General features: G+C 39.2%; 1 long non-coding RNA gene across 4 annotated transcripts; it reads right to left on the bottom strand.

Moving 5' to 3' along the window:
- Window positions 1-35,265: 35,265 nt before the first annotated feature.
- Window positions 35,266-97,845, bottom strand: LOC118569285. 4 transcript variants are annotated; one of them, XR_004943061.1, is made up of 5 exons: window positions 97,818-97,845; window positions 97,435-97,595; window positions 44,085-44,158; window positions 39,625-41,215; window positions 35,266-36,057 (listed from the first exon to the last, which is right to left on the bottom strand). It is a non-coding gene; the product is annotated as an uncharacterized LOC118569285 (long non-coding RNA). The 4 variants fall into 4 exon arrangements; XR_004943062.1 differs by lacking the exon at window positions 35,266-36,057 and having other exon boundaries at window positions 36,571-39,755; window positions 41,091-41,215; XR_004943060.1 differs by lacking the exon at window positions 35,266-36,057 and having other exon boundaries at window positions 36,571-41,215.
- Between the last annotated feature and the right edge of the window lie 46,334 nt (window positions 97,846-144,179).

A 144,179-nucleotide genomic window follows, 5' to 3' on the forward strand; every position in this document is an offset into this window, starting at 1 on the left:
TACTGGTACTCAATGGAAAGGTAACCAAAAACATGAGCTTACAAAAACAAAATGCAGCTTATTAGAACTGTTATGACAATCTTCTTCCTGAGGACTAGCATTCATGGTAGCAGATGGGGCCATGCACTCTTCCAAAGGACGGAAGCATCCAGTAGTCAATTATAACGCCTATAAATTACAACAATGACCAGAATAGCACAATAACCCTAAGGGTGAATGCAGTAGTGGCATGCATACCTTGGCAGTAACTAACCAGCTCTCTAAATGGACTTAAGACCCTCTCAACAAGAGAGCAATTACTCATGGTATTGGAAGCTCAGCCAACTGCCAAGAACTAGTCAAGTCATGGATCATGGATAAGAACACATAATGACCGTTTTACTAAACCTGCACAACCCCTAATATACACAAATAAATACAGCCCTCACCCTTCATCAAGGACACTTCTCTTTGCAACAGATTGAGACCATAATGGGAAACCACAACCAATAAAAATTCAAAGTCATAAATTTCAGTCCCAAAGGATACATCTACCAAACAATTAATTCCTTTATCTAAGGCTCAGCGAACATTTTGAAAGATTGTAAGGGCCAGTGGAACAGGGAGGTTGCTGTGAGATTGTATCTCCTAATAATGTCAGAAGCTACACCCATAAAGTTACATTAACTTGACTGCCTAACCATGAGCTGGAAAAAGGATAAGAACAATAGACCTGTCGAAATGGATGGGGGAAAGCCCAAGAGGCCTCAACCCTGCACAAAGAGCTACAGGCAACTAAGGAATGGTGAATGGGAAAAATAGTCTTCCTCAGAGAAGAGTGCATCAATTTTTATCCAATACCAATTGGCCAGTCCTGAACATATAAATACAAGTAACATTACACAGACTAAGTAGGATATATTTTGGAATCAATTTGTGTGTGTATATATATACAATGAAATATTAAAAACAATGAAAAATAGGACATTAATTTGAAAGGGGAGACTATCTGGGGTTTCAGAGGAGGAAAATGGAGAGGAGAAAAATGTAATTATATCATAATCCCAAAAATAAAAGAAAAATGTTAGAAATGTAGCTTTGCCTAGTAAAGGACTGAGAGTTAAAGAAAATAAGGATAGCTAATGGATGATGTCATGAGTCAGTAGTAGATCTCTGGGTATTGGGAATCGTCAGGATGAAGAGAAAGGTGAAATCTGGAACTTTTTGTGATGACTTCAGACAATCTGTAGTCTTTAATTGCATTAAATAACACAAGTACAAACAATGATCCATTCAGCAGAGAATGTAAACAAAAATAAATGTGCTTGATTCAAAATACAAGTTTAAGAGGATGATAAAAACAGAAAGATCATAGGACATTTCCAAGAGGAAACAGAGAACTCTTTCCCAATATTTTGTTGAAACACTTGTGCTTCTGTGCACATCAATGTTATAATATGAAGCAATGCCAGACTGTTATAACCCAGAACTATGCGATTTATATAAGACAAATCAAGGCCAGAGAGACAGCTCAACAGTTAAGGGTGATTACTACTCTTACAGAGGACTCCAGCTAGATTTCTGGCACCAACATCAAATGGCAGACAAGTGCCTCTAGTTTCAGTTCCTGTGGAACCATTGCCCTCTTCTGGTCTCAGCAGGTACTCACATGCCTGCGGTACACACAAACTCGTGCAGACTCAATAATACATTCATTCATTCATACATACATACATACATACATACATACATACATAATCTTTCTTTGAAAGAATGTTGATCCTAAATGATGTAAGAAAAAAATGAAGTAAGTAATTGGAGATGTTGAGAACTTCTTAACAAATCAGAAGGGAAATAACTTTATCCTGGGTTTCTATTATGTAGTAGATGGCCTATCACAGCTTCTCCACACACCAAACAAACAAAATCCTGTGAAGGAAAACTCCCTCAGTGTTTTCAAATAGCTGAAGAATTGACAAAAATGTGTGCAATATCAGTTAGGGTTTTTTCTTTCTTTTTAATGTGTAACGTATGATGTGACAGTACAGTTACAGCTGGTTTACAATTTTAATATATTCATGACTCAGTATACCAACAACTTTATGATTAGATCATCAGCCCCAGGTATCATGTTTCTGAAAACCATTGGTCTTTAGTATATTATTGAATACAGCTTACTGATGATTTATCTAGTATGAACTCAATTATTATAAGGGTCTTAGCATCAGAAAGTTTAAATTTTGTGGTTGATATGTGGGAAATTTTTTTCCCAGTTGATGAAGGGACAGTAGAGGAAAAGTTTATCAGGTCGGAAAGCAATGGAAAGCATTAAATCTAGTACTGATCCTGAGAGTAGGAGACTTGATAAGAGGGCAAGGGTACTGTCTGTGCTTTTGTGGTGCACAGACATTGTCATCACTGAAAATGTTCTAAATACGCATACATGACCTGAGACTTTAGAAATTACAACACACTCCTAATAGAACAGCTATTTAACATTCTCTATAATTCTTTATGGAAATGTAATATAATTTAGAGATAGTTTTGATATTTGCTCCAAGTTCCTGACATAAACTCCTTAAACCCTTGGGATTTCGTGGGCTGTAACAATATGGTGTACTATTCCTAGAGTTTCTGTTGACCATACCTGAGTTCTTTCTAATAAATGAGTTGAGAAAGAACCTGAAAGTAGCACCAGGATCAGAAAATTACAAGAAGAACCAAGAAATTTGAGATGTGGTACTGTCAGCCCAGGCCTAACCTTTTGGGGGAGGTGGGGAGGGAAGAACTGGACAGAAGATGAATGATGCCCGCATTCATAAACAGAGATCCAGAAAGCTTCTGGCTTTGAGCACACTTCTGCCTCTTTTTACCTGCCTGATCATCGGCTGCTTTTCCATAGCTGATGACAGCATGAAAATGGTTTTCTTAAACTGTTAGTCATTCTAGAAATTTCTCAGACATTGAGAGCAGTCACACATACCCCTAATAACTTTATCCAAGGAGTCTTCACTGTTTCCGATAATTGGTACCAATATTAAACAGAACTGTCAGGAATCTTGTAGGCATTTTAAAAGTTGTAAACTTCTTTAGTATCAGAAAATTTTCACAAGTTAAAATTTATGTGAATAAGTAAAATAAAATAAAAATATTTCATCCAGACATAGCACTGGTACCCCATCTTTATAGTAACAGAAATAAGGTGAACAAAATGAAATTGATGAACCCAAAGCCTAAGCCATTGTGGCTTCCAAAATGAGAGTTCCATACCTTATTCTCAAACTCATTAACATCCTCTTCTGGACCTTGTTTATTGTAGAGTCCTCAGACTTGCCCTAGGGTCACTCACTACCCAAACTGTAGAACTGGGACTGGCTATCAGATGCAAACAAACATTTAAAATAACTGGAAAACAGAAGTTATTTTCCTTTTAAATTAGAGCATAGAATTCCTTATAAAATTGTAGGAAAGATTTTTGTTGCAGTTTTTTAAAGTCATCACCCAATTGTTTTCTGTAGCATCTTCTATTTTCTTGTTCAATGAGCTCAAGGATTTGCACAAAAGTTGATTTCAAAAGAAGAAGTTCATCTTTACAATAGGGTTTGGTTGTGAGAGAAAACTCTGTGTGTGCAGCCAGAGACATCAAAGAAAGAGGAGAGAAAGCAGGACGGGGGAGGGTGAACACCACTAGTTCAATAAGCAGGAAGTTGGCAAAGGCTTGACAACCCCCTGGTAATGTGAATGAAGTCTACTTTCAAATGGCAAGTTGAGGATCCACCTCAGTTGACAAATGGCAGGTTTGTGCGGAGGAGGAAGTGATAGGAAGTGATTCTGATTCAGGCTAAAGAGAAGGTACGATGAATGGGAAGAGCCAGTGATGACAAAAGCCTTGCTTTGCTCCATAGCATGCCTTCTGGGCTAAGAACACAATGAGGCAAACATCAGCGCAAGAGTGTTGTGGGAAACAACTTTCTTCACGCAATGGATGTTTTGGATCATACTTAGAACCTTCCAGTAGAAAAAAACCAAGTATCCCCCAAACACAAAGAAACCTAATGATTTCCCTGAGACACCCAGTGATAAGCAATAGGAACATTCTCCGACATTCTCCAATGATGTTAGCTTTATTTCACTTAGTTGATCTATATAGGACTCCAAAACTGACATGCTACACTGATAAATGTGTGCTCCCTTCTACACTGGAGTTATTTGCACATTTCTTTTCTTTTTTTTAATGATGATTTCAAAGAAAAAATGGATAGTATCTGTAATAATTTTCAAAATCTGTAGGTTTATTAAAAGGTTTGCCTTGGACAATGGCCTTGCTACATTCTGTAATGATACCCACCCCCAACCCAATGCAAATCTTCATGTGCCTGTTTTCTTACCATGGTTAGTGCCTTTAATATACATTAACTTGCTGCTCAAAGAGCAGTTCCTCATTATCTTAGTTATAAACTCTAGCCTCTTAGATGAGCTCCTAAAGGATCAGTGTTTTCTGTCCCATACTTATTCGACAGTTTCAAGGCTGTCACTCCACCACACTACATTCCTTTTTTTTAATTAATTAATTAATTAGTTTTACATCCCAACCACTGTGCATCATTAAATTAGCAATCTGAGTTCTTTTAGTTTTCTTTGTTCTTTTTGGGTCTTTGAGACAGGATTTTTCTGTGTAGCCCTGGCTGTCCTGGATAACAACTCTCCCATATACAACTGAAAACACACTATACTTCCCCAGTAATAAATGAAAAAGTACCTTACCCCATAAGTTAATTTATATGCCCATAGATTTAATACTTAATTACTGATCTTATCTCAATGGATGCTACATTACATGGCTAATAAATAAGAAGACAAAAACCACAAATGTCTACTTAATATCCATATAGAGAGAAACATATACTCTTTTTTGAAAATCCAAATATTTAAATTTTTAATTAATTTATTTATTTTGCATGCAGACAGCAACTTCCCCTCCTTCCTCTCCTCCTGCTCCCTCTCCCCAACTCTCCTCTACAGTATTCACTCAGAAAGGTGCAGGCTTCCCATGGACATCATCAAAAAAAAAAAATGGCAAATCATGCTGCCATTAAGACCAAGCACCTTTCCCTGTATTCAGGCTGGGCAAGCCCATCTAGCATGAAGAATAAGCCAAGAACCAGCCAAAGCCCCAAGGACAGCCCTTGTTCCCATTGCCAGGTGTCCCACAAATAATCCAAGCTACATAACTGTGACATATATGCCAAGGTCGTAGGTCAGTCTCATTCAGGCTCTCTGGTTGTTGGTTCAGACTCTAATTTCCCAGGAGCCAGGCTAATGCTTTCTGTGGGTTTTCCTGTGATGTCCCTGATTTACCTGGCTCTCACAATCCCTCCTCTCTCTCCTCTTCATGACTCCCTGAGCTCAGCCCAATGTTTGACCCTAGGTCTTTGAATCTGCCTCCATCAGTCACTGGATGAAGGCTTTCCAGTAACAACCAGGGTAGTCACCAATCCAATCCCAATGGATGGCCAATTCAGGTTACTCATCTAGTGCTGCCAGGAGTCCTAGCTGGGGCCATTGTTGTAGACCATGGAAGTTTCCCTTGTGCTGGGCTTCTACCTGACTCCATATAGGCCTCTATTCCAATAATCCATCTCAGCACTGTTCCCTCTTCCTACTCCATGAAGCAACCCCTCAAGTTCTCATGCCTACCTGCTCCCAGTCCAACCAGGAGATCTCTTCTTTTTGCCTTTCTTAGGGATATCCATGTGGCACCTCTTGGGTCCTCCTTGTTAAGTAGCCTCTCTGGGGCTGTGGATTGTAGTGGGACTCTCCTTTATTTTACAGTTAAAATCCAATTATGAATGAGTATGTACCATGTTGGCTTTTCTGGGTCTGGGTTGCCTCACTCAAGATGATTGTTTCTAGCTCTATCCATTTGCCTTCATATTTCCTGATGTTGTTTCTAACAGCTGAGTAATACTTCATTGTGTAAATGTACCACATTTTCTTTATCCACTCTTCAGTTGAGGGGCATCTAGGTTGCTTCCAGGTTCTGACAGTTACAAATAAAACTGCTCAGAACATAGTTGAGTGTGTGTCCTTGTGGCATGACTGAGTACCCTTTGGGTATATGCCCAAAAGTGGTATCGCTGGGTCTTGATTGATTCCTGGTTTTCTGAGAAACTGCCATATTGATTTCCAAAGTGGCTCTACAAGTTTGTGCTCCTACCAGCAATGGAGGAGTGTTCCCCTTCTCCACTTCCTCCCCACCATATGCTGTCATTTGCCTGACACTGCATTCTAAACATATGGAGCTGAAATCATTCCCACATGCTTCCATCCTCACATATGGGTTTGCAGAACCATTCTCTGTGCCTGAAGTGCCTTCTCCTAGCACTCCACCTGGCTGAGTCCCACCTTCCACGCAAGCCCACACCAGATGTCAAGCTTCCTTGACTTCTCTGAGGAGTGGTTCTTCTCCTTTTATCTGGGTCTGGTGCCCTTGCTCTCTCAAAGCAAGATTGGCACTGCATGATCCTTGCTCTTATGAGCCCTTATTAGATAGACACTGTGTCTTATTATATGACCCTATGAATTTAGCATGATGGTAAATAGCACCATTGAGTGGATGAGTGAATGTATAAAGACAATATGAAGCAAACCCCAAGCCTGCCTCCTGCCACTGCTTTTAGAGATAGGTTTTACTCACCTTTTATGATTATCCAAGGTTATTAAAAAGTAATGTTGACCAAGAAGTGGAGAAATAGGTCACACATATTACAAACATTTTTTAAAGTGGCTAATATGCATGGTGCATCTAATTTAGTGGAATTTAAGATTGAAGCACAAATTATTAGAGAATGGCATTAGAATAATATTCTGCCAGTGCTATAGAATAGTCCCATCATGCATCATAACAATAAATGTCCTGAATTTTATGTTTCTATTTTATCTATCCTCCTCTTTTCTACTGCTGTGCTTTCTCTGAGCTGTCCCCAGTGGTATGGAGTGGTAGAATAAAAGGCTAGGAGAGGGTGGCAAATGTATTGAAACAGTTAAATTAATTTTAAGAAAAGGACAATTCCCTACAGGGCAATATTATGATTTGACAATTTTTTTCAGCACACTCTACAGTGCAATTGCTCTCCCAACAGTCTAATCAAACTATTTAATGACTTCTTTCACTATAAACACCACATGCTCCCTCTCAGACGAGTAGTCTGCCTTCTACTAATAAAATGGAAACCAAGCCAGAGGGAAAATTCTTCATCTTCTTTTCACAAAATGTACCAGACTTCTTGTATCTTCTTCCCTCTTCATAAAAGTGCCCACATGCTTATAAGTTTCCTTTCACAGTAAAGAGTACCCTTTATCTTCCCAGGGACCTTGCTTCTGCTTTATGTTCCATTCGTATTACTGATTTTATAGTATTAATTATTTTTATTGGTTTATTCTCTTTATGATACAGAACCTCCTACCCTTCATTAAACCTATAATATCTTCTTGAACCCTACAACCCTACTCAGAGATCTCCCAGTTTGTCAGTTCTACTTATAGCCCCACTTCCTTATAAAATGATCTATGCTTGCTCACTCAGCTGGCACATGCCATTCTTACCCATCTCATCACATCCAGCTTCCTTGTCCCACTACCCAAGTGGTAAACGAGTCAGAACTCTGCATATTGTGTTTTCCAGCATTGTCAACAGCTCATTCCCTGGCTTCACTAGCCTGAATGACTTCCTTCTCAGTCTGTTAGCTGGTTATTTTCCTCTGTTCAGTGCTACACATTTCTCACTACGAGGCCTCCTTGAATGCCCCTCTACTGGCTGTTTCTTTCTCAGGCATTTCAACCACAGCATTTTATAAATGTACACACTTGATGGTGATGTCCAGATTTCTACTTTTAGACTTGAAAATGAACTCTTGTTTATTTACACAATTTTCATATTATCTATTTCCATCTGAACACCTAGAAAATATTACATGCAAAAGCATTTAACTTTACACACAAACTTTAAAAGCGCCTCCTCTGAGTCTTATCTACCTCAATTAACTTCTTTACATTCTTTTCCTTAGTCCAAAATCTACAATCACTATGTCCTTTGTTTATGTCTTATTCTTATATGGCATCCAGGGTACCAGTAGCATTCTACCTATAAAGCAGCTCTCACATGTGGAAATGTGTTTCCATCTGCACACTTCTACTCATGGAGGCCAGCATGGAGACTTAACAGCCACCAGCACTTTTCTTATTCTACACAAGTGCCAGGGTGACAGAGTAAAAATTTGAAATCACAAATCATATCAACTCACATAAACATTTGTATTTCCACTAGTAGCCACCTCTACATTTAGTTTTACCAGAATCCTTACTACAGTCCCAAAGTCCTGCCTGATGAGGCTTCTGTGTTCTTCGTGAACTTCTTTCACTGTCTCTATCGCTCAAGTGCTCAGCCTTCCTCAATCTGTGCAAAATGCAGCTATTGCTCCAGCGGAAATAAGGTTATTCTGAACCAAAATCAGAGTGAGCATGCTCAGGAACAGGGATTTAGTTTGTCTTGGATGATGCATTCCACCATTGCAGCAATTATATTATAGGCACAGAACAACTCATATAATGATGCATTTGTCAGATACACTGGGCATTAGGTGGGTTATAGAAAAGGAGGTGATTTTTCTATAGGTATCATTTGGAATTTGATCTATTAAGAGGACTAACAAAGACTCAAGATAGTTTTGACTCTTGATCTGCTACCTTCACAGAGATCCAATCCTTGCATGGAATGTTCAGCACACTTGTGGCTTTCTTAGGGAGATTCATTTCACAACTCCCTTGTTGGTGAAGTATCACATCACACTTTGTGCATGTAGGGACCAAGTGCTGTTTTATGAGCCACAGTTTGAATAAGGCTCATTCCTAGAATTTGATAAAGCTGTAGTTGAATGAGCAGGAAAGTAGTCTTTAGGGGAAAGAAATAGTTGTTAAATCAATGGAGGAAGAAGATACTGTATCATACTAATGTTATAGGCAATCATGGTCCAGGTCAAAGTTTTTCTCTTTTTCTGCTCTCTGCATATGAATAACATCTACATGTGCCATTTTCTTGTTGTATATAAGTCTGAATGATTGATCAAGAAAACAGTGTAATTTTTAATTTCTTCATAATAAAATCACTCTTTCCTCATTTACCAAATATGACTAGTAACCAGAAAAAGGAGACAAAGAAACACATCAGAATTCCATAAGACTTTTGTTCATAACCAAATTTTATTTTTTGCTTCACCTACACAAAATGAACTAAGACTCCATTAGGAGTAATTTTTGGAATATTACCTGTCTTGTTTTTGTTTTGGTGTTTTATGTCATTGGTGGTGGTGTTTTTTGTTGTTGGCCTTTGTTTGTTTGTTTTTTTTTTTTTTTCTGTTGCTGTGATAAAACACTCTAACCAAAAGAAGAAAGGGTTATTTCATCTTGTACTTGCAGATCACAGCCCATCATTGTTAGAAGTCAAGGCAGGAACTAATGTCAGAAAACCTAGATGTAAGGTTGGCTCCTGGATAGTCTACCTAGCATTAACTCTGAACAGGAACCTCTCTCCCAGCTAAGGAATAGAGAAGAAATCGTGAAAGGATATTGCTTGAAGGTCTTACATAACCCAGTACTACTTGCCTAGAGACAGTGACTCCTGCAGGGGTCTGACTCCTGTACTAATTAACAATCAAGATAATCCCCCATCGACATGCCCATAGGCCAACATGATGTGTGCAATTTTTCAACTGAAGTTCTCCTGTCAGATGGCCCAGGCTGTGATAAGTTAACAATTAAAGCTAACTGTCATGGTCCATCAACCTCTCATTGGAAAAATTTGAGTATTAGTTGGTAGCTTTTAATCAATTCATTTTTTTTTTCCTGAGATATGGTTTCTCTTTGTAGTTTTAGAATCTGTCCTGGATCTCACTCTGTAGACAGGCTGGCCTTGAACTCACAGAGATCTGCCTGGCTCTGCCTCTTGAGTGCTGGGGTTAAAGTCGTGTGCCACCACCACTCGGCTTAAATAATTCTTAAAATTTAACTTTTAAGAGTTTTCTATCATTTCCTTCTTCACAAAGTAGCATTTTCTCTATATGTCCTACTTTTTTTCAGATTTATTTATTTCATTTTACATATATGAGTATTTTGTCTGCATGCATGTATATGTACCACATGTGTGCTTGGTGCCATATAGACCAGAGAATGCATGAAACTTCAGTTACAGATGGTTGGAAACTATCATGTAGATGATGGAAACTGAACTCAGGTCTTCTGCAATAGCAACAAGTGCTCTTAACCACTGAGCCATCTCTCTAGACTCTATTTGTCTGATTTTTGAATATGGATTGTTTTTATAGTATGTCTTTACTTTTAAGCAAATTAAGCTTCTCCTAAATTTCCTAGTCTAGTACCCATACTTTCAGTGATTTCTCCTTTGTCAATAACATCTGGTCAGTTCTGATAAGCTTAGTGTGGATGCTATGGTCGTTAGAGTCTCATTTTGTATAACTTACATGAGAGAGTCAATACAAATATTTGCATGTCCTTTTCAAAACTCATTGGTTGTCAGTAAGAGTTACTCTGGGGCAAACAGAAGACTGAGTATGCATGGGGCCTCTCAAGGAGGGTGGTACTGTTGACATCATCTGGAATTGGTGTCTACCAAGGACTTCAAACTTGAAGTTTATCTATTTGATAGTTATTGTTAAGCCCTGTACTATGGGTCACCGAGCTGTATTTACAGGACAGATGATTATCAGTATAATTTATTCTGTAACAGATAACAGAAGCAGCTATAATATCTTGACATTTAAACCTAGTTGGAAAATTAGAATCCAAGCATATATCTCCTAAAGTATTGGAGAATAGGTGGTAGTTAAAAGTTGTGTCTTTTCATTGAAGCTAAAGGAAACATTTGATCTGGATTTTTAAATGATATATCAAATCACTTTATTTTAGCTCTTATTCATTTACTTTTTCATCTTTCAGAAAATTCACTGTGCAACCAGTTCTAAGATCTTCATTTTCAAAAGTCACTCACAATGAAGTATAATGCTTCTTGTTAGCAGAGATGGCTCATAGTGTTCTTTGCCCATTTCAATAGATATCAAATAATTATTTTAAATGAAGATATTTGATGTTTACCAAAAGTGCTAATTCTTATTTAGAAGAATGAATGGCAATGTCTTTGGAAAAGGAAGCTGAAAAGTTCAGTCAAATTTGCAAGTTGATTTTTAATTTTCATAGCATTCATTAATTCAGCCTGTCCAGAGGATTGAAGATGGCAAGCACAATGAAAATTATATACCAAATTTATCAATAATTTTAAATTCTTGTTCAGTAAAATTAGTCTCCTGATCACTGTGTAATCCAGAAGGAATCATCCAATAGGAATAATACTTCCTAACAATTTTTCTTCTTACTGCTAAAACAGGGATTTTTCTATCACATGAAGACTTCCAGTGGGTAAAGATACAGACTAGCACTTGGGCCTCTTTATATCCTTCTGACAAATCTGATAAAGAGAGCATTTGGATAAATTTTAAGTGAAGGAATACAAATGATGCATTTGGCAAAGGAAAATGCCACATTCTGATTATATTTGGAACAAATGCAGTATCTCAACTGTAAGTTATGAGCTCTCTGGGAGGAGGTGCATTGTTTAACTTTGTTTTGTTTTGTTTTGTTTGGTTGTTTCTGTGGCAAGAAACTTGACAAGAAGCAACTTAGGGAAGAAAGAGTTTATTTGGGTTTAAAGTTTAAGATACAGTCCATCATGCTGAGAAAAGTAGGAGCAAGAGGCATGTGCAGCCATGAAGCAAAGAGTGAACAGGAAGGGAGGCCAGAATATACATTTCCAAGCCTCTCCCCATGGCCCAGGTTCTCCATAAAGCCCTACCTCCTTAAGGTTCCACAGCATTTTTCAAACAGTGCCACCTGCTGGAAGCAACTTCTTTAACCCAGGAGCCTATGAAGGACATATATTCAAATCAAAACAGGAGAGTTTGGAGGATACTAGATGTAAAACAAAGATGACTAGACCACTACACAACTCCAGGGAGGCTGTAGTTAGAGCTTTTCTGCCTGGTCCACAGTCAGGACAAATCTCTCTTACCCACCAGTCCCACAATCGCTCAGACCCAACCAAGAAAGCACACAGAAACTTATATTGCTTATAAACTGTATGGCCGTGGCAGGCTGCTTGTTATCTACCTTTTCTATTTTAAATTATCCCATTTCTGTAAATCTATACTTTGCCACATGGCTTGTGGCTTACCGGTGTCTTTACATGTTGCTTCTCATGGCAGCAGTTGGCAGTGTCTCCTCCCCAGGCTTCTACCTCCCACAATTCTCTTCTTTGCTTGTCCTGCCTATATTTCCTGCCTGGTTACTGGCCAATCAGCATTTTATTTATACAGAGTGATATCCACAGCACTTCCCCTTTTCTTTTTTGTTAAAAAAGGAAGGTTAACTTTCACATAGTAAAATTATAGATAACAAAACAATTATCAAGCAAGAATTACAGTTATAATATTAAAGAAGATATCCTAACTATCTTTTATTTGTGAGTTTAAGGTTTTATATCTAACTTATCTTTTATCATAACTGAGGAAATTATATCTATCTAGTCTTCAACTACATCAAAGGCCTCAGAAGGATATAATATTATCTGAGAACTGGGAGAAGGATGCAAGCAGTTTTTGGGAGTCTTGCAAGAGTAGACAGAGACAGCTGGCAGCCTGGACAGTCACCTAATGTTCCTTTGTAAAGTTGGGGCATTTGTCTTCAGCCCACAGGGCTAGAGTATCTTGGTCACTTTTCTCAGTTTCCTGTAGAATGTCTGGCAGTTTCCTCTGCACAGCAGGAACCTGAAGGACCATTTTGTCAATCAAAGTTTAGTGGTCACCTTTCTATGGGTCTTGCAAGTCTAGTCGATCAAGCAGTCCAGGCAAGAACAGTTTCTTGTCCAAATGGCTATTTTTGCCAAGGTGAAGATAAACTCCATATAAAGTGTCTTCAATGCCCATCCTCCTCTCTGAAGTAAATTGGTGCTGCCAGGAGCAGACATGCCTCACTGTCCAGAAAGTCTAAATTTTAAAAATATTTTAAATGCCATATTCTATAGACCCTTGAAGTATTTGAAGATTACCTGTCTATCTGAAATATCTCTGTGTATACCTAGAAGACTTAACTAACATGGCTATGAGTATGATTATCATAGATGACCAGTTATTAATCTATTTTTAATTATCCATTATAATTTTAAATGAGCTGTACAAACATAATATCTTAAACAAGAGTAGAAATATACACACAGTATAACAAAATTAACTTTAAGTTTGTATCAATAGACTAAAATCTATACCAATGTAAAACATTTTAAATGAGTTGTTGCTCTTTAGAAGTAAGTTCATTAATCTACCCTTTCATCCTATCATATCTATATCATATCCCCTTTTTATCTTGATAAAGATTTTATTTATAATCAACCTGTTTTAAATAAAAATATTGTTTTTTTTTTCTGTCCCACACCAGAGGGCTCTTCTGATTTGGGATACAAAAATAATCTATTAACCTTTTCTTTTAGCAGTATGTCTGGGTTTAGAGAAGGAGTGAGCCAATTCCATCTCCAAAGCCAGCTTGATAATTTTGGGAAATTGGGCGTAGTTTTTCTTACTACTTCCTGCTGGAGGGAGGCGCCGTATCTTATGGGAACACAAAGAAAATTTTAGGATTATAGAGTAATCTGTGAGGGTAAACCTCTGAGCCAGTTGCCTTGAAACCATTCTGGATGTTGGATCATCTGGGCCATGGTGCCATCGGAGACCTTTCAGGTGGTCTTGGCTGATCAAACCTGATGTATCTTAATCTGAAACAAATCCACAGCCTCTGGCTTTCTGTGGAAACAAAAGCAGAGACTCTTTTCCAAAGCAACATATCCTTATATCCAAATTTTGAAGTCAAGTTACCTTTAAAATTTACATATTTGTTTAACTCAACAGCTTTTATGATCAAATCTTTTTCTGCAGTTAAAAATCCCAAAGACAACACAAACCAGATTCTCTGTGTAATATCCATCTTTGTAAGACTGAAACACCACAGTGGCTGCTGGCTTCACCAACCTCAGCTTCCCAACATGGTGGTGGTACAGTTTACCACCAGCTCTAGGTCTGGAGCTATGTGTACCATCAACTATCAGAAGCAGTTCTATCAAAGCATCACATAGCCCAGAAACTTTTTTTTTTTTTTTTTTAACTAGCAAAGACTAAATCCACCATACAGCAGAGTAAAGTGCCACTTGTAGACTCCTCATTTCTGCCACACTGTAGGTCAGACACACATGCCAGGAACACGCCATAGTAGCTCAAACTGGTGGGCTGCCACTAACTTGAGAGAGACAACTAGGAAGCTATTTTTAGCTCCATTTTAGAATCTTTTTTCTCAGGTTTTAGGTGGAAACTCTTGCCCCACATTGGGCGCCATTTGTAGTTAGAGTTTTTTCTGCCTGGCCCACAGTCAGGACAAATCTCTCTTACCCGTCAGTCCCAGAGTCTCTCAGACCCAACCAAGAAAGCACACAGAAACTTATATTGCTTACAAACTGTATGGCCATGGCAGGCTGCTTGTTATCTACCTTTTCTATTTTAAATTATCCCATTTCTGTAAATCTATACTTTGCCACATGGCTTGTGGCTTACCAGTGTCTTTACATGTTGCTTCTTGTGGCAGCGGCTGGCAGTGTCTCCTCCCCAACATTCTACCTCCCACAATTCTCTTCTCTGCTTGTCTCACCTATATTTCCTGCCTGGCTACTGGCCAATCAGCATTTTATTTATACAGAGTGATATCCACAGCACTGGCCCACAGTCAGGACAAATCTCTCTTACCCGCCAGTCCCATAGTCGCTCAGACCCAACCAAGTAAACACACAGAAACTTATATTGTTTACAAACTGTATGGCCATGGCAGGCTTCTTGTTATCTACTTCTTCTATCTTAAATTAACTCATTTCTGTTAGTCTATACTTTGCCATATGGCTTGTGGCTTACCGGTGTCTTGACATGTTGCTTCTCATGGCAGTGTCTCCTCTCAGCCTTCCACTTCCCACAATTCTCTTCTCTCTTGTCCCGCCTATATTTCTTGCCTGGCTACTGGCCAATCAGCATTTTATTTATACAGAGTGATATCCACAGCAGGAGACTACCTAGAAAACGGGACCCTAGGAAAGACACAGGGATCACCCAATGACAGAGAAATGGATGAGATCTACATGAACAACCTGGACGACAGTGGGAGTAATGAAGGGCAAGATTTGAGGGAAAGAAAGCTTAGAGGACCAGGAGATCCCAGCTGGATCAAGAACAGAAAGGGAGAACAAGGAATGAAGACCACATGAGAACAGGGATAGGCAGAATGCTGGAGAGGTTCCCAGAAATCCACAATGATACATCCTCTGTAGACAGCTGGCAATGGTAGAGAGAAAGCCTGATCTGACCTAGTCTGGTAATCAGATGGTCAAACACCCTAACAGTCATGCTGAAACTCTCATCCAATAACTGATGGAAGTAGATACAGAGATCCCCAGCCAGGCCCCAGGTGGAGCTCCGGGTGTCCAATTGTCGAGAAAGAGGAGGGACTGTAAGAGCGTGAATTGTTGAGACCAAGATTGGAAAAAGCACAGGGACAAATAGCCAAACGAATGCAAGCACATGAATTATGAACCAAAGGCTGTGGAGCCCCCAGCTGGATCAGGCCCTCTGGATAAGTGAGACAATGGAATAGCTTGGATGGCTTGGGAGGCATCCAGGCTGTGGGACCGGGACCTGTCCTTAGTGCATGAGCTGGCTCTTTGGAACCTTGGGCTTACACAGGGACACTTTGCTCATCCTGGAAGAAGGGGACTGGACCTGCCTGTACTGAATCCACCAGGTTTAAATGAATCCCCAGGGAAGTCTTGGCCCTGGAGGAGATGGGAATGGAGGGGAGGCAATGGGGGAAAGTGGGGGTGGGAGTCAGAGGGGGGAGGACAGGGGAACCCATGGCTGATGTGTAAAATTAAAACACAGATATAATAATAATAATAAAAGAAAAAAAACCTAGGAGAGTTACCACAAGATGACTTTCTCTGAGGTTTGATGAGTTCAATTATATACAGTGCAGTAGTGGCAATTCGGCATTAGGGGTTATAACTGGAATTTTCACTAGGTCCCCAAGCAAAGTTTCTTTGGAAGATAGAAAGTATGAACATTTTGTTGCCAGACTCTGTTTGGTCCTTGAGGATTCTTTGCTGAGCAGAAAGAACAAAGGTAGAGATTGAGCAGGCCTGATTCAACCAGGAAAGCAAGTTCCACATGCATAAACTGGCTTTGCTACTTCTTTGAGCAAATTGTCATCTTTGACCTCATTGGTATTTGCTTTTAAGTGCCCTGGGATTTTCATAATGTCTAATTAGGTGAATGTGTAGTACACAGCAAATCTGAAACCTGTTTTAGATTGCCTGACCAGGGTAAATTAAAAACCTTTGTGTTTCCATAACAGCCAACAGCAAGGCTATTCCAAACACCTAACAACTGTCTGAGTAAATATTAGCTGCTTTGTTTTATGCTGAATGGCATATTCTAGTTAAGGCTATAAATTCAGCCATTTGAACAGATTCAATCCCAGGCAAATAAGAACTCTCAATTATATCAAGTGTGGCTGTAATCACATATTCTGCCTGAAAATACCCTTGTTCATCTCACAAATAAGAATCACTATTAAATGGAATTGATTCACTTTTTAATGGTAGTTTATAGTAGATCACCCCAGAATAAAGGCAGTTATCTATTACTTGAGTACACTCATGTTTACCTTTTGCTGATTCATCTGATAAATGTAGTAAAGTGGGAAGATTAAGAGGGCTGCCTAGGAAGGAATTGAAGATGAAGCTATAACTAACTGTCTTAAAAGGCTAGATGGCTTACTGAATAATGTTGTATGGGATTCAAATTTCACAAAAGAGGTTCAGTAGATTGTGAGAGAAGACATTAAGGCTGGTTTCCTAGCTACTCTTAGTAGTGTAGCAATGATAATGAAGGCTCTCATGTGGGTGGGTATCCTCTGGCCAATGGGTGTAACTGCTGTCCAAAGTACTTGTGATACCCAGACTCCTTTCTACCAGCCCGGGAGTTTAAGTGTTCTTGCACTACAGGTTTAATTTTCAGCAGAGTTTTTTGCCTCAAGGGTACTGTTTTATATTCAGCACAGTTTTGGCTTATCTATCATTATCTCACTTGGGGAGGCTAGTCGTTTAAGTTCTGTGTTTGTTTAGGATTGTTTTTGCCCTTGGTTACGGATGGTACTTGAGAAAGAAAGCACTTGATTTCCCTTGATGGGATCCTTTCTGACTCCTTTATATGAGAAGAGTGTGTTTGGTGTTAGATTGTCTGTCACCTGGGAGAGAAGCTCTGAGCATTCCATCTGTCTAAAAACTTTTATCCTAATAAATATATAGGGCAAGTATCTGCCATTAGAAACGTGTTATCCTGGGCTTTCTCCTGATTCCTATTTTATTAGGTTCCTCTCAAAAGCAGTTAGAAGTAGGTTAGAGATTGCCTCCATTTGAGTTTTACCTCTACTCTGAGACAGGTTTTAAACATGTTAGAGTTTATAACAGGAAGTACAGTGACTTTATCTATTAGGGCCTTTGTTTCATCTTGGTTAATAATTATCCCTATTCTCTGGGAAGTCAGTAAAGAAAAAAGAGGGGAACGGCCCTGAATTCCCCTAGGGAGACTGTGTTTTATCTCCGGCTTTGTTTCAGATTTCTGAGATGCCCAGAGTTCCTTTGGAGACAACACCTGCTTGAGTTTTCTTTACAGTGTCTTTGAAGCAGGCAGGCCCTTTGCATCCTTTAGATATAAGCTTGTTGCCCTTAGGGCAGAAAGATTTAAGTCTCTGAGAGCTGCTCAGATTTAACTGTGCATTCCTGATTTTGATTAGCAGCATCTATGGTTTTGTTGTTGATGATGATTTCTTTGTGCTTTGCACCGAGCCTGTCATCCAGTGCCTTGCACCTTGCATGTATGCCGGGCAGTGGTGTATCACTGTGCACTAAGCAGCAGTCTCAGACTTCACTTCATCGTGAGACAGGTTCTCACTAATTTGTACAGGCTGAACTTGAATTCACTCTGTAGGTCAGACAGGCCTGAACTGTTGATCATTCTCTTTAAGTCTCCAAGTCGCTAGGTTTATAGGTCTGCCCTACTGGGTCTGGCTTTTTGTTGGTGGTGTTATTGTTCTTGAAATTTGGTCTGCAAAGGTAACAGAAAAAGTCTGCGGAAATGAGAGCTAGAATGTATTAATTTAGCCAAGATGAAGAAATTTTCTTCCAGTTTGTCAGTAAATCTATAAGTTAAGACGTCTAGGTGACGTCTCCCAATCTTACTTTATATTGCTGCACTTTGGCCACATTTATAAGCCATTGGTCTGTTTTTAGCATCACAGCATTGATGTTTTAAATCTCTGGTTGCTGGGTATCTGCCTCTGCCGATGTAATAAGCCAAATCAAATCAAATTAATAAATTGAGCTTTAATGGGCAAAGCAATGCTGGGTGACCCTTGAGAAAGCTGGGGAAGAGTCACAGGGGAAGGGTTACAGGAGAAGGGTCAAGTGGCAAATATGGCTACCAGGCCTGAGGTACCCTGGTGGCATGGTCTTGAGGAGCAGCTCTAGAGGAGGGGCTGCTGTTTGTCCGGCTTTGAGGAGGCAAGTTTGGGAAGAGAAATTAGGGAGGGGGATTGAGGATCTTCCACCAGAACATTCCAGACTCTTTGGGTGTAGGATGCCATGGGCTGAGGTGGAGCTTCTACCAGAACAAGCATGGAGGCTATTTTGAATTCTCAGTAGACATTCTTAGCATCTGTTTGATAAACATGTTCAAAAAAGGCTTTTTTTTTTTCAAGTGACTAAGTTAAACTTGTCCTAAAGTCACCAGTTGATAAAATTAAAAAACTCTATTTGATGGAACAATGGAATGATCTGAAGTTTCTGCTTTTGTCAATAGCCCACTGACCGACCACAGTTTTCCCTTCCCTCACTCCCCGCAAGTGCCTCTCTTGGGGCTGCCCAAGACCACGTATACAGGCTACTTAAGACCTGGCCACCATACACCTGCCATGTGCTCTCTCCCCTGCCTTCCCAAGAGCCACCCAGGAGTTGCTTTGCTCAGATTAAACCTGGATTTATTAATTTGGCTTGATTGGCTGATTCCATTGGCAGCAGAGGATACCCAATAACCAGGGATCCAGAACTTATCAGTATGCATTAGAACATCCCATAATCCACGTTTACAGGACAGGTTTTGTTCCAGGGAGTATGGACAGCACGAGGATTGCTTCTCCCTTTCCTTTTCACCTAAAAGAGGCCAGAGTGATCTTTTTCTTTGGTATACAATTTTGTTCCTCTTGGAAATTAGTAGAGAGAGAGTAGAAGAAGGGGATGATAAAGAAAAATGCGGCCAGCTCAGCCCTTTCTGTTGGAGGAGACAAAGGCAGAAGACCTAAGAAAGAAGGGAGTGAAGAAAAGCCACACACCTCAGAATGCATTTCTGTTTCTGAATCACTTGTTACCAGGATTGTTAAGGTTAGAACTTGGACCCTGGCATCCATGAGAGCCTAGGCTCAGTCACATAGCCTCAACAGGACAGTAAGAGGGATAAGCAACAGTGACGATCATTGGGAAGGGAAACAAGGTGCTCTAGTGACTAACAGGCCCTTTGGGGTTCTTACTTGAGGTTTCGATGTAAAAGGAAGCAAGAGGTATGCATAAATAAGTAGTCTTGGTCACAGTCTAGTTCTACCCATTGTGGACCCAGTTGTTTGGCTTCAAGTCTCTCCTGAAAGGTTGCCTGATGAGTCGTTAGAACTCATTTTATGGTTGTTTTTTTTTTTTTTTTTTTTTTTGGTTGGGTCCTGAAATTGCATAAATAAAGGGGAGCAGACCACCAAAGTCTATTAACCAGAAGCAACTTTGTTTAAAAAAAAAATACTGCAGGAAACAAAAATCTTCTAACTACTTAGGGCCTCAGAGTTATTCAGCTCTGTGACTCTGATGAGGAACTAACCCCTCTTTTTATAGCTATAGATTGTACACAGGGTTGAGAGTATATATTGGGATTTACAGCCTCTTGGCAATGCATTCCTAGGGTGAGGGTCTATAGCTCCTACGGAGTGCACCCTTGGTGTCATGATTTACAACCTCTGATTACAGGGTGTTAGTTCAAGATGTTTACATAGTTTGGGACTATGCTAACTGTTTTTCTGTGTCTGGCAGAATATAGGGGGAAGGGTCAGGTAGCTTGTTTTAGGGCCATGGCTGCAGGTATACATATTTTCATATTCCAGGGCTCTTCATGTTAGAGACGGGTTCTATCTCTCCTGGCACCATGGTCCCAGTCCTTTCCTTCTCCTAGCTTGAGCCTCTTATGAAAAGCCCTGTTTCATGAGATCCATCTTCTCAATTATCTGATAGTCAAAGGGAGGAGCATAAATGTCTCAGCTCAGAATATCTTTATTCCTGCCAGGATTATGACATTACTTCTAAAAATTCTTTTAAATTCCTGTCCTATTCTATTTTTTAAAATTCCAATACTATTTCCAAAACCTTCTTACTAACTTCCTCTAAAATAGCAATTTTGTCATTTCTTAGGCGATTCTAAATTCAAATTAAAGTAGGGTTAATTGAACATTAATCATCTTTTATTTCATTGGCTACCACTTCTAGTTTGGAGATGGTATGGAAATATCAAAGATTACCCATTTTACCAAATACCTGTAAAAAGAATTACTGTAATTATCAAACACAAAACCAGCTGAAGTATAAACTTGAGGGTTTTTTTTCTTTCTTCTAAACACTTCCTTTCCTTCTTTAAATGTATGTTTCACAATTCAGTAGGGGTGGTTTTCTTTGGAGACATATATTTTTGTACTATTTGGTGGCATGTGTGGCTTGATTCAGATTTGTATGCTGCCTATGACATTATCTACCTCAAGTCCTGTCCTGAGAACGGTTGCTGCCCCACGTCCTAAGTTAACCCACATGTGTTTGCCAGTGTGTGAGGACTCAAGACATGATTCCTTCTGTGAGTCTCCCTGGCTGAGCCAGTAAGATTCCTTTCAAACTAGGAGTCTGTTGTTTTGAAATCTTCTAAGAAAGTTGTCAAGGTTCCAGATGTATGTAGGGGAAAACACAAATGTCTTATGTAACAAGCTTTTCTAGAACTTCTAAACTGAATGTAGAAAGGTGGCACTTCATGGCCAGAGGAGATAAACAACAACAACAAAAAACAACCAACCAACCAAACAAACAAAAAACATGTAAACCACAGTTGGTTGGCTCTGGAAGGAGGGCCAGAAGAAAGTACTAACTTCCAGAAAATAAGTTCTGAAACCAAGAGAGAACATCCAATATAACAGCTGCTCAGAACAAACTAATGAACATCAAGAGAAACAGAAGGAAGTGAGGTCTCTGGAGAGGACTGGCCAGCAGCCACCCAAGGACACATAAGAAAGAGCCCAGGCTGGAAACTGGCACTAATCTGTGATCCTGCTCTGGTGAGATTGAACCATCCTTAGGATTTGAAAATTAGCTCACCAATATTACTGACATCCAAACCAGATTTTGCTCCAAATAGTTTATGAAGGGCCAAATCTGAGTGAACTTGATCCAGGAACACAATTCATGTTAGCCTGGATGACATATCCCACCATGGAAATGATTACATATTCTTATATTCAAAAAACAAAAGACAGCCTTGAATAAGTATATTTGCCAAATTTATTGGTGGAGACATCAGTAGATGATTACAGCAAATGAAAATTTCAGCATTAGGTTACACAGGGTCTCTAATAGCATTCTTAGTTTGTGGGTATATTCCAAAGATTTTTCCTGGTAGTCAAATGGACACACAGGTTGATGAGATTGACTGTTAAGTTGAGTTAAAATAGTCCTAGATATTTTTCTCTTTTAAATTGTGACATTATGATTTTTCACAATAATGACATCATAATCTGTAGAGCGTTCCAATTCCTCACAATTAAAATGTTCTAGTCAATGTATTTGATTGTAGAATCTTTAACACAGATGTGTTTTCAGAGATGTTCAGTTCACACCAGTCACCACTTACTGGCACAGTAGCTCCCCTACTGTGTTATAGAGTGTGCCACACATGGTTTTCTCTTAGTAAGCACATTATCATTTGATCTTCATGGAGGTGGGTTCTGCAGCCATTCATTTCTCAGATCAAATGTTGTACAATTGCTGACTAGCTCTTCCTTGAGAGTCTTTGTTATTTCATGCACCCTATCTACCTCCTGATGAATCACCAGGTTTTTGTTACTGGAGTATGGTTGCTCCTGCTGCTTGTCATCCCCAATGCCAGTAAGAAGAGCCCAGAATCATACCTTTAAATTGTACTTGATTCTGAGGACCATCAATATGGAAAGGTAGCAGTCTGATGGAGTTGTCTGACATTTTATTTTCCATCTGGAATTTTACCTAAGGAATGCAGTTGAAGCCCACTTTAGCTTTGTCTCTCCAGTCAGGTGGTCAGCCTTGTCTCTGAGATCCATGGTATTGGTGTGTTTCTTTATTGGCTATCATCCTTCCCTGGGTAGCTGGTGATTCACACATACCAAGGCTGAGGGGCCCTGCATTCCTCCTGAGACACCCAGAACAAATACACCATTTCCAGTGCATTCCAGTGCACTTACAATATTTGTTTGCAGACAATGTTCTATAATAAGAAGTACAAATATATTTTTCTGCCCCCTTTCAATTTTACATTTCCTTTTCATAAAGGGTCCTGGCCTGGTTACGGTGTGAACATAAACAAGGACTACAGTGGAATCTTATATAAGTATGACATACCCTCACACACCCTAAATTTTAATCCTCAGTGAAACAAATTTAGGTCTTTTGCTGGGAAGGAGTCAAGACTTCAAGAGGAATAGTAATAAAATAACCAAATAAAGTTATGTTATGCCCACCCCTAGCCTTCCTGGTGACTTCTGAGACCTATCTTCAAACAATGTTGAGGAGATTCCCTGTCTGTCATTTGACTGATCAATCATTTTAAACATGGTATGTGTGTTCCTTTCTTTCATTTTTTTTTTCTGACCAGAGACTCATTGAATGTTCGAGTGCTACTGACATCAAAATTAGACATTTGCTAGACCCATCCATACTCTGCTTCTGGGTTATATGGGGTAACCCATTGCTTTTCTTGGGAATCTCTTACGAACCTGGTACCCATATGTAACCAGTGATATGAAATAAAGAGACACCTATGTCTCTAAATATGACTATAAGGCTATTGAAAGACTGAGCCCTAAAGAAATGTGTAAGGGAATTTTTTTAATTTAACAATTTCTTTAATCAATATATCTATTTCTTCTATTGTATGTTCAATGCCTAAGATTCTCTCCTCTGGGCTGGGTGGTGGCAGCGGCGGCGGCGGCGCACGCCTTTAATAATCCCAGCACTCAGGAGGCAGAGGCAAGTGAGTTTGAGGCCAGCCTGGGCTACAGAGTGAGTTCCAGGAAAGGTGCAAAGTTACACAGAGAAACTCTGTCTCCAAAAACCAAAAATCAAAATAAAAATATCTCTCATATATTGTTAGTTATGCTTGCATCTGTAGTTTAGTTATTTCCTATTTAAGAGCCTTTATCATCTTTATAAGGTGGTTTTACGGTCATTTACTTGTGCTTCAGCTGTGTTGAAATATTCAGGGCTTGCAGTAGTATGGTGGCTGAGCTCTGGTGGTGACATATTACTTAGGCTGTTGTTGATTGTATTCTTATGCTAGTGTTTATGCATCTGGGTTTGGGGTGACTATAGGTCTGGGTGCCAATTTCTGAGTTTGTCTTTGTTGGACAGGCATTTTGTTCCTCAGTTTCTGTTTCCTCTCTGGTCTTCTTGCCAAAGTGGCTTGTAATTGAGTAGAGGCTCTCTGTCCAAGTTGGAGGCTGGACTTCTGATGGACAGGGTGGCCTCTGGTCCAGCAGGGGTTTCAGCCTGAGTTGGGGACTGGGATTCTGGCAGAAGAAATGACCTCTGGTCTAGTTGGGTGTCCTCTGCAGTTTTGGATCCTAGTATGGCTTCTGGGGATCTGGGTGCTAGCTTAGCCTCTGGTATAGCAGGGGGCTTCCACTGGAGGTGTAGACTAGAAATCTGAGTGCTGGTGTGGCCCCTGATGGAACAGAGGGCTTCCACAGCATGTGTGGGCCAGGACAGGATGACTTGGTGTGGACATCTGGGTGTTGGTGTGGCAGGAGTCTTCCACTGGAGGTGTGAGTGGGATTGGGTGATTAGGGGAGGATAGGTTATTGCTGTTTGGCTGGGCAGATTCTGTGGAACTGTTGGTAGTCTGCAAGCAAGGTGCTTACCTGGGGATCTTGATGCTGGCATGGGCCCTGATAGAGTAAGAGTCTTCCACCCAAGATGTAGGCTGCCATTCTCAAAAATAATTTTTTTTTAAAAAAATGTCACCACTTCAATTCTCCTTTCTTAAAGTCATTTATTATTTTTATTTCTATAATTATTATTGTTTTGCATGCCCAATTAAAATACATGTGCAAGTTCACAAATTTAAATATTCTGATCATATATTAAGGCCTAATAATTAGTACATACTTCTTTATAAATTTGGGTATTCTAGACATCTTAAAACCTATTAAAGTGATATATTTGGGTGCACTAAATAGTTCATAAACTTTAAAATGCTAATTGTTTATATAAAACATTTGCTAGGGCCATTAGATTTCATTAAGCTATAAAATTTAATGTTATGTGAATAGATTTTTATAAAGCTTTCCTTCCAAAACAGATTCTAAACATACATAACTATATAAAATTTTATCTCATTTATATCATGTATAATGTAAAATTCATATTATATCTTCAAAGTATTCTTAATATAAAACTATTGGATGTAGCATTTTTTACATATCAATATATGGATATATATGTTTACTAAAAATCTACATGTTGCATTTTCTTTCCACAGTGGAGGTTATAGTATATATGACCGCAACCAAGAATAATTTTCAAAGTCTTTATTTATTAAAATATAACTTATGTATTATTATGTATATATAAATTGTCTGAAGGTGATTGCAGTTTATTTATATTTTTATATAATAAAATTAGTAACAATTAGCTTATAAGTAAACTAAACTATGTAAACTAAAGTTGCTAAATTGGGACAGCTTCCTTTGACTTATTGTAAAACTAAAATTTTAAGAACCAAAATAATGATAAAAGACAAAAACATATATTAAACCAGTATGACCACAAAGGTAAAACAAATAAATATGATTAATTGCCCTAAAAATTAATTCTGCTTTTAAGTAAGAGCAAGACATTTATTATTGTACAGTTCTGGTCAGGGTGTTTTCACCTTGATCCTTATTCCAGTTCTGGTTCTACAACATGGTCTCCATTGCTTGAGGGTATAATTAACTTTAAAGGATAATTACTCTTACTCAAAGATATGTGTTTTTCTTTTTCCTAGTGGACAATTGCTGTCCTTTGGGACACTAAACTCTTTATTCCAAAGATTAAGAGGATAACTTACAACTTTACTTTTAAGTATCTTTTGTCTGCCTGTGGATGTATATATATAAACATTTTAAAGAATTTAAGGATTTCTTTTCACTATCACTGCCTCTTTAAAAACAAACAAGTGAACAAACATTTTTCTTTCAAAATCCTTATCCTAGCCAGACCTATGTAAGAAAAAAAAAATCCTATTTTTTAAAATTGTCATTTATAAACCTAGTTTGAGGCTTACACAGATGTTTTAAAGTTTACAGATCATCTTAATGTGGTACATCATAATGATGTATTTAAAATAATTATTCATCTGTGATGTTAGTTTAAAAAAATAAAGTCATGAATACTGAACTCTTTCTCTAAATACTAAACTAAGATGCCTTATCCTACTAGGGAGCCTCATAAGCACCAATGGTAAGTAAATGCATTTTCTAATTAGAAAAATCTTTATCAGGTTAAAGGCTTAAATCTTTAAAAAATACTTAATTTAAACTTGGTTAAGAAAATTGGTTAATTTTAATTAATGTACTTTACCTATATTTATAACTATTGTATATCTAAGATAGAATGTTTTCTGTGTTTTAGATACAGTTTCCTGATTTTTTATTTAACATTCCTTCATTAAAATTGTTTTTTAAATTTTGTAGCAATAATAATAATGTTAATATTAAATTATGCTACAAAAGGAATATTTTAAAATATATTGTTTGCAACTTAGTTAGAAACAAAACAATGGTTATAAATATATAACTTAACATCAATAAAACACCCTAAGACTAATTTAATGCTTGATTCTCTGACAAAATATTTTTAAGTATTTATTTGTTCTTGATAATGTTCATCAAAAAATAACCTTGAAAATTTTTTTTTTATCCTTTGGATATTAAATGGATATTTAAAACCTTTGATTGAATATGATTTCCCAGTGGACAAATGCTTTCCTTTATAGATAGCAAATCATTGCTTAAACCATTCAAATGTTCTGTTTACAGAGTTATGCCTATTTAGAATATTCCTAATAAATTAAATAATGATTGTAAGACATATTTTAACAGGCAAGTATTTAAATATGTTAATAAATTTTGACGTAGATAAACAAATAACACACAGTATTGTAAAAATACTTTTTTAACTGTGATAGCTAAAACTCAAAATTAGTTACAAGATCTTTCTCAAAGGATAAACAGATGATTTCATCAAAGAAGAAGAAAAAGAAGGAGGAGGAGGAGGTATCATATCAAAGATTCTGCTCTGATTAAACAATCAAGACAATATCCAGGCACTTCTAATTCACTCCTAGAGTGTGAAACTCAAAGCAGTGAATTTTCTCACATCATATGAGAGTACATTCATGTGGACTTTGAAAATGCCAGATGACATTCATCTTCAGTGCCACTGAAAATCGAGTATCCCAAATAATTAAATACTTTTTAAATCTTCCTTGAATACTTTTGTAATTATGTTTTTTAAATGTTTTGCTATTTAACATTCCACCTGGTGTAGTTCTAGCTGACAAAATAATACTAACCTTGACTTTAATGAAGTTACAAATAAAGATAACCTGTTCTTTCATTTTAATCATTACTTTTTGATATGACTGTTTGTTTACCCTAAGCCCCTACCTTATTCGAAACTACTGTTAAAAGGTTTGAGTTTTATATCTCTCTCTCTATAAATTTATAAATATATAATATATGACTCAATATATATATATATATATATATATATATGTATTCTCTTTATATGTATGTTCAATGTATCCTTATTAAGATAGCCAAATAGTTTGGTTAACTACTGTTACTCAAATTATACAAAATACAACAGTTTATAATAACAATAATTATGATATTTAATACCTAAAGTACTGATATTTCTTTATTTAATTTATATCTAAATGTCCTATAGTATACGTATCCAGGATTTAAAAATTAAACAACATTTGATATTACTAATAAAAGAGAGTTCTATACTACAGTAACTCCACCAAAGTTCCATTTCTAAGCATTTAAATGTAAGTAAGATAGTTCGTAAAGTACAAATACCTGTAAATACAAGGAAAAACTAGTCAATCTAGTTACAATTTGTAAATTTTGGTTATTTAAAATACATCTTTCCTTCACCTATTACCTTAACTCCATTAGGCTAAACTGTGTTCTTATTTACTTAATTTTAGGTAGTAATCTTATTTTATATCACATGCAAATGTTTCATCAAATACAGAGAAGGTTAAAAAACATAATAATTGTGATCTAGACCATGATGGCTAATAGTTTTGATATTATCCATTTAGTTTCTCTCTTAATGGCATTTGCCAGCTATTCCCCTCTCCTGAAGATTGCTATCCTACTGAACAAATCATGGGAACCAAGCCAATAATCAGTGTTCCTCTATGGTCTCTGTTTCAGTTTCAGCCTCCAGGTTATTGCCTTGATTTTCCATCCTGATTTCCCTTCATGATAGACTGAACATAATGATAGATAGATCATCATAACATGAAAAGCCAAATAAACCCATTTCTCCCCAAGTTACTTTTATTCTTGGTGTTTTATCACAGAAATAGAGATAATAAAAAGCCCATAGCTGAATAATGCACCTTAAAGTCAGATAAAGTTATTTCTCTGCATCACCCATCCTTATTGAGAATGCTGTCACTTTTCCCTGTACATTTTAGAGTAGCTTGTTCGTATCTGTAGGAAAACTTGCTCAATCCTGGATAGTAATCATGTTACAAAAGATTATGGATGTTTTAGTGTATTATCTTCCAACCCACAGTCACATAGTTTCTTCCGTTTCAGTACACCTTTGATTTCTTCAGTTATTTGATTTTAAGGATACCAATGCTGAACACATTTTCTTATATTTATGTAAATACTTTTCTTCTTTATTGATATTTCATTTTAAACTTTGTTTTCTTTTTATTGTTAGCATATTAAAATGTGATTGCTGTAAAAATGTGTGTGTGTGTGTGTGTGTGTGTGTGTGTGTGTGTGTGTGTGTTTGATATATTGTGTACCCCAATAAACTTATCTGGGGGTCAGAGAACAGAATAGCCATAATATTAAACACAGAGGTTAAGCAGTGGTAACACACACCTTTAATCCTAGCATACCAGCGGCAGAGATCCATCCTGATCTCTGTGAGTTCAAAACCACACAGAAACAGCCAGGTAAGGTGACTCACGCCTTTAATCCCAGGAGGTGATGGCAGGAGGCAGAAAGGTATATAAGGCTTGAAGACCAGGAACTAGAGCTGTTTAAGCTTTTAAGCTTTTGAGCAGCAGTTCAGCTAAGATTCATTCTGGATGAGGATTCAGAGGCTTCTAATCTGAGGAAACAGGATCAGCTGAGGAACTGCCAAGGTGAGGAAGCTGTGGCTTGTTCTTTTCTCTGATCTTTCAGCATTCACTCTAATATCTGGCTCCAGGTTTGTTTTTATTAATAAGACCTTCTAACAATTTGTGCTGTGTGTGTGTGTGTGTGTGTGTGTGTGTGTGTGTATGTGTGTGTGTGTATTCCCTATGTTTCACAGATACAATCCTGAAATTGGCAAATAGGGAAATTGTCTTTTTTTTCAGATACATACTCTTTAGCAAGGTAAGAGGAAAAGTAGAAAGAACAAGCATCTTTAAACTATTCCTGATCCAAGGAGGAAAAATTCCAGTCTTTCACAATTAAATACGATTTTAGCTATAGATTTAGTCCAGATGAGTCTTTGATCATTTGTAAGGCTTCTATCTTGCTATGTTTTCAGTGTCCAAGGTTTAATGCTGTGTTGTGTTTCCTTGTGCTGAGTACTACAACATAGACATCAAATGTCACTGGGCATGGTGCAGCAGGCCCACAGCACTAGCACTTGAGAATGCCAGTTTAGGGCCTGCCTGTGCTGCACAGCATGCTTCTGGACCATAATTTATTAATACTTGTGGCTAATCCATTGGATAAAATATAGAAACTTGAGTTTAGGACTCTATACCCTCCCTACTGTTTAACTAGTCTTAAATACTGTGTTGTCTGTTCTGCACTCATATGGAATATCACATTCAGTTCTGCTATGATTTTTCCTTGAAATCACTATGAATGATTTCAGAAGTGTATCCACACTTATTTGTATCTGTTCTGATGTCCTCCTCCCTTCAAAGATGTGGTTATCTTCTGTTTACATTTACTTTCTGTTTAGATAAATTCCATCAGCTGATGGTATTTAGTGCTATTTTTAAAATTCTCTTCATTTTCCTTATTTGACAATTGATTTATTTCCTCTAAAATAATGGGATGTCTTTGGCCCAGGCACAGAACTGATGATTGATGGAGGTCTTTAGCATTCGAAAAGATTTGTGTCATTTCCTTAGAAGTTCATAGTTTCCCACGGTGTCAGGGAGGACCCATTCCCATTGAATTGTTTTTCCCTAGAAGTAAAGGACACTTCTGGTTGGCTGTTTGCATTCATTACTGCTCTGTTTGCTATGAGAAAGCAGAATCAAATTAGTCAAGGAGAGCTTTGTCCTGGCTCACAGTTTTGGAGAAAACAGTTCATCCTGACAATGATGAGTAGAGTGATGCCATCCATTGCTGAATGATTTTTTTTTTCTGGGACACCAATGGCAGTAAATTAGGGAAGCTATTTTGATAATTTTCCTGTGGGACCCCAAGTCTCTGCTCATTTTATTTATTTATTTACTTACTTACTTACTTACTTATCTATTTATTTATTCATTCATTCATTTATTTGTTTGTTTGTTTATTTATTTTTGCTGTCTGTTCTCTTTTTCCCAATTTACACTCGTATTACTGATTTGTTGTAATTCACAGGTTCTGTCCTGTAAATGGTTTTCTGTTGCGAATGTGTGCTCAGCTCCTTGTTGGGTCCCTGCTGGCATGTGGAAGGAGGAAGCCGAGAATTCCTAAGATTATTTTCATCCTATAGTGGGAAAGCAAAAGCTCAGCTCCCCCCCCACTTGCAGCAGCTGACAGCAGGAATGGGGAGTGGGGCAAGGATCCATTCATGTCCCCTCAAGAAACCTTGTTCTTTTCTTCAGCACCTGGTGGGAAGCAGGTTCAGTTTCTTCATGGGTCAGTTGGCACTGAGTTGGGATGCAGTGCCCTGGTGGTCATCCTCATTACTATTATCCATTTTATTTGAAGTTCCTGGTGCTTGTTGAAGATCAGTTTACCCTTGCCTCCTGTTGAGATCACCTGGGCTAGGGAGTCAAAGTGCTACTTCCTGAGTGGCTAGGTCTACAGGAGTACTCCCATGGGCATTGCAGCTTGGGACAGATCTACTCTTCTACCAGCTGACACTACAGGGCTTGATATGGTCCTGTTGCTATCTGGCTGAGACTGGAAAACGTTGCTATAAAAGTATCCTGCTCTGCTGTCTCACTCTTCCATAGCTTGTCTGGGAGCAGGATGGGGTAGGCCTTTCTTGGATCTTTTCCTTTCTTTCTGTTTTCCTTTCTTTCTTTGGTCAGTCTAGTGGGACCTCTGGCTGAGTATCATGTGCTGAACTTTTAAAGAATACTTCTGAAGCAAAAAGGAACCCAGAGAAGTTGCCCAGGTGTCTTTCCAGAGGTCTGGAGCCACTGAGAAATGGGACTTCTTCTGCCTAGTTTGCTTTGTTGTTGGCCACCCACCATCTTTTAGTTATAAAGGAGAAGACTAAGCCAAAATGAATGATTAAACACATGTAAATAGCAAACACACTACACATTCCATTCAAATCAGAGCATTCCCTTAATGATCTCTCTCTGTGAATAACAGATGCCTCTATCAAGAGCAAAGGCAAAGAGGCAGGGCCCAGATACCGGGAGAAAAGTACTGATGGATGTACAGACAAGAACCTAAAAGCTGACTAAGAGTAGAACTGCCTAATACAGGCTTATAGAATTCTGAGAGGTGGCTACTGCTCTGGGAGTATAGAGCCCAGCGGGAAGCCTGAGAAGCAGGTATATTGTTGTTCTATATTATGTAAATTAAATGCAATAGAAAACCTGAGTGCACCTGCTTGAAGGACATCTGTTAGCTAAAGGAGTATGATCTTAACAATGCAGTTTTTATTTTTGTCCTTAAGAATGACAGAGCCGTTCAATTAGTCAGGCTTGGTGGTGGTTGGGTGGGAGGGGCGGGGAGACAAGGGTACCTGATGATCAGAGGTACCATATGCCAGTGGCCTCTCGGCCTTCAGTTTCTATCGCAGGCTGGAGAGGAATCACAGATGGAAACAAGAAGACAGCCAGTGAGAAGAAAGGAATTTATCAGTGAAAGGAGAGGCTCTTGATTGGGAGAGGTCCTAAGAAAGGGTTGCTGCTGTGTGGCTTTGTCTAGGGGCTTTTTATAGAGTGATGGAGCAGGCAACAGTGACCTTTTGGGAATGGCTCCCTTCAACTTAGCAGAGGCCAAGCCATTCAGGGGTCCCCACAATCTACTCAGTCCTGATTGTAACCCAGTGACTGATTAGATGCTCTTCAGGTGTTTGGAGTCAGTAGCATGCCAGCTTTTCTTCCCTTGGTAATGGACCTCCTTCCTAAGTTGAAACATGGTGGTTTTGAGTCAGGCTATTTTCGTATTCTGCAGTGACTGGATGACCCCAGTCCTCCCTAATTGCTGACCCAGATATTTGTTGCATTAAGAAAATGACTTCATCTTCCCTGGAAGCAAAACTAATTGTTACTTTTTTTTTTTCTTGCAGTTTGAAATTACACTGAACTGTTTCAGCTTCTGGAGAACAAAAGGGTTCATATTCTAGACCTCCTTATGCCTCACTCAATCCTATTTTAAATATATTATTTTTAAAAAGGTGGCAGATGCAAGTATGAATGTAAACTAGGGGAATTTTTTTTTTTTAATTTAGTCCCAACTTGATTAAAAACAGGAGGGTCATTTTTCTACCACTGTGTTCCAGCACAATTATAACACAGAGTGTTTTTTTGTTTTTTTTTTTTTTTTCCAAAATAGTAGGTGCAAATTCACTAGGATGTCAAAGAATAAAAGTCATCACAGTATGGCTTCAATATGCCCTTGGCAGAGGGAGGCACAGGAGAGGCAAACATAAGACCTGGGATTACACAAATAACTCAGCAGTCATTGTTCTTCCTTCTTAGCTTATAGCCAAGTTTCCCCAAATGAATTATTCTCACTTCTGCTCTGCCTGCCGCCTGCTACCATGCAATTGCTTTTACAATAGAATGCATTCGTATGCTAAGCGAGCATGCTCACCAGGCCCTAGAATACCGTTCCTTCTTGAGACCAGAATATTAAAGATAAATATTTGCAGCTCCTGTGAGAAGGAAGGAAAGGCAGAGGAGCTGCATGGCAAAGGTGGGGTAGAGGGAGAAGCTGTGGGTGCTGCTGGAGCATGAGGAAGCAGGCAACTAGGCTCTGACTCCCTGGTACACTGGCTTGGGATGGCCACACCCTGACTGAGGATTTCATCCTGGTTGGAAATGCTGAGTGCCCCATTATGTTGGCAAGCTTATTGTTTTCAGAGAGAGGGGTCAGATATACTTCTATAGTATATGACAAATAGAAGATGATTAATTTTGTGTTCAAGAAAAAAGGTCCTTCCCACAATTAGAAAAAGTATCCCCCCCAAAAAAAGGATGTTTTAATGATTCCGCCAGTCTCAATTCCCTATCCATGATCAATACTCCCCTAATTCATTAATCAAACAGCCACTCTCCTTATCTCATCTCTGTAACGTCCTTTTGGCTTGAAGGAATCAAAACAGTGAAGTTAGGAAAAGGGGGAGACTTCTAGGTATATTGTATCAACTTAAAACAGACGTGATGAAGGTAACGCCATCTTGTCCTGACTCCATCTTGGGTCTGCTTAAAAACACTTCTCATCCCTCTAGGCCATCACAGGCACACGTCTGTATTGACAACATATTTGAGATTTTCATTTTTCATCCTGGAAATTGTATTAACCATGTATATGAACCAAAATAACTGTTGTTGTTGTTTTTGTTATATACAAACTAATGATAAAACAGAATAGCTGAAAAAGGTATAAATCAAAATTAATTTTCAGGCTGTGTCTGTAACAACTACTATGTTCTGTCTAGACAAATATTGCAAAGTTACTCTGACCCTTCTATAACACTGATGTAATTGTGGGTTGCGTGGGTTTTTCCTTTAAAAATGCTGTGCCAATGAGCTTTGACACAAAGAGACTCTGAAACAGTAGCCTGTTCTTGGTCTCTGGCCAAAGTTTAATTGGCTTAACTCTTAATTGGCTTCACTAGCATGCTAGTCTGTATCTTTTTCTAATGGGTTATTTAAAACACACACACACACACACACACACACACACACACACACAGAGAGAGAGAGAGAGAGAGAGAGAGAGAGAGAGAGAGACAGAGAGAGAGACAGAGAGAGAGAGAGAGAGAGAGAGAGAGAGAGAGAGAGAGAGAGAGAGAGAGAGAGAGAGAGAGAGAGAGAGAGAGAGAGAGTGAGTTTATGATCCTTCCAAAGGAGGAAAACAAGAAAACACAAATAAAAAAGAACATGCCTAGTATGTAGTTCCTCCCTGGCACTCACTCCCAGTGTCAAGAAGGCAGAAGTGGTCATCTATCCATCCTATCCCACTGAAACTCCAGTTGCACCTTGAACATAGAAGGGCAGAGAAGCCTCTTGTGAGCTTTCTGACTAGATCTTTCACACATCAGTCGGCTGTGTGACCACAACAGCCTCACTTCTCTTTCCTACTGCTTTCTCTATCCACAGCAGAGATGCAGAGATAACTAGGTACTGTACCTGTCACTTGCAAAATGCATGATGAGTGCCGGGTGATGTAGGTGGCTTCAGAAACAGGCACCCCTATAGTGTGCCTGGGGAGTCACAGAATTATACTACATAAGGGAAGTGTATCCTGTTCAAATTTAGTGAATTGCAAGGTGTGTTTCCTCAGAACAAAGAGCGTTGTGTGATTACTTTGCAGCAGGTAATCCAAATTCTGTTCTCATGAGGAAATAATCCTCCACAAAAAATGGTACTGAAATTCAGAATCAATGGAGACTCTTGTTGTTGAGCACCGAGAACACACCTGGCAGTATATTAGATTGTTTTCCATATTTTATAAAAATCAATCCTTAGAGCTGATTACAGATTTATTTTGACAGCTGTAGTAGGAATCTTAAAAGTCTTATTAATGAAATCAAACCTGAGACCAGTTATTGGGGTGAACTCTGGAAGATCAGAGAAGCAGAACAAGCCACAGTTTCCTCACCTCGCCAGTTCCTCAGCTGGTCTTGTTTCCTCAGACTGGAAGCTTCTGAGTCCTCATCCATAATGGGTCTCAGCTGAACTGTGCTGCTCAAAGCCAAATGCTAAACCAGACAAATGCTTAACTAACTTAGTTCCTGGTCCTCACGCCTTATATACCTTTCTCCTTTCTGCCATCACTCCCTGGGATTAAAGGTGTGGGTCATCATGCTTGGCTGTTTTTAATGTGGCCTTGAACTCAGAGATCCAGAGGGATTTCTGTCTCTGGAATGCTAGGATTAAAGGTGTGTGCTACCACTGCCTATACTCATGTTTAATCTTGTGGCTGTTCTGTCTCTGACTCCCAGATAAGTTTATTTCGGGGAACACACAGTATTTCAGGGAACACAATACCACCACAGACAGCGAGGTTCTATTTTTTCTTTTTTTATTAAAGTAAAGATATTGGAGTTTAGCAAGGCCAAATGATTTGACAAATGATATAATTACCAAGGGGCTACACCAGGACAAACTCTGGGGTTTTTTCTTCATGGTTCCTATGTTCACTTGGAGCAGAAACCCCTCCCTGCCTGGCACTCTCAGCTTTGCCTAAAACCAGTTACCTTTATAGCCTTTCTTTGCCTGAGCTGGTCCCCTGTATCCCTGCACATGCAGACCTGCTATAGCTGTCCTTTTAGTGGATACATCTTATTTTTGTCTAAGTACCTTGTGACATTAAAGCTGCTAAATAGCCTACAATTTCTGAAAAAGCTATGCTGGGCCACAGGCACAGGGCAATGGTTTGAATATGTCCCTCAAACTCAAGGTGCTGGAAATCAATTTTTATAGCTATGTATTGGTGGTGCCTCGTGGTGGTTCTCTGGGAGGTGGAGTTAGACTGAGAGATCAAGGTCAGTTAGTCATGAGGTCAGGGCTGTTTTGATGGCATTTTTAAGAGGAAGAGTCTTAAGCCACCAAGCCTGTTTATCTCACCAAGTGATGCTCTTTCTGCTGCTTAGTGATGGAGGAGGAAGTTCTTCAGTGCATGCTAAGCATGACCATGCCATTTGTACTCATCTCAGCTTCCATAACAAAAATGAATTTCTGTTCTTTATAAATTATCCAATACTTGGTATTTTCTTATAGCATCAGAAAGCAAACGAAGGCATGGAATACATGTTTCTCCATTTATTCAGCAAATACTGTTTTTCCTTGAGGAAATATGTTGTCAGGACCTGCATTTGATGCTGGGAATACACCATGCCTGTGAACAGTTCACACAGTGAGGCTGATTTAGCAACAAATTCTACAACTTTGCCGGCTCAATCCAGGACAGAAGCATGTATAGGAATTAATAAATGAAAAAAAAAAAAAGGAAGAAAGAAAGAGAGAGAACATGACAGGCCAGTTGGTCTGGAAAGGTACTGGAGAAATGCCTTGAGATTCCAGCAAAAAAAAAGAGAATGTTTCCATTGCCCTGAAACTCTCTAAGTTTGAGATATCAGACTGTGTAAGATTAATTAACCCTTGTTAGCATTCAGACCTGGCCCTTGGGACCTGGCCAATAAGTAGACAATACCTTGGCCCACTTAGCATCCTGACAACATCATCCTTAGGCCATTTGTAAAGCACAGCATGCACAAAGTCCCCTCATAAAAGGCAGCGCCCCATCTGCCTTCTCTCTCTTCTCTCCTAAGCCCCTGCCCACTCTACCCCCCCCCCAGTTTTTCTCTCTCTCCCCATGAGGTCGCTCTGTCGGTGACCCCCCCCTCCCGCAACCACTATTAAAACTCTCAAGAAGAGTGATGTCTGCATGGTGTCTCTCCCTCTCAACTCCAACCCACCAGTCTCTCACCCGCATGCTATGCCTTTAAACTCCACAGGCTCTCTTGGCACTTTCTCCTGCCAGCTGGAAGTCTGAGACATGCTGGGACCCTGGAACCTTCAACAGTTTTACTTTTCTAGGCAAAGGATCTCTGGGCTCCTTCATTCTACAGGTGCTGCATGATCGATAATCACCCCCTCTTCTCCATCTCTGGCCATTCCCCACAAGAGAGGCTTCATTTTGTCTCTCAGGTCCATGGGTCCCTTGGGCTTAGCCCTTCTGCACCTGCCCTTTGCATGACAACTCACTGGGCAGGTTGTGTCTTCTTGTCTCTGGGATCCACATGCCCTGGCCCCTGTTAGGTGTTTGATGAATTACTTAGCAGCTGGCGCCTTTTCAATCGGTCCTCGATGAATTTCTGAGTCGCTGGGATTCAGTCCTTGGATCTTATTTTTCTACCTCACTCGTGGAAAATGCACCTAAACTTATCTACCTTTGCCCCAATAGCCCTCAGATATCAATCCACGTGCCTGCTTACTGGCACCCCATATCCTGATATTTCATGGGACCTCGGCAGCTTCTGCTAGACATCCTTGTCCTGATTGCTGTCCTTTCCCAGCAGCCTGGAGACCCAAGGTTAGGCTCTCTGCTCCCTGCTTCTGCAGGCATCTCATGCTTTCACTCAAAATATCTTGTTCCTTTCTTTGTCTTGTCTCTCTTTGTTCCCTCCTCCCTGCCACCACTGCCACCACCACCATGCCACAGCTGGGGGGTCCCTCTTTCCTGCCCAGCTGCACTGCTACTCTGTTTCCCCTACAGCACCTTCTCCATGAGCTCTAGTTAGTGTCCTAGGTGCTGCCTCTGGCACCGGGAGGCACAATGCTCAGCAGCGCATAGCCAGCTCGCCCGATATGAACAGCGTCTAGCATCTCTGCCTCTACCACCTTGGCAGGACACGTCTTTCATTCTTATGGTTTCTTACTGGCTGCCCCATACTGTAAACTCTTACTTTAGGATTTTCAAGTTGGTCAGCTGACAGTTTCCCGGGAAAAGTTTTGTCAGCCTTTCTGTTAAAATGTCTATTTTGTATGTGCAGATGGAAATGTGTGAAGGATGTGGCCACAGGCTTGTGTTTCTGACTGATTTTTAAATGTCTGAAATTACGTGATCTGTGTGTTTTAGGAAAAAAAAATAACAGCTAAGAAATTGGGTTATGGAAAACACCACCGTGATCTGCCATGATGAGGGTGACCATGTGGGCACAGTTGCCATCTTGAATAAGGTCAATGACAAACAAGTCATATGACGTTACCACCCTCTTTGATGAGGGTGACCATGAGAAATTTGAGAAGGAGTTGGGGTGAGGGATGCGGGAGGACTTGGAGGAAGAGATCATAAGAATACAGCACTTATATATAAAAGTCTCAAAAATAAATTGTGTGTGTGTGTGTGTGTAAATTATAAATGCCCCTTTGGGGAAAACTACTATCTTCAGTCTCCTAGGTATTTCATTAATGTCTAAATACTAATGAGCTTCAAGGATGCAAACAACGGGAGGATAATTTGTTGGTTTAACTTCTGGGTTCTTCTTCCTCATAGTGAACCTTCTTCATCATTGCGTGATTTTAGCCCAGAGAAGCCTTTTCCAAGGAACCTGACCTTATCAGAATCATAGAACTAAGGAAGAACAGGTAAGAAGCTGGATAAAAATTGAGTGTTTGACTTTTAGGTTCTTGTATCTGGGTCCTCTCAGGCACTTAGAGCAAGTCAGGGGACTGTAGTGCAGATGCCTAAGGGCTGCTCTGCTGAGCTCAAAGGTCACAGTGAAGCAAAAGAACAAATGGATGGAGTCATGTCATGAACACCCGCTGTTTCCATGTCCCAGAGTTACCCCTGAACAAATAGCTACAGGAAGAAGAAGAAGAAAGAGACCTGTGGTGTGCCTGAAGTCTGATAAATTCATAACATGGACAAGTATTCAGAGTCTGCCTATAGGTTCCCAATTTTCATGAAACCTACCTACTTTGGGGGTTTCAATATGCTGGAAGAGTTCCCTATGGGCTAGTAGCTACAGAGTTACTGTGATCTCATCAGGGCTTGATCTACATGGTCCTAAAACATATTGTAGAGCAGCTTCAGTGGCACAGGAACATCTTAGCTGGTGCCATAGGAGAGCTAAGCATTTAGATCAGGCAAATAGGAAACTGGAGGAATGTAATGTTAGAATCTGGCATGCTTGATAGAAGCTGTGCCCTCTCACAGAGACCCACCAGCATCTGCAGGCACAGTGCAGACAGGCTTCCTCATCTGAAAATTGAATAACACCAAAGGTGCTGATGCTAAGATATTGGTGCCACCTGCATCATGTTTCTCAAGTCCTCCACTTCTGCGTGTCTGGGAATCAGAAAGCCAGGCTGAAGGCCATTGCTAAGAACCTCCATCCTTGTCAAAAGGTGTCAGAAGCTTCCTGCTAAGCCACGTGTGTTGTGAGTGTATCAAGGAAGTGGCCATGGGATCTCTCAGGGCTCCTTGGACCTAAAGTTTCCTCAGCCACCACCATATTGTTGACCCTCTGCTTTCTCTCAACAGCATTAATAAGTCTTCTAACAGATTCCTTATTTACCAATAATCTACCTCAGTGTCCTCTAGAAAGACATGCCCTATCTGAAACCTAACAGACTAAGAAAGCTAGATTTATTAATGACCAGAGAAAGATAAAGTGCTTGTTGATTCATTGAAGTCTATGGAATAACTGAAATAGAAAACCAAAGAAGAGACAAAGCAACTATTTACATTTCTGTCTGGAGACAGGAAACTGGCAAAGTGGGGAGGGAGAAGGAAATGGAGCAAGAAGAAAAGGGACTAAGAGAAGGAGAGAGGAAATTTTGGGGAAGGAACTAGGTGACCAGAATAAAGTGACAAAAATAAACCCCACAACTCGGCAGGAAGGGAATTAATACTGTGTCCTATCAGCATCATCCAGGAATGAATGAATGATGAACTCACCTGTCCTCAATGGTACAGAAAAGGGATAGCAGAGCTATGAGGGAAGATAGTGACATCCTTAACCCCCTGCAGTCAACAGAATCCCCGGTATGAAATCCAGTAAGACAGGCTTCAGTCAATCACTGGCTGGGCTAACATTGAAAAGAACAACAAAAGGAGATCATGTCATTCTGTTCTGAAGTATCTGAATATTATTACTCTATGCAAAATTATAATCATGTTAACTTTGTCTAAAGCCTGGGCTGAAGACTGGAGTGTCAAAGTCCCCACTTGAATGTGAGGGCTCTGAGGTCAGGGGAAGAGAAGCCATGTTACAGTAGAGTGCCGTTTGAGCACAGGTAGCCAGGTTCAGGGCAGGGACCCCAATATGCCACCTTTTAAAAGGGGGTTTCAGAGGTGTGATGTTTGCAATTCTGGTATAAGGTAACCTGTGTGTCTCCTAGGAGCCAGTGTGTTGGGCCACTTCTGAGTCAGCCACTTTCTTGTCACTAGCAGATGGTCTGTGGCACCTCAAGGTTTTGTCCAGTTCTCAGCCATTTAGCAACACGAGGTATGCTTTCAGAAAGACTGTCCATGACAATTCCACTCAAGAGAACTGAATCCCTAACAGGCACCTACAGTTAATGCAAAAAATAGTAAGGATGAGTGTTTTTAGTGTTGTTAGTGAACTGCTAGCATTTGTGTGTGTGTGTGTGTGTGTGTGTGTGTGTGTGTGTGTGTTTGGGAATGTTTCTTGTTGTTAAAACAATTTCTGCTATTTGCATTTATCTTCCTAAAGTATTTGTTAAGTATTCTAATCTTTGAGCACCATACTTTTATGATGCTGACATGCTAAAAGCAAGCACTTATCCACATCTGTAGAGATGCTTATTGAGTCTATATTAACCCCCAAAGAAGTACCAGGAAGGACTTGTTTAGTTATGTGTTGCCAGATAAAGTAGATTCAAGTTGTCCCTGGTCAAGGCTGAATGAAGGTTCTCAGCACTCACAGCCACAGGCAAACCATACCCAAAGCTGCCTGCCTGTCATCATGAATATATAATTGGGTAGGGCAGTTTTAACAGACAATAAAGGCTGAGTATATCCAGATCCCTGAACACAACTGTAAGGAGGATTTTATGTGTTTGTGTGTTTATGTTATTCACATAAACATAGTTGTTTATGTGAATATATGCATTTACCTAATTTCCTCCCCATTCTTACTATTCTATATCTTTTTCCCTATTCAATACTGTACCTGGTGATGTTTCTTTCCATTAACACCCTGTATTTTTATCACATATATTTTGATGGCCTGATGTTTTCTTGGCCCAAATTCAGATATATCAATTATTCACAGTATCCAAAATTTTAGACTAGTGGTATTATGTGCTAGCAAATTCCTTCTACGCAGGTGTCACTCAACTGTATTGCCATAGTGATATAAGAAATCAATATTTAGAGGGATTGCTCGACAAAGACCATACAAAGCTTCACGTCCACAGGTGGCTGCTGTAACTCTTTAAGCTTCATAATCAACCATGTGGATTGTGAAGTGTGGTAGGGTGTTGCTCATCAAGGCAGCATGACATGGAACCACACAAATGATTTCCTTTGGAGAAAAACACAGTCGATGTTAGCAGGTTTGTTACTAGCATATGGCAATGTACAGTCTCAAAAATATATCTTGGAAAATAGGAATGTACCACCACAATGAATCCCCAGAAGCTGCCCAATCAACTGCCACAATTCTGGGTTTCCTCAATTACTTCCTAATTCTGCTCCCCTCCCTGAACCCCCCCCCCCACCTGTGTAGTTTGAGAGTGCCTGCTACCTTGTGCCACTCCTATACTGGTTTTCTACTACTTCCACTAAAAATTTCCTGTATTGGAGAGTTCAAATAGCACAAATTTATTCAATTATGGTTCTGAAAGCTAGAAATTCCAGATATAGACAGTTAGCAGGGCCAACTGAATCTGAAGCTGAAAAATAAAAATAAATAAATAAATAAAACTACATCCAGAAAAACAAACAAAGAAAAAAAAAAAACCCAAAACTAAAAGCTGTCCAGGCATCTCTCAACTTCCACTAGCTCCAGCTGCTTCCTGGCTTGTTAAGGTGTTCTGGTGCTTGTTCTCTTAGACATGACTCTTCATGTCCAGCTTTTCTCCTTTGCAAGGACTCATCCTATTGGACTAGCCTCCTCTAGCTCTTCATCTCACCTGATCATCTTCAAGGATTCTTTGTTCATTTAGGGTTCACCCGACCTGGAGATTAGAACTCTTCATGTTGGTGGGCTAACTTCAGCCCCCCGTGTATCCCACTGTGAGCCACCCTTCAGCTTTTCCAGCCTCTGGGCATCTCACAAATTTATCTTGCACGTAAGTTGAATGGGGGTGGTGTTTCATTTATTAAAAATTTATTTTGAAATGTATATAGATTTACTGTTACCTGCAAAGTCCTCCTAAGTCATCACTCAGAGTCCTTCTAAATGGTATCTAATGCAGCGGCTGTGGTGGCACACTATACCACCAGTAAAATGACTCCCTACACTGCTGTCAGCAGAACAAGGCACCTGTTAGTTTAATCAGTGGCTTCTGTTGTGGGACCATTTGACACTCATAGTCACCAGCTAGTTCCCAAGAGAGCGGTCTAGGACCCAAACTTTGGCGAAAGATAGAAGTTTGGTAGGTGAAGATAGATTTTGGGAAAACACAGGAATTTAAACTTATAAGATACAAAGTGTGGGTTTTCCCACTGAGGTGAGCTTGATTGTTCTCAATCACAATCATTCCCTGCAGTGTGAACTCCTGATGATGTTTGGACAACCCTCACACCCAATCACAGAACCCTAAGAAGCCCAGTGCGGAATCTGCCTTTTGTAGAATCTTTAGCAGTACTCAGGCCTCTTTGACCCAAGCTCATTGCCAAGGTTACAGCATTCCTAGATTATATCTAATACTTAGACAGGATGCAGCCTATGGAGGGCAGGATTTTTAACAGCATAAGGAGTGCTCTTAGGCTGTGTGATGCAGCAATGGGATGCAGCGAGCATGGGGATGAGCTGTGAGAGCAGACTAGGAAAAACACCAGGAAATGGGAGTCAAAGAACGTTTGCCACTTGTAGCCAGTGAGGAGAGACCTCTGGGAATAATTACAAAGACGTGTCTCCCTGAATTCAGAAATCAAGGGGGCTTTTATTGGGGAAATTTATGCATATTCATTTTGGAAAGATTCCTAATGGCAAGTCCTAATGAGTGGGGCTTCCCAGAACATGCTGCTTGAGAGCAAGCAGTTCACACACTACAGAGGCCAAGAATTTACTATCATACTGAACACGGTTTACTCTAGGTCACCAGGACAGAAAGGGAGGGGGAGGGGGACATGTGAGCAGTCATTTATAGAAGCCCCAACGGTGTCCCTCAATAGCAAGCATGGAAGTTCTCTCCTAAAAGTTCCCCCCAAATAAAATTTTGCTTAGTATGCTTTGAATGCAACTATCATTGGCTCATTTTCATTGTTTCATTAGTCATTTGTATTTATTTTGGGGAGAGTTATTGTCTACCCATGCCTTTGCCTATTTCAAATAGAGCATTGTCTTTATTTTCTCTGATATCTTTTCTTGCTGTATTGATGTATATTTAAGTTGAGGGTTTTTTTTTTTTATATCACATTTGTCAGTCTTTTATGGATTTGGTTTTCTATTGCAGATCAACATCTCAGTTTCATTAAGGTCTAGACTCAGTCCACTCCTGCTTTAGAAATAAGGTCAGGTCTTCCACGTAGAATTCTTGGAGCCAGTGCCATGTAAGCATTTTGTCCAGCCTGAGTAAGCACATGTATGTGCTGTTTTCAGTAAGTGCATATGTTTGGCAGGAGTGTGTTTCATGAGACCCAGTTTAACAATGACATCAGACACACTCAGCAGCCAAACTTATTTGCAGATTTACAGTAAGAGTGTTGAGAAATTAGATTTAGGATATACAAGGGTGTTTAGGAAGGTGGAATTAAGCTTCAGAAAATAAGCAAGTGTGGGGATGCAGTTTGCAGGCTTTCAAGGGTGGGCAGGTTTTGTGGTGTCCAGCCGAATTCCTAGGTCCAATACACCAAAACCGATCTTCCCCTGTTTTGTTTGTTTGTTTGTGTGTTGTTTTATTTTACAACAATGTAAGGTAAGGTGCAATCACAGCCTGCCTACTTGGAGATAATAATAGTCAGGGTTGTCTGGGCACCTGCACAGAGGCCTGCACCACCGTGGTAATCACTTGTGGCTTGTTCCCTAGCTTCTTGGTCACTAGACAATTCTTAGGAACTGGAAATATGAACAGCTGATCTGGTTCCAGCCTGCCTTTGGCTTTGATAACACATACTTGACAATTTTCCTTTATTCTGTTTTCCAGGTAGATATGAGGTCTTTTCATACTCAGACAATATCCTTATATAAAAATTATCAGTGACTGGAAAAAAGCCATGCAAGTCACCTTCGGTGTAAGAACAGCAGAGTCCCTCCTGCATGTGACTTCATCAGACCTCAGAAGACTCATGGGCTGTTTACCTGGAAGAACATCAGAGTTTTTATTTTTATTTTTTATTGAAAATGGATTCTGTTCTCACATAACTGCTCTCATGAACTGCCACTCAGTGGCACATTTCTATGAGTGTCTCTGTGCCCAAGTAGCCCAAGGTTCACTGTGGCTTTGAAGTCAAGGGTACCACTGCTCCCTGCTCTAGGAGTTAATAACTGTGAACTTGACTAAGTCATTTCAATTTCCTGTCACGAAAATGGAACTGGTAGGAGTAAGTGAATCAGGGTTTTCTAAAACCAATTAGATTAGATGCTTCGGGGACTACCCAAGCATAGTACCAGGCCCGTGAAACTGTCACTTGCTGTCATTTCCACCTCTAGAGTGAGCCATACCTGGGTCCATCCTAAAAAACCAAGAGAGAAGCTACAGTGCATGGCTGTGACCACTTCATTGTGAGCCCATGGGGCAGGATTAATCTCCTCAAAGGCCAGTCCACTTTGCTTCTTTCTGTTAACTGTGAACTTTGCCCACCATTTCAGAAACATGTATTACTCAGAGCCTGCCCTGGGCAGAACTAGCAGATAAAATAGGCAATTTCGAAAGCTCTTTCCTAATAAACGGCTAATGGGTAATAATGACTTAATGCATCTGCCTAGTAGCATGTCTGCCACTTTCCAGGATGTTCTCAAGCTTATTCCTGAGAGAGGCCAGCAATGGAGTTTCTGTATCCAAAGGAGGTGTCTGAAAAGATCAGAGAGGCCTGGGGTTTCCTTTGCCATTCCCAACACATCATGTGGATATCTTGCTTTTTTCTACCCAGACTTCAGTTGTGAGAGAACAGAGCTTGTTAACACAGGAAACCATTAAGTCCCGTCCTCCTCCCCTTGCCAAGCAGAATTCAGCTTGAATGAAAAGTTTTCAATGCTAGTGAACACCAAGGCACCAAGGATCAGACAAGCCTGGATCTTTTTTTTTTTTTTTTCTCTCACATGTGAAGGCAAAGGAGTGGAAAAAGATACACTTTGGGGGACAGTTTTAGGGCATCACCATTCAGATGCACTGAGGCCAGGGTTTAGCAGGTTGCTTGTTAGACAAAGTTAAATACCACTTTCTCAGACTCCTGCCTGATTGGCTACTTTATTAAATTGCTTTGAATGGCTTTCTATGACAAGCATCTAAAAGGCTATAATTAGTGCATTGGATCTCTATATGAGACATGTTATGCTATAGAAATCTTCCTTACTGCCATACAGAGAACACACAATGTAAGCTGTGTTGTTCAGAATCTGATAGTGTTAGAAAGTTAAACCATATCTTATTACACATTTCTACTATGCTAGCCCTTGCAAGGATCCAGGTGCTTTCTTTAAAAAAAAAGCACACACACACACACACACACACACACACACACACACACACACACACACACACTAAACAAATATAGAGAGTAGAGTTTGCATGAAGCCTGCTCGCTCTTTCACATTTAGGCTCCAAAAACAGAGCTCAGGTGGTTAGACTTGGCAGCAAGCATTTGCTGGACAATCTTGCTGGTCCTCGGTGTACTTTCTTGTGAGAATAAGAATGACTTGAAGCAGACCAAGTCTTCAGTCACTATACAAGTCATTCCCCAAATACCTGCTCTCAGTTTCAGTTTCTTCCCATTCCATCTGCAGGATGTTCTTTGTCAACCATGATACATACACTCAGAATTTTTGCTTTGATATTTGAGACCTTGGTTTTTTGTTTGTTTGTTTTTTACTTTTTTTTATATTATATTTGTGTTTTAATTTTACACATCAGCCATGGGTTCCCCTGTCCTCCCCCTCCCTCCCCCCCCCACCTTACCCCCAGCCCCTCCCCTCCATTCCCATCTCCTCCAGGGCCAAGACTCCCCTGGGGATTCAGCTCAACCTGGTGGATTCAGTACAGGCAGGGCCAGTCCCCTCCTCCCAGGCTGAGCAAAGTGTCCCTGTGTAAGTTACTCTGAACCTGATAGAAGAGAAAGTAGGAAGTACTCTTGAACACATTGGCACCAGAAATCACTTTCTAAATATAACACCAGTAGCACAGACACTGAGAGAAACAATCAATCAATGGGACCTATTGAAACTGAGAGACCTTGGGTTTTAACCTCCCAGAATCTTGGATTCTTTTTTACTATTTACTAGTTTATTAGCCCTGAGGCATGATTTAAACAATTTCATCTTTAATTCATAAACAAAGTGATACAAATATGGCTGAAAGGCTTAGAGTGAACTTAGTTTAAAATCTATGATCTATAATATGTCGTCAGTGGTGGTCCACCATTGTTACTATTAATCATCTATCTCTCCAGCAGGCAGCACAATGCTGTATGGGAGAGACAGTAAATAAATATTTATTTAAATTTAAAAGCTACATCCATAACCTTGACTCTGCCTCTTTGTACACCCTCCTCCATTGCATGGGAGGTGCAGCAATAATGGGTCCAACAGTGACTGAGTGTAGATTCCTGTGGTTTCCAGACCCACTGCCTTGTTTTGATTTGTAGGAACACAGCCAGTCAGCTCTCTCACTTGCCTCTAGTGGTGTGCCCATATATGGTCAGGATGGCTGTGATAATGTTAGCTCATCACTTCAGTCTTTAGTGGCTGGCAGGAGAGAGTTCTTTTCTTTGTATGGGGATCATTAGGTAACTGGGTATTAGTATTTTAAAAATATATATTAAATTCCAGTCTCTAAATTGCAGGGGAAAAATATAAAATAAGATGCCTAACTCTAGCTCAGCTTGTCTAAATGTGTGTTGATGCCAGCAGTCATAGGCATGATCAACTGTTGCCTGTGCCTCTTGAAATTGCTGACTGGGGGTTAATTACCTGAAAGCTCTGGACTGGAGAGCTGACTTGACTGATAACACCTGTGGAGGCTTCTGACCAGGAGATCCACAAACCAAGCATGCTATTACTTCCTGACTACAGGGGGAGTAAGCTGCAGATGGACTCTTTTACCTCCATCTTATAAAGCCCTAAGACCCCCACACCACAGACATGTGGTCTTCTTTCCCCAGAGAGCCTGCAGCCTTCTAGTTGTTCACATTAAAAAGCAATTCTGCTTCTGGAGGCAGGTGCCTCTGCTCTTCCCTTTATTTTCAGCTCACCTCCATCATTCTCTGTCTAACCTGACTATCCACTTTTCAGCTAATGGTCTCCAGAATACCCACTTTCCTTTATCTTTGCTTTGCTTCTTTCCAGCTACACAAACTACATTAACACTAAAGTTATTTTAAACCTTTGTAGCAATTCTCCATTTATGCAGAGAATCAGCTGCCTGAGTTATTCTGCTGCATCAAAAGCACAGGGACAGGATGAACTATCATGGAAACACAGCCAGAGTAAACCGAGTTTCTCTTTGAAGGAAGGATGGATACTCAATGAAAGCTATAGTTAATTAAGCATTCAGCTCCTCTGCAAAAACCCTTTAGGGATATTGGGTCTTGGAAATATTAGAGAACAAGAGTTCATACCATCTTTAAGTGCATTGAACCACATTATTAATTTTTCAAAAGCATTTCACTAAACAACCAAGAAGATTGCACCTGTGAAATAAGGCTAGCCCTTAGCCACTTATTTCCATTCTTAGAATACTAGCCATCATTTCTTTTAACATTTTCAGATCAAATAGAGCATTGAAAGTGAATACATTCTTTAGCAAATAGTCTGAGATCCTTATGACTTAGTGGGTTTTCTCAGCTCAAGAAATAGTCAGCAGTGCTGATGAAAATTAGGATACTGTTCAGTAGCACAGATTCAGGAGACAAACCTGAATAGAACTGCTTGATTTAGTCCATGGTATGTATGTATAAGAAAACGAAGCATCATTAAGCAACAGAGCCTCTGGTCTAGAGATGTATTAAGTTAGAGTATGTTTAAAAAAATCTAAATTATTACACTTTAATTTTTAACTTCAAGTTTATATATAGAAGTTTGTAAAATTATGGTAACAAGAAATTTAACAGAGTAATTAAAATCATGAAATCTCAAGTCAATTACTTGTTAGGTCAATTGCTTTAGTTTTAGAATTTGTTCTATCACTTTCTGTATGGTTTCATTAATTTTCCTGTGATTCCATTGGCTGGTTTATTGCTGTTGCTTGTTTGTTTAAGACAGGGTCTCTCTCTACATAGCCTTGGCTGTCCTGGAACTTACTATGAAGAGTGGACTGGCCTCAAACTCAGAGATCCACCTGCTTCTGCCTCCCAAATTCTGGGATTAAAGTCATGCATCACCACATCTGTCCCATTAACTATTTAGTAAAGTGACTATAATAATAATATCACTTCATGGTGAGCAGATATTAATTTGAATATGAAATATCTAAGGTAATATCTCTGACTCTGTAAGGTTTGATAAATTTTTTATCATTACTATTATGGATTAAGTATTGCTGTTAATGCATTAGTTACCATTCCCTAGAGTAACAGAATTTATATAATGAATCTCCTCTCTCTCTCTCTCATATATATATATATGGGATTTATTAGCATGGCATACAGGCTGTGGTCCAGCTAAGCCAACAATAGCTACTTATGAATGCAATGTCCAAGAATCCAGTTGTTCAGTCCACAAAGCTGGATGTCTCATCTGGTCTTCAGTACATACTGTGATCTCAAAGAAGTTGTCTCCGATGCCTGTGAAGGAATGGACTTGCTAGTTAGGGTAGGAGAAAGGGGGTAAAGAGCAAGTTTTCCTTTTTTCACATGTCCTTTGCATAGACTTCCAGCAGAAGATGTGGCCCAGATTAGAGATGGAAATTCCCACCTTAAAATGTATATGTATGTCTTCCTATCTCAAATATCTGAATTAGAAGTGGGTCTTCCTAATTCAAATGACTTAATTAAGCAAAAATCCCTCACATGTATGCCCAGCCATTTTTGGGTTTTAGTTAATTCCAGATGTAGTTAAGTGGACAACCAAAATAGCCCTCATAGTTATGAACTAACTAAAGTAGTAATACCTAACATTAATTCATTGCATTGCTATAACAGATTGATTTGATGCTCATTAATGAACAAAGGAAAGTTTATTTGACTCACAGCTCTCATGGCTGGCAAGTCCCGGATAATATGGTATGGAGGTAATAAGGTGTGGGTTGGAGTTGGGAGGGTACCTGATGACAAGGTTCTTGTGTCCAGGAATGAGGAACTGAACCAGGGATATGTGGATGGTGACAGAAACAGAGATTATTAAAGACTGATAAAAAGCACTTATGGATTGAAAGTAGGACAGAGCTAGAGATAAGCCATGGGTTCAATGGACTAATGTCAGGAACCTTGTGAATTTTATATGGGTCATTTATATGCTGTACACCTATTCTGCATATATTATGTCTGTTTTGATACTCATAGCCCATTATGTGCGTGTGTGTGTGTGTGTGTGTGTGTGTGTGTGTGTGTGTGTGTCTGTTCAGGGAGTAGTCCCAGTCTTTCTCTTCCACTGTTTTCTTTTAATATTCTAAGCTTGGTGAATTACTAACACCCTTTCCAACTACTTTCTTACCTTCATTCCCCATTGAAAGTTGTTGGCAAGTTACTTTCCCACAGAAATCTTGCTTGGGGGTGCAAGGATAACTTATTTTATGCTAATAAGAGATATAATCCCTAAGAGGGATCATGCTACTCTCTTCCTGTTCAATTCATTGATTACAGAGGAGGTTCTACTTCAGATATAGGCTCCTCTGGGCCATAAGCCGGTCAGTATCCTTGGGGATTATTATTTTTACTTATAGAAGTTGTTGGGTTCTAGAAGGCATAAGTCAAGTTACTAGGTTTGGGATATGGAGACTAAAAATACACGCCAGAATCAGAAGTATAAGTACTGGAACTACTGAGGCTAGGATTACCCACAAGTTCCCCACCTATCTAATGAAATAGTCCTGCCATGACCCTTAATATACATTAGAGTTTAGATTTCAGTGCACTTAGTCATTTCTTTGCTTTTATAAGACCTCGTTCATCTTTTTTAATATCAATCATTGATCCAAAATCAACATTGTTGTGGTATTGTGTTCCCCCAAATATTGTGCACACTAATAAACTTATCTGGGATCAGAGAACAGAACAGCCACACTATTAAACATAGAGGATAGGCAGTGGTAGCACATGCCTTTAATCCTAGCATTCCAGGGCAGAGATCTACCTGGATCTCTGTGAGTTCAAGGATATAGCCAAGCATGATGACTCATGCCTTTAATCCCAGAAAGTGAACCTTTATCCCAGGGAGTGACGCAGAAAGCAGAAAGGTATATAAGGCATGAAGACCAGAAACTAGAAGCATTTGTCTTGTAAAGCTTTTAGGCTTTGGAGCAGCAGTTCAGCTGAGACCCATTCAGATGAGGACACAGATGATTCCAGTCTTAGGAAACAGGATCAGCTGAGGAACTGAAGAAGTGAAGTAGCTGTGGCTTGTTCTGCTTCTCTGATCTTCCAGCATTCACCCCAATACCTGGCCTCAGGTTTGATCTTATTAATAAGACCTGTTAGGATTTGTGCTACACAACATGATCCCTTAAGCATTGCGTCAGCTTCTGTTTGTGATGCTCAAGGCTCTGAAATTCAGCAGAACTCTTTGTGCATGGGAATCAAAGCTTTCCTGTTCTGTGTTTGCAGACTGTTCAAACAATATAATCCTAACAAAGAAATGAGAATTTCTCCTGGAATCTCATGCTGAGAGAAGGAAAGGTCACCAGTTAGATATGGGACTTCTTTGTTTCCCAGACAGGGATTTCACATAGTTCTAACAAGGTGATAGACCACCTTACAGGAGGCTAACATGTGAAACCCAGACAGTGATAGACCCATGTTGTGTGGGACCTCTCCCTGAGCAGGACTGCTTAGATGTGCATATCCTTGGCCTGCTATTTAAACTCTGACCTCTGACCTCCCGTCAGAACCCTGAAGACAGACCTGAGGACTTCCCTAGATCTTTTTGTCCCTCTTCCTAACATCGCCACATTGAATATGTCTCCACCTCTACTTTCTACTGTTCATTTAGTCTTTTTAAATGGTTTATTGAGAAGAGATGGCAGGACCTGACTGGGGTCACAGATTAATACTACCAAGTTGATAACACTGTGAGAGTTGTTGCAGAGACAAGTTTCAGACCCTCCTACTGCCTATGTTGCCATAGAGAAGAATAATGTTTCTAGTATACTTTAGCTGATTACTGCTCAGTCCAATACTGAGTTGTCAGCATATAGCAGTAGTTCTGTGCCAGCAGTTCTCAACCCACAGCCATTGGAAAACATGTATTTCATATGGTCTTAGGAACTGAGAGACTACTCAGTAGCAAAACTACAGTTATGAAGTAGAAACAAAAATAAATTTATGGTTGGGGCTTCTCAAGACCATCGGAAATATGTGTTTTCCAATGGTTGCAGCCCATAAGTCGGGAACTGCTGGCATATAGGATATGAAACTCAGGTAGATGTAGAATATTTTTTTCAGTCAGATAGAGAGGTCTCATGATGTCCAAGGCTCAACAGAACGTGATCACTTATGCATACTGGGGGAGAAGAGGCACTGTGGTAAGAGCTTGACAGGCCTCATTCTGGGTGACAGTTCTGAGTGCACTGAATTGTGAAAAATGCCTGTGTGCTCTTTGCTCTGATTGTAAGGTAACACAAGGCTGATATATATATATATATATATATACCAGTACTGTTGACTAGTGAATCTGAATCAGAAGAGTCACTAAGAGAACTGTTAAACATCCTATTGCTCTAGGACACAGGAGAACATGACATCATAGTGTTTATATTCTGAGTCCTCATCTCTCTCTGGCTCCAAGTCTGGCTCTTATTCTCTTTTCCATACAAATTTTATACTAGAATTGCAAAAGGACACACAGATTCCACATGCATGGGCCAATTTTATTGGAATGAGGAACATAGAAACTTGTCTTCTTTTGCATAACATTCTGGCTGGTAAGAATTATACCTATTGACACATTCACACCAAATTATTAAATGATTGTGCAACTCATTTTAATGGCCAGATATATATCTGTTTATAAAATTTTTCTATTAGATAAATAACACAGTATTGTAAAAGACTTTTAACAATATTGAAAATTGTTAAAGTTTTTCCCAGAGGATAAAAAAAAAAAATAGGTGATTTCATCAACTAAAAGAAAAAAATAAGACTTCAAGTAAAAGACCCCATTTTGATGAAAAGAACAGAACTGTATCCAGGTACTTCTAACTCACACCTGGGTAACAAAACTCAAGGCAGTGAACTTTCTCACATCAACTATATGACAACTTCACCTGATAAACACATTCATATGGACTTTGAAATTGCTGGATGTTGCTCATCTTCAAGTTCAGGCATTCCTTGCCCATCTCTTGTCAGAACTATCATCTTCTGACTAAAAGTTACAAGCCTTTTAGAATGTATTATCATGGCAGACCAATAGCTTCCACTGACCACAAAGCTAATAATATCATTAGATGGCATCTGAAGCCAGTAGGAGTGGCCCACCTCTTCTTCCTATAACTATCCTCTCTGATGATGCCTCCAGGCACAATTTAAATGGTGCCTTTATTTGTGGCATTGTTTGTTCTACTAAACAACAAAAACAAACAAAAGACCCTAACAACAAATTCATGAAGCTGTTTCTACATTGGAAGCATGGAATCTCTGATAACTTAGTCTCATGTTTTACCACCCACAGTCACTCAAATTTGGTTTCAGAATACACTCTTATTCCCTTTAAACTGTGTGTGTGTGTGTGTGTGTGTGTGTGTGTGTGTGTGTGTGTGTGACACATCCTTCATCTCTAATACTGCTACTGCATAGTACTTACTGGAGTCAGGGATCTGAAGTAGAAGAGTATAAATATTAGCCATTAGGGGATATAGTAGGAATGCTGGTTTATTATGAGGCTAAGCCAGGCACTGTATTTCTGTGGGATAATGCTTTTGTACACTGGTGTAATAAAACAGTGATGGGCCAGTAGCCAGACAGGAAGGATAAGTGGGTAAGCAGACAAGAAGAATTTAGGGAAGAGGAAGGGCAGAGTCAGGAGTTGCCAGCCAGATAGAGAAAGCAAGATGTGACAGCAGAACTGAGAAAAGATACCAAGCCACATGGCTAAACATAAATAAGAATTATGGGTTAATTTAAGTGTAAGAGCTAGTCATTAATAAGTCTGAGCTGATGGCCAAGCATTGTTAATTAATATAAGCTTCTGAGTGATTATTTTATAAGTAGCCGAGGGACCGCACGGCTGGGCGGGACACAGAAAAACTTCCAACTACCCTGTATTATAATCCCTGCTGAAACATTGGAGGAACCCTCTTACTATTAAGGTATTCTAACAGTTTTGATTGTATCATGTTGCCTTGTGACCCTAGTGATGCTGAGTGTAACTCATAGCAAAGATAGAAGCTCTGGTTAACTCCCCAACTCTGCCAGGCCTGTTCTTTCCTAGTAAAGGATGAGGTGATCCCTTGCCTTGTCTCACTCCTTGGATGAAGTCCCACCATAATGTGTGCAAATCTCTATTGCAGTTCCCTCTGGGGTTAGTTCTTTTTCCTGGACAGAGTAAGGCTTTTATCCTAAGAAGATCTCTTAAAAGGCTCAAGCAGTTAGCTTTCCTGTATCTATAGCTCTGGCTTTTGTTTTGGATCACAATTTGTTTTTTGTTTTTGCTGGAGCTGAGGACCAAACCCAGGGCCTTGTGCTTGCTAGGCAAGTGCTCTACCACTGAGCTAAATCCCTAACCACAATTTGTTTTGGAAGCGAATGGGTACCAATGTTCTGTTTATGTAGTCAATGATTCACTGTTGCTATATTATTATTTAAGTGACCTCACCCTTAGAGAATGTCTTACTGAATAGAACAGTGGTTCTCAACCTGTGAGTCATGACCCCCAGGTTCAAATAATCCTTTCACAAGGATCACCAAAAACCAGTTGTATATCAGATATTTACATTATGATTCATAACAGTAGAAAATTACAGTTATGAGGCAGCAATGAAAATAATTTTATGGTTGACAGTTGCTGCACATGAGGAACTGTATTAAGGGGACACAGCATTAGGAAGGTTAAGAACCATTGACCTAGAAGAATGACTCCTTACTGTCAGGGATAGGACTAATTATAGTAAATGTGTAGATAGGATTTGAGATCAGTTAGGAAATGAAGTAAATCATAGCAATACACAATGGTGATAGAAAAGTGTAGAGCAAAGAAAACTAAGAGGCCTGAGAAGGGCCAGGACCTATTGACTGAGCCTGACCTCTGCCCTGTGATTTCTATTTCTGAACCCAGCCAATGCTTAGGCCAGCTTTCCATCCTGTCAGTGCATGCAGTAGCTTACATCTCAATTGTTAGTGTCTGAGATGACCAAGATAGAGTCCCAGCAGTCCTTAACTCTGTTCCCACTAGGGGTTGGTCTTGAAGGCAGACACAAGCTTCAGTGTTTGTCAGGATCCATGCATGACATCTTAGGAGTTGGTACCTTGTGGGTAAAAGAGTCAACCTTTGTGCTGTATGCACATTCTGATGCTTAGTCTCAGCCTGAACATCAGATTTGAGGGCAGGTCTCTGAGGGATCATCTTGGATGCAAGAAGGGTACAGATGTAAGCTGCCATTGCTACTATAGCCAGTCCCATGCCTGAGCCCACTGTCCCATATATTTATTTCATGGAAGGTGAAAGAGACAATGAGGAATGGATGAGAATGAGGATGGGTGAACAAAGTGCATGCAGTACAGCAAAGCAGGGGTTGCAATAGTGTCAGAAGAGACAGTATAAAAATGCACCTATCACCTAGAACACCACAGCAGGATTTCCACTAGGTGAGTATCACCATCTTGGTTGCCTATATGGTGGCCATTACTACCTTCACTCCACATCCTGCTTTTGAATTCTTTCCTCTATAGTTGGTGAAGCTACTGTCTGTCTGTCTTGCAATCAGTGAACAGATATTGGTGTCCCACAATATGATTTAGTAGTATGGTAGAGAAGCACGTCCAATTCTGAATAATTACTACCAGGACATGTGCCCTGTGGCTCATGACACTATTGATGTCTTGTGGGCAGGTTGGCCACTGTCTAAATGCAAAGTACTTTATAGCCCAGAGATAGTCCTCACCATCATTCTGGAAAGGTACAAGAGAAGATCTGTGTACAACTTTGACCCCTGGCTGTGGGTGCTATAAATGCATGAAAGGGAAAGAAGCCTAAAGGAGCAGGCAGTCTGGTATTGCTGTCAGGGTTCCAACCTCATACCCAAGATCTCTATATATGGATCTGTGGGATCTCAGCATTCAGGGAGTTATTAGAGGAGTCAAAATAGGTAAGGAAGGGAGGGAGGGAGGGAGGGAGGGAGGAAGGAAGGAAGGAAGGAGGGAAGGAAGGAAGGGAGAAAGACAAGGGGCTCACTAAAGTTTATAGGCTTACAGACATAGATCAACCTGGAAAGCAACTACTTGGATTCCTGGGTTGTTGTTTCCTAAAACAAGGAATTGAAATGGTGACATCTGCAGAGTAGTAGATGAGTTTATTACAGGAAGAAGCACCTGGAGTTGACCAGTGCTAAGAAAGCTTAGAGGCTCAGTGGCCCCATATTTAGATATTGTGACCTTTTACATATTGCAAATGTTTTCTGCACGTGCTCTATTTTGTTACATGTGCATTGTAGCTAGGGATGGGGGGTAGTTCTAGTTTTTCCTCTGCTCCTGATTTTGTTTGTAGGATAATCATGATGCTCTCAAGCCGCCATCTCCATCCTATTCTTACCTCAGTGGTGCTGATGTTTGGTGAATTCACCACTTAGTAGAACATCAGGAAAGTCATTGGTGATGCACAAAAGGAGCATGTGTAGGATCCAGGATGAAAGATGCTAGGGAGAGGCTGGACTCACTGTCATAACAGCTTGATCTTAGGGAAGTAAATCTAGCCCGATGACCCCAAACAATCTATGGGCCAACCTAAAACCTTCCCAGGATGCCTATAATTCCATTACTTCTTACTGGACCCCATCTCTCATAGAGCTCACCCCTTTTTATATTGTTACAGTAGACACCAAAGTTGAATTTGGTAGAAACAAATGGCATGCAAACCACACCAAACAATGCAGAATGCATGATTACTGGGGAAAGGTAAATTATCTTGCATGAATTCCTGAGTTGAGATAAGTTGCTAGTGGGGAAAACAGGTTTCCTTCTTGTGATTTCTCAGCTTCATAGATAAAAGAATTTTACAAAATGATTCAGACATTTCACTAGGGTTTGAGAGAAAAAGAAGAAGGCAGTCAGTATATAAATCTAAAAGTCTGCCAGGAGCAAGGGAGAGAGAAGAGAGAGATACAGATAGAGAGACAAATAGAGAGATGTTTTCTGTTAGAAGTTGAGCAGGCACTAAAACTACACAGAGAAACCCTGTCTCCCTGCCCCCACCCCCCAAAAAAAAGGAGAAGGAGAAGAAGAGGAGGAGGAGGAGGAGGAGTCAGGGAAGAAGACAGGCTCTGAGACGAGGTCTGAGGAAAGCTGTACAGGAGTTTTCAGAGAGAAGAAATACCCAAAGTTTTAGGTCAAGCAGGCTTAGAATTTAGCCCAGTATGTGGAAAAGAGAAAGACGGAAAAAGAAAGTTAAGAATTTTGGAGGTAGAACACAAAATAGCAGTCAATATTAGCAGTAGGTATCTGCAAGTGACTACATGCAGGCAGAAGCCTCTGAGTGTGTAAGCGTACATATCCCACTAAGTGGGTAGTCATTTATTCCTTCCACCTTTTCAGTAACTCTTAAGGTATACCTGTCCTGAGGGGTATTTCTTCTCCAGATGACTGACAGATCCTTTTCTATTATTCAAGGAGCAATAGTATACCTTTGTAATCTTATAATCTTTTGGACAATTCAGAATGTTCTGTCTCCACTAAAGGCTGGAAGTGCAAGTCAGATCCCATTCATTTGATCAAAATTCTATAAGAGTAATTTGAGGGCTGGAGAGATGGCTCTGAGGTTAAGAGCACTGACTGCTCTTCCAGAGGTCCTGAGTTCAATTCCCAGCAACCACATGGTGGCTCACAACCATCTGAAGTGAGATCTGGTGCCCTCTTCTGTATACATAATAAATAAATATTTAAAAAAGACCATTAATATCATAACAGAAAGTTTAAATATACATATAAAAAAAAGAGTAATTTGAACAAAAACTGCTAAAAAGATGTTGTGTCTGCAGAGACTGATTAGAAGTTCAGTACTATGGGGAGATTGGGATGTTGCAGGTCCAGAGACTAATAACCTTATTTTGGGTTAGCTTTTTCCCCCATCCCACCTCTGTGTCAGATCTAACATCTTGTGACTAATATGGAATCTATTGATTTAGTAGATGCCTTGGCTTCCACCAACCCAAAAGCTAAGACTGTCATCAGACAGCATGTTACTCCTATAGAAAATCTTTCCCCATCTTGCTATGACTGCCTCTCTGACGGATCCACCAATGTATTTGAAATTTGTCTTGATTTATGACTTCCTTTGTCCCATAAAACTATAAAATGTCATGGAATTGTTTTCACATTGGAACCTGTAATTTGGGGTAACCTAAATATATGGTCGGTTTGAGCTGCTGTTTTTGCATTGACAACAGATTGAAAAGAATCAAAGGAAAATTGAGTCAATAAATATGTAAAATAGCCTTGTTTTGTCAAGAAACAGCCCCCTCCAAGCCCTGCTCCCTCCACCAACCTCTCTTTCTCATGCTGTTTCAAATCATGTAGAGCAATTGTGATATCTTCCCTTTCTTAAAATTAATAAGTTACAAGGGAAATGAAGGTGGGGCTCCAAAGCTGATCCTGAGGACTGCATCCTCTACTATCTCCCAGCCTGCTAATTATCTGACTGGATGTGTAATAAAGTGAGCATGTTGTACATTGAAATGTGTCATTGTCATCAGATGATCCTGCTTAACAGTTCACTCTCAGTGATCTTATGACACTAGATTTTTTTTTTTTTCTAGACAAGGTTTCTCTGTAGCTTTGGAGCCTGTCCTAGACTAGCTCTGTAGACTAGGCTGGCCTTGAACTCACAGAGAACCACCTGCCTCTGCCTCCCAAGTGCTGGGATTATAGGCGTGTGCCACCACTGCCCAGTGACACTAGATTTTTTATTAACAAATATCAATATATGAGTTCAGTATGATATGTCCACAAATGCGTGCAGCCAGGCTACATTGGTTACAACCAACCTAACTTCTGTTTCCGGCCCTTTTCCTCACATCCTTCCTAGACTCTAGGAAGCATGAATGTATTCTACCTTCAGGATAGGAGAGAATGGCAAGAGATTTTAGGAAAATTATCATCTACATAGGAGTATTACACATTCTCCATCTAAGAACTCTTAGTGTTAATCAAGAGACATCTACCCTCATGGTAACCTACTAGTTAGTGTCTCTTCACCTTCAGTATAACTAGCTAGAGGAAAAACACTCAGTGGCTTTCAAATATGCTTTTTATTCTCATCATAGGCAGGGAAGGACACTGAGGCGGGTATTTTAGAAGGAGTCAATGCATTCTGCTGTTTAGGTTCCATGTGACTCACTTGTAAAAGTTGTTCTGTGTATCACCTACTTTGTGTGTCTTTATAGTGTAACTCCCTTGTCTGGCCTGGCTACATAAGTGTCTATAAAATGAGGAGCCTCTCTTAACTCTAAGCTAAATTTTAAAGCTCATGACTATGTATGAGATTTGATTTCACTCCAGTTTAGTAGTAATGGTCTACTTTGTTGTTTCTCTAACTGAGCAAAAACAATTTATATGACCATTCAATTTGCTCTGGGTCAACCCTTTCATTTCCCTGTAGCTGCCAACATCAGTTGCCAGCTGGTAAAGAAGAACTGACATCTCATACTTGCATCATGAAAGAGGTCTGTTATAGCCCATCTCTGCTGGGGCCACATCATAACAATGCACCCATAGAAATCAACTGCCAAGGACAGGACACTTTGCTGTCTTCTGAGCCCAACCATCCTCAAATAGGGAGTAGTTGCACCTGACCTTGAAAATGACCAGATACCGTGAGACTGTTGTCAAAATTTCTTACACTTTTGAGAAAACAGCCCCACTACCTGCTGGGAAAATAGGAAGGCTGAGATGTGTATAAAAGTCTATCAATGGCAGCATGAAATTTCCCTCTTGGAGTTTCTTTTTAGAGCCAGCCAGGGAATTGAGGCAAGGCTGGGCAGGGAGATGTTCACACAGGGAGGCTTTCAGCATCATTCCATCTTTTGTGATTCAAGGCAGAGAGATTGTAGCTTCTGTATTTGCTTTTGGTCTTCCTTTCTTTCCTTTTAATGAAATTTCCCACAGAAGGGAGCACAAGAGTTAGCATTTTAAAAGCAAAAGTCAAGGGATAAAGCAAGCAAATTACACACAGGATAGTTTCCCAAAATTTCCCTTTGCAAGATTGAGGCTGGTCACTGTCTACCTAAAGGACGAGACGTGACAAGACAAGCTTCTTCCATCAACAGTTAATTAAATATCTCTGAAAGACTCAATGTCAAGAAAACAAAAATACCAGCAAATCCAAAGTCAAACAGAAATGTCTTGTAACTGCCTGGTGATATATTCTAGTTCTGAGATTGTTCAAGCAGCTGCCTTGTACCTCCCAGGCCCTTTTCTCACATCCTTTCCCACCGCGAAAAGAGAAAGCTAGACAGAAATAAGAAAGCTGGATAAAGAACTCCCAGCATCCTGTAGAACACAGCCTAAGAGTATTTCAATGGACTTTGGCAACTCTTCAGTTGCCACAGCCTAGTCCTACAAGTTAGTAGGGTGATTCATCTATTCATTTGCACTGCATAAACAAGGTGCTTTATTTGTGTCCCCTTTTTGCGATTGGAAGAAAGGACTGTAATACCTATTCATAACTGTAGCACATGCAGAGTTGTCGAAGATAAAAAGGATAGCCTCTCACTTTAGTTTTCTAAATGATGTGACACAGAACTTACCTAAGGGTAGAAAGGATATCAAAGAGGATAGGAGCCATTCAAAAAGAAGGAGAGATGGGGTTGTGGATTTGGAAGCAAGCAGAATGTCAGTTGTCCTGTGCTGCAGCTGTTTGTAAGCTGATTATATATCTATTGGTAGGCTGGTCCTTCAGTGAGCAACATCTGGATTTGGGGGCTGGTTCCTTTCCAGCAATTCTTTGCATAGCAATTGAATTAAGAAACAGACAACAGACTATCTTCCAAGCATTTGTATGAATAAGAATTCTCAGCATCAGGGATGGAGTAAGATCCTGCTGAGTGCAGTCTGCCAGCTTCCTGAACACAGTTTATGCCTTCTAATAAGATGGTACATCCTTGACAAGGATGCTACAGGTAAGAAGGGAGAAATTGGCATCATGGAGCATCTTACTGTCTGGGACATGGGGCAACCTATTAGAGAATGCATTTGGACAAGATAGGAAAATTCAAAGAAGAAGAAGAAGAAGAAGAAAAGAAAACAATCAAACAATCAAAAACAACAACATTAAATCTACAGGCTGCCTGGCATTCTTTGTGCTTCACCATCACACTCAGATGCTCTCCTAAACTTGAGGCAGGGCAAAAGATGGGGAAGTCTGTAGGGGCCTTGGGAATGAAATGAGGCCCTCACTCAAGTCTACTCAAGTGTCTTGCCAGCTGAGAATCTGGAATCCAACCCAGTAACCTTTACTGAAGGGCTTTCTCCTGTTGCACAAATCTTAAATGGTCTTATTAATAAAAACAAACCTGGAGCCAGGTATTGAGGTGAACACTGAAAGATCAGAGAGACAGAACAAGCCACAGCTCACCTTACTTCACCAACTTCTCAGCCGATCCTGTTTCCTCAGACTGGAAGCCTCAGACTGGAAGCTTCTGAGTCCTCATCTAAATGGATCTCAGCTGAACTGCTGCCCAAAAGTCTAAAAGCTTAAAAAGTCTCTAGTTGCTGGTCCTCACATCTTATATATCTTTCTGCTACCTACCATCACTTCCTGGGATTAAAGGTGTGTGTCTTTCTCAAGGAAGACATGAGATCTCAAGTGCTAGGGATAAAGGCGTATGCCACCACACCTGGCTCTGTTCTCAGTGTGGCCTTGAACTCACAGAGATCCAGACAGATCTCTGACTCCTGAATGCTAGTTTTAAAGGCGTGTGCTACCACAGCCTAAACCTATGTTTAATATAGTGGCTGTTCTGTTCTCTGTCCCCCAGATAAGTTTATTGGGGTGTATAATATATCAACCACATTGTCCCTTCCCAGATGCAAACCTGTAGTTTTCTAAGCATCTCACCAGAAACCCCATTTACAGAGAGAATAAGGTGGACTAAATCCTTAGTGTATCCCTAGTGCATCCTGTTTTTTATCTTATTGGAGTAGAATAACCACATTGAAAGTCATCTTGTAATTTCAGTTATCAAAAAGATGGAAGAAGACAAAAATAATTTCTTAGCAAATGTTTGGGATATGACTTGAGAGCCACCTTGGCACGTTGGACTAAAACTAAGACAACTATTTGCTACTCTCCACAGAGCTCATATATACCCTATTTCGGTCTCTTTTGCTCAACCTTTTTGATTAAAATCTAGGTTCAAATCTATCTTAATAATGTGGCTCTTCTTGAGGAAGTCTCTGCCAGGCTTTATGTATGCTTGTTTCCTTTTCCAGAATGCTTCCCCTCTATATTTAAGAGAACTCCAATTCAGGTTCACAGTGGTTAACCATGAAATTACTTTCTGTACTGAAGCCACAAATCCTGAGTTTACCTGAGTCAGAGTCCTTAAATGAAAATTCTTCAGGTTGCAAAGGGTTAAGAGTGTGGAACATTGTCTCAGTTACCAAAGTGCACCCTGAGCATGACCCCAGAGGCAGTGATTGTCTTAGTGGGCCTGACTGAGGGTTCCTGGAATCATTTCTTTCTGTGCTATTTTAAAAAGATATGTTTAATCAGATCACTCTGTATTCCTCTCCTATTTTTCATATCTAGTTAAGTGCTTCCAGGAAGCATCCTTCTGGATCTTGACATGGTCAGTAATTCCAGATGCAATTATGCAGAATAAAAGGCTTTCAGGAATTTTCCATCATTGGAAGGACAAAGATGCTTTAGTAAGCTACTGTAATTCAAACTCCTGTCCTTGCATTCCCTCAATGTATGTCAAAATCTCCTCTTGGCTCAGTGATAATGTTTTGATGTGTGCATGCAAAAAAACAAAACAAAAAACATCAAGGAGCCCCTTTACAGATTCTGTCATTTTCCTTGGCAAGACATTGCTTCTCAACCAAAAAATGTAGCTGTCTTCCTCATGGGTTTCAGTAATATTTTCTGAAAACAAAGTAAGCTGATGGAAAAATTTCTACTGAAATACAACAGCATCATCCATCCAGCGTCTTCACTCCCCTTACAGCCTTGCCAGCAGAACCATGTGAAAAACCTCCCAAAAGAGGTTTCTGTTAGCAAAAGTGTCAGCGTTTCCAAGTGAAAGTCAGGAGATTAGGAAGTTATGTTTATTTGTTTGTTTGATAATTCCATTTTTAAAATGTATTCTCTCATATATTACATCCCAACTGCAGTTTTCCTTTCCTCCTATCCTCCCAGTCCCTCCTCCTCCAACTCCGCTCTCCCCCAGATCCATGCTTCTTCCTTTCCTTTCAGGAAAGGGCAGGCCTCCAGGGATATCAACCAAACATGGCGTCGAGTTGCAATAAAACTAGACACCTCTTCTCATATTAAGGCTGTACAGGGCAACCAAGTAGGAGGAAAAGGGTCCCCAAATCATCAGAGACAGTCCCTATTACTAATATTAAGAGTCTCACAAGGAGACCAAGCTTTACAACCATAATATATATGCAGAGGGACTACTAGGTCAGAACCATGAAGGCTTCCTAATTGTCAGTTTAGTCTCTGTGAGCATCTATGTGCCCATGTTTGTTGATTCTGTGGTTTTTCTTGTGATGTTCTTGACCCCTCTGGCTACTGCAATCCTCCCCTCCCCTTTCTGCAAGATTCGCTGGCATCTGCTGAATGTTTGGCAGTGGGTCTTTTGCATCTGTATCTATCAGTTGCTGGATGGAAGCTCTCTGATGACAATTATGCTAGGCCTTTGTCTACAACTATAGTAGAATATCCTTAGTAATCATTTCATTGACTTTTTTGGATTTGTTTTGTTTTGTTTTGACTGGGTTTTCAGGTCTATCTGGCCTCTGATTCCTGGTCCATCAGGCCATTAGGCTAAGTCAGGCTTGGTCTTCCCCTTGTGGCATGGGTCTCAATCTGGACCAGTCATCAGTTGGCCACTCCCACAATTTCTGTACCACCTTTATTTAACCCTGCACATCTTGCAGGCAAGACAGATTGTAGGTCAAAAGTTTTGTGGCTGGGTTGGTGTCCCAGTCCCTCCACTAGAAGTCTTGTCTGGTGACAGGAGATGGCTGGTTCAAGCTCCTTATCCCCCATTACTAGGAGTCTTAGCTACAGTCACTCTCTTAGATTTCTGGGAGTTTCCATTACACTAGGTTTCTAGCTCCTCCCAGAGATGCCACCCAACTCCTGCTGTCACTCCCAGTATTCTCTCCTCCATCCTCACCTCACTTTATTCCTCTTGTTCCTGTCCCAACCTGCCCCAGTCCACCAAGAAGACCAAGCTACAAAACCATAATATATACGATATCACCTCTATTCCCCCTTTCCAAGGAGATTCATGCGTCTCCCACCCTTTTGATCCCTCTTCGTTATTTAGACTCTCTGAGTCTTTGACTTCTCCCTTGAATATCCTTTATTTTACAGCTAATATCCACTTTTAAGTGAGTGCATACCATGTTTGTCTTTCTGGGTTTGGGTTACCTCATTCAGGATGATTTTTTTTTTCTAGCTCAATCTATTCACCTGTAAATTTCATGATGTTATTTATTTTCTTAAAGCATGTGTCACCACACAAAGCTTAATTCTCCATTTAAAATAATTTATTTTTATTTTATATGCATTGGTATTTTGCCTGCATATATATCTGTGTGAGAGTGTCAGATCTTGGAGTTACAGACAGTTGTTAGATGCCATGTGAGTGCTCTGGAAGAGCAGTCAATGCTCTTAATCACTGAGAGATCTCTCCCACCCATATTATTTGTTTTTGAACAGCTGAGTAATACTCCATTGTATACATGTGCCACATTATCTTTATCTATCCTTTATCCCCAGAGGGACATCTAAGTTATTTCTAGTTTCTAGCTATTACAAATAAAGCTGTTATGAACATAGTTGAGCAATTGTCCTTGTGGTATGATTTAGCATTCTTAGGGTATATGCCCAGAAGTGCTACAGCTGGGTCTTGAGGTACAATATTCCCAATTTTCTGAGAAACCACCATATTGATTTTGAAAGTGACTGTACAAGTTTGCACTCCTACCAGCAGTGTTCCCCTTGCTCCCTATCCTTGCCAGCATGAGCTCTCACTTGTGTTTTTGATATTAGCCATTCTGACAGATATAATATGGAATCTCAGAGTTGTTTTCATTTTCATTTCTCTGATGGCTAAGGAACTTTTCTTCCAGTTCTTCTCAGTCATTTGAGAGATTCCTCTATTGGGAATTCTCTGTTTAGATCTGTACCCCATTTTTAAATTGGATTATTTGGTTTTTGATGTGTACTTTCTTGAGTTCTTCTTATAGTTCTTTAAATATTTTTCAGAAATTAGCCCTCTGTCAGATGTGGGATTGGTGGAAATCTTTCCCCATTCTGTTGACTGCCCTTTTGTCCTGTTGACCGTGTCCTTTGCCTTACAGAAGCTTTTCAGCTTCAGGAGGACCCATTTATTCATTATTGATCTTAATGCCTAGGTTATTGCTATTGGTGTTTTGTTCAGGAACTTGTCTCCTGTGCCAGAGTGTTCAAGGCTATTCCTCACTTTCTCTTCTATCAGGTTCACTCTATCTGGATTTATTTTGAGGTCTTTGATCCACTTGAACAGGGTGATAGATATAGATCTATTTGCTTTCTTCTATATGCAGACATCCAGTTTTATCTGCATTATTTGTTGACAAGCTGTCTTTTTTTTCCCCAGTGTATATTTTTGGCTTCTTTGTCAAAAATCAGGTGTCCATAGGTATGTAGATTTATGTCTGCGTCTTCAGTTTGAATCCATTGATAAACCTCATGCTCATACAATGAGCTCATACAATGCTCATACAATGAGGTTTTATTAGTATAGTTCTCTGTAATAGAGCTTGAAATCAGGGCTAGTGATACCTCCAGGAATTATTTCGTTTTATAAGATTGTTTTAGCTAACTTTTTTTCTATATGAAGTTGAGTATTATTCTTTCAAGTTCTGTAAAGAATTATGTTGGAATTTTAAGGGGATTTCATTGAATCTGTAGATTGCTTTTGGTAAGGTGACCATTTTTACTATGTTAATCCTACTGATCCATGAGTATGGGAGATCTTTCCATCTTCTGATATCTTTAAGCCTTTGAAGAGAGATTAGGAAATATTAATCAGAACTTCAGTGTCCAGAGGCAAGAATCACAGGCAAGAGGTTTGTTCTTTGCACATCTCCCTCCCTTTCTGAATTGGAGGGTAGGGATCTACTTGAAAACAAAGTACTGGTTACCTAGGAGATTGTCACCTGCAGTTCACTTATTTCCAGCAGTGTTCATTAGTGTGATTCATGGTTAGATCCGATGAAATGGTGTTTGTGTACCATGTGGCTGAGAGTTCACATTATCCTTTACTTCCCAGACAGTATAATCTGTCTATAAGTCTTCACAGATGTTCAATGTCATGTACATACCACACAGAACACCTCCCCCTGGAAATCACTCATCTTTTTACTGTGTACCTAGTTTGCTTCTTTCATAATCTGATATGTTGGGGATGACAGAACCCATTATCTTCTGTTTAACAGAATTTAGTTTTCTCATTTTATTTTGTATTCCACACTAAGGGTGCACTTTACTTTATGCACTCACCTTGTTGTTTCTAAACCTGGACAATCATAAGTAAAAACACTATATCACATCATGCACAGGAATTGATAGACACACGATTTCAACTCATTTGGAAAACTGAAGTTATGACAGCTTGATCATACAGTATCAGTGTGTTTAGATTTACGAGAAACTGGCAGATTTCTTTCAAATGCCCACAAAATAGAAGTAGTTACTGTTGGTTCATATCTTCTAGTGTCTAGTGGCATGAGTGTTTTGGAATTTATCTTTTCTAATGGGTGTGCTGACATATATCTTTGTTTAAATTTAATATTTAGTGGTGGCTACTGATGTATTTCTATATGATTATTTTTCCTTCTCCAAACTTTCTTTAGTGTTTTTTAAAATATCCATTTTAAAATTATATTTATTATATTTTACTTGCTTTTGACTGTATGTGTGTGTGTGTGTGTGTGTGTGTGTGTGTGAAAGTGGAGATCAGAGAATAATTTGCAGGGATCAATTCTCTCCTTCCACCTCATAGGTCTCAAGGATCCACTTAAGTTCATCAGGTGTAGCAACAAGTACCCTTTCGCACTAAGCCACCATGCCAACTCTATACCCATTGTTACTAGTGTTGTTTGTTTTCATCCTGTTGAAATTTGAAAACTCTTTGCATATGTCACCTAAGTCCTCTGTTAGTAAGTACTGTGGTATATTTTTTCCTGGTCTGTGAACTGTCTTTTTCTTCTCATAATTGTCTTTAATTTTGATGGAGTCCAAAATATAAATTCATCTTTCATGGCTCCTGCTTTTGGAATATGTAAGAAGTTGTTGCTGATAATTCTTTTCTACCAGAAATTTCATGCACATGTGCTTTGCGTTAGTGTTTATGATCTATTGGGTTAATTCTTGTAAGAAACATGAAGTCTGTGTTTTGATTTGTTTTTCTGCATGTGAATATCCAGTTGGTACAGCACCCTTAGCACATGTCCTTAGGGGATTCACCCATGTTTGCCCTGTCCTGTAGACTGTTTTGCTATGAGTTAATCTGGGCCTCTGTTCTCTTTCCATTTGCTATTCTGTTACAAATACCACATCATTTTACAACAGTTTGATGATGTGAGAGCTTGTCTACTGACTTTCTTCTCTTCCTCATTGTATTGACCTTTTTGGGTGGGCCCTTTTTCCTTTCCAGGGGAACTTTAGAAGCAGCTTCTAGATTTAACTTGGAGGGATTATTCCTTGACAACACTGAATCTGCACTGTAAAAACTAGCATTGAAAAAAATTAAGAGTCCCTTTGTATTCACATGAAATATTTTTTTATTTAAATCTCATTTCGCTTTAAAAATAAGTTTAATAAGCTTCCTCCTTAAGGCATGTACATATATTCTTAGCTTAGACTTCAGTGTTTGATTTTATGCTAATTTAAAGAATGTTTTTAATTTCAAAATCAAAATTATCTATAGCCAGGACATAAGATAGGAGTTGACTTTTGTATTAATATCAAGCAACAGTACCTTGCAGTGTAGTATGATCTTAAAAGGTCTTAATAATGAAATCAAACCTGAGGCCAGTTATTGGGGTGAATGCTGGAAGATCAGAGAAGCAGAACAAGCCATGGCTATCTCACCTTGCTAGTTCCTCAGGTGATCCTGTTTCCTCAGGCTGGAAGCTTCTGAGTCCTTCTCCACGTGAATCTCAGCTGAACTGTGTTGCTCCAAAGCCTGAAACCCTTAACCAACCAAATGCTTAACTAACTACATGTTTTACTCCTTAGTTCCTGGTCCTCATGCCTTATATACCTTTCTCTTTCTGTTCCCACTCCCTGGGATTAAAGGCTGGGTCTCTGGGATTAAAGGCATGGGTCACCATGCTTAGCTGTTTCTAAAGTGGCCTTGAACTCAGGGATCCAATAGCTCTGCCTCCCAAGTGCTGGGATTAAAGGCGTGCACCACCACCGCCCAACTTCTGTTATGGCTTACTCTTCCCATTTTCTAGCCACCATTTCTGGCTTTGTTCTAGTGGCTGTCTGTTCTCTGACCCCAGATATGTTTATTTCAGGGAACACACAATATTTCAGGGAACACAATAGTCACCACACTTGCAGTTCATTTACTTGCTACTTTCCCTCTCCTGACCATTCCTATCATGTAAACACATCATGTTTCCCCCATACAATTGCTTTGAGCCCCTGCATCCAGACTAACAGGTTAGCAAGGTGCCGTGGACTCAGAACTGCGGTGCTGGGTCAGATCCACATAGTGTAAGGTCATCAGAGTGATGAAGGATGCAAAGTGTGCTGTCTGCTGAGGCAGACTAGCATACTTACAGTGTGAGAGAGGATGTATGTGAGTATGTGAGTGTGAGGTTGCATGAGACTGTATGGGATATGAGTATTCATGGTGTGTGTGTGTGTGTATGTGATGTGTAAGTGTATGGGTGCATGTGGGTGACTGTGTGGGAAGTTGTGAATGAGTGTGTGTGTGTGTGTGTGTGTGTGTGTGTGTGTGTGCGCGCGCACGCATGTTTGATTTATGAGTATGTGTTTTGAGTGTATGTGTGCTCTAGTGTGTGAGTGTGTGAGTGTGAGCATGTATGTGTGTTGTGTGTGTACATGCATGTGTGTATGTGTGACAGAGAGACAGAGAGATTTGTATGTGAGCCTGACCTTCAGTACCAGGCTCTGATGCGTGTAAGGAGGGAAGTAAAATGTTGGTTATTTCATCCTCTGAAGGACAATGGTAATGGACAGGTGGGAACAGTGTTGGTGCTTTCACACCTAAACTACCCACCTCTGAAGTTACCCACCTCTGAAAACATCCTACCACCATTGTATAGCCCTTTATCTGATAATAAGCTGCAAGAGACAGTAAGATTTTTCCTGGTGGAACACACTTTCTGCCTTCTTTCCCACTTACAGAAGTCTGTGTTATGTTAAGGAAGAAGATGTTAGTAAGTATGGCTCAATATGCAGAGTTTTAGATCTTTTCCCATAGTACCTCAGAGGAGGCTCATAACTGACCTCATCACAAAGATCAGAGGATGAAAGCTCAGCATCTGAGTGACTCAGTGAACTTCATGGCCTCCTAAAGCAAAGTCCCAAATTATTACTTCTGCACACTATTGCCCAAGGAAACATTTGATATTTTCAGGATCCCTAACAGCAGTAGTGAACAAATTCTTCTCTACATTTAGTTGTGTTCAAGTGGTCAGCAGTATCTGATGTCCTGCTCAAGGGGCAGAGAGATTGTATTCACTGTGCCTTGTGGACAACTGGGAAACTGGCAGCTATGTGAGCAGCAGACTATGAGCTAGTAGGAAGCAGGCCTACTTTTCTCTCTACAGATGTGCTGAATACAGATGGAGGCTTGGTTTACCTGTGAGGTTAAGGATATCCAGATTGTCTGGGTAGGGTATGGGAGGTGACAACTTTACACCCATACAAGGACATTTATTGAGATGCTGTTTTTATTCATCTTTACTTTTTTGATAACAGGTACCAGAATGGAAATGTTAACTGAGCCTACTGTAATTTCTGGGATAATTAGCCATTCATATAGATGTTTCCACTTCTTAAAATGTTTCCTGAAACCTATAAAATGCTCTCCAGGGGGAAAAAATGTGTGACATGGTCACATGAGTTTTGGAAGCCCTGTAATCCCCCACTCCCATGTCAGCTTCAGAATCTGTGTGACATTTACCAGGCTTTGAGAATTCCATCATAATAGAGATGAATTCACCTTAGCATTTTGCACATAGAGCTGTCAGGACAAGACCCTTTTTCATGTAACACAAACACTATCTCCCAGGACAGCTGAGCTATGAACAGTTGAGTCATAGCTATAACATCAACACTCATACTGTAAAGTCTACACTCAGGCTGTGGAGACTACACTCAGACTGTGGAGCCTGTGCTTAGTGAGCTCTCACCACCCAATGCCATATGTTTTAGACTAAGCCAAGAACAAGAGGACTTTGGTCATTCCTGAAATGATGGTTGAACAGACTTGTTATGGCTTCATCTTGACTTTAAAGTGTGTTGCACAGAAAAGAGTGAGTTGCAGTTTAGAAATAGTTAGGTTTCACCTGAGCACACAGTCTGCAAGGAAGAATCTAGGAAGAAATAAAGATTTGGCTCTTCTTTGGGATCTCTCATGATCAAGGACACGGGGTGGGTGAAGGACCGGTGTGTTCAAAGCAGCATTTAAAGCAAGTGTGCTTTGTTGAGATGCCGCTTCCTTTATGAAGATGAAGGTGGACTAGCTGGCCCTGGTTTCAAGGCCTTAACTCTCACTGTTGCCACTGGGCTGTGGAGCAGAGTGGGTGTCACGTCCCTCACTGCCACGAACATTAACTTTGTTTTGGGGTGTGTGTGTGTCATTGTTTAGCATATTATTACTCCTTGAGGAGACCTGTTCATTGAAGTGGCAAGTGGTTTTTCTAAGCTGCATAACTTTTGGCAGCCACCTCTGCTCCCAAGCAGAGGCAGCTTTTGTCCTTAAGATATATCCATTCTCAAGCCAAATCCTCTCTCTGTCACTTCTCTTGGAAAGCAGACTTAGACTTCAGGAATCGAGTTCTTTAGAAAATGATACTTGGGTGTGGTGGAGAAAGGACGTGGGCAAGGTCTCAGCTGGGGAGGGGATTGGTTTCATGGTGAAATGGGACTGTCCTTAGTTGCAGGAAAGACACAAGGAGTGTGATGCAGAAAGAAAGTCGAGTTGATGGGTCTTGTGCTGCTATCTGAGAGTGCTCAACAGTGATGCTCTGCTCTTTCTTGTGTATGGATTGGTTTCCAGTAGGATAAGCCTCAGTTTGGACTGGCCTCTAGGCAAAAAGTAGTGGTTTGGCCAATATTACTAAATAATTTCTCTTGATGTTTCAGAGGCAATGAGCTTTGTGCAGCAACTCAGTCAGATGAGTGGTCTTGATAGCCAGTGAGTGTAAGCATGGATATGTTCCCTACTTTTCTTAGTGCTGGGTGAATGCTCTCATTTCTATGGTCCTGTGGAATGGATGCTGGACTGAGGAAAAGTCAAGGTTGAAGGCGGCTCCACAGCTCACCAAAGACCAGCCTGTGCTATTAGCTCTTGCTATGCTTTAAACAATCAACAAACTAACAACAGCAGGTTATACTCCACGCCCTATGTCCTTCTCAGCCATGGATTATGAGATGACCAAGATTACAGTGCCAGGCATAAAATTCTTTTCTGATGAGCTGTCCTCAAAGCCAACCAGAAAGCCATTAGTTACACCATAAAGTCATACCACTGTTGTATTAGTGGGCACGTCTCTGCGGGGTAGGCTAGTGTTGTAGTGTTTATTCCATCACTAGCTAAGAACACTGATGTCTTTTCTTTCCCCCACCAGCAGCCTGCTAAGTGCTTTCCAGCATTATGAGTTCTACCCGTAAGGGAGAATTTCCTGCTCATCTCATGATTGATTTCCTTCTGCACTGCAGCCAAAGTGGTCATTATATTCAGCAATACAGTCTTAACATGTAGTTGGGGTGGGTAACCAAGAGCAATGGCAAAATTCTGTGTTGATTTGGAGATCTTTGGGGCCTCCTTGACCAATAACACCCAAGAAAGTCTCCCATGCTTTACACTGTGATTTTCTTTTAGTGACAATTAACTTCTGGGAGTAGTAGTATTGTTCACTCGTGCAGGGCAGTGTTGTTTGAACTCAGTTTTTATTTTAAAGTTGTTTTTAAGATTAGCTTACTAACAGATTTCCATAAGGCCTTTTCACATATCATTAGTTTAAGATAATCACATTACTATCTCCTCTCCTCTAGCCCCACTTAATATTTTAACCCCCAACATCACCTCAGCTCTTTTATAGCACATGCATTCTCCTATCTCTCCAATTATATGTTTAATAGGGTTTTTAGATAATAAGCTTCCATATGGCCTTTCCATGGACCCTCCCCTTGAGTTAGCTGTCTTCCCCTTTACCTAGATATCCCTTTCTGATTAAACCTTTCTACAATCATTATCTACTTCTCCACTTTCATTTTACCTATTATCTACTATCTCCTCCCATTATCCCATCTTCGTCAGTTCAATGGCTGCTTCCTAGTTTTCAAGCTCCCACTCCAACTTCAACACACAACACAAAAAAGGAAAATGGAGCCAGGAATTCACATGTGAGAGAAAACAGGCAACATTCACCATTCCAGGCCCATGTTTCACTACATAGTATAGTTTTTATTCCAGGTTTATCTATTTATGTGCAAATATCATGATTTAACCTTTCTTTATAATTGACTGATATTTTATTGTGATGTATGCCACATTTTTCTTATCCATCCATATGATAGTGGTACATGTAGGTTTATTCCATTTCCCATGGATTGCATTGCAAATAGAGTAACAATGGATATGTGTGTTCAAGTGTCTCTGCAGTAGGGTATGTCCTTTGGGCATATGCCTAGCAGTGGTGGTGTTGGGTCATATGACAATTCTATCTCTAGTTTTGAGAAAGCTCCAGGCTGATTTCCAAAGTAGGTGAACTAGTTTAGATCTCTACAAACATTGTAAAAGTATCTTCCCATTCACCATTTGTACACTAGTATTTGTTTTCCTGGTGATGGCCATTTTGACTGGAATGGAACTGAATCTTAAAGTCATTTTAATTTGTGTTTTCTTGATGGTAAAGATATTGAAAACGTTAAGAGTGCTTCCTGGGTATTTGTATCTCTTACTTTGTAAATTTTCCATTCAGTTCTATAGCCTATCTTTTAGTTGATTTCTGTGGGGGGGTTTTGTTTGTTTGTTTGTTTGTTTGTTTGTTTTTCTTAGACAAGGTTTCAAGGTTTCTCTATGTAATGGTCCTGGCTGTCCTGGAACTTGCTCTGTATATTTTTATTTTATTTTATTTTATTTTTTGAGACATTTTTCATTAAAGAATATTTTATTAATTTTACATACCAACCACAGATACTCTTCTCTTCCCTCCTCCTGCCCCTCCAGCCTCCCCCTCTTTCCCTCCTCCAACAAGTTAAGGCCTCCCATGGGAAGTCAGCAAAACCTGATCCATTCAGTAGAAGCAAGTACAAGCCCCTCCCCCTGCATCTGGGCTGTGCATTGTCCCATCATAGATAGTCAGGCCCAAAAAGCCAGCTCATGAGCCAGGGATGATTCTGATCCTAGTGCCAGGGGGCATCATAAGCAGATCAAGCTATACAACTGTCTCCTGTACACAGAGGGCTTAGTCCAGGTTCATTCATGCTTCACAGCTGTCAGACTAAAGTTCATGAGTTCCCACTAGTTTGGGTTAATTGTCTCTGTGGGTTTCCCCATCATGATCTTGATGCCCCTTGCTCGTAGAATCTGTCTTCTCTCTCATTGATTGGATACCTGGAGCTTGGCCTGGTGCTTGGATGTGGATCTCTGCATCTGCTTCTATCAGTTACTGGATGAAGCCTCTATGATGACAGTTAGGGTATTCACCAATCTGATTACTGAGGTAAGCCAGTTCAGGCACCCTCGCTACTATTGTTAGTAGTCTAAGGTGGGGTCATCCTGGGAGATTCCTGGAATCTTCCCTAGCACCATGTTTATCCCTAGCCCCATGATGTCTCCCTATATCATGGTATCTTGTAGTGGATAGCCATCCCAGCATTGGCCTGGAAGTTCCAACCTCCATTGAGGCTTCAGTAATGATCACGCCCACAAGGCGGGGCAGAGGAGGGAGCGGAAGACCAAGGAGCAGGAGGAGGTGGCTCTCTTGGTTCCACGCTGGACGCTGGACGCTGGAGGTGGACCGAGCAGAGTTCTCCAGAGAACACCACCGGACTACCCTATACCTTTGCCAGACCCTGCAACCTACCCTTTCATTTGTAAGTTACCCCACAAAATAAACCTCCCTTTTAACTACGTGGAGTGGCCTTAATAATTTCACCAATATCTGGCGCTCACGTGGGGCAAATTCCAAAGACCCAGGCGGCTCCCTCCCTCAGCCTCCTCACGCTGGCGGCTGGCGGGCACCTAAACCCGCCTGCAAAGTTCCATTTAACCAGGGGACACCTACACGGTCCCATTCCCAAAAAAGGGAACAGCTAATCCGGTCTCAGTTCCCCAACTTAGCCCCTAGACCAGCGAAAACCGCTGTGAGTGAGGCATTCCCACTCCTCCCTGAGTGCCGGCTCCCCGCCATCTTGGCTCCTGCCTTCAGCTGCCGCCAGCCAAGGTCGCTAGCAGGCCTTGCTTTGGAGCTATACCAATGCCTCCTGCTGGCTGAAAAGTGCTACTGCACCCCCCAAAACCACGGAAAGGTAAGCTTCTTTCAAGTAAAAGTACTTGATAATTTTACACCTTAAAACTGACTAACAAATTTTGAGTAATTCTTGTAATATGGCTGACAACATTACCTCACAAGAATTTAAAAACCTTTTTGCCTGTATGATGAATGATATTTTCCTGGAAATATATGACCTCCCTAAGACATATCTGGCCTGTACCATTTTGACATTCATTGTAATAATTCACACAGTGTTCAAACACTGGTTTAATAGTAAGAATAAAGATGAGTCATTATTGGGACTGATACAGGCTTTAAAAGATAGCAATGAGGACTTACATAAAAAGATTCTCTCTCTGGAATCTGCTAACCAGAATTTACAAAACAAGCTTGTACCCAAAATTGTTTTTATTGATAATAAATATGAGTATTTAATGGATAGAAAACTAACTCTCCAGAGTGAAGTTGTAGCTACTCAGACACTATATAAGGAAGAAAAATTATCATTACTTGATAAGATAAGGTCCATGGAATCATGTGTTTCAGAAGAACATAAAAACTTCCATGATTCCATGAAAAATCTGGAATCCCTTACAAGAGAGGAGGTTTACTCCCTGGAACAGACCCTAGGAGCTCGTTTACAAGCCCTGGAGGAAACTCTCAATAAACATGACAAGGGACCTAATAAGCAGAAGGGCAAGACCATACAGGTTGTAACATCTCCAAATGGCTCTCATACAATGGCTTATCCTGTTATCATCCATGAGAAGCCAGCAGATGACACACACCCCGAGCCATATACGACATATACATTACAACCAATTTCAACAAGGGACTTTAAAAATATAAAGGAAGCAGTACTTACATATGGGATACTCTCCACATATGTAAAACAGATGTTACATTCATGGTCTACCTTACATAGAATCATTCCAGATGACTGGCATCAGTTAATTTCAGCTGTTCTAGAATATAGCCAGCAGTTACAGTGGAAAAGCTGGTTGAGAGAAGAGGCAAGAAATTTAGAACAACAAGGTAAACTCAGAGGTTTTGAGATCTCCCAAGATAAAATACTTGGTGAGGGATGTTTTGCTGACAGGAATGTACAAGCCATTTATGATGAGCATACAATATCCCTATGCCGTACAGCAGCTCTAAATGCTTGGGAAAAAATTCCAGAACCTGGAAAAGCAACTGAGGTATACACAAAGATATTTCAGGGACCACATGAACCCTTCACTGATTTTTTACAAAGGCTGAACACAGCTATAACAAAAGCTGTATCAGATAAAGAATTAAGAAAAGTATTAACTGAGTCCTTGGCATTTGACAATGCTAATGCAGAATGCAAACGAATACTTATACCATTAAAGATCAGATCAGCTCCTTTGGAAGAATGGATTCAGTATACTAATGGTGTTGAATCTTTTAACTACAGTAATGAGGCTTGGACAGGAGAGACAAATCCCAGAGGTGAAAGAAGGCCCCGTGGTACCAAATGTTTTAGATGTGGTACACCAGGTCATATAAGTAAAAACTGTACATGGGGTAATCCTAGAACTAATACTCCTTCTAGGAATAGCCTAAACAGGAGACCCCAACCACCTCCTGGATTATGTAGAAGATGTGGCAAAGGCTGACATTGGACCAGTGAGTGCAGATCAAAAATAGATATACGAGGCAACCCTTTACTGGCGGGAAATGCCTCAGGGGGCCTCTTGCAGGCCCCCAAATCAAATGTGGTAAGAACATTCCCGGCCACTGTGGAAGACATTCCTCTCCAGGACAACTGAATAAACCAATGCCTATTGTAAAAACCAATACTGCAATGGATGATAAAACAGCTCTGATAGATGAATCACAGTTTACAAAGAACACAATAAAACAAATATTTTGGCAGACTTCCATAAATGAACAAAGACCAAAGCTTAGAATTCGAATTAATGGCTTTGTTCTGGAGGGCCTGGTAGACACAGGTGCGGATGTGACTAATTACACCAAAATCATGGCATCCAAATTGGCCTCTTCAAGAGGTAGATGTCCAACTTTTAGGAATTGGCACCCTATCTCAGATAAAACAGAGTTCGAGATGGGTTGAATGCATAGGGCCAGAAGGACAGAGAGGAAGGCTGAAGCCATATGTAGCAAATGTAGCAGTAAATCCATGGGGCTGAGATCTGTTACAACAGTGGAATACCCAAATTAAAATTCCTACACTCTCAGAAAAGGAATACAGGCCAATGCATGTTTCTAGGAATAATATCATAACATGCTATAAAAACCAGTCACCAACCATTCAGGCTGTACACAAACAGAGCACAACTGCTGTTGAACTCTCAGAAGTACCAACTGCCTTACCTTTAAAATGGCTAACTAATAAACCTGTCTGGGTTGGACAGTGGCCTTTGACAAAAGAGAAGCTACAAGCTTTAGAACAGCTGGTTCAAGAGCAGTTAAATGCTCAACACATTGAAGAATCTACCAGCCCTTGGAATTCTCCTGTATTTGTTATTAAAAAAAAGTCTGGTAATTGGAGAATGCTGACAGATCTGAGAGCTATTAATAAAGTAATTCAGCCAATGGGCTCCCTACAGACTGGGATGCCCTTGCCCTCTCTGCTACCCAAAGAATGGCCTATAATAGTTATTGACTTAAAAGACTGTTTCTTTACCATACCATTACAAGAAAATGATAGAGAAAAATTTGCCTTCAAAGTTCCTAATTATAACAATTCTCAGCCAGTCAAGAGATATCAATGGAAGGTCCTCCCACAGGGAATGTTAAACAGCCCTACCTTATGCCAATACTTTGTGCAAAAACCATTGGAGATAATTCGTGTAAAGTTTCCACAATCCATAATTTATCACTATATGGATGATATCCTATTAGCTGATCCAAAGTTAGACACATTAGAAAGCACGTTTGAAGAAGTAAAAAAAGTTTTGCCTCGCTGGGGACTGCAAATTGCTCCTGAAAAAATACAAAGAGGAGATTCTATTAATTACTTAGGATATAAGATAGAGTTACAAAAAATTAGACCCCAAAAGGTACAACTGAGGAGAGATCGATTAAAGACCCTTAATGATTTTCAAAAGTTGTTAGGAAGCATTTCCAACTTATTGGGTATCATGGGAATACCCAAAGATGGACTACAAAATTTGGCTAATACTCTAGAAGGGGACAAAGAATTAAATAGTCCTAGAGAATTATCAGCCGAAGCTGAGAAGGAATTGGCTCTAGTAGAAAAGACAATTCGAGAAGCACATGTGGATCGTGTGGATCCAGAACTTAAATGCATTCTTGTCATATTCCCTTCCAGACATTCCCCCACAGGTATTTTGATGCAGAGGGAAGATATTATATTGGAATGGATATTCCTACCACGTAAACCAAATAAAAAATTAAAGACTTATATAGAAAAGATCTCTGATTTGATTCAAAAAGGTAAATTAAGACTTCGTCAGTTAACAGGAATGGACCTAGCAGAAATTGTAGTACCTTTAACTAATGAGGAAATTTCATCACTATGGAAAGATAATGAATACTGGCAGAGAGCCTGCAGTAACTTTTTGGGAGAGATTAACAACCATTATCCCAAAAGCAAGAGGATAGAATTCATAAAGAAGACTGAATGGGTCCTTCCTCACATTGTATGACATAAGCCAATTTCTGGAGTCCTCACATTCTATACTGATGCAAATAAATCAGGGAAAGCAGGATACAAATCAGGAGACTTAAGTAAAGTGGTACAAAGTCCATACAGCTCTGTACAAAAGGCAGAACTGTATGCCATTCTTATGGTACTGATGGACTTCACAGAACCCCTCAATATAGTCACTGACTCTCAATATGCAGAGAGAGTTGTTTTACACATTGAAACTGCTGAATTTATTCCTGATAATACAGAATTAACTTCATTATTCATACAACTGCAGGAAATCATCAGAAAAAGGGAACATCCTATATATATAACACATATCAGATCCCATACAGGTCTGCCAGGACCTCTAGCACAAGGTAATGATGAGATTGATCAGTTACTAATAGGTAATGTGCTAGAAGCCTCAGAATTTCATAAGAAACACCATGTAAATAGCAAAGGTTTGAAGAAGGATTTCTCCATTACTTGGCAACAAGCTAAGGATATATGTCCTACTTGTTCCTTCTATAACCAAACTCCATTACCTGCAGGGAGCAATCCAAAAGGTATACAAAGAAATAAAATTTGGCAGATGGATGTGTTTCATTTTGCAGAATTTGGAAGATTAAAGTATGTACACCATACCATTGACACCTATTCAGGATTTCAGTGGGCAACTCCTATGAGTTCTGAAAAGGCTGATTCTGTGATTACACACCTATTAGAAGTTATGGCCATCATGGGAATACCTGTACAAATCAAGACAGATAATGCCCCAGCATATGTCTCCAATAAAATGAGACAGTTCTTTGCTTATTACAATATAAAGCATGTTACAGGTATACCACACAATCCCACAGGCCAAGCAGTCATAGAAAGATCTAATCAAACTTTAAAGGATATGCTAAATAAACAGCAACAGGTAACAATGACTCCTAGAAATAGATTGCATAGTGCTTTATTAACCTTGAATTTTCTCAATGCTGATGAGAAAGGAACAACAGCTGCGGAGAGACATTGGACGACAAACGAAACTCCTGAGCTAAACCAACCGGTTTATTTCAAAGATGTGTTGACCTCAGAATGGAAACATGGATATGTCCTACGTTGGGGAAGGGGTTTTGCTTTTGTTTCCACAGGAGAAGAAAAGCTATGGATACCAACAAAATTAATAAAAATTCGATTTGAACAGGAGAAACCCCTTGATGAGGAGAAATAAAAGATCATCCACCAATGTGACATCTCCTCAGGTTGTAAGAAAAATTTAACAATCAAAGGTTGGGGTAGGCTTCTGTTTTGTCTTTCCAGGATAATGGAAATACCCATCTTCCAGAAATCATAAGGCCTTGGATATCCAGATGTTTACAGCAGAAAGAAAGAATCTATTGGTACCAATCTACACAGGGTAAGATATCACTGTCTAACATCTATATCTCTATCAATCTAGAATAGTTGTAGTTCCAATTTAATTATAAACCAAGCTGGCTTTGGAGATGGAACTGGCTCACTCCTTCTCTAACCCCAAGCATATTGATTAAAAAAAAAAAAAAAGGTTGAGAGATTCTTCAGTCCCATATCAGAAGAGCCCTCTGGTGTGAGACAGAAGGAAACCAATTATAAGGGACCATTATCTTCAAGATTCTAATTCTCTCCATGCTTATTCTTGATTTCTTGGAATCCTTTCTTACATGTCATGACATCTTTAAATCCAAACCTTCCATTCTGATAAAAAAAATAAGTTTTTTTTCCAATAGCAATCTCTGAAGTCTCCAGAAGGAAGATGGGGCCCCAACAACAATAACAACTCTTCCCAATCCAGAATGATACCCTGGTAATCATCATCATACTACACTTCTTGCCAGAATTTCAGACAATCTTACCCATTACTCTAAGAGTTGCTGCAGAATCTACAGTTAGTCTAACTGAGATTTAACTATCTGAGCTTTCTCACAATACCCAACAGAGATACCATCGCCCCCTAAACAGCAGGAAGCAATTCTAAGAAAACGACGCCCCTTATCCCTTAGGTTTCATATTTCTCAGGGTTATGGATAATGGTTCTAGGGTTGGGGGTAGAAGAAATGGTCAAACTCAGTACTCTCCTTAAGGAAAGAAAATATGTCTCAAAAAAAAAAAAGGGAAAAAGAAATGGAATGGATATGTATAACATGTTATGGTAGACTATCACATACATTAGTAAACAAATTTAGTAATATAGCAGCCTTTGCACTGTTATGAATTCTTATATGTTGATACAAATATAAACTTTTTATATTCCTATTTAAGATAATTTGTATATTGATACAAATACAGAACTATGTTTGTTATATTGTACACATATTTTTACTCTTATTTGAAATATTTGTATATTGATACATATGTGAATTTATGTCTGTCATACTGTATGTATGTTCTACTTCTGTTTAAGATATTCTGTACACTGATATATATTTAGGATTATTATCATATTGCATATTGCACTATACATTCCTACCTCTGTTAAAGATATTTTGTGTATTGTCACAATTTGAAGTCATTGTCCTTTTACTGTACAATTGCTTACAGACTCTTTGCCTTATTTATAGGAAGCCTTAGTCCTTAGGTTGTTTAGGTAGATGAGACTTACAGAGTTATTGTCACCTATGCTTGTCACCTCTATAATTATGTTAGTTAGGTTATCCAGATTTATAAATACATAGGTCAGATGGACAGGTAATCTTCAAACACTTCATGGACCTAGAGAATATGGCATTTAAATAATTTAGCATTCTGTTGACGTGAGACACAATTGCTCCTGGCAGCACCAATTTGATCCTGAGAGAATGTTGGGCTTCTAAGACATTTCCATTTGGAAGTTTGTCTTCTTGGCACAAAATAGCCTACTGGGCAAAGAACTGCCCTTGTCTCTGTTTACTCTTGCAAGACTCCCGAAAGTCACTTGCGTCCTTCTCTCATTTCTCAGGTATTATTACATTCCTTCTCAGGTCTTTGATGAGGTTGGAGATTAGCAGTTATAGTTACAACTTAGTATATATACATATATAATATCTTAGATAGAATATATTATGTATTAGACTCAGGTTCTTTAGGATAGGATACCTTTTGGAATGATCTTTGTAACATGCCACCTACCCACGCTCTAGACTTCCCTGGATTTTACTATGTGTTTTTTTGCTTGACATTGTTTGCACTTATTGTAATTCCAACTTATCTAAGTCATTATCCCTCATTACTCCTGGACAATATTTGATAACCATCTCTTTGTGTATAGTCTTGTATTAGGTTAGAACTTTCTTATTTAGAAAAAAGGGGGAGATGTAGTAGATAGCCATCCCAGCATTGGCCTGGAAGTTCCAACCTCCATTGAGGCTTCAGTAATGATCATGCCCACAAGGCAGGGCAGAGGAGGGAGCGGAAGACCGAGGAGCAGGAGGAGGTGGCTCTCTTGGTTCCGGGACGCTGGACGCCGGACGCTGGAGGTGGACCGAGCAGAGTTCTCCAGAGAACACCGCCGGACTACCCTATACCTTTGCCAGACCCTGCAACCTACCCTTTCATTTGTAAGTTACCCCACAAAATAAACCTCTCTTTTAACTACGTGGAGTGGCCTTAATAATTTCACCAATAGTATCACTTACATTGCTCTCCCACTCCATAACCTGTTCCAGCCAGACCATCCAATTCCTTTATGTTCTCATCCCCCATCCCCTACCCTCCATTGCCTCCCTCATCCCCAGTTTACTTAGGAGATCTCATCTATTTCCCCTTCCCAGGGCAATCCATGTGTCCCTCTTAGGGTCCTCCTTGTTAGCTAGCTTCTCTGGAGCTGTGTGTTGTAGTTTGGTTATCCTTTGCTTTACATCTAGTATTCACTTATAAGTGAGCGTATACCATGTTTGTCCTTCTGAGTCTGGGTTACCTCACTTGGGATGATATTTTCTAGTTCCATCCACTTGCCTGCAAATTTCATGATATCGTATTTTTACTGCTGAGTAGTACTCCACTGTGTATATGTACCACATTTTCTTTATCCATTCTTCAGGTGAGGGCATCTAAGTTGTTTCCAGGTTCTGGATATTATGAATAAAGCTGCTATGAACATAGTTGAGCATGTGTCCTTGTGGTCCCTGTTTCATTTTTCTTTCTTTCTTTCTTTCTTTTCTTTCTTTCTTTTTTTTTTTTTTTTTTGGAGCTGAGGATTGAATCCAAGGCCTTGCACTTGCTAGGCAAGTGCTCTACCACTGAGCTAAATCCCCAACCCCTTATTTATTTATATATTTTTATACATTAATGTGTCAGATGAATAGCTGGCAGAGATTTTCTTGCATTCTGTGCGCTGCTCCTTCATTCTCTTCACAGTTTCCTTTGCCACGCAGAAGCCTTTTGGTTTCATGAAGCCCCATTTGTCAGTTGTTAATTTTATTTACTGCATTACTGGAAAACATTTTATACTTAGAAAATCCTTATCCATGTCTATAAGCTCAAGCACACTCTAACTTTTTCTCTAGTAATTTCATGATTTTGTGTCTTTTAATAAGATCATTGATGCCTTTAGAGTTGAATGTCATATATGGTGAGAGATAAAATATCATTTCACTTTCTGAATGTTGAAACCCTGCTTTTACATCACCATTTGTTTATGATTCTGTATCCTGTGAATGTATTTGATATTTTGTAAAAGACAGATAACTGTAGTTGGGTGTGCTTATATCTGGGTCCTCAGTTCTATTGCTCTGACTATGAATATGTTTCTGTGCCAATACCATACCATTTCTATTGTTATGCCTCTGTAGTAGTATTTGAAATCAGGCATTATGTTAACTATGGTAGCATTCTTTTTTTACAAAATTGATTTGATTATCCTTACTATTTGTGGATACACACACTTTTTTAATCTCACCATCCATATCTATAAATAATAACCTCAGAATTTGGGTTGGATAACCAATTTCAAAAGACTGATTCTTCTAATCAGTAGTCATAGAGGTTTTTTTTATCATCTCTGGTGTCTTCTTCATTTTATTTCTTCAATATCTCGCATTTTCATTGTGTGTGTGCCTTTCCTTTTATTGGCTGTTTATTTCAAGGTACTTGTGTATATGTATAGCATTGTGAATGGAATTGTTTCCCTGATATTGTTTCAGCCTGTTTGTCCTCTGTACATGGAGAGGCTACTGATTTTTATGTGTTAATTTTTTATTCTGCCACTTGCTTAATCTGTTTATTAGCACTAAGGGGATTATGATGAAATTTTTAACCTATTGTATGTATAGAATGATATCATCTATGAAAAGGGATACTGTTCCTACTTGTATCCTTTTATTTTATTTTCTTCTCATAGTGCTCCAGCTAAGACTTCAAGCACTGCATTGAACAAAGTTGGTACTCTTGTCTTGTTTCTGATCTTAGTGGGAAGTCATTGTGTATTCTCAATTCTTTATAATGTGGGCTATGGATTTACTATATGTAGCCTTCATTATATTACTATATTAAGATATATTCCCCCATTCTTTAGCACCCATGACTTTAACTTTTATCATGACGGGATGCCAAGTTTTGCTAAGGCTTTTTCTGTGTCTATTGAGATGATTGTGTGATTTGTTTTTACCTCATTATGTAAAATACATTTGTTGATTTAGATATGAGGAGTTATCCCTACATTACTTGAATAAAACCAACTTGGTCATTGTTATTGTTGGTACTTAACTTTTTCCTTGAACTGCCTTCATACTCTCTTACAAAATTTCATATGGTATACATTTATCTTCATTCACTTTTAGGAATTTTCCTATTTCTGTCATGATTTCTGCAGTTATTCATACATCATTTCATACTGTGTTGTTTAATGATGTGAGTTTCTGTACTTTCTGTACTTTTTATTGCTACTGGTGTCTAATTTTGTCCTATTGTAGTCAGATGGAACACAGGTGTGATTTCATTTTTTTTACATTTGTTGTCTTTTTCTGTGTCCTTGGGTGTGATAAGCTTTATGGAGAGAGGCCCATAGGCTGCTAAGAAGAATATGTAGTCTTTAATACATCTGTTAGGACTGTTTTATTTATGATGTCATTTAATTCCAATGTTTGTTTTGCCACAATGACCTATTGATGGGAATTAGGTAATAATGTCAACAATAGTCATGAATTGTTATTAATCTGTGGATTTCCACATAGTAATATTTGTTTTATGAAATTTTATGTACCTGTATTTGGTACTTACATTTTTAGATTTATAATGTTCTCTTGATGGATTCTTCAGTTGATGAGTATAAAGTGACCTGATTTATCTCTCTTATTTTGCAGATGTGAAGTCTATTTTGTTGATATTAGCATAGCTGCACCTGCTTGTTTCTTACTTACATCTGCTTGCAAAAACCTTTTCCACTATTTTACCCTAAGATGGTGTCTATCTTCTTTATTTCATTCAGCTCTTTCTTTTTGCCCTCTTGGAGTAAGTACAGTAATGTCTTCTGTGATTTGTTTAAATGCATTTATTATTATTCCTTTAACTTTTTTTGGTCAAGAACTTCTTTCAGGTCATATCCATTACAGGGTATTACTATGGGCTTAATTATTTTCACAGAAGACATTCTATCTTACATTTTAGTGGGTTGTTTTTCTTTATGTGCTGGATCATGACCATTACAGCACATAAAGGAAATGAGAATTATTCATCAAATTTTTCTTATTTTCAATTTCTAAAAATTCAAATCTTTCTTCTTTCAGTGAAGGGATTTACAATGTATAGAGTCCTACATTCTAGTAGAGTTGAGGTGCCCTTTCCTTTGTGGGACTTGGATTTAGGGCTCCATATCTAGTGTTCTTCTGAGGGTCAGTACTGTCCTGTGTCAATTCAGGCTTCTCACCTGGGTCTTCAGTCTGTGCTTTTGGCTGGGGAGCTTTCTGTAGGTAGTTACTATGAGTCAGAGCTAATCCAAATCCTGGGTTCTCAGATCCCATTGATGCATCTGCAAGTTATGGAACTCCCCATGGATCTGTGGGCCTTACTTAGTGTTAGAACAGCTTCTCATTTGCTGCTGAAAAGATTGCTTGGATTTTCTTTTTCTGAGAAAATATTAATCTACACACACACATACTAGTTCACAGGAAAAATAACATAATTTAAATGTGAATTAGTCTGATTTTTGAATAGAACATACCTTTCCACTTATATATTTACATTAATTGTATAAATATTTTCCAGTTTTGAGTATATAAGCATTGAAAATTTTAAAATTTACCCAAAGTATTTCATAATTATTAATTACACCAGCAATGGGATTTTTCCTTTACTGTAGTATTTTTGGGGAGCAGGGATAGAACCAAGATCTTTGTACATTAATACTTGTTCTAATTTGGAGCTACATGACCAGTAGAATTATTCTTTGTAAACTTTACTTTCTGACTTTTCATATTCAGAGTATGTAAGTAGAATTAATGTTTATACACTGATGCCGAATTCTGCAGATTTGCTAGTGTTAGTTATTATTTCTAGTGCATTTCTTCTTGAGTTTTAGTGTTTTCTGCATAAAACATAAGACTATGTGACTTTTATTTGCATCGTTGTGGCTCATGAGATCATAAAGTGCTGACTCGGCAAGACCAGAAATCATTGCTTCATTTCTGTCCTTACAGAGAAGCCATAAAACATTTCATCAGTATGTGCGAGGCTGGCTGGAGACATGCACAGTTTACTTCTTTTATATTGAGGAAATTCTGTTTCATTCTCAGCTTATTTGAAGGTTTTTATTTTTTATTATAATATAATTACAACATTACTTCCTTTCCTTTCTTTCTTCCAAACTTTACTTTTATATTGTTCTTCATATTCATGTTCTGTTTCTTCACTAGTCATTATTGAATGTATACATCTAAATATATATACATCTATATTCCTAAATGCAACCTGTTCAGGCTGTATAATGTTAAGTGTATGCATGTTTTCAGGGTTGACATTTTGGTACTGGAAAACTAATTGGTGTGCTCTTCTCCATCTCTCCAGCTTCCAGCTTACCCCAGTTGCCTATAATTCTGTGTATTGAGGACTTGTTGGCTTTCCCCAATCTACTTTAGTGTGTGTATTTGTATCATCCTTGCTCAGCTCATGTTTGGACAGGAATGTTAGTGAGAATTTATGGTTCTAGCTTCTGATATTACTGGGAGATAATCTCACAGCAAACTCCCTAATAATGTGGCTCCTATGATCTTTCTGCTCCTTCTTTAGCAGGGTTTCTTGATCCTTAGGTGCAAGAGTGTTTTGTGGATGTATCTGTTGGGACTAGGCTCCATAACTCTGCATGTTGATTGGCTGTGGTTTCTGTAGTTGTCTTTGTCTGTTGCAAAGAGAAGCTTTCTTGATGTCGAGTGAAGACTATACTTATCGGTGAGTATAAGAACAAATATTTATACATTGTTGTTAGGGATTATGTAAAGTAGTAATTGTAGATTCTCCTCCAATATTCATGACTTCATTAACACTGAATAGTTAGCTGGGTTTTTGGTAGCCGGCATGGTTTTCCTCTTTTTGAGTGGGACTTGGGTTCAGTTAAAGAGTTACTGACAAGGTGTGTATAAGGATAATATATTCCCCTTAGGATTATCATGTCATGCTAGTCATTGACATGGTTTATTGATCTCATAGCTTGCAGGTTGGTTGTCTCCCTCCACTGGAATATTTCATGGTGTCTTTTGTTACTATGGAAGCTTAGGGATCTCTGGGACCTGGTTCTGAAGTGTATTGTACCATTTTCGTTAATGAGGACTTAGCCTTCCACCTCAGACATTAACCAAGACAACAGCAATGAGTGGTAGGTTTGGGAGTCTTTTGAATAGCCCTGGCCAAGAAATCAAAAGAGGGTCTGGGATTTGGGCTTTGTTAGGGAGTTCTTGGCTCTAGAAGAAGGAATGTCAGCACAGAAGAGAAAAGTTCATTAAAACAATGCATATTTATATATGGAATTCTACATATTAAAGGTATTTTAAGTAAATAGTTAATAGTGTACTTTCTTGTGGATTTTTCAGACACCCTTATTCTTCTTTTACCCACCTTCATCCTTTTATATTACTGTCCTCCCCGTCCCTAAAGAAGCCCACTTCTCCCATTTCCTTATCAGATCATTTGTATCCTGCTATTCCTCTTTACTCTCCTCCCACCTTCTTCTGTAGGTTCCTCTCCTGAAAGATTCTACACTCCCACTCCCACCCCCATTTCCATTTCCCTGATCGGATTACTTGTACCCTGATATTCTTCTTTCTACTGCTCCTCAACCACTGTAGTCTGGGAATGGTCCCACTTTACCTTCTTGATTTCTATAGTTACTACAGACTACATACTCTGAAGATTTGGAGATAGGAGCCTCCAGTGAGAAAGAACTGAAGCAATTGTCTTCTTGGGTGTTGTTTATCTCATTCAATATGATCTTTTCTGGATCCATTTACATGAAAAGCCATTGTTTTGTTTTTCTTTACAGTTGAATAGTATTCCATAGTGTACATCTACCCCACATTTTCATCATTCATTCGCCTGCCACAGGACATTCGGTGTTTTCATTGCCTAACCATTGTGAATAGGTCAACAGTGAACATGGCTGAGCAAGGATCTATGGAATATGTCCTTTGAAGATGCTGAGTCCTTTCAGTGTAAGCTAAGGAGTGGTATAGCCAGCTCATGGTAGGTTTATTTTTAGCTTTTTAAAAGTCATCCATAGCGATTTCCATAGCTGCTGCCCCAGTTTCCAGTTCCACTTAGCATGAATGAGAGTTCCCTTTTCCCTGCATCTCCTCCAGCACTTATTGTCTGTTGTTCCTGCGATCTGTGCCACTTTGAATAGGGTAAAATCAAATACCAAATTTGTTTTTACTTACATTTCCATAATTACTAGGGGCAATGAACCTTTTTGAAATATCTCTCAGCCATTTTTATTCTTCATTTGAGAACTCTTTATTCAGGTCCCAGATCCATACTTTAAATGGGTCATTTGTTGTTTTGATTCTTGGTGCTTTGGTTCTTTGCATATTCTGGATATTAACTCTCTGTCGGATGTATAGCTAGCAAAGATTCTCTCTCATTTTGGGCTGCTTCTCTGCCTAATTGAGTGTTTCTTCAACTGTGCAGAAGTATTTAGTTTGATGAGGCTCCCCTTGTCAGTTGTTGGTCTTAATTCTTGGGCAAATAGAACCCTACTCAGGAAGTCTTTTCCCACACCTGTGTCATCTAGGGTAGTACCCATATTTTTTTCTTCTTCTAGCAGTTTCAGTGTTACAAGTTTCATGTTTAGGTCTTTGATCCATTTGAAGCTAGTTTTTGTGCAAGCTGACAGATATGGGTATAATTGTAGTCTTCTTTGTGTGAATATCCAGTTTTTCCAGCACCATTTTTTGAAGATGCTTTCTTTGGTCATGCACATGGTTTTGATTTCTTGTCAAATATTAAGCTAAAGTTATGTGTGCTCAGTTTCAGATCTTTGATTTTATTTCATTGGTTTACATTTCCATTTTCATATTAATGTCATATCTTTCTAATTATTACTGTGACTCTGTAATATATCTTAAGATCTGGAAGTGTAATCCCTCTGGCTTTGTTCTTTTTGCCCCAGATTGTTTTGGCTACCTGGTTTTTTTTTTTTTCTATTTCTGTTAAGAATAGAATGAGGATTTCGATTGGAATTGCATTGAATCTGTAAATAGGTAAAATGACATCTCCACAGTTTTTATTCTACTATTCCATGAGTGCATTGGCTTGTCTTTTCATTTTCCAGTGTCTTTCTCTACCTCTTTCTTCAGGGTTTAAATTTTCATTTGAGAAATCTTGCTTATATTTATTCCTCAATATTTTTTGAGGTTATTGTGAATGAAAGTATGTACAAGATCTCCTCTGTATGCTTGTTGTTGATGTATAAAAAAGCTATTATTTTGTGCAAGTTGACTTTGTATCCTGTCACACTGATGAATTTGTTTATTATTTCAAGAAATTTTCTGGTAGAATTTTGTTATCTCTAATGTATAGTGCCATCTTATCAACAAACAGGGATAGTTTGGCTTCTTCTTTTGCTATTTGTGGCTCTTCAATTTCCTTTTCTAATCTTATCTTATTGCTCTAGCTAGTACTTCAAGCACAGTACTGAAAAGAAGTGGAGAGAGCAGACACCCCGTCTCAATTTTGACATCACTGGAAGTGCTTCATGTTTTTCTCCATTTAGGCTCATGTTGGCTGTGGATTTCTTCTATATAGCTTTTATAATGTTGAGGTATGTTCCCTCTATCTTTACATTTTCTGAGATTTTTATCATGAAGGCATGTTGGATTTTGCTGAAGGCTTTTATGCATCTATTGATTTATTGCCTTGCAAATGTTGAAACATCCCTGCATTTTGGGGTTAAAACCAAGTTGGTCATAATGTACAATTTTTTATAATAAGCTTCACTGTATTTTAATATATATATTTAACTTAATTTCACATATCACCCACAGATTCCCCATCTTCCCTCCTCCCAACCCCCAGCCCTACCCCCCAATCCACCCCCCCATTCCCACCTCCTCCAAGGCATGGTCTCCCTTGGGGAGTCAGCCCAGCCTGGTAGACTCAGCCAAGGCAGGTCCAGTCTCCTCCTCCCTACACCAAGGCTGAGCAAAGTGTTTCAACGTAGGCCCCAGGCTCCAAAAAGCCAGCCCATGCACCAAGGACAGGTCCTGGCTCCACTGCCTGGGGGCCTCCCAAACAGTTCAAGCTAATCAACTGTCCCACTTATCCAGAGGGCCTGGTCCAGTTCCATGGGGGTTCCTCAGCCATTGGTTCACAGTTCATACATTTCCACTTGTTTGTCTATTTGTCCCTGTGCTTTTTCCCACAATGGTCTCAATATCTCTCGCTCATATGATCCCTCCTCTCTCTTGCTGATTGGGCCCCTGGCGCTCCACCTGGGTCTTAGTCGTGGATCTCTGCATCCACTTCCATCAGACATTGGATGAGAGTTCTATCATGACAGCCAGGATGTTCAGCCATCCAATCACAAGAGCAGATCATCTCAGGCACTCTCTCAACCATTGCCAGTCGTCTACAGTGGGGGGTATCTTTGTGGATTTCTGGTGACCTCTCTAGCACTCTGCTTCTTCCTATTTCCCTGGGGTCTTCATTCATCATGGTGTCTCCCTCCCCATTCTCCCACTGTGCTCCTGATCCACCTGGGACCTCCCACTCCCCTCAGCTCTCTTTCCCCCGACCCTTGCCCTCCATTACCACCCTCCCCCAGTTTGCTCATGTAGATCTCATCCATTTCTCTGTCATTAGGTGATCCCTGTGTCTTTCTCAGGGTCCTCTTTACTAGGTAGCCTCCCTGGAGTTGTGAGTTGCAGTCTAGTTATCCTTTGCTTTACATCTAGTATCCACTTATGAGTGAGTACATACCATGTTTGTCTTTCTGAGTCTGGGTTACCTCACTCAGGATGATTTTTTTTTCTAGTTCTAGTTCTACAATTTTTTGATGTATGTCTGTAATTTGTTTAAAAGTTTTTATTGAGTAGTTTAGTCTGTTTTCACCTGAGGTATTTGTCTGCAGTTTTACCCTTCCTTCCTTTCTTCCTTTCTTCCTTCCCTACCTCCTTCCTTCCTTCCTTCCTTCCCTCCCTTCTTCCTTCTCTTCTTCTTTCCCTCCCTCCCTCCTTCCTTTCTTGCTTCTTTCCTTCCCTCCTTCCTTTCTTTTTCTTTTTCTTCTCCCATCTTCTCTCTTTTTTGGTTGTTGTATCTTTACCTGGTTTTGGTATTAGGGTGATACTGGCTCCATAGACAGGGTTCTCCTGTCTATTTTTTTTTTTTTTTGACAGTTTAAGAAATACTAGCTGAAGATCTTTGGATGTCCAGTAGAATTCTGCTGTTAATCTGGTTCTGAACTAATTTTTTTTTAACCTGGAGGGCTTTTCATTACTATTTCAATCCCCTCATTTGTTGTGGGTATGCTTGGTTTCTTGACCTCTTCTTTGTTTAATTTTGGGTTTTTGGCTGAATACAGAAATCCATTTGAGTTTTCCAGTTTAATGGGTCACAGTTTTTAAACACTTGTACTTCAGTTCATGTGGCTATTTGGAAAGGCTTAAGAGGTTTGGCCTTGCTGGAGGAAGTGCATCACTCAGGGTGGTCTTTTAGAGCTTGATGCCTCATCCTACTTCTCTCTGCTTCTTGCTTGCCAATCAAGAGGTAAGCTCTCAGCTTGCTGCTCCATCTTTCATGCCTGCCACTTGCTGCCATACTTCCTCACCATGACAGACCTCTTAAAGCTATGCCAAAATAAGCCTTTTCTTCTATACATTGTCATGGTGGCAGTGTTTTATAGCAGCAACAGAAAAGTAACAATATGTAATTCAGTACTAGAGAGCAGGTTGTTGCTGTGAAGAACCTGACCCTTTTTCTTCCTTTCAGGAACGTGGAAAACATCGAAACTTTGCACTAGAAAAGAAATTGAGCATTGTAAGCAGAGCTTAATGGGCCATTCTATCAGGAACTTGGAAGATGGTAATGCTGAGAGCTATGTTTAATATGGCAGCCCACCCAGCTCAAAAAGTTTAAGATGAGAATAGCATTAACAATTAGGTTAGAGGCTCCTTGTGTGATATTTTTGCAAAATGTGTATCTACTTTCCACCCATGGACTAATAATTTGTCTGAGAATAAATTTAGAAAGAATGGACTGATTTTATTGCCATAGGAGATTTCAAGACAACCCAGTTTTAGCTTTATTACATAGTTCATAGCAATCACTCTGATGCAGGTCTACAGTGAAAAGGAGCATATGGGTCAGAAAGAAAGAGGAAACATTCAGTTTGGAGAGAAAAAGAACATTTGGCAAACTTGATGTTACAACCAAAGTACTAGAAGAGAGGCTATAACTGGAAGGAAATTAAGGTCTTTCAGGAGAAGCCTGATCTGCATTGAAATAGGGGAAAGATGTACTCATGACAGCCACTCTCCAAGTTACTGAAGGGGGGCAGGTTCCAGCCCTGGTGGTAACCAAATATGGCAATGACATTTATGAGGTGCTAGCTTTAAAGTCAAGCATGTAACAATGAAGGCATCATGTACTCATCTTCTGTAGCTTCAGCGAGCCACTATTTAGTTAGAATTGGGTAAGTCCTGATCCTTTGTCATCTGGTTCATTTCTACTTCTTTATGACATCTAGATCCTCTTTAAATGAATTAATTTTCTTATTTAAATCCTCCCCATTCACCTTGTTTCTCTAGAATCATAATCATATGAGGACAAAACCTCTACATTTCTGTTTTCTTTCCACTAGTACTTTAGATAATGTTTTTTTGTTTGTTTGTTTGTTTGTTTTTTGTTTTTTGTTTTTGTTTTTTTTCATGTAGCAAACAACTTGATAAATACCAAAGAAAAGAGAGAGGGTGGCATAAGCAAGCATTATTAATTTTTTTTTCCAGATCTGAGGATCAAACTCAGGGCCTTGCGCTTGCTAGGCAAGTGCTCTACCACTGAGCTAAATCCCCAACTGCATTATTAGTTTTTACAATGATTGTTAACTACATTTCTGTTGGCTATATCTCATATGTGTAATATAGTTAAAAGTTTTTGTATTGTATTCTATTCACCAGCTGTATCACATGTATTTAACATGTCTCTGTGTGGAATTTAACTCTTGGAACTTTTTTGGGCACTTAACATGATTCTATAATTCTGTATCTTGTGAAAAAATCATTTGTTGAATCTGGAAGTAAAAAAAGAAGGTAACAGGGGTGAATATAATTTTATCTATACATATATATTCATATCTATTATAACATTATCATATATTATATATATGAATGTAGAATATAAAACATATTCTCCATAGATGTGAGAATGTCATAATAAATCCATTATTTATTTTTAACTCATATATGCTAATAAAAAACAAAATCCAAATTTAAAAAGCAACAAGAAGATATTGCTATCTTCAGAGGATCTTTTGTCAGTAATTAAAAAACAAGAATGGAAAAATATCATGAGAAATCAAAGATTAAAGTTAAAATCTCCATGAACCAAGACAGTAATATGTTGGAGAGAAGTCCTCATAATCAGGCCAGTCCTAGTTACAATTATTAAGTGAGCTGAGTGTTCTCCTGGCTCTGTTTGCTGATAATAGTGAGTCATTCTTGCAGAACCAATTAATAAATCTCAACATACAGTCTACCTTGTAAAATTCCTGTAAATAATATTCTATGATATTACCAGTTTCCTGTTAGGTCCCCATGAAAGGCAGGACAAAGCTCACTTAGTACCTGTGGCTCCTCCCAACACTTCTCACCCTGCCCTGTACCCTAAAGCTCTCCAGACCAGGGGCTAGGCTTCTCTTCCTGTACCCTAGCTTCTTTCCTATATAAACCTGCCATTTAAGCCACATGCTTTCTTGGTCTCCTGGTCCTCAGGTCCTCTCTTGTTCCACTTGCTGTCTCTCCTCTTTTCTCTCTTCTCCTTCTCCTTCTCCTTCTTCTCCTTCTCCTCCTCCTCCCCCTCTTCCTTCCCTCCTTCTTTTTCCTCCTCCTCTTCTTCCCCTTCTTCCTCTTCTTCCTTTGTCTGTCTGTCTGTCTGTCTGTCTGTCTGTCTGTCTCTCTCTCTCTCTCTCCTGGTGGCCAGGTTAAGTCTCCCTCATATATTCAACAAAAAAAACTCAACCATACCTAGAAATAGTCATGGACTCATTTGTATTCACTTCCAAAGAAGATTTTTTTTAAAAAAGTGAATATGTGCCATTAACATTGTTAATTATGCTACAAATCTTTGTTAAGTCTCACAAAATATGAGGAAAAGAAAACTATTATCCTGCTATAAAGTATTGTGCCATGAAATTATAAGTTAATCTAGCATGTGAATTAGAAAAAAATCAACACTGATTTTGTCAGCAAGAATAATCTGGTAGTAAAATAAACTACAGAGTACTTCCATAGGGCAACATATGCCTTAACAAATACAGAGACCAGTTATGAAAAACTTGAATATAAATGAAAGAAATCACATACATCAAAACCATCAATTACAGAACAAGGCTCACAACAATGGGATATGGTAGTTAACACATTGTAGTTTAATGTTTTTATTTTTTAAATCAAGATTTGATAAATGTGATTGCATCAAAAGTGGGAGTAAGGGTGTCTCTGACTCTTTTGCCTGCTCCTGGGACCCTTTTCCTACTACTGGGTTATCTCATCCAGCCTTGATAGGAGGATTTGTGTCTTTTCTTTCTTGCATCTTGTTATGCCATGGTCAGTTGATCAACAGATTATTAGTAGCTAGTCTATATAAAGAGTTCACAGAATTGGGATTGGAGAGTTAGCTCAGGGGCTAAGAGCACTTGTTTGTTGCTCTTTTAGAGGACACAGGTCCAGTTACTAACACTGGCATGGTGGCTTACAACCTTCTGTAACTCCAATTCCAGGGGATAATATTGTTTGGTTTTCATTAAATAGAGTGGCTGCCCCTTTAGCAACTGTTTTCCTAATTGGCAGTTGCAACTCTGCAGGTACCAGCAGTGGTTTGGCTGCACTGGCCACAGCCAGGTGGGAATTTCTGTTCCCTCAGGCATTGGCTCTATCACGGCCATTAAAGGAAACTTTATCTGGTTCTCTATCCTTCTGTAGAACTCAGTATTCAAAGGTTGAGATGAAATTCTGCTTGCTTGGAGAGGCTAAATAACAAGTAGCTAACCTCCTCTCCTTGCTCATGTCTCCCAAAAAACAGGGTGTCCTTCTGCTCAGCCCCTACTTATCCTTTCTCCTGCCTAGCTATAGGCCATTCAGCTCTTTATTAGACCAATCAGGTATTTTAGACAGACAAAGTAACACAGATTCACAGAGTTAAATAAATGCAATGAAAAATGATGCAACACATCTTTGCATTAATAAATAAATATTCCACAGTATATTCTATTTTTACTAATATTCCACAATAGGATAAAGAATATTCTTCTGGCACTGGTGGGCACCAGGGGTATATGCAGCACATTTACACCCATGCAGACAAAACATACACACATAAAAAATAAAAATAAATAAATCATTAAGAATTAACAACAAAAGATAAAAACATCCAGTAAAAATCAGCAATATAAATGACATTGTTTCAACTGACATAGTGAAAATGGCCTAGAAGTACATGGGAAAATGGGCAACAGCTCTAGCCATTGGGAAAATACAAATAAAAACTACATTGAGATTCCATCTCACTCCAACCAGAACAGTTATGATTAGCGACATAAACAATAAAAAAATTCTAGTGAAGATCCAGGGGAAAAGGTGACCTTTATACTTTGCTGATTAGAAGATAAATTATTAATCATTTAGCAACTATGGAGATTGGTATCAAGGCTGCTTAAAAAATTGAAAATAGGGTGATGGGTAAAGGAATTTGCCATTGTACAAGTCAGGCCTGGCAAAACAAACAACCCGAGCTTGTTTCCTTAAACCCACATATTGTAGGAGAGAACTAGCTCCACAAAATTGTGCAATGATCTCCATACATGTGGAATGCACCCCATAACGTCCTCCCTACACAACAAACATACTACTACTACTAATAATAATAATAATGCATGAAAAATTACAAATATATTTTCTATACAACCTAGTTTTTTGGTTAGTTTTATGTCAACGTGACACAAGATAAAGTCAACTGAGCAAAGGGAACCTCAACTGAAAAAAAAAAATTCTTCAGTAGATTGGGCTGTAGGCAGGCAAGTCTATAGGACATTTTCTTAATTAGTGATTGATGGGCTGGGCCCACTCCTGGGCTGGATGTCTTGGGTTCTATAAGCAAGCAGGCTGAGCAAGCCATGAGGAGCAGACAATCCCATACATGGCCCCTGTCATCTCCTATCCTAGGTTCATGCCTTGTTTGAGTTCCTGCCTTCAGTGGACTGTGAATTAAGATATCTAATTACCTTTTCTCTGCTGTAGGTCATGGTATTTTATCATAGCAATAGTAACTTTAACTAAGACACCAACCATACCACTCCTGAGTCTGTACCGCCTCTCAAACAAAAATTATTTACTTCAGAGAGCCTGAATATAATATTTGTGTGAAACAACTTTCAGGAACCAAATATGAATTATACTGTGTCCATAGATGAGTGGTAAAGGAAATATGGCATGTAAACACTATAGCATTGTACTTAACTATAAGTAAGAATAATACTACATCCTTTGCAAGGAAATGGATGGAAGTGGGGATCATCATGCTAAGTGAAATAAGCCAGTCTCATCAGAATAAGAACCACAAATTTCTTTTATGTAGAGGCCAGAGACAAACAGAGGAGGAAACTCTGCTGGTTGGGGTTTTGTCCACTTGATACAAGCTAAACTAATCTTGGAAGACGGAAACTCAATTGATAAAATACCTCTATCAGATTAACCTGTGACCTTGACTACCAGAACAATTTCTTCATTCATGATTGATGTGGGGTGGGTAAGCCCACTGTGGGTGGTACCACCATGCTCATGTGATTCTGAGTTGTATAAAAAATAAATAAATAAAGCAAGCTAAGTGATTATAGCGAGGAAAGCCAGTAATCAGTGTTCCATCTCTTCATGATCTCTGATCTAGTTATGGCCTCCAGGTTCTGCTTGAGTTTCTGTTCTGACTTCCCTCAATAATAGAGTGATACTGAAAGTAAGATGAAATAAACCTTTTTTTTTTCCCATAAGCTGGTAATGGTGTTTATCACCACAACAGAAAGCAAACTAGAGCACATGAAAGTCAACAGGGAGCTACTAGAAGTAGGGAAGAGAAAGGATGAGTGATGACAATGGTCATGAAAGAGTGTTTAAGATGGAAATATGATCAAAATGCCATATAAGCATGCATGTGAATATCACAAAGACTGTAATTACAGATACCAATAAGAAGAATAAAGTATATAAAATCATGTTTAAATTTTAATTTGGAATGAGGAGGTATAACTCTGGTCGAGAGCCTGCCTACCACATGAGGCTGAACGGTTCTGCATTTGATTCTCAGCACAGATAAAATGGAAGAGGCACACACATATAAATTAATAAATAAGTGTAATAAAGTAAAAAAGGAAGGAATATTAAAAAATGACAAATGTTAACGAGTGATGACTTTTAGCTTCTGAAAGTATTCTTTGGTGCTGTTTTCTTTGTTCAATGTTTATATTGTCAAATGTCTTTACCAGTAAAGAAGATTTTTGTTTAAAAATAGGTAAGAAAATGGATCATGAGATTATTTTATATATTTATGTATACAATCAATTAAATATCACATATACATTTTTTCAAAAAGAAAGCCCATAGACTCTTCAGTGAAAAGTTTCCATGCTAATATGGTAAACTGCTTAGATTTATGGTCACTTTAAAAGCACATAAATAAATGATATAAAACAGTTTGTATATTAAAATTTCCCAATTATTTGAAGAGCTTTAATTTATCTTCCTTGTTCCTCAAAATTTAATATTACAGATTTGGATACATACAGAGCAAACCTTCAGAATATTTACCTGTGAAGGCAAAGTCTCAGGAGATGTCTAGCAGATTGGAGAAGATTCCAGGAATCTAACTCTTAGTGTTCTTGGTAGAGTAGCCCTTCGTTAACACATTCTCTTCAGGTTTCCTATGGGACATGAGATGAAAGCTTCTTCAGCATCTTCATACTGCAATCCTATACACAGTAAAAACCTGGTGTTAAATATTGTCTTTCAATTTTTAACAATTTGTAGTTGAAAAGTATCAAATTATTATTTTGAAAGTACTCTCTGTATCTTTTTTTCTTTTCATTTTTTTAGTGAGAAATTTTCTACTCACTCTACATACGACCCACAGATCATACCTCCTCCCTCCTCCCACCCCCAGCCCTCTCTCCCAAGCTACCCCACATCCCTACATTTTCCAAATCAAGGTCTCCCATGGGGAGTCAGAAGAGCCCTGCACACTGGACCTAGGCAGGTCCAAGCCCCTTCCCACTGCATCAAGGCTGAGCAAGGCGTCACACCATAGGCTCCGGATTCCCAAAAGCCTGCCCATGCACCAGGGACAGATCCCGATCCCCCTGCCTGGGTGCCGCCCCAAACAGTTCAAGCCAAACAATCATCTTCTGTATCCAGAGGGCATAGTCCAGTCTCTGTTTCTTTGACAAATACTGTTTTGTTGATTTACTGGCCCTTTGGACCCTGTGAAGTGAGCTCATACCATTTGCTTGTTTGTTCTGCTGGGTGATTTTTCCCCCTTGCTTATTATTTTCAAAACGTTTGAAAATGTTTGTTTACATATCCTTCTACTTGCGTCTCTCCATCTGCCTGCTTGAGGATACTATTTTTTGCCATGTTTTTAGTTTTCGTTCTAACTTTTCCACCACCTGTGCTTTCTTAAAATAAAACGGAATTTTTAGCTTTAGATGATAATTATTTTTACATCAGGCTGGAAAGTACTTGGAAACACTTTGTCATCATGGTTGCTTTCATAATTCCATTATCCACCATATAGATGCAGGCACAGGGGCTATGGTCTCTATACCCTGCTGACTCTTTCTATCTAAAAGGGAAACGATTTCTCCTGCACCACAAGTGTCTTTTTCTGAAATAGTACCTTGATGATTCTGTCCTTTGTACACATAGATACATACGCAAATATAGTACTCAGACAGATGCTAATATTTAAAAGCATCTTTCAGATTTGCAGTGAAAAACAAAATGGAAATTTCAATATTTGATTCTTTATTCCAAGATCTGGGTATTCTATGTTACCTTCCTGGCATTTTTTTTTTTTTTTTTGGACAGGGTTTTCCTGTGTAGTTTTGGTGCCTGTCCTGGATCTCGATCTGTAAACCAGGCTGGCCTCGAACTCACAGAGATCCACTTGCCTCTACCTCCCGTGTGCTGGGATTAAAGGCGTGCTACCACCACCCGGTGATCCTTTCTGCCATTCTTAAAGGACTTTTTCTCCTTCATGTAGACTAAATGTAACCATCCCTATATGAAGAACAGGGGCCCATTATAGGGAAAATGTATATATATATAAGAATTGCCTGGGCTGACAATACTCCCTCCAAGAGCCAAAAGCCACATAGCAAAACCCCGTATCTCAGGCAGGAAAAGTCCTCTTTTGAGTTGTTAGTCAGGGCTATTCAAGACTTCCATACACATACAGATTATTCCTACTGCTCTTGGTTGGACTCTGGAGTCAGCACTGTTCTGAAGGTACCCAAATGCTCCATGCAAGCTTCCAAAGGAAGGAAACAATTACCAGTCTTATCCAGTCACTGATGCCTATGAACTACAATGCCCGGCATAGCAGGATAACCCTAAGGGTACAGTAGTGGTACATGTTAGAGAACACAAAAGTGCTCTAATTGGACTTAGGTCAGCTCAACAAGAGGGAAATCATGCCTGATAGAGTACTTCAGTTGTAAAAGCAGGATTTTTATGGGGTTATATCTTGTCTTGCTCAACAGTTATCAGTCTGAAACAACCCAGAAAGGACTGTTTGCTAAGACAGCCTATCTCACAAGATAAAGTCTTGGTTGAGCACAGCAATTGGTTATCTAGTACCAAAGAGTAAGCCCTAAAAGCATATACATACAAGCAACATAACATGGATTGAATAAGTTACATTTATAATATAGTCACACATATATACATACACACATACACACACAAACAAAGAAAAAGATGATGTGAATTTGAATGAGAAGCATGGGAGTACTTAGAAAGGGTTGGAGAGAGGAAAATAATGGGGAAATGATGTAATCATATTATAATCTAATCCCGTCTATAGAAAAGTAAAAGAAATACTCCCCTTTTAGAGAAATTATAATACTGAAACTGGGGGTTTATTGGAACAGTCATGATGATAAACTGTGAAGAGACTACAACCAAAACACTGGCCCTGAAATTTAAAACTCATCCCTGTTAAGTTCTTTCTAGGAAAAAAAAATGCAAGTTGTCTTCTCTTACCTTGCTAAGTTTCTTCTCTGTTAGCAGATTTCACCTTCTTAATATTATAGCTTCATTTCTGGGGCCTCTTGCCCCACCCTGTGGTCTATGGCTTGCTTTTACCCTGGCATTGACTCCAGGTACAACAATGTCAAAACAAAAGAAAACTCATTTGAAGATTTCTCTGCCTGTTTCCCCGTATGTGACATTTTCAAGCCAAACATATCTTCTGAAACACTGTTCTATCCAACCACCAAGTGTTCCACCAGACTGGGACTTCTGCTTGCCTGCTTGGTAATTCCTATTTAAGTCATCCCTCAAATTATGTGTTTGCATGTGCTGACTTGATCTGGCTTCATTCTGTCATTTCTTGGGTCCAATTCCTTATCCTCAATAGAATGCAACTCTGCTCATGTTCATCAAACCAAGCCAGTGACTCATTTTCAGGGCTTCCTTCATTGGTTGCAAACTGAAAACATCCAACCCATGAGTACTTAATCTAGGAAGGCCTTTCTTCTTTTGGTTGCCAACTTCTTCACCTGACTCTTAGCTTCATTCTCTTCCATGTGTTTCTGTTCAAATACCTCTACCCTAAAGTGTCAGCCCAGTCTTAACATCTTCCTTCAACATTTCCTTTTTCATATGCTTTGATATAGGCTACAAATTTTATTTATATATCAGTAAATTATAAATGTATGTCCAGAACTGAGAACTCATTAATGAACTCAAGTTTAAAATTAACAGCATAGCCTCTTGGTGTGTCATTAATAAATATACTAAAATTGACATATCTAACACTAAATGGCTGGCTCATTATTCTATCACACAGTCCCTCTACCAGTATTTTCTCTTAGTGATTTTTCTATGATGCAGGAAGTCAATGCTACAAAATGGATGCAACGTGGTGTCTCAGTAGCTGGCCCAGCACCCTCAGCTTGGGCACAGATACAGATTTTTGCCGGCTTATTCTGTTGCTCAGTCAAAAGGGAAAATGTTGACTTATTGGAGACGAATTCCCAAACAAATGAGCAGGAGAAAAATAGTAGTCAGTGCGTGATTTTAACATTATAGGATTCTAAGTCAGTCTCCCCATGATCCTCTGTTCTGGTCCAAGGCTTTCACACGTCAGCCTTCTGGGGGACAGTTCATGTACAAGTTAGAGTGACTGCAAATAGTATCTATGAGTGAGTATATGCAGTTCTCTCAGAGACTCAAAGCAATAAGAGGCACTGTCAAGATGAAGACTACGTTCTCAGTTGGGCTTTCATTTAGTTCTCACACTTTAATAGAAGATGTTCTCTGACACGCTGGTACAATTCTCATTTTCTATTCTATCAACTGAAAAAAAAATATTACCTATGATTCCAGAATGAAAAAATTCAGTTAGTATCAGGTAAGGAAAAAGTTTTTACAATACTTTTATTTTTGAGATAAGAAAATATTTAATATGCTAAGCCATTTAATAAGAAAAATAAACTGCCAAGGGCCAGGTCCCTGTGACTGGGAAAAGCTCACAAGAATGCTCCTCTTTCCAATTGTCAAGGTTACTGAAAAGGGCCACAGGAGGTCTGACTCTCAGCCAAACAATACTCAGTGGGAAGAGATTCCATTTCTGGGATCTCAGTAGGTGTTACTTACTATGGTTCACACAAAAGACCCACAGAGGGAAGATGATGCCAGTTAAGGTTATCAGGGAAAACCACTGTTGGAGAGGATGTCTAGGGCTTACTTAGCCTTTCCTGTTTCCCTCTTAGAGGATGGCTCCACATAAGCTATGCCCAGCAGAGAAGAGCACTCTACTTTAAATGCCCCCAGAGAACAGGTACTACAATTCTTCAGCACAGCCACATTCACAGGCAGCTGTTCAGATTTATCTATATACTATAAGTTTTCATGGACAAAATTGACTTTTTAATCATACAGACTTAGTCCACTCTGCCCCCAAATAGAAACAAGTATTAACAGTGTTGACATTGATGCTACTTAACTGCTGGAATTACAAATAGATCAATTTAAATTACATTCTGGTCAGTACAAGAAACCTTTCTGATACCAAAATCTTTATTTGCTGTAATTGGGTATAAGTAGATGAAAACTACAGGAGCGTTGTAAAGATCTGGCTAGTCTGAGGATACTGAGATACAATTATTTGCCCATGGCTGATCTGTCAGCATGGATATTAATTGACCTTGTTATACAAGATGAAGTTGGAGCTGAGTTCCACTTGTGACATGGTACTTAAAACTTTTGCTGATGACAAGTTGAGCCCATTTGTTGATGTCACAAAAGGATGCTCAAGCACATCCACATTCTACAGAGCATTGACAGGTTATTTCTGGGATGTTTTCAAAAGCCAGACTATAATAGAATAAAATTTGAGATAATATTTTACTGTTCTTCATCAGCCACTGACAGCCACTTGGATAGGCTAAATCAGCACCATTCTGAATCAGATTAGTCCAGTTCAAATAAGCAAATAATTTAAAATAAGCACACAGCCAGACATCCCTTGAACCTGCATTGGCCTCTGTCTCCTTAGTGTGCATTCATGCATGTCCCAGTAAATGAGGAAAAGAGAATTGGATATAACTGTCCTAGATCAATGACAACCAAGGCAATAAATTGACCGGTGAAAATAGAGTTATAAGAAGTCCACTTCTACTTCATAGGCAAATAATGGGGCTTGATGAATACTTGGTATAAGTTTCCAGGTACAAAATAAGTGAATAGGCACACAGTTGTCATGTATATGTTTAGTTTTTCTTTGGGCTGCATCTGCAAGAGTGCACAGTGCTGGGAAAGAAACCATGTTGAGTGCACTGCATGTGCAGAAAGACATGAAGGAGAGGGACTTCCTAGAAAGGTCCAATGTGGCCGTTTTTGCACAATTGGCCTGTGGCAAAATATGAAGAAAATTTGAGTGACTGATCTGAGCCCTTGAAGACCTCAGTCTCACAATACCTTTCAGAGCTTTAAGAGACATAATGAAGATAATACTGGTGTAGGATGGATGACACCTGACTAACATCTGAATTGCCATGACTGGAAGGCAGAGCTGGCCATGCCACCTCCATTTTCTCACCATGCCCCTCCAGTGCAGAATCCTGTGCTTGCTCCCATTTGAAAGGAGACTGAACAAAGATCCCTCTCTGTCACAGTCTTGTGACCCACCTTCCCAGACTCACTGCTACTTACTTTTTCTCTTCAACCCAATTACATCCTCCTGGCTTCTCCTGGACCAAGTCAATGTTGACACTTGACCATCAACATCATTTGCAAGAGGACAGATGCAGATATTTTATCAGAAGCTGTGCTGGCTTCCTTCGATGTCATGTGTCTTGGCATCTATTTCAAATATAAGTTTAATTCTGTCCTACAGGAAGCAGGGAGTCAACCTTGACACAGATTTTTCTTTCTTTGTCCCATTTCTTTAGTTTGCTGATCTAAATATCAGCCTTACACAACAGCCTCCTAATGACCTTGGCCTCTAGAACACAGATATAACCTAGACATCCCCACCCCAACTCCTCCATCCACAAACATGCAGATAAACTGTAATGACTACCTCTTGGCCATAGCACAACTACAGAACCTCTGCCAACTTGCTCTAAGCCCACAATGAGAATCCCTGAAGGAAATCTACTTGTGGAACTCCATGGGTCCTCCAGACCTATTACTCCACAGATATTTGACCCTGTCTTGTTCCACAGCCTATAGTAGGGCATGCATGTCAGGGCAGATTCTCTTTTCCTTTGGTGCAGGAGAACACTATCCTTCCCTCTTGCATCTGTAAGTAATAAACCACTTCTATGTTTTACTGTACTGCTTCTTCTATGTCACACCCAAACATCCACACCCATACTCAGTATATCTACTAGTCAGGGCTCTCCTGAACAGAAGGTATTTGGTAGTCATAAACTGTACATAGGTCAGACATAAGCTGAGGAGTGTTTGACACATAAACAAGCTATCATTGAATGGACATTTGGAAAGTCAGATACTTGGGCTTTAAGTGTCTACCATGATGAAGAAGGGTTTGTGAAAAGCATATAATAAATATCTGTCACCAAATCACTACAGACTCTTCTGGGCAGGATTACATTTTATAGCCACTCTTATGAGAGAGAACTTAATACTAATTTACTAATTAGAAAGAAATACATAGTACTCACTTATCAAGCCAGCTATTTTTCTATGAGATTGACAGCTAACTATAGCAGTCTCCCCATTATCAAGTTCTACACTCTGTGGTTTCAGTTGCTTGTGTTCAGCCATGATCAGAAGAGATTAATGGAAGATTCAAGAAATAAATAACTCATAAGCTTTGTTTGTCAATCTGAGTAGCATGATGAAATTTTCCGCTACCATTCCACTCTATCAAGACTAGGGTATGAATTATTCCTGTGTTCATTGTATTCACACTGCCTTGTTCAGTGGGAGGAGAGGGAGTGAGTGAGGGTGAGCACACAGTCATATAATTTTTGATACATCTATTTATGCTTGCTAATCCCTTACTATTTCTACTTTACATATAAAATGCTATAATGAGTATTTTTATGACTCTGTAGGGCTTGATATTTCCTATGATTTTACACATCTATGTGGGCCATGTGACTATATAAACAGAGCTCCCCATTTCAAAGCAATTCTCTAAAATTTTCACATCTGTCCATGAGTTTACCTATCACTTTGTTCCCACTGCTGCTGGTAGGCAATGATCTTCATGGGGAACTATTCTAACCACCTCATCATTTCTATCCTGCTGCACTAGCATAGCGCCTGGCATATAGTAAATCCTTTATACATGTTTAGTGAGTGAATAGCATTAGAAAGAGCTATTCATTCAGCATTCTGAAAAGAAACACAGTAGTTACAATCAGACTTGAACAATAAGGGTTAGCTGATAAAATGTATGGGTTTCCTCTCAAATGCATTTATCAGAACACTAGTAGGTATTCTTTTACCTACATGTTAATAAATGCCTAGTCTAAAATCCATGGTCATCTAGAAAAGCTAACTGCCTATGAGCCTACATCACTAAAATGTTAAGAAGTTGGATTCTCTAGTACCTGTAAGGACGAAGCAAAAGGCTTTACTCAATCCACTGAATAGCAAGAATGAGACTGTAAAGTGAATTTACTGAGCACCAGTTACCAACTTACCTGAGCATGCTGACACAACACACTTATATGCAGGGATTTATGTAAATCAAATATGTTTGCAAGGAATAACAAGAAGCCTGAAACAATTCAGTAACCAAGGCTCAGAGTTCAAACAATCAGATGAGGATAGACCTTCTGAACAGCTATATAGGACTGTGCTGGTTTGAAAGAAAATGGCCCCCCAAGGGTGGTGGCACTATTAGGAGGTGTGGCTTTGTTGGAGTAGGTGTGGCCTTGTTGGATGAGGTGTGTCACTGTGGAGGTGGGCTTTGAGGTCTCATATATATTCAAGCCATGCTGAGTGTCTCAGACCAATTCCTATTGCCTGAATATCAAGATGTAAACTCTTAGCTTCCTGTCCAGCACCATGTCTGTCTGCATGCTACCATGTCCCACCATGGTGATAATGGACTGAACCTCTGAACTATATATAAGGCACCAATTAAATATTTCCCTTTTTAAGAGTTGCCATGGCCATGGTGTCTCTTCAGAACAATAGAAACTCTAAGAAAAGGACATCTGTGCAGCAATGCAGCATCCAGGGCTAATACTTCAAAGGACATCCTATTTATAAGGTCTGGTAACATCTTGGGCTATGCAACCCAGTCTTTTTTTTGTGTTGCTTTCCTGGTCCTTCCTTTTTTCCATCTTTCCTTCCTTTCTCCCTTCCTTCCTTCTTTCCTTCCTTCCTTCCTTCCTTCCTTCCTTCCTTCCTTCCTTCCTTTCTTTCTTTCTTCTTCTTCCTTTCTTCCTTCCTTTCTCTCCCTTTCTTTCTTCTTCTCTCTCTCTCTCTCTCTCTCTCTTTAAATTTATTTTCATATGTATAAGTGTTTTGCCTGAATATATGTATGTATGCTCTATGCATGCCTGGCAGCCAGAAGTGGGCATTGGATTCCCTGAAACTGGAGTCACAAATGTTTTTGAGCCATTGTATGGTGCTGGGAATTGAACCCATCCAGTTCAAGAGCTGTAAATGTTCTTAGTTACTAACCCATCTCTCCAGTCTTCTAGTTACCCTTGAGAGGGACAAATGAGAAAAGGGTAGACTATGTTAGATCATCTGAACAGGGGCCCTGCAGAGGCTGTGGCAGCATGAACACTAAGAACATTTCCAGTTATAAAACTCACTGTAAGTCTGACATGCATGGGATTGTGAAAATCTAGAGGAAAAAGTGCTTCAGCACAGGACACTGGACCAGACACAGATGGGCAATTTAAAAATTAAAGTTTTGATAAAAGACCAATAAGCTCCATCAAGGTACACTCTGAAAAAGTGGCCTCAATCCCCTGAAGTGGGGATTTCAAAGGTGCTAGTCCATCTGGACATATTTCTGAGAGGAATTCATTCACTGCTGCAAAATTCTTTCATGTTGTTTCAGATGTTGAGTTGCATGATGTCTGATCAGAGCTTGTTCCTGATTGTTAATTTGAAAACTACAGCAGAGATTTTGTGCCCTCAACTCAGAAGGAACCCCACAGGGAGGCTCATATGATAAGCTTTAGATTCCATTAACATACAGAGAGGGGGCAGGGGGAGGGTTAAGGGAGGAAGGAAGGCAGGCAGGGAAGGAGGGAGGGAGGAGAGAGGAGGGGGAGAGAGAGGGAGAGAGAGGGAGAGACAGGGAGAGAGAGAGAGAGAGAGAGAGAGAGAGAGAGAGAGAGAGAGAGATCAGCTGCAGTTTGGTTCTCTTCGCCTCAGAGATGCCACCAGAAAGCAATGAGAAAACATATAAATCATACAAATTAATGAGGCATTTTGATTCATGGATTCATTACACAATGTTTAAGTCAAGTGAAGCATAGCTATACTCTCAAGAATCTACCATTGAGACAAACATACTCAAACTGCTCTCTCCTAACTCCTTGTATATGTAGCTTAGCACATGGTTCCTTTCCGTGGTAGCCCTCTGTGCAGTCACTATATCAGAGCCACTTGTTCCTGAGTGTAACTTGGCACCTCTCCCACCTGAACTTTCCCCTGTACTCTACTAACATCTGGTAAGCACCATTGTCTTCCAGATTTCTATGAGATCAGTTTTTTATGATTCTGGAACATGGAATCTTTGTCTGTGTCTAGCTAATTTAACTTATGATAATGACCTCCAGTTCTAGCTATGAATGGATTTCATTCTGTTTTAATGTTGAATAGTATTCTGTTGTGCACACACAACCCATTTTCTTTACTCACTTATCTGTGGATGAGTTAATCAGATTATACCTATTTCTATCTATTGTGACTATTATAGCAATAAATGTATGAATGCATATGTTTCTTTAACAGATTGATTTTATTTTCCTTATATTATATCCATTGTCAGGGATTTCAGATAGCACAGTAGTTCTTTGCTTTATCTTTTTTGAGGAATCAAGGCACAATTTACTATGAAATCAGCGTGGCAGACTTGCAAAAGACTGAATCCAAGTTCTATAAATGAAGCATCTATTTTTTACATTTTTGAAATTATATTATAATTGTATAATTTTCCTCCTATCTTTCTTCTTTCCTCCCTCTCCTTTGACACCCTCTTGCTCTCTCTCTCAGGTTTCATGGCCTCTTTCCTTTCATTGTTGCCATATATTTCTAAATGCATAAATATAACCGGGTCAGTTCCTATAAAGTCACACACACACACACACACACACACACACACACACACACACACACGGTCTCTGGCCCAACTACTTGGTATTGGATAATCAATTAGGAGGGCTCTACATAAACCAGCAGAATTCTCAAGAAAGTTTACATTCTAAGTATTTTTGTATGCTCAGAGATAAGTGCAGTTCTCACTTCTCATCTAAAACTTTTCCTTGTAACAGATAGAGACATTACAGAAAAAAAAACACTGATGAAAATGCAGAGAACAAGAGATTGTGTGTTAGGGCCAGTTGATCCATCTATAGCATTGAGACTCAGGGATCAATGTGGAAGTCAGGTAGAGAGATTGTAAGAGACAGAGGAGCTGGAAGTCTGCTGTCAAATGAAGTATCTATATGGGAATGAAAAGTGTGCATTGGTATGCATAGGAGTGTGAATGTATGCATATGTGTGCAAAGGTGTATGTGCAGCAGAGCGCTCGTGAAAGGAGAGACGGGAGACAGAAGGACATCCTCATAGTATAGTCTAGAGAGATGAAGAAAATGTGGAGGAAAATGAAAAATGTGCAGATTTCTTGTACCTTTGGTTAATATTTCAGAAATTTGAAATATATGGAATAGAAGAGTGGGAAAACTTGAGAAGACAGAATTGGGGGAAATGTCTAATTTCTACTTCAGGAAGTTCAATGAGTAATTTTTTTTTTTTTTTTTGGAAACAGGGTTTCCCTGTGTAGCTTTGTGCTTTTCCTGGAACTCACTTAGTAGACCAGGCTGGCCTCGAACTAACAAAGATCCACTTGCCTCTGCCTCCCGAGTGCTGGGATTAAAGGCGTGCCGGCGAGTAAAGAATTTTTTAAAACCTGTTCAATACACTAAGAGGAAGACAAAAGAGGTAGAAGATGGATTTCAAAAGCAGCCACAGAGAAAGGTCACTGTCGTACCTCCCTCCTCCTGGCACAGCTGAAGAAGATGCTGCTAAATACTTGAGGAACAGGGTGTGTCATGCACATAAAAAATAGGTGCCAGCTATGAGAGAATTCAAGCAACTCTTCCTTTTCAAAATGATGGAATGCAGATAATTTTTAGACAAATATAACTGAGTTTTAATAAAAGATACTCGCTAAGTGAATTTGTGTAGCCCTAGACAAAGGTGTGTGTGGGTACCACAGGCAGCACAGATGTTGTAGTTTCCTCAAACATGTTTAGATGTTCTGGTGAATGCAGTCCTCATTATTGGCCTTATGAATATGTTCCTGATGTGAACTAGCATAAGTTGATTAGGCAGGCAGAGTAAGGATGCATGATGGGACACAAATGGGCAGATGATAGCCATGCTGTCTGCAAACAGCCCTGTTATTTCAAATAACAGGCACTCACTCTTAAAAAGAGTAATAGTGTCTACACTCTGACAAAAATGAACATATTAAAACAAAAATGCTTGTTGGTGGATGGTGGTGCACGCCTTTAATCCCAGCACCTGGGAGGCAGAGCCAGGTGGATCTCGGTGAGTTCAAGGGATGCCTGGTCTACAGAGCGAGATCCAGGACAGGCACCAAAACTACAAAGAGAAACCCTATCTCGAAAACAAAACAACAACAACAAGAAGGCTAGAAAATGACAAAGAAATCTGGGTGACTGGAATTAAGATATCCTCCATCTTAAGTCAATTGTTCCTAAGTAGAATAAAATACTATACTTAACCTTGAGTGTTAAATTTGCCAGAACAATTGTTTAAATAACACACAAAGCATACATTTCCAAGCATGCCAAACAAAAATAACTGAAAACAAGAGACTAAACTAGGCCAGTTGAAGTGTAACTGAGAAAGTAAACAAACAAAATATTAATGGAGCAAATAGAGAAATGAGATAATTCGAGTACACTAGCAGTCACACCACGTCTGAATGGCATTCTACACTTCCTGCTTAAATATAAGGATTACTAAGTAAAGCTCAGAAAAAAATTTGCTTGTGGGAGACACATTCAAAATTAAAATATAGAAAATCTGTAACTTGCAGATACTTAAAATGAAGTAGCTGTGTACTCATTAAAAGAACATTCAAGCCGGGCAGTCGTGGCGCATGCCTTTTATCACAGCACTCGGAAGGCAGAGGCAGGCGGATCTCTGTGAGTTCGAGGCCAGCCTGGTCTCCAAAGCGAGTTCCAGGAAAGGTGCAAAGCTACACAGAGAAACCCTGTCTCAAAAAAAAAAAAAAAAAAGAATATTAAAGTAAAAGTGCTTGCAGTGCCAAAGGCTGTCATCTCATTTCAGAGAAGGCACTGCTGTGGAAAAGGTACAAACAAAGCTGAGCTTGATGATGTGTTACTTCGGGACTGGAGTCCAAGGCAGGAGTGTGAGTTCAAGGCCAGTCTGGGCCACATAGTGAGTTACAGGTGATCTTGGAATACAGTAGAATGATAACCAAAATCAAAAACAAACAAACAAAAAGTATAATAATTCCAAATCTATGCAACAGCATCAAAATATACAAACAAAATAAGATTTATAAAGAGTGATGGAAAGAGGCATTATTGTTGTAGGGAATGTTGACACACCTCTCCTCAGTATCTAAAGTGTCAAGCAGAAAGTCAATATGACATTGAAGATTTGAGAAGCCAAGCACAAAGCTCTAACACATCTAGTTGACCTATATAGGATGCTGAACACTTACAGGTCCCCATTTTTAAAATCTATACATGAAAATATCAATAATTTCAACAATTTCATATAGTTGTATCTGTGACATTCTCAAATGAGAAATATTTATAAAACCCAGTATTTTAAAGTATTACTGTCATTTAAAAAATATGATTAAGGAGGCTGGAGAGATGGCTCAGAGGTTAAGAGCACTGCTTGCTCTTCCAAAGGTCCTGAGCTCAATTCCCAGCAACCACATGGTGGTTTACAACCATCTGTAATGAGATCTGGTGCCCTCTTCTGGCCTGCAGGGATATGTGCACTTTATACACAATAAATAAATAAATTTTAAAACATATGATTAATATATGATTTCATTAGGTCAGAACACAATTCTGTAAACAATTAATAACTTCCACATATGTGAAAATTCAGGGCAAAACAGAAATCATGATATAGCTTATAAAAGGTTTACAATTGTGTATATGGACTAGGATTCAGAAAGAAACACATAATAAGCCTTTGATATCCATGAGGGATTTGATCCTGAGTGCACTACAGTTACTAAATGCATGCTCTCATGATATGCTGTTACATAACATGGTTGTAGTATTTGCATACAACCAACTGACATCCTGACTTTATACCACTTCTAGGTGATTTACTATACCAAGTACAATGTAAACATTGTGTAAATAGTTGCATGCTGCGGTGTCTGAGATTACTGTTGAGGAAAATGAATCTGTACCTGCTCAATGCATACAGAATTTTTTTTTTTAGATATTCTTTATCACCGGTTGGTTAACATTGTAGATAAATAACCCCAGAGTATGGAGATATTAGGTCAGGCTTGGTAGCTCAACTACATCCTAGGGATGACCCGACACATGGTTTAATATATAGAAGTATATTGAATTTTTATAGGTAGGGAGGTGGAATGGATATGTGAGGAGTTGGGGAGGTTAATATAAGTACATTGTATGAAATTATCAACTACTTAATGTAAATATTATTTTTAAAAAGATATTAAGGTAGGCAAGAACTTTCTGAACAGAGCTTCAATAATGTGGAAACTAGTCCAAGTATCAGTGGTTGGAATAATATGAAATTTACAATTTTTACCCTACCTGGAAAACTGTCAGCAAGGCAAATAAAGACAACTCATTAAATGGGAGAAAATTCTTATCAAATATACTTCAGACAAGGGGCTAATAACCAAAATTTATAAAGAACTGTAGAAATTAAATACCAAGCAAATAAAACTGTCAATAAACAAACTGACTAATGAATTGAATAAACAGATTCCCCAAAATGAAACAATGTCCGACAACAATAACAATGAGAAACTTGATCTATTCAGTGTATGTTATATTTCTAAAATGTGTCATTGTTGCTGAGTAAAAGTATTTTAAAAAATCCAACTACTATATAAAAGACATGATGCAGCAAACCTTTGCAATGGTCAATATTAAACGTGTAATTTTAGTAAAAGTGATATATGTTAGAACCTTATAGATATAGTTTAAACTTCATGCAAATGAAGTTTAAACCATAACATTTTTATAACAGTGTATTTATGTGTGTGTGTGTGTGTGTGTGTGTGTGTTTGTGTGTGTGTGTGTGAAGAGGTAGGGTAACTTTCAAGCATGGCCAAAATTTGTCTACGTCCACAAAAACTCTGCATTTCCATGTTTTAAATTGGCGTGGAAGGCATCATGCATAACCAATGTTCAATCGAATGGGATGGCCACCCAAGGCTGAAAGTGTCTGAGAATTGGTGCATGAGTTATTGTTGATCTTAGAGTCCCCAAACCACATTACTAAACCTGAACTGTCATATTGATGAGAGTGATCTTGTGCCCCAGCTAGCAGTGGGCTACCCTAGCTGCTCCCTGCAATAGAGTAGTGTAGTGGGTAGCCATTCCAGCCTTGGCCTGGAAGTTCCAACCCCCATTGAGACTTTCGTAATGGTCACGCCCACAAGGCAGGGCTGAGAGAGGATGCTGAAGACCCAGGATCAAGAGGAGAGGGTTCTCTTGGTTTCAGGACCCTGGACGCTGGAGGTAGACCGAGCAGAGTGCTCCAGAGAACACCGCCAGACTGCGCCATACCTTTCCAGACCCTGCAACCTATCCCTTCACTTGTAAGTTACCCCACAAAATAAACCTCCCTTTTAACTATGTGGAGTAGCCTTAATAATTTCATCAGTAGAGTAGCTAGACCTTCTATTGAGGCCATCCTGGTTTACCTGGCACTAGCTGGAATAGTAACTAGTAGTAGGGCACTTATTTAATAATCCAAGCAATAAAGAGGTATACAATTTCCACATCCTGGAAGAATTTACATTTTAATTATTTCCAAACTGAGATACAAATTAAAAACTGTTTCAGAAAAACTATAAACAATTTAAATTAACAAAAAGTTCAACTCTTGCTGAAGTCATCCAGGCTTGGTTTTCAGATAATTTGTAAAATAGTTTTTATTTAGTTTTTGACATATATATGTATTTTGATTATATTTTACTCCCCATTCACCTCCTTATCCCCTCCTTATTTCCCATGAAATGCTTCTTCCCAACACACCTCCCCAGTTTTTTCACATTTCTTTCTTTTTATAATAACACACTGAGTTTAGCTAAAGTTGCATGTGCACAGGAATAAGGTTATTGACTGAACTTTGGGTAATTTAGCAGCTATTACACCCTTGAAGAAAAGAACTCCTCCATCTCCATAAGCCATTATACAACAAGAGCTCTTCAGCTAGAAGTGTGACCTCATGTGTCTCTCCTCAGATCATGCTGGGATGTTGATAGGTTGCATCTTGTAAGGGGTTTTAGTAGGTTACCACACCTGCAGAGTTCATGATTGCAGTGGCCACTTGGGTATCTAGAAAACAGCATCCCACATCCCTTCTCTCCACCCTCTGGCTTTCATATTCTTACTGCCCTTCTTCAGTGGTATTCCCTAGGCTGTGGGGAGTAGTGGTGGTATTAAAGACATCCTGCTCAGGGAAAAGAACTCAGCAGTCCCTTACTCCCAGTTACGATCGTCTGCATTAACCACCATCCCCTCCAGAAGGAAAACTGGACATTCTGTTAGGTAGAAGGTGACCAAGTAGAGAAAACAGCATTCACACATTTTCCAAAGCCAAACGCTTAAGTGATTGTGTGGTCAGCCTGGTCTTCATAATCAAGCACCATATTTGCAAGCAATGCATTCTAGCTTTTCTATCATTTCTTACTTGTTTTTGTTTTTCTTACTTGTACTTGTACAATATTTTGCAATGTCATTATCTTTAGCTGCTACTCAGTTCAGTGAAGTCACATTGAATGATGAGTACAGGTATATGCATGCAGGTGTTTAGTTATATGAAATTATATGAACATATGTACACTCTTGCTGAGGAGGAAATTTTAGCTGACATATCCCAGTATCTTAAAAATTATTTTATGTATAACTTGTAAATATATGTAAAATGTTTCAGTTGTGAAATATTTTAATGTGTGTATGGTGTTACCAAGCTTGCAAAAATCCATAAAAGTAAAAGTTGACTCCTGTTCAATAATATAAGCTCAATTTTTCAGTAGTGGATATATAAAATATTGTATATCTATATGAAAGCTAACTTGATCCATGTTTGTACAGTGCACAAATAAGGCTTGAATGAAGCCCATAAGTGTATATTAGAAAGCCAATCCTTAGTATAATAGTTGAAACACTTCTTAGTCTTTTGCTTAAGAGCAGGGATAGCAGCAGAGGTGGGAGATTGGGGCTACTATAATGTAATACAGTCATGAATGGGTTCACTTAGCTGTTGAGAGATCTGGCTGGTTATCACAGGGTGGGTTTGTTTTCCACCTTTTTCTTCTAGGCTCTTTTGCACACTCCCTCACACCGTTCTTTATTCTGCCATGGAACAACAAAGCAAATAGGCTCCTACCAGATTCAGCAAACTTGAAACCAGACTTCTTAGTGTCCAGAACTAGTGAAATAGCTTCCTTTGAAAATCTCTCAGTCATGGGCTTCTTTTACAATGGCACAAAATGGTTGAAAAGGAAAACCATTTTTTCTAAGCCTCCCTTTCACTCTTTGAAGTAGTTTTCTCAAGCTTGCCAGTATTATTGGAAAAGAATAAAGAAAAAAATTTAAGAGTTAGAGTCCCAAATGATAACTTTTCAGAAAATTATTGCAAAAAATGAGAACTTAAAGGTTATAGCCCTAAATATCTTACAATTGTAGCTACAGTGTTTGCTGTGGTGATTACTGTAATGCACAGTGTAGCAAGGTTACCATTGCCATGGAAACCATACATTTGATATTCTGAGGTTTTGTGTGTACAAAATCTCAGCTGTCATGCTGCTTTTACATATTGTCTTTTTCATATGCTGCACATCTATTTGAGTCAAAGTAGACCACTAGATCTGAAGACAGAAGTATTGACTGCTTCTTCAAAGTTCTCTTCAGGATTTCAGCAGTATCAGAGTTTGTTCAGAGAACAAATATATGACACTTATTTCTTTTCTTACCTCAAACAGTGTAGACAGATTTCCTGTAGTGCAACTTACATAATTCCTTGGAATGGAATGGCTCTCTGCACTTTTGAGCATAATAGCTATTCACATTTTAAGTCTGTACTCTTCCAGGTAGATGACAGATTCATTGGCATGTGATGGGTTAACATTTGTTTTCTAACAAATATGGAACTTCAGAAAGTTTAATTTTCTGCTTTCCTGTTTTTAACAGAATGAAGCTCACACTACTTCTGGAAATAAAATTCACCAGCTGACAGCAGAACACATCAACCATGGTACTCTCCAGAAATTGGCTACATCTGTTTTTTCTTTTTAAGTCTACGTGCATTTGAAGCAAGAGGAATGTGTAGATGTAGGACTTTAATGGGGAGAAAGTTTGAATTGATATGGATGTTACTTCCTAGCGAACTGTAGTTGGAAACTGTTACAAGTCAGTTTTGATAGTGCAGAAGATGTTAGCGTTCTTAGTAACTGTAGAGACTTCAAGCTGAGTGTAGTGGTTCATAGGTGAAATCTCTCAGCATTAGAGATGATTGTATAGGAGGAGGATAAATTAGACATGGTCGGTTCTCTGCATGGCATGACAGCCAGATACACAATGACACTCAGACAACAAACCAAACAAACCACAGGAAAGAAAATAAAGTAGAAAAAGGAAACGAGGTATTGGGGGGAATAAAGAGAGAGAAGAGAAGGAGGAAGATGAGGAGGAAGAAAAAAGGTAGAAAAACAGGATAGATGGAAGGAGATTGTCCATGTCTATTTGGATTGAATAAGCCAGAGGAATACTTTCTTTCATCAGAGTTTCCTTGCAGAGATCAGTAAGCACCTACCCTGTTTCTCTAAGACTAACAGTAAGCGCTAATGTGATTTAGCTCCTTCTAAACAGTCTCTTATTAAACATAATGTTTGCCCCAAACCTTGGTTAGTATTCTATTTTACTTTGAAAACTTTACATTTTTACAGTATTCAGTTTCTTCATGTAGATAGAATGGAAAAACTTTCAAAATTTGCCATTCTCAAGAGCCCTGGATTTATTGATAAAACCATGTTCAAGAGATGGACAAATGGATCAGCAATTAGGAACCCTTACTGCTCTTCCAGAGAACTCAGATTTGATCTCCAGCACCCACATGTGTGCTCACAATGGTCTACAGATACATTAACAAGAGATCCAAAGCCCTATTGTGGCCTCTGTGGGTATCAGGCATGTCTGTGGTACACAGACATATGCAGGCAAAATAACCATACACATAAATTATTTTTTTATTAAAAACAAACAAAAAGGCCTTTGTTCAACAGAAAGATGTCCAAGAATATGGCAGGTATGTGATAGTCCCAACTTTAATAATGGTTAAATAATATGGTATATTGCATCAATTACACAAACTCAAAACCCCAGAGGCAAAACCCTGTGTCTTACAAGCCCACATGTGATGATGTGGTGATGACATCACCAACCTGGCCAAAACAAATGAGTGGGTATTATATCCACATATCTTGTACTTCCATTCTAGATTTGCTTAGATAAGGAGGATGTTCCAAAGTTCCAGTTAGAACGAGCAATCCTGTCCAATGGATAGGAGAAAGGGAATAGAAACAGATGAGTGACAATCCATGAGCAGCTTGTGTTATCCAGAAGTCAATCTTCAGGTGTGACAGAACAGCAAGAGCACATGGCATGCAAAGCACACTTCTGAACACATGTAGTCCTCAGCTAGCAACACAGCTGCATTGTCAGCCCTTCCCTTCATTCTTAATCCCTATTCTGGGGATTGATTTGAAGAGAAGATTTAAAGGCTGTGGAGCTGGCTCAAACTACTAGCTCAGAAGCTGACTTTCAGTAGACTCTAAATAACATGCTTCTAACTTACATAAAACAATATTTAATGCTACCCTTACAATAAAGTTGTAAATATTATAATATAAAAATATAAGTCATAGACATCGCGGTGAATCATTAATAACCAATGCTATCAATAGTGCATATATGCATATATCATTTGAAGCTTCTTCTGAATGTATTTTTACACATTGTATAATTGCTTTGTAGAACTTCTTTTTTCTTTTTTTTATTATTATTATGTGTTTTAATTTTATACATCAGCCATGGGTTTCCCTGTCCTCCCCGCTCCCGCCCCTTCCCCATCTTCCCTCCAGTGCCTCCCCTCCATTACCATGTCCTCCAGGACCAAGACACCACTGAGGATTCATTTAAAACTGGTGGATTCAGTACCAGCAGGTCCTATCCCCTCCTTTCAGGATGAGCATGTGTCCCTGTGTAAGCCCAAGGTTCCAAACAGCCAGCTCATGCACTAAGGACAGGTCCTGGTCCCACAGCCTGGGAGCCTCCCAAACAGATCAAGCTATTCAATTGTCTCACTTATCCAGAGGGCCTGATCCAGTTGGGGGCTCCACAGCTGTTGGTTCATAATTCATGTGCTTCCATTCGATTGGTTATTTGTCCCTGTGCTTTTTGCAATCTTGGGTTCAAAAAATTCACGCTCTTACAGTCCTTCCTCTTTCTCAACAGTGGGACACCTGGAGCTCCACCTGGGGCCTGGCTGAGGTTCTCTGCATCCACTTCCATCAGTTATTGGATGAGAGTTCCAAGATGACTATTAGGGGGTTTAGTCATCTGATCACCAGACTAGGTCAGATCAGGCTTTCTCTCAACCATTGCCAGCAATCTACAGAGGATATATCATTGTGGATTTCTGGGGACCTCTGGAGTACTCTGCCTATTCCTGTTCTCATGTGGTCTTCATTTATCATGGTCTGTTATTCCTTGTTCTCCCTTTCTGTTCTTGATCCAGCTGTGATCTCCTGCTCCCCTAAGCTTTCTTTCCCTCAAATCTTGCCCTTCAGTACTCCCACTGTCATCCAGGTTGTTCATGTAAATCTCATCCATTTCTCTGTCATTGGGCGATCCCTGTGTCTTTCCAAGGGTCCATTTTTCTAGGTAGACTCCCTGCAGTTGTGTAGCAGTCTAGTCATCTTTGTTTCATATCTAGTATCCTACTATGAGTGAGTACATATCATGTTTATCTTTCTGAGTCTGAGTTACCTCACTCAGGATGCTTTTTTCTATATTCATCCATCCATTTGCCTGCAAACCTCATGATGTCATTGTTTTTCTCTGCTGAGTAGTACTCCATTGTGTATATGTACCATATTTTCTTCATCCATTCTTCAGTTGAAGGGCATCTAGGTTGTTTCCAGGTTCTGGCTATTACAAACAATGCTGATATGAACATAGCTGAGCAAATACCCTTGTGGTATGATTGAGCATTTCTTGGGTATATGCCCAAGAGTGCTACAGCTGGGTCTTGGGGGAGATGGATTCCCAATTTTCTAAGGAAGCGCCATATTGATTTCCAAAGTGGCTGTACAAGTTGCATTCCCACAAGCAGTGGAGGAGAGTTCCCCTTGCTCCCTATCCTCTCTAGCATAAGCTGTCTTCTGTGTTTTTGATCTTAGCCACTCTGATAGGTGTAAGGTCGTATCTCAGAGTCATTTTGATTTGCATTTCTTGTATGCAGCAGAAAGATGGGTCCTGTTTTCGTATCCATTCTGTTAGTCTGTGTCTTTTTATAGGTGAATTAAGTCCACTGATATTAAGGGATATTAAGGACCAGTGATTGTTCATTCCTGTTGTTATTTTTATTTTTTGGTGGTAGTGTGTGTGTACTTCTCTTCTTTGGGGTTTACTGCTGTGGTATTATCTATTGCCTGTGTTTTAATGGGTGCATCTGCCTTCCTTAGGTTGGAATTTTCCTTCTAGTGCTTTCTGTAAGGCTGGGTTTGTGGATTAATATTGTTTAAATCTGTTTTTTTCTTGGAAGGTCTTGTTCACTCCATCTATGATGATTGAAAGTTTCCTGGATATATTAGTCTAGGCTGGCATCCATGGTCTCTTAGTGTCTGTATTATGAGTGTCCAGGTCCTTCTGGCTTTCAAAGTCTCCATTGAGAAATCAGGTGTTATTCTGATGGGTTTGCCTTTATAAATCACTTGGCCTTTTTCCTTTGCTGCCCTTAATATTCTTTCTTTATTCTGCATGTTTAGTTGTTTAATTATTATGTGGCAAGGGGACTCTTTTGGGGGGTCTAGTCTGTTTGGTGTTCTATAGGCTTCTTGTATCTTCATAGGCATTTCCTTCTTTAAGTTGGGAAAGTTTTCTTCTATGATCTTGTTAAATATATTTTCTGTGCCTTTGAGTTGGCATTCTTCTCCTTCCTCTATCCCTATTATTCGTAGGTTTGGTCTTTTCATGGTGTCCCAAATTTCTTGGACATTTTGGGTCATGACTTTTTTTGTTTTAGTGTTTTCTTTGACTGATGAATCTGTTTCTTCTACCGTATCTTCAGCACCAGAGATCCTCTCTTCCACCTCTTGCATTCTGTTCATTATATTTGCCTCTGAAGTTCCTGTTTGTTTACTCAGATTTTCTATTTCTAGCATTCCTTCTGCTAATGTCTTCTTCATTTTTTCTATTTCCCTCTTCAGGTCTTAGACTGTCTCCCTTGCTTTTTCATGATTTTCTTTCAAGGACTTATTGTTTTCTTCTGCTTTAATTGTCCTTTCCTCTACTTTTTTATAGCGTTCTTCCCATTTTTTGTTTGTCTGTTCCTCTACTTTATTTTTGATTTCTTCTATATAAGGCTCTAGCCTGTTGTTTTCTTCTTCTTCATCCATTCTTTGATGTTCAGGTCTAGCTGTTGGAGAAAGGCTAGGTTCTGATGATGCTGTATTGCTCTTTATTTTGTTGTATGTACTTCTGCCTTGACGTCTATCCATCTACTCTTGTGTTCGTTCTTGGTCTTATCAGTGTACTTGGTCCAGAGAGAGCTGACAGATTTAGGGAGCCTCTCTCTGGTCCAGATGGAAGCTCTGGGCCAGATGGGAGCGCTGGTCCAGATGAGAGTGCTGGCCAGGTAGGAGCTGGTGGCTGGAGTCTGAGTCTCGGGAAGTCCCTGGGGTCACCTTATTTTGTCCAGATGGGAGTTCCTCTGGTCTCTGGTCCAGATGGGAGTTTCAGGGCAGGATGGAAGCTGGGGGCTGGTCTCTGAGTCTCCGGAAGTGGCTGGGGTCTCATGCAAAAGGGTGTGGGGGCAGGGTGTGGAGACTGCAGTGTCTGCCTGCAGTCTTGGAAAAGGGGAGCCTTCCTGTAGGGCCTGCCAATTGACCAGAAACTGGGGCCAAGTTAGGCAGGTCCTCCTGGGATGTCCTGTGTCCAGTGGTGGGACCCAGGGGCAGTTGCCTCTCTGGCTATAACCCCAGGCACTCACCTCTGTTCCAGGTGGGAGTTCCAGGGCAAGATGGAAGCTGGAGGCTGGTCTTTGAGTCTCAGGAAGTGGCTGGGGTCTCAGGCAAAAGGGTGTGGGGGCAGGGTGTGGAGACTGCAGTGTCTGCCTGCAGTCTTGGAAAAGGGGAGCCTTCCTGTAGGGCCTGCCAATTGGCTGGAAACTGGGGCCAAGTTGGTCAGGTCCTCCTGGGATGGGCTGTATCCAGCAGTGGGATCCACGGGCAGTTGCCTCTCTGGCTATAACCCCAGGCACTCACCTCTAGTCCAGATGGGAGTTCCGGGGTGGACAGGAGCTGGAGGTTGGTCTCTGAGTCTCAGGAAGTGGCTGGGGTGGGCAAATGGGTGTGGGGGCAGGGTGTGGAGACTGCAGTGTCTGCCTGCAGTCTCTGGTCCAGATGGGAGTTCCAGGGCAGACAGGAGCTGGGGGTTGGTCTCACTTTGTAGAACATTTTAAGAAAACAATAAAACAATGAAGAGGAACTATAATTGCTGGGGATATCACTCTGTATGCTGTGAATGCAGGTTGCTCTGATTGGTTGATAAATAAAATGCTGACTGGCTAGTAGCCAGGCAAGAAGTATAGGTGGGATAAGCAGACAAGGAGAATGCTGGAAAGAGGAAAGCTGAGTCAGGAGTCGCCAGCCAGACATAGAGGAAACAAGATGTGAAGGCAGAACTGAGGAAAGATACCAAGCCATGTGGCTAAACATAGATAAGAATTATGGGCTAATTTCAGTTTAAGAGCTAGCTAGTAATAAGCCTGAGCTAATGGCCAAGTAGTTATAATTAATATAAGCCTCTGTATGTTTACTTGGGGGACATGAGTGAGAGAGATTTGTCCCAACCACCAGCCAGCCAGGACACAGGAAAACTTCGAACTACATATAATCACCACAATTCTGTCATCTAGTGATAAATATTTCATACCTGTGTTTATACTCTTATGCTGCCACTCTATATACATACTATGTTATTTATTTTACAAATTAAAATTTATGTAATTTTTTCTTGTTTGTTCTTTCTACTTACCAGCTATAAATATATTTAATCTTCTTTAGGAATTTTTGCTGTGTCTAAAAGTATAATTGGTTTTATGTTTTATTACTTTCATTAAGTAGTATTAATTTATTTGAAGTTGTCAGAAATATTTCTCTATAGTCATTTTCAATTTTAGTGATATTTTTATTTTAGCAGTTATGTGCTGTGGAATATCTTTCTGTATGCTGTGAATATGTTTTGCTCTGATTGGTTGATAAATAAAGCCATTTGGCCTATGGCAAGTCAAGTTATAGCTAGGCAGGAAATTGAAGAGAGAGAGAGGAAGAAGAAAGGCAGAGGCAGAGAAGAAGCCACCCTGCCATCTAAGGAGCAGCATGTAATGGCACACAGGTAAAGCCACGGAAAACATGGAGACACATAGATGAACAGAAATGAACTGAGTTTAAATGTAAGAGCTAGTCAGTGGTAGGCCTGAGCTAATGGCTGAGCAGGTTTAATTGATATAAGTTTCTGAGTGATTATTTTACATGCTGTGGGGCTGGGCAGGACCAAGGAAAACTTCAGCTACAGTTATGTTCTTCTATCTAGCACTTACTGGTACTTAGGATATTCATTAGGATAACTGGACTGTAGCTCAGTAGGCAAAATCATGGCAGGCTAAAAGAGTTTTCATAACGGGAAAGGAAGTGAACAGTCCAACAAAAAGGGACTCTGAGAGTTAGACATAGAAAGGAGTATAACATAAATGGCTGAATCACAATCCCTAATGAAAGAGATTGGTCATATTTTAAAGGTAGAGAATAGGATCAAGACTCCCTCATACTCAAGCCAATTTTTCAAACACATTTCCATGAGGAGGTCATTTATGATCTTTAGTACAGTTGCTAGATTTTGTCTCTATTCTTCTCAATAACAATTTTGAAGCATTGGTAGCAAGACTAAGCACTTTGTAAAAAGCCACACAGCAATGGTGTAGCAAATTGATTTCAGGATTACTAACTCCAGGACATCCATTAAGAGATGTTGATTATGATCTAGGTAACATTAGAAGATGTAATTTATGATCTCAGTAAGAGTACAGTGGGTACTGAGGCAGAGCAAGTGAGACTGAAGATGTGAGTGGTATTTAAGATGTTGAAAGATCAGGGGAGGATACCTAATAGGTGTGAACAAACAGAAGAGCTAGGTAGATGGTTGTATCCTTAATCAAGGGGCTTAGCCAAAGATTTTGTTCTTTGGTTTAGAAGCAGTAAATACAATGGATTCAATTTTTGACTGAGTGGATATGAAGCAATAGATACGACACAGGAAAGAGATGAGAGCTGGAGATGTTTCTTTGGAGCTTGGATCCAGTTGTTTGAACCTGGAAGTGTAAGGTAGCTAGGATGTTATAGTGAGTATTGGTGACAGGATCATGGAAACATTACCATGTTCCTGGAAGACCCATGGAGACTTGGAAGAAAGGAATGAGAACAGAATATCATCAGCTTTGAATACATTAAGAGTGTGTAAAGAATAAAGACTGAGCATGCTCACCTTGACTGGTCTCACCAAAGTCAATACAGAGCTTAACAATAGCAATTCCTGCTGTGTTGGGTAATGCTGGGGAAAAGCACCAAATTTCATCCTTAAGGATGACTGGACATTAAATTATATATATCCAATTGGCCAAATTCTTCAAAGAATTTAATTATCAAAGGAACAAGGGGGCTGGGGGTTCAATGAAAAATGATATTTTAAGTAAACCACACTTAAGGGCAGTCTCCATGTCCAGCAGTAGATGGCCGACATAAAACAAACTGAATGGTGTTATTGGAGGGCTTTTGTCTTAATGTTTTGTCTGAGCATCATTGTTTTTTAACATCACAGGGGTTTGGGTTATATTCTATGATTTCCAGTTCTGTGTTTTTATGAGATGTGTGTGTGTGTGTGTGTGTGTGTGTGTGTGTGTGTGTGTGTGTGTGAGAGAGAGAGAGAGAGAGAGAGAGAGAGAGAGAGAGAGAGAGAGAGAGATCAATATGTGCTTCTTATGCTTTTTCTTTGGCTCTTTTTTTTTTTTTTACTGTTAGCTTTGTCCTTTTCTGTTTTTTTTTTTTTTATCTTATTTTGATTTACTACTACTGTTATTACTTTAGATGCCTGTTTGCTTTCTAATGAGAGAGACCAAGAAAGGGTATGGATTTGGGTGGGTGGGGGTGCTGGAGAAGCTGGAAGAGGTGGGAAGAGAAGCCATAATCAGAATACACTGCATGAAAAAAATCTAATTTAAATAAAAACATATTCTAAATTTTCAAAACAACTAAAAAGGACTGTATTAAGGGATGTTTTTGTAAAGTGTGAAGTGTTCTTGTAAGCTAAAAGATAAGCCAAAAGTAACACCTAAAGGACCAAGACAGAACACAAAATGCTCAGCAGTAGAGTGGTTTCTCAAGTGCAGTCAATATTGAAAAGCATCTTACAAGTGAAAAAAGAGTCTATGAACAGGTAAAAATTGGCCAGGTAGATTTACTTGAAAATTAGAAAATAAAGACACAAACTTCACAATTTCTATTTTCTCTGTGAGTTTGGTAAGGCTTTAATATTTATGAAAGGATTAGGTAGCAGAACAGCCAAAAACTAGGAAAGATTATTCTGTAGAAATAATGAAGAATTTACAATGGCTTATCTACATGGATTGATATTTGACAATCTAATTTGAGAAACACTCAAAAAAGGCATTTAAAGCAAACCATAAGATAACTATATTGAAAAAATTGTTACTCATCATAAATTACATGCTTACTGTTCTTTTGATAGTTAGAAACATGAATGCAATTTCAAGTGCACTTCTCCAGAGATCCACAAGTATCCCTTCTGCTGGTAACTCTCCTTTCTTGATGTCACTGCTAACAAAGTCAAGATGTAGGAGAATACCTACATCTTTATTAGACCAAAGATCACCACTTCTATTAAATATGATCTCAGCATCCAGTCCCTTGACTTATTTCTTTAGATACAAGCCAGAAATTTCTCTTCACCTTTATTAAGGGCACTTGACTCTCTGCTAGAACAATGAGTGTGGTGACACTATAAAAATTATGTATTTTTATGGAGTTTTTGTTGGGTGTTGGAGGTTAGTAGATAGCAACGAAGTGAACTTGGAGCCAGACTGATAATTCAGTGGCTGTACTGATAATAGAGCAGTTATTACACATCCTACACTGAAAAACATTTGGGAATAAGTATACTGTGGAGGGGTATTTTTAATATTAGAGGCTTAAGCAATGCAGATGCTGCAGCCCAGAGCATCCTATTTTAAATAGAAGATGTAAGCTCCTAGGCAATAGTTGGACTATGAATTTTCACTCTGAAAGCATTAAGGATCAAGGAGACATGGGCAATAGTTGTCAGGTATACCAGCTTGCAAAAGATCTCATATGATTGTGGAGTATATCCAGTTTAACCATGTGCTTTGTTTCCATGGGTACATAAATGAATGACCTGTGTATAATCCCCTTAGTTCCTCCAGGACTTTAAGTATGCTGTGAGAATTAGAGGGGAGTTACTGGTTGTGGTACAAGTAAGTCTGTCTCATTTTTCCTATGAGCAAGAAAAGATGATTGTGGTTGATATACTATGCACCCCAATAAACTTACCTGGGGGTCAGAGAACAGAACAACCACTATATTAAACATAGATGTATCTTTGTGGATTTCTGGGGACCTCTCTAGTACTTTGATTCTTCCTATTACCATGGGGTCTTCATTTATTATGGTCTCCTTTTCCTTGTTCTCCCTCTCTGTTCTTGATCCAGCTGGGATCTCCCACTCCCCTAAGCTCTCTTTCCCTCAATTCTTGCCCTTCATTACCCCACACACACATCCAGTTTGCTCATGTAGATCTCATCCATTTCTTTGTCATTGGGGGATCCCTGGGTCTTTCTTAGGGTCCTGTTTTCTAGTTAGCCTCCCTAGAGTTGTGAGTAGCAGTCGAATCATCCTTTGTTTAACATCTAGTATCCTCCTATGAGTGAGTACATACCGTGTTTGTCTTTCTGAGTCTGGGTTACCTCACTTAGGAGATTCTTTTTTTCTAGATTCATCCATTTGCCTGCGAACCTCATGATGTCATTGTTTTTCTCTGCTGAGTAGTACTCTCTTGTGTATATGTAGCACATTTTCTTTATCTACTCTTCAGTTGAAGGGCATCGAGGTTGTTTCCAGGTTCTGGCTATTACAAACAATGCTGATATGAACATAGCTCAGCATGTGCCCTTGTGGTATGATTGAGCATTCCTTGGGTATATGCCCAAGAGTGCTATAGCTTGGTCTTGGGGGATATTGATTCTCAATTTTCCAAGAAAGCACCATATTGATTTCCAAAGTGGCTGTACAAGTTTGCAGTTCCAGCAACAATGTAGGAGCCCTTGCTCCACATCCTCTCCAGCATAAGCTGTTTTCAGTGTTTTTGATCTTAGCTATTCTGACAGGTGTAAGATGGTATCTCAGGGTTGTTTTGATTTGCATTTCCCAGCTGATTAAGGATGTTGAGCAATTCCTTATATGTCTTTCAGCCATTTGAGCTTCCTCTGTTGAGAATTCTCTGTCTAGTTCTATAGCCCATTTCTTAATTGGACTGTTGGGCATCCACAAAGATCCCTCCACAATAGACTATTGGCAATGGTCAAGAGAAAACCCAAAGTGACCTACTTTGGTGATCTGGATGGCCAAACACCCTAACTGTCGTGCTAGAACTCTCATCTAATGACTGATAGAAGCAGATGCAGAGATCCACAACCAGGCCCCAGGTGGAGCTCCAGAGTCCAATCGGCGAGAAAGAGGAGGGATTGTATGATTGAGAATTGTTGAGACTGTGATTGGAAAAGGCACAGGGAAAAATAGCCAAACTAGTGGAAACACATGAACTATGAACCAATAGCTGAGGAGCCCCCAACTGGATTGGGCCCTCTGGATAAGTGAGACAGTTGATTAGCTTGAACTGTTTGGGAGGCACCCAGGTAGTGGGACCAGGACCTGTCCTTAGTGTATGAGCTGGCTGTTTGGAACCTGGGGCCTATGCCGGGACACTTTGCTCAGCCTGGGAGGAGAGGACTGGACCTGCCTGGACCAAATCTATTAGGTTGAGCTAAATCCCCAGGGGAGTCTTTGCCCTGGAGGAGATAGGAATGGGAGGTAGGCTGCGGAGAGGGGGGTGCGGGAGGAGGGAGGACAGGGGAACCCATGGCTGATATGTAAAATTAAATTAAATTATAAAATTTTAAAAAACATAGAGATCCATCTTGCTTGAGAAAGACACATGCCTTAATCCCAGGAAGCAGAAAAGTATATAAGGCATGAGGACCAGGAACTTGAGGCCTTTTAAGCTTTTAGGCCTTTGAGCAGTTCAACTGAGATCCATTTGGATGAGGACTCAGAGGCTTCCAGTTTGAGGAAACTGGATGGGCTGAGAAGTTGGTGAGGTGAGGTTAGCTGTGTCTTGTTCTGTCTCTCTGATCTTTCAGAATTCATCCTAATACCTGGCTCCTGAGTGTTTTTTATTAATAAGACCATTTAAGATTTTTGTTGATAGCCTCCAATATCCAGGACTTCTTGCCTCCAAGGAAGCCCAGAGATCCAAGGGGCAGTGCCAACATCCCATCAAAGAATACATTCTGCCCCTATGGACATTGTCCCTGTGGACCTTCCTGTGCTGCCTTTCTTTGTATAACTCTGTCTGTACACTTGATGTATCTTAGGTTCCTAATTTATTGTGTTCTGCCTCACACTCTCCATGCCTAAAATATGCAGGATCTGAGCTGAAGATAAGAATCATTACCTCACAAATTGGTGCTGAGTATAGAGATGCCCTTCAGTAACTATATTTAGTCTCTTTCAGGACAGAATTGACCCTGAGGAAGGCTAAGTGTTTTGATTTAAAAAGATCTCCTACTGGGTCACAGGGCAAACCCTAGTAAGTAAAAGTAATGAAAACCTAGGATTGTGTTTAAAAAGACTTCAACAGCTCTGCTTAGTGGTGGTTCCTGGAACTAGCAATTCTTTCTTCGCAAAGCTTGATGAAGCAGACAAAATACCCATGGGTGGTCCATGTGAACTCTGAATCTGATATCTGAGTCATCAGACACATGATATGAGAATGTAAAAGCTTGAAAAATGCAAGTTTTCACAACATTCAAACATTAAATATAATAGATAGTTTTATAAAATGTAGATATACTAAAAGCAAAACATGGAGATGGAAGTAGACAATTGTGATGTCAGTTACCCTATTTTAACACACTCAACTGGATGGATATGTGCATCTGAAAGGGCCTTGGTGAAGAAAAAGCTGAGTGAAAATTCACAGTAAACACATTAAAAAGATGTTAGTTGTCATAGCACAAAAGGAGGGTCTATGTCTAGGAAGAACAAGGTGGGGTGGCATGTCAGATCCTGCATCAAAGAACCTGGGGTGGTCTTACACCATGGAGAGCCATTTCCCAGAAGGGAATAGAGAGTATAGCTGACATGCTAGTAGCTAAAGATCTCCCATTAAACCACCACCAAGGTATTTCAGGATCTTACATATGTGTTCATTACTCTAAAGTTTCTATGGCTTATTGATCTCCATTCAAAGTGATATTGCGGTTCTGAGTGCTTTCAAACAATAATGTACACTTCTCCAACTGCTTAGGTATCACTTGAACATCCCACAACACAATCATTGTTGACACTCATTCCCAAGACCTAGCCTTGGTGCATTGGTTTAATAACGTCCCACAAGGCTAACCCACTTTAGATACTGATAGAAAAATCTCAAGCTATTTACCCACTGCTAATGTAGCTCCTTCCACCAATTAGGCTGACAATCAATTAGAATTGTTCTCCAAACTTAGGAAGGCATTTACCTTATGTTTACTGGCTTATTATAAAGATTATAATGGAGGCCAGATGTATAGGTATATAGAGAAAGAGCTCCCGTCCCTGTGGAGTTTGGGGTTTATCACCTTCCTAGCATATGACTGTCTTCAACTATTCCAAAGCTTTTCATTTGTTGTTTAGGAGTTTGTGTAGCACGTTATTCCTATGCCATCCCCTACTTCCCAGAATCTTATGGGTGTGGAGGAAATATCTAGCTGTCTAAATCATGCATTTTCTACTGGCCAGTCCTATCTTGTAGCAACCTAGGAACTAACTCAGGGTCTGGGTCAGATCAGCTCAGCAGCTCAGCCTAGTGCCACATCTCAAACGATATTGGTACTGGCCCTTTGTGAATAATAAGCTACGGCTCTATTCAGAAATTTAAGAGCTGAGAGAGCTATGTCAGCCCAGGAAAAGATGAGGCCTATTGTTCCCTTTGACATGGGAGTCAATGCAGCTTCGTGCAGACTGCAGTGGAGGGACATCGTAAGAGGAAGACTACCTGGAAAACAAAATCTGCACATGTTAGTGTACGTCTGAACACACTCTACAGCACTGGAAAAACTCACTTTGTGGATTTTTGTAAATGAAATGGGGACTGCCATAATATGGGCCTGATCCTGGTTTTACAAGTTAAGTAAATGCTTTTATAAAATCAACATTGCTGGCCAGTTTTCCTGAGGGCAGAAGGCTCTGTGGCTTTACCATGCCTTGAATTTTTTGCCTTTAATCTTTCATCTTTTTTATCATTTATCTTTTACAGACACAGACACTAAAGATGGTTTCCTAAAGAGATATAGTAAATTTCTTAAAATGTCCTTTTAAAACCCTTTTCTCTAAGCTTCTAGAAGTTTCCGCACAGATAATAAAAGCTCAAGGTATTGTACCCTCTCATATACTAAGTGTGTCCTTCACACCAGAGTGCCCCACAATGAGAACTATTCACGTCTACTCTGGCCTGCTTTTAGTCCTACATAAAGACCTTTTCCTTTCTACAAGTTTCCTGTTTGGGACAATGAAGTGCTGGGTTTCTGCTGTGGGATGGTCTATATGCCAAATGCATTCCCCTGATTGGTTAGTAAATAAAACACTGATTGGCCAGTAGCCAGGCAAGAAGTATAGGCGGGACAAGAGAGAGGAGAATTGGGGGAAGTGGAAGGCGAAGGCGGAGAGACTGGCTAGCCACCGCCATGACAAGTGAGATGTAAGGTACCGGTAAGCCACGAGCAACGTGGCAAAGTATAGACTAATAGAAATGGGCTGAATATATGAGTAAGAGCTAGACAATGGTAGGCCTGAGATAATGGACAAGCAGTTTAAATAATATAAACATCTGTGTGTTTATTTTCTAAGTGGATTGTTGGACTAACAGGCCTTGGCAGGGGCTAGAGAGAAGGTCTCCAGCTACAGGTTTCCTTGGAAAAGGTTACTAAAATGCTAGTATGATGCTGTGTTGCTAAACAACAATAGTTAACCTGTGCTTTCCATAATAAAATGCATTCAAGGTTAAGCTCCCCTACCTATATATCTGACAAATGATTCTGAATGAGATCCTTTAGGCTGTATGAAGAATTGCCCATGGCCTGGTGGGTTCCTTTTTTTGAGCCCAAGGCCTGAAACCTCATGCCCATGTGTCCAGTGAGGACAACTTTGAGTGGAGCTAGGGCTATACAGCCTTGCTTCTGTGTAAGCCAGTGTAATAAAATCTTACAGAAAGGATGCAGCTAGAGAAACAAAAGCAGACAGAGAATACCATTGGCAATGCTATAGGTTGATGCAAAGGGAAAGAAGTAGATAAACTGTGGATTCTGGAGCAGGCTCTTCCTGTATTCCCTCCAATGGATGAGAGAGCATCAGAATGTGAACTTATAGCCATGTCTGTTCATTTAAGCCCTTCTCATGTAACAAGCATGAAAGCAGAACTACTCACAATATCCATATAGTTGGATCAACTCTGTGCCCATCAACAGATGAATAGGAGGGAGGCCATGTGGTATATATACATAATAGAATATTCTTCAGCAATAAAAATATGGCATTCTATTATTTGTAACAACATGAGTAAAAATGATGGGTTAGGAAAAGTAAAGCATGAAGGCAAGTGCTACATGTTCTAACATAGGTGATACCATTGGAGACAGTAGATTGGTTGTTACCAGATACTGGTGAGAGAGATGATGGAGTGAAGGTGTGGGGTCGGTTGAACAACAGGTAGTAAGTACTAGATAGTAACACAAAATTCTTGCCAGTTATTGCAAACTAGTCTGACTACAGATAATGATAACAGACTTCAGATGTCAAAAGTGTTACAAGATGGGGATTTGAATGTTCTTATTACAAAGCAATGCTAAGTGTCTGAGGACACGCTCCCCTATAACAGAGGCTGTAAAACATGTGACATATGTGTCTGGCAGGAAGAGGGCATTTCCTATCTTGAATTTTAACGTCATCCCTTATTATATACTATCTACAGCTTTCCCTTGGTCTCACAATGCAAACAGCCCACACACCTTGTCACAGGCAAAGCATTCTCAGATGCTAAAATCACCCAAATGACTGAAAAGAAATATATCATCTAAAACTTCAGCATAGGCAGTGTGTGGGGGGATATCCACCCTTGAAGATGTTGTGGGGAGACTTTAGGAAAAGTCAGAATGATCTTAAGGATGATAGTCTTTGTCCCTGACTTGTGGGAGATTACACTGTTCTAAAGTTGGCAAATGAAATACAAAAAGGAAATTTGGATTTTCCAATAACAAAGTTTAACCACCAGAAATAGCCACAGGTCAAATTCAGTCAAATTTCAGCAATTCTACAAAATGTTTCTATTAGAAGAATCATACAAATGATAGACAATACCAATCTGTGTGGGATCTATGGGAGGAACATCACTGCTGTAGGGTCTCAAGCAATAAAGAAGCTCTTGAGCCACACCCAGGGAAGGATAAGCTCACCACAAACAATATTTGGTGCAGGAAAGGTGGCGGAAGAGAGGAGATTCCTGGAAGTCCAGGAGTCATGAATCCAGGAAATGCTCTCTCAGTACAGGTGAGGTTATTAAAATTATAGCGACTTGGTGATAGAGAGATCACTTTTAGCTTTCCATAAACAGTGTAATTCAACATGCCAATTCATGCAGACATGGGGGATGATTGTAATATGTGTAACATATATAACTTACCATCAAGATTCACATGTTAGGTCAGGATGCATTTTTCCTTACTCTAGAAAAACAGAGGTGACTGGCATACCTTCTTCTTTCTCTGCGTCCTGGCAGTGGGCTTCTAGACCAGCCAATAGGGAACTGCACAGGGAGCAATGGGGGCATGGTAGACTGCTGGACAGAAGGAGATTTTACTTAGTGAAGAGCCCACACTAGGATACCATTTTCCTTGCTAGGAATTGATTACATGCTGGGCAATGGCACTTTCCTGCTAATTCCAGTTCTTTTTGCAGGGCTCCAGTACCTTCTTGCCACAGTGAGTCTTAGCCTGACTGGGACCATACATCCTATCAGTTGTGACAGGTTTGTTTTAGTTTTTAGAAGCAAAACCAACCTCACTATGTACAAAATAGGCTTTCAGGGCAATATCTCCTTGCATATGTAATAGACTAAAGGTCCAGTTTATTTTCATGAACTACTTATTAACTTAAAAAATTACTGATCAAACATTAGTATATGCAAAGCAGTTACTACATTGAAATCTTTTTCCAACATCCCAGAATAGTTGTCTGCTCTAAAATCAAATTGTCACATGACAAACTTTGAGAATCTGTAGGCTAGCTACAAACAGAAGGAGCATTTCATGGTCCTATGTGTTAGTTTTGCCATATGTACAAGAAGAGAACAGGAATGTATCAAAGACTTGTTGACTGTGTTAAGTTAGCACTGAATAGATGCTGGCTACCACCACCTCTAATGTGGTAATTGCTGCTACATTAATCTTGACCCCAAAAGATCATAGCTTGAAAACCCCTAAATATATTGCTCTATATTCACTGCTAAGTAAACACTTGTTTTCAGGTCAATATCATTCAACTATAGGTGACTAACAGTTTTAAAGAAGATTGTATCTCATGCTATTACCAAGTCAATAGAATTGCACAGATTAGAGGAAGTAATTCATTTTCTCTGAATCCTTGACATTTAAAAACACCCATTTATATCCCAAGAAGTATATATAATTTTGACCACTGATATCTAAATTTCTTGGTGATAAAAAGGTATTCTCATGTGGTTGTTGCAGTATATTTGGGGATTTTATCTGGTATAGATTTATTGCTGGAACCCTCTAACCTTAAAGAAAGCCTCTAAGCTTAAAAGAAGGGACAGAAATAGAAGTAAATTGTTTTCTTTAGACACTTCTCTCTATGCATGGAGAGAACATTCATTTGCCACTTGTACAAAACACAGAAATGCCTCGAAGGATCTAGCAAAGGGAAAACAGAGAGGGAAAAAGAAGAACTTCCCGTCTAAGCATTCCCTTGCATAATAGAATGTGATAAATTGATTAGACCTCTCATCCTGATGACAGTGTGTGTGTGCATCAAACACTGGCCACTATGAAGCTTCAAATAAAAAAAGCTAGTGATTCACCATCTAAGTTAATGCAAAGATGTTCTAGAGACTGTGAGAAATCTACAGTACAGTCAAATCCTCATGGAGCTTTTTATACCTGTGACTTGCAGCCTTCTTGATTGGCAGCCTCATCCTGACACTACCCAGTGGCCCTCTCTCTGATGCCTCTGGATTCTTGTCACTGGATCTGTCTTGAGTTAGAGACTAATAGAGGTTAAATGTGTCCAAGGCTAAGGTTAATTTTTTTCTTTTTGGTAATTGTCATATCTCAACTACTTGGGTGAGCTTGAATCATTTGCTAGAAGCACTGCTGCCCCCTTTCTTTGGCATGAGTCATTTGGATTTTACCCCCTTACTTCTTCCAACATATTTATGCCATCTCTTTCCTGGGTATGGCCAGGCTTCTCACTATTGGAAAGACAACTTTTGAATGCCGAGAAGGAAGAACGCTGGTTCTGATTTTAGCAATCTTTTGCGGGTGTCAATGTTTCTCAATGAACACTTTCAGGGATGCTTTCTAGCTAGGATATCACTTCATTAGGCCATACCCCAAGAACTTCTAATACTAATAATAGTTTCTCTAAGTACAGGAATCCTTTTGCTTACATGAAATTTATTAGCTCATCCCACAAATAGTGGAATGCATTTGATCTAGTGTTTAGTTTATGACCTTAATACTGAAAAGTACTTTTTTTTTTTTTGGCCTGAATCCTAGTCTGAATATCAATGGAGATAATGTTTTTAATCTGCTTTCCACTTAGTTGATTTGAAGCTATTTCCCTGCTTGTCCTTTTATTGCCTATTACCAGAGGCTTAAGTGTCACAGACGGACATCCTTTTCTCATTAATTGTCCCTAGAATGTGAGTAAGCAGGGAAATACACATTCATCTCAGTCAGCTAATGTGTCTTCAGTCCTCAAGTCCCTCTCTTCATTCTTCCAGTGTTTCTAATTGACCTTTCTCTATGCATGAGTGGAAAACAGCAAAGCATGTAAGAGTATGCAAGTTATGTGGTTACTCTTGCTCCCTAAGATCTTCCTGATGCCGTGAAGCCAGATTGCCAGTGCGAAGTCTTAGAGTATACAAGGTGACTTAAACATTTTCAATTATACTGAAGTAACTAATTCAGCAAGCTGTAGAAGATGGTAGAAAGTTTTTCCTTCCTGGATTGTGACACCTAGCAGCAGAGGCATGGGATTATCTTCTCAATCAAGTGCACTCCAGTAACTGTCAGTCATTGTGTAATCTTCTATAGCAGGAGATAAAAAATAAGTATTTCACCCAAAGCAATGGGATTCTCAAGGAGATAATTTCAAATGCCTTGAAATGCTTAGGAAATGAAAGGAAAAAAAAAGAAAAAGAAAAGGTTTCCATGGGCCTACCTTTATTCTTGAGGGATCTTTATTATGGCTCTTTTTTTTTTTTTTTCTTTTCTCATACACTACATCCTAACCACAATTTCCCCTCTCTCCACACTTCCCAGTGCCCTCCCAAGATCTACCCTCTTCCCCAGATCTGCTTCTCCTCCATGTCTCTTCAGAAAAGAGCAGGCTTCACTGGGATATCAACTGACCATGTTATAACAAGTTACAATAAGACTATGCACAAGCCCTCATATCAAGCCTAGATGAGGCAATGCAGTTAGGAAGAAAAGGTTTCCAAGAGACCCTCCCAACTCCAACTGTTAGGATTCCCACAGAAACACCAAGCTACACAATTATAACATATATGCATGGGACCTGGCTCAGATCCGTGCAGGCTCTGTGATTTACGGTTCTGTCTCTGTGAGAGCCTATGAGTCCAGATTCTGTGGATGTTTGCTTTTACTAGATCCTCTCTGTTTACAGGCCATACATGAACATACAGAAAGTGTCAGGTGATTATAGTTGTGTAGATGAAGGTTTTCCTGTGCTCGCTCAGCACAAAGGACCCTGCAGTTGATTATAAAATAATCACTCAGAAGCTTATATCAATTAAAACTGCTTTGCCATTAGCTCAAGCTAAATACTGACTAGCTCTTACACTTAAACTCTGCCCATTTCTGTTAATCTATATGTTGCCACGTGTTCTGTGGCTTTACCTGTGTGCCATTACATACTGCTTCCTGGATGGCAGGCTGAAATCTCCTGACTCAGCCTTCCTGTTCCCAGAATTCTCCTTGTCTGTTTATCCCGACTATACATCCTGCCTGGCTAATGGCCAATCAGCTTTTTATTTATCAACCAATCAGAGCAACACATCCACAGCATAAAGAATATCCCACAGCATAATTGCTGTGCCACCAAGTTCCTGGCTTGCTGGTGAAGTTGTGTCAACTCACTCAAAGCAGATTTTCTTAAGTAAACCCTGCACAAAACACATTATGAGTCAAGAAAGACTGCTGTTTCTCATTAGCAAGAGTCTGTGAAGATGGACAAACATCATGTGAGACACAGGATGCCTGGGCTGCTGAGAGGGATGAGGCAGGGGCTTGTTACAGAAAATTTTGACTGAGAAAAGCCTTCAAAGTCCATGGTAAATTCTTAACACTTATTTTTATTCTAAATTAAGCATAAGTATGGCCTAAGTAAGAGAGATGGATCAAAATGCCTTCTTAAAATCATTCATATGGCAGAGAAACTTTAAGACTAAATATCTTTAAATGTCCTGATCTTGAGTACAGGGTCTCTTAATTAGTATAGGAAAATTGCTAGAAAAGTTACTCCTTTTACAGGTATGAATATGCAAATGTCTCATTCAGTATATTACAGAAACAGTAGCCACATCCAGGCAAAATATGGAAATATTGGATCAAAGCAAGACTAAAACCTAGCAGGGTAAAATTAAAATCTGGTAGTTTCATGACTGATGTCAAAGGCCTTAAATAACTCCGCTCTTACAGCATTGCTAAATGCAACTCTCTCTCTCTCTCTCTCTCTCTCTCTCTCTCTCTCTCTCTCTCTCTCTGTCTCTGTCTCTCTCAGGCTGCTTTCACTCCTGTCTACCTATCACATATTCCAGGGCTCTGGCATCTCCAATATCTTTGGATCTCAAGCACAATCAAATGAAGATTCCATAAACCCTTTATTCCTCTATCTTTCATGATTCTAAAGCTGAAACTGAGTGGCTGAAGCTGCCAAGTTTAGCTTCCTGCTTGGGAAAGAACTTGGCTCTCTCCTTGAATTATGTTTGTATAGGCTCTTCTTGGTTACAAAAATATCTTTAGCCATTTTCTTTTATAAATTGGATGCTTACCTTGGTGAGTTATTTTTCCCAGAGGGTAACATTTTCTTCATTTCCTTTCACACCCATCCCCAATTACCTCTTTCAGCATAAATCTTGCCTCTAACATTAAAATTTCTGCAATTCCTCTTCTACTTAAACAGTATATTTTATATTTTTGCTACCTCATTTGTTTTTTTTCATTGTAGATCTGTGTAAGAGTGATTACAATTAAACAAACAATGTAGTCAATATTCGTTTGTCTTGAAATCTCCTCTGCCAAAGAAATTAGTCAGAATAAGAAGTTTCACCTTTGTCTAAGAGTACATTCTGACTTATTATAATTATGTTACATGATCATTTATTTTCTTGTTAGCCTCAGCTGATTCTAATTATTGATTTTACATAGTTCTTTATGTGTCATTTGTGTGATGATCTGTGGTTTGATATTCTTGTTTTCTATGTGTACTTATGCATGATATTATAATAGAGGGGTTGACCACTCAGTACAGCATTTACAGTCATATTTCTCTCTCAAACTCTCCTTTTGCAATTAAGTTTTACATAAAAGTTATATCAGTTTTTGTTTGTATGTGAATTGTTTATTTTGAATGCTCTTTACATCTATGTGATGTGATGATGTCCTCTCTACAAGGTCTCAGTTAAGACTGGCCTATAAGTAAATGCTATGTAAAATTAATCTAAATTCTTTGGACTTTTCAAAAACCTCTAACCAAAGTAGTTAATTTAAATTTGTTGACAAAAGAAAACAGAAATGTTTCCAGGAATTAGCATTATATTTATGTTTATAGCCGTTATATGTTTAAAGTACAATATCTATGTTTCTATTTACATATAGTATCCTGAGGTTTCTGTTAAGTACTGCTATTCTATTTTGCTGGACTTTTTTTTAAATAATAAGTCTTGTGAAAAAATACAAGAAACCATGAAGCATGACAAATATACACAAAATGTTATAGATACAAAAGTATTTTCAGAGGCTAATGTGAAAAAGAAATGCTGTTAGCTGATAAAGGACTTTGTATGACAAAATAAATTTCTTAAAGAATTTTCCAAAATGAAAAAGAAAAGCTGAGGCTACAACTAGAAAATGAATGTTGTAAAAAAATATCATAAACAGTAAAACTTAAACATAATGCTTGTGATTAATTGTCTGCAATTTAAGGCAGTTAAAAATTCCTTAGGTCAAAATTATTTCTTCATTTAACAAAATATTCATTTTTTTAGTTTATGTTGTAAGTGTTTTTTCTTCATGTATGTCAGTGTACCACACATGTGCCTGGTTCCTGCAGAGGTCAAAAATTGGCATCAGATACCCTGGAATGTTGTGTGTCGTCATGTGGATGCTAGGAATCTTAGGTCTTCTGCAAGATCACTTAGTGTTCTTAACCATTAAGCCATCTTCCTAGAGACATTAGATCAAAATTAAATATACTGATATGGACCCAAAAGGTGACATTCTATTTACAAGATAATGTTTTATATTTGTCAAAAAAAATGGCTAAAGAACAAGTATTTTATGTTTTAGTCCTTTAGAAATGATCCACTTAAAACTGCACTTTGGAGCTGGAGAGATGGCTCAGTAGTTAAGAGCACTGGCTGCTCTTCCAAAGGACTCAAGTTCAATTCCCAGCACCTACATGGCAACTCAACTCTCTGTAATTCCATTTCCAAAAGGACCCAAAATCATCCTACAGGCACTGCAAGCCCATGGTGCACAGACATATATGTAGGCACAACACTTAACACACAAAATCATAACAATAAAGTAAATCATAACAATTATATTTTATATAGAAAACTTTGCCATTAATTTAGAAATATTTCTTAATACTTCCTTTGTGCATTCCCATTGACTTAATTTCCCCTTGTCAGAAAGCCACTGCCTTAGCTTTCTACTACAAAAAAAAATATTCCTACTTGTGGCGCTCTTGCTGAATTCCATACTAATTATGAAAATTACTTTACAAATATTGAAGTTGACTTGTAAAAATTTTTCCTATGATATTCAGTCCTCTGATTGTTGGTTATATAATCAAATGAGACCCTATAAAAACTCAGTTGTCAAAATTTACTAAAGTTTCAGCATTCTTAACCAAATACATCCCCATTAGTTCTGCAAATGAAAAACATTAACTATCTCCTAACAAAAATAATTGATGGGAACCTGTGAAAGCAGACAAAGAACTCGGTATATGACCTCTGATGAAGGAAAACATGAAATACATTATAAGGGCCATTAGGAATAATAAATGGGAATTCAGATCTGACTGCAGTCTTTCCCTGGTGTTACCCAGGAGAAAAAGAAGTGAGTGAGCAAGAGCCAGCTGCTTCTATCAGGAGGTGAGGGATCCATCAAAGACTCTATTCAGTCTCAGTGGGAAGGACCCAATCAGATGCTTTTAGCCACATTCTGTGATGCAAAACTTTTGGGGTTAAACGCTGAATTTGAATTTCACATCTTTAACATTCTCTGGATCCTGATGAAGATACATCCATGTGGACCTCAGGAAGGCTGGGTGTGCTTATTTGCTACCACATGGTAACTAAGAACCCTCAGTGACTGAACTCAAACCTATTTGACCACATTTCGAACTCTCATTTTTCTTCTGCTATTATCTAAAATACTCTTGTGTTTGGATTTTTTAAAACATGTCTGGATTATTGGGACTTCCTTTGGTATTCTCATTTTTGATAAATAAGAATAATTTTGACCTTGGTTTTGGAAAAAAACAAAATGAAGAAGCTGTAATTATATGCTTCCATTTGGGCATGTTTTTTGTATGACTAATTACCATGATCTCCTATTTACTCAAACCAAGGCATATATAAAAAGATTAACAATTTGTACTACCTTCATAAAGGAACTCTTTCAATATAATCTTAATAAAAATAAAGGCCAATTTGAAGACATTCAAAAAGCTTCCACTGAGGGTATACTTATATTTAGAGAGAAAAACAGCAGCATTTCTCCCAACTAAGAAAAAGGGAAGATTATAAAACAGATCAAGTTTATCAAATTGCTGTTTATGTTGTTAGAGCAAATTCCTAGATATAAATCCCAGCTTGCTAACTGTCTATGTTTCGTGTCCCAGAATAACTAGTACCGGTGACATCTGCCCTACAAAAGCTATATACCATATAGTGGGGGACTAAACCATGTCTATCAACCACAAGATCCTAATTTGCAGGAACAACTTGATGCACCCAAGTTTTACATGATACAAATACCACTATCAGGCCTAGAATACACTGAGGAGCCCTATGACATTCTCAGACTTTTGCTGTCTATTTCACTGATTCTTGTCAAGGATACCTGAACATTTTGATATACTCTTTTCATTCAAATTGTACCAAAAATAAAAACCCCAGTCTCCAATGGTTGTAGAATTCATGATGCTTTCAGTAAAATTAATAAAAAGCAAGAGGCACAGTAATGGACTAAGAAATTTAAGATATTTGTTGAAATAGCATTACTAGTAATGGAGGCATACATTAGGAAACAATTTATGCTTACAAATTGGATATACAAAGATACTATTTCTCTATTTTGAAGATTTATTTTATCTGTATTTATGGATATGTGAGCCTGACTGTGTGAGCATATACCTTATGTACATGGTTGCCTGTGAAGAATAGAAGAGGACATCAGAATCCTTAGAGCTGAGTTATAGGCATCTGTGAGCCCCTGGCATGGGCTCTGAGAAATTCCTCTGAAAGACTGCCAGCATTCTTAACCACTGAGCCATCTCTCATACTTTTTTAAAAAAAAGGAGCTTATAATCCAAGGCACTATATACTTTCAAAGTCCTTATTTATCAATTAAATATAGTCTTCAATTATCCCATAGTAATGTTTGCCAGATTTGGAAAAAAATACTAAATAACACTTACATTTCCTCAATGAGAAAATAAGTGGGAGTGGTGGTTTGAATGAAAATGGACCCCAGAGACCTATAAAGAGTGGGCACTATAAGGAGGTATGGCCTTGTTGGAGTAGGTGCCGCTTTTTATAGGAAGTGTTTCATGGGGATGGACTTTGAGGACCAAAAGCTTAAGCCTTTTGTCACTCTCTTACTGCTTACTACTGATTTAGATGTAGAACTCTCAGCTACCTCTCCAGTACCATGTCTGACTGCATGCCACAGTGCTTCCTGCCATGATAATAGTGGACTAAATCTCTGAAATATAAGCCAGCCCAGTTGAATGTTTAACTTTATAAGAGTTGTTATGATCATGCGGTTATAATGTCTCTTCACAGCAATAGAAACCCTAACTAAGACATTGGGCAACATTATACAACTGATTGCTTTTTAAGTATAAAAAGACAATGAGATTTGATTATTCCCATAAAACCATTGGAATCACGGTTTCTCACAAGTTTGTTCTTTTGTCTTCATCCTTGTGAAAGGAGTATTTTGTTCAGAAGAAATTCAAAATATTATTGTAGTATTATCTGATATTTGGTAGTATTTAGTTCCTCCTAATGAATTTTTTATTTAATGCTTTTTTATTATTATTTTACACCTTGACTGGAGTTTTTCCTCCTTTTTCTCCTCTCAGCCCCTCTCCCTACCTCCCATCTTTACACCTCCATTTCTATTCAGAAAAGGGAAGGCATCTCATGGACATCAACCAAACATGTGATCAGAGAGGCTTCATCCAGCAACTGATAGAAACAGATATAGAGATCCACAGCCAAAAGCTAGGCAAAGCTCAGAAAATCCTAAGGAAGAGGTGGAAGAATGATTATAAGATCCAGAGGGGTTAAAGGCATCTCAAGAAAACTACCCACAGAATCAACTAAGCTGGGCTCATAAGGGCTTACAGAGACTGAACTGACAACCAGGGAGCCTGCATGGGACTGACCTAGACACTCTGCCTATGTGTTAGGGTTGTGTAGCTTGGTCTTCTCTTGGGACTCCTAACAGTGGGAGCAGGGGCTGTCTCTGACTCTTTTGCCAGCTTTTAGGATCCTTCATACTGGGTTGCCTTGTCCAGCCTTAATATGAGGAGAGGTGCCTAGTCTTACTTCAAATGGAATTTTAGGTAATATAAAAACAATAGGACAAACAGAATAATTAATCACAAATAAGAGTTAAAATTATTTGGTCATTAGCCACTCAACATAAAGTTTTGGCTATAACATCTTATCAAAAAACCCTTTAAATTAACAGGAAAAAATAATAACTTTAAATATGCCAAGCTTCAAATAAAATGTGTCATAGACTATAAATGAGTATAGACAAGGATAGAAACAGTGAATTCAAAGAGTATGATTATGTGGGTACAGAGAAATTTGGATTGGTTAAAATGTATACTCTCTACATCTGGTAACTTTTTTCTTCAGGTCACACTGATTTCTTGATGATTTTAACCTTAAGATGAAATAGGTATGTGTCAGATACAGAAGACAAAGAAAGAAAGAAATCAAACTAAGATCATGACTAATAGTTACATCCAAGGCATTCTTCCTTAATGGATTTAACAACTCATTCTCTCCCAGAGATTATTCTATGTACTCTGCCTCATGTTTATCAGATTCCAAGAACTAGGAAACATGTCACCATATGATTAGCCCTTCTAGAGCCATGAGGCATCAAAAATAATTAGCTTCTATATACATAAAATGCAATGCTTATCTAATGGATGGAACAGGGAATTAAAGTTCCCTGATTCAGACTTTGTTTATTGCAGAGAGTTACAATGCCTCAAATTCAAAGCTAAATCTTCCTCAGTTATATTCAAATCCCCTAATACACATGCATTTTCCAGCTCTGAGTCAGAAACAACATCCCTTTGACTGTTAAGTAAGACCTCTAGAATATAGTTTTAAAAGACCAATAGCCTCAGCCAACCCCAAAGCCAGCATCAGATATCATCAAAACCCAGTAACCAAGTTTCTTCCACATCATTGCAACATGCCTAATCTATATTGAGGCCAATTTATTTTATGAATGCCTCCATGTGTGACTTCCTTTTGTTTCATGACTATAAAAATTCACGTGACTACTTTGACAATTTAACATGTTATTGTGGGGCAACATGAATCCATGTTCTCAGATCGTGGCCACTCATATTTGGCTCACAATGAACTCTTTCTTATTTCTTTAGAAATGAGAGCTTTGTTTGGCATTAACATTAAACAGATTACAAAATATCTGAGACTACAGTTATAATCTACTACAATAATGTATGGGGTAAAGGCTTATAATATGAGATGTTCAATAAATTCATGCTATTACTAATTATATGCATACACATATATGTATATATATACATATGCATACATATATGTCTACAGTATTATAAACAGTAAAATGTTGTATACAGGCCTTTTCCTGTTATACATTTAACAACTACCACACCACAAAAATACCTCTAGCTTGTCACTAATATGTCATTTCCTTTGTTTTGTGCCACTTTCTTCACCTATATCACAAAGTTTCCAGTCTCTTCTCGGGTGCTTCAGATATACCCTGAGGCAGACCATTGTACTTCTGAGCTTTTGTTTATCACCTGGAATTTTAACTGAGTTAATTCAGGATCCTTACAGTGATTGTGCACTTCTGGCATGTTGATGGGAATTGCATTTAGATAATGACTTTGCTGTTAGCTAGCTATTCATATGAGATACAGTTATTATGTTTACTTCCTCACGTAATGAAAACCATTAATGGCAGAATCCAGTCATTAAGCTAGGATATTATGAAAATTTTGGAGAGATGCTTTTTATCTGTGCCTGTTTTTCACTCAGTCTTTGCACATTTGGAGGATAACAGAGAAACATTTTTGACTTTTTTTTCTTAAGACTTAGTATGAGTGATTCCCAATTTCAATTTATTAAAATACTTTTGAATATTAGAAAAGATTCCCAGAAGAAAAACCTACATTTCAGTTGTACATCATGGGAGTCCAAACAACTCACATAAACAATATCTGGTATTACTGTTTCTCTTGGTTGCCTCCCACAAGTTCTTTTAGCAAAGCAAGTTCCTTTGTTAAAGACATCACATACTTTGAACAGAGGACTTGGAAAAACTGGAGTAGATATAACACCAAAGTCTTGTTTCTGAGGGCTAGCTTTCATAATATGAAACCAGAGGAACTATGAAAGCTGCTAAAGGAGAAAGGTAATCAATAGTTCTCTCCATTTGGCTTGTTTATGAGACATAACAATGACCAGCATGGTAAGATAGCACCACCCAAAGGTACACTAGTGTTGCATAAATTTGTGGTAACCAGCAGCTGTCTAACTGGACTAAAGGCCCATTTAATAAAATGGAATTCATGCCTAGTGCTGTAAACATAACCATGGAACAGCCACGGAGCAAAGAAGAGAACCTACTACTGGAAAGTCATATAATTTCTAACTGCATTCTAAATACTTATCCTTATACCTACAAGTAATGATGTAGCTCTCATCCTCCATCAAAGAAGCTTCCTTTTTGCTGCAGATAGAGACTATCACAGAAAGCCACAGCTGGTCAAAATGCAGAAAACAACTGACCATAGGGTACCTGGCTCAAACTGAAATATCTACAATACAACTCTTTCACTGTGGGCTCAGAGAGTGTTACAGAAGAGGGAGAGGAAAGCTTATAAGAGCCAGAGGAACAGGTCCTCTGTTGCAATATTGCTACTTCTGTAAATGACAGGAAAGATGCACACATGAAATCTCAACAAATAATGTGGCAGCTTAAATAAGATCTTAGCAATGATAACACCAGTTAACATGTCAATTTGTATGGGAGAAATCTCACAAGGCCCTACCCCTAGATGAAGAACTACATGCAATTATTGACTTCTGGGTGAGGGAGAATTAGTCTTCCCCAAGGATGAGTCCTCTAATTGTTTATCCAAAACCAAGTGGTCAGCCATAATGAAAAATGCATATGACCAAGAAAATCCCAGGAGAGTCTTGATCTAATAAAATCACCCATTTTCCTCTAAAAGCATGGCTTTAAATTCAGAACTATGTCATTACTGTTTTATAGGACAATAGATAGCATTTGTCTGCATCACAAGTATGAGAGAAGTGACTGAAGGAGACCACTTCTTTATGTATTGGACAAGGGATTTAGTTTCTTAGAGAGACATTCAATATTCTGATTGACAATTAAGAACATGTGGAGAAAATTGGGGGCCTTAAGAGCCTTTGTTTTTCACAATGAATCTCAGTTCAGGTCATCTAGCCAGACCTACTGTTGAAGACAGGAAGACTTGGATATGATTACACAGTATCACAGAGAAATATGTCTAATGAGTCACTATTTGGTAAAACATTAGATTTATTACGTTGTCTTCTTCCTACATGCATTTACTCACAGACTGTGAAAAGCACATTAAAATCTCATGTACCTTAGTCGGTATTTAATTCATT

The sequence above is a fragment of the Onychomys torridus genome, chromosome 18 (assembly GCF_903995425.1).
Source record: "Onychomys torridus chromosome 18, mOncTor1.1, whole genome shotgun sequence".
In the NCBI taxonomy this organism is placed as follows: domain Eukaryota; kingdom Metazoa; phylum Chordata; class Mammalia; order Rodentia; family Cricetidae; genus Onychomys; species Onychomys torridus.